The sequence below is a fragment of the Eretmochelys imbricata genome, chromosome 8 (genome assembly GCF_965152235.1).
Source record: "Eretmochelys imbricata isolate rEreImb1 chromosome 8, rEreImb1.hap1, whole genome shotgun sequence".
Classification (NCBI taxonomy): Eukaryota; Metazoa; Chordata; order Testudines; family Cheloniidae; genus Eretmochelys; species Eretmochelys imbricata.
This window is the reverse complement of record NC_135579.1, coordinates 9,798,998-9,943,176: the sequence shown is the minus strand read 5'-3', so window position 1 is coordinate 9,943,176 and position 144,179 is coordinate 9,798,998. Positions and strand designations below refer to the sequence as shown.

Here is a 144,179-nt window from a genome sequence, read left to right as displayed (position 1 = left end):
CCTGGTGCTGGGGAGCTGTGCTTACGGGCCTCCTTCTTAGGCACCAAGGAAATCGATTGGTGCTGGGCGGAGCACTACGCACCGATGGTGAGGTACTCGCCCATTCCTGGTGGGAGGGCTCAGACACCGGGCGAAGGGCCAACTCCACAAGAAGGGCTCGGAGTCTAATATCCCACTTCTTTCTGAGTTCATAGCCAAAAGTTCTTACAGATAAGGCACTTCTCCTTGACGTGCAACTCGCCCAAGCGCTTGAGACAGCTGCCACGGGAATCACTAACAGGCATCGGCCTGTTACAGTCCGTGCAAGGTTTGAACCCGGGGGACCGGGGCATGCCCCGCCTGGGGCAAAGTCCCACTGGGGCCTTTATTAACTAAGTACAAACTAGAAAAAAACATTAAAACTATTTCCAAAGCCTTAAGGCTGAAGAGCTCTTAACAAGGCAGGAACAACCGCTAATCACTTGCGAAGCAAGGGATAGAGGCACTCCGACTGACCACCATGGGCGGTAAGAAGGAACTGAGAGGGTGTAGGGATAGTGACGCCTGATATACTGTGCCATGAGCGCGGTGCTCCAGAGGGTGCCACGGCCATCCCTTCAGATACCGCTGAGGCAGAAGTCTCCGATGACCACGCACATGGGCTCATATGCACTTACAACAGAATCGACATGAGCGAGGACTCGAAGAAGACTACTACTTAATAACAAGAATTCGTTAATTATGATTAGCAACACGCCAAGCGGGACATGATCTACAGACTTCTTCTGTATAATTACTTTTACAACTTGCTGTCTTATCGGGCCAGATTCTGATATTCTTGAGGGGTAGTACATTACTCCTCTAGGAATCCCGCTGCTGTTCAACACGAACAAGGTGGGCAGAATCTGGCCGTAAGACCACACAGCTGGGTCAGTTTCTCAGAAGGCTGGAACTTGGTCACCTTTTCCTCATCACAGATGCTTTTACTGAATTCTTGCACGGCAAACCATGCACAGCTGACACAGACATTCAAAAATAATGAAAGTGGGGCAGGAGCTAGTTTCTACATTTTTTTTATTTATAGAAAGAAATCTACAGAGTTTTAACCTTGGTCTGTGTGTACTGTAAGCATTTGTAAAAGTGCCTAAAGACAGTGGAGATAGGCAGGCCTACACAGTGCAATAAGAAATAGTGAATTAATTCAATCAGTGGTTCTCAGCCTTTTCCATGCTGTGAGGGACCACCCAGGGGCCACACTCCCATTTAGCGATATGGGACTATCAAAGTGGGAGTGACTCCCTGACACCTGTTTGAAAACCCACTGGGGTTCTGACTGTCAGACTCCGAATCCCAGAATTAAATTACCCAACTAGTGGTGGTCACATCACACTACCCATCAGCACCCCGCCTAAGCCGGGGCAGCTAATGATCCAACCAGCGGACTGAATTCGGTGATGACTCCTAGTCATGTGCCACCTCAGGCACGTTGCACATATGCTAAGATTACATTGTGCCAATGTAGATGGGATAGTGGGACTAGCTGGACCCTGGGTCTGATCTGGTTCGGCGATTCCTAAGGTATAGGCCACCTACAGTTGAAATTAGAGACAGTATTCTCCTCAGTTCCTTCCCTGTGCTATTATTTATGTGCATATATTGTTCCTGTCCTTTGCTCTCTGCTGTTGGAACCCAATCCAAATCCCCATTGAAGTTAATAGCAAGATTTCCGCAAATTTTAATGGCAGCTGAACTGTGGGGCCCCTAAATAGCTGCAATGTTCCATAGAAGACTGCATTTTGGTGGTGGCTGAAATGTTCCCTCTCTAGTAGGATTTGTATACCAGTTTGTAAAGGCTTTGGGATCCATCATAATGAAAGGTGCTACATAAATGCAATATATTATTAAATAATATCTGCACCTGTGTGGTATATATAATCTCATCTCAGCAGAACAATACATTAGAAAACTGTATTCTAACTGGAGGGGTAGTAACCATTATAGCTAAGGTTGCATAATGGTTTGCATTTTAAGCCCCCTGCTTTCAATCATGAAGAACTTTCTGCCACTTGCACTGATATTTTTAGGCCTGTTCTCTGCCTGAAGGTGGATTTTGAGTGAAAAGAGTCCAGCTATTATTAAGAAGGGTGATGGGGGGGAGGGGAATTTTCTTACTATAACAAAAAATCCTTAAGGACTAACCAGCTGAGAGCAGAAAGCAGACACTGGGCGTAGAAAGCCCCATTTGAGAAAAAGCATCTTTGAGTTTTCCTATAAAGTCGGATTTAGACTTGACTGACTTAGTGACCCTTTAAAAATGGCATGTTGTTCATGCAGTGTATTTTTTTTCCTTTCTTTTTGCTAAGTCCAAGTGCACATCTAAGGATGGTTGCATCACTCCAACAGCAATGACCACTAATCTGTAGAGCAAAACCATACTGAAGAGTCTCTCAGACTGGGGCAAGGGGTCTGTCTGTGCCCGTGGCTCAATCCCTGCCGGTCTTTTAAAGCGGGAAAGGTGATACAAGTAGGCTCCACTGTAAAGGAGGATTTTGTAAGACTCAATAGGTAAGAATGTTACTTAATTGGTTACAGAAAAGAGGAGGGGGTTAAGCAGTGAATACCAAAAATTAATATTTGTTTTACATCACCAAGTTATTTTTAGGTAATAGATGCTACACTGAAGCTTGTTGATGAAGCAAATTTTAGTCAAGATGCGGAGACTGGTGTCACTTCACCTTGAGGTGAGATACTGCACTAAAGGCTTGGCGTGAAAAAAGCTGAAATATTCCTGCTGCCACACTATGAATACGACAAGCAAAGGAGAGGAATTAAATAAAGACACGCAGATACCACTTGGCCTATTTAATGGGGACCCTGGAGCTCTGTGTTCCTCATGCCTGTATGGCTTATGTTCTGCACATCTTTTATGTACTTTCAAGCCCCAGACAGCTTCTTGCAACAGGATAAATTTATCCTAAATTAGACTGCAGACAGGATTATTTTTAAAGGTCACATGCTACTATTTCTGCCTGAGCGTTCTGGACATGAGTGACAATTGCTTTTAAATGGCAGTTAACAGGCACTGAACTGAACTGAAGAGGAGCAGGATATTAGTGATGAGTGAACTGCCCCAACGGTTGAGGGAGGAACTGCTGAGTAAGCCTGTGTCCATGTGGGGATACCTCCATATGCAGCAAGAGACAACTTCATGCTCCCATCTTATAGCCAGACAGATGCATTCCGCTCATCATTAACAATTTATTTGCTGCCCTATCTACAGAGAATCATTATTAGTTATTTTAAAATGCCACAGGTGCATGTAATGCTCATATAGACAGACAAGGTCCCTGACTCAAAGACCTTACAGTCTAAAGACCTGATCCCAACCCCACTGAACTCAATTGGAGTCTCTCCATTGATTTTAATGAGCTTTGGACCAAGCTCTAAACCCTGACCTCAGATATAGTTATTATTCTCATTGACATCAATGGGAGCTCTGCACAAGTATCTGAGGTCAGAATTTGTCCCTAACATGGGACACTGAAGTCCATGGGAGTTGTGTCATTGATTTCAATGGGTGTAAGAACAGGCTCAAAGTGAACAATAGAGTGAAATTAAATATACTGAACTCTTTCTTTAGTGATCACTTGAGGGCCAGCAAGAACATATCAGCTAATTAGAGATGGGCTCACTAAAGGCTAAGGGGTTGATCCTCAGCTGTTAAATTGTCATACTGCCATTGAAATCATAATTGGACTGGAAACTTTGGAAATTCTTTAAAGTGGTCACATAATACAAGGCATTACTTAGCAGGAGTGGTCATTCGTGATTGTATATTACAATGGCTTATACTTTATAGGAAAAGATATCATGTTGAAAGTTTAACGGTAGTGAGATCACTAAAGAGTACAACACAAGGTGGGATTTTACCCAGATAGTCTCATGAACCTGCCCATCCATGGATGAGGAAACCTGTGGGATCGTGAAAAATGACTTTTTTGCATGACTCATGTTCACAACAATAAAACTGAGATTTACCAGGAAGTTGCATAGATCAAGAATATTTTTGTCAAAATATCCAAGCAGATCTGTCCGCTTAAATGTATACAAGCATGTTTCTGAACATAAAATGCATCCATTAAGGGTACTGACAAAATAGGCAAAAATGAAGACGATCTAAAGTGGTAATGAAATACCTTTATGAATCTGAGTAACCAGTCAGACAAGAATTGTATTGAAGATTAGCTCCAAACATCTGGAAACACAATAAAACCATTACTTTATTTTTGGACTTAGATTGAAATAGAAGGAAACCTTTTTAGTCTCTTTTTCTTTGAGGTTCTGCCTTAATTTTTAATTTTAAAAATGCAGAAATTGATCATTTATGAAATTGAAGTCTTAAATATATATTAAAGTAAAATATTTGAATTCTCAGACCCCAAGAGTACCAAAAATATACAACATTTAAAGGGCCAGTGCCAAAAAGCTTAGCGCCCTGATTTTTCCCTGTTATTTATATATATATTTTTAGGGCTAGTTTCTGCTGGTCTCTCTCACGCTGGAATGAATGGGTCAACTCAAGGAGAAAGGTACTACACAACAAAGGAAAGAGTGGCAGAATCTGGTCCTGATTTATTTATCTGACAGAGTTAAATGTTAACTGTAAAATAGGTAGACTGCCAAAAGACATGAAGTCCAGAACCAGAGGTCTTAAAAATCTAAGAATGATCTGCTCCCGAAAAGCTACATTCAGATGTGGTACCTGTGTCTCATCTTGTACATCTTCTGGAAAGCTGTTTAAAAACCATGAGATGTGGTGTCAAGCTCTTGTGTAAATCTGAATCTCATCTGCATAAGCTAACAGTAGCGTTTCTATTTCTTCTACAGATTAAAAAGATGGGGACTGTTCAGCTTGGAAAAGAGGCAACTGAGGGGAGACACGAGAGAGGTCTATAAAATCACAAATGGTGAGAGAACATGAATAAGGAAGTGTTACTTACCCCTTCACATAACACATGAACCAGGGGTCGCCCAATGAAATTTATAGCGGATGTTGTGAAGGCCAAAAGTATAAACTGGGATCAAAAAGAATTAGATTTATTCATGGAGGATAGGTCCACCAATGGCTATTAGCCAAGATGGTCAGGGATACAACCCCATGCTCTGGGTGTCCCTAAAGCTCTGACTACTAGAAGCTGGAACTAGACAACAGCTGATCACTTGTTAAAGTGCCCCCTATTCACTCCCTCTGAAGCATCTGGCACCAGCCACTGTCAGAAGACAGGATACTGGGCTAGACTGACCATTGCCTGTGAACATAAGAATGGCCATACTGGGTCAGAGCAATTACCCCCTTCCTGGGATATGCCTGATTTTATATTACACGGGTAGAATATCTGGGTACCAACAACGTTTTGAGCCTTCTTTCAGCATGCGTGTATTTCCAAAAGATGACGCAAGGCTGGAGGTAGAATGAGGCAAATAAGTAGCTTAGCATGAACTTCATCTATGTTTTTTTCTCTTTGATGAAACTAGAAATTAATTGGGACAGGACTACAGAATATGCAGTATCAAACCATCATGTCCACTGTCCTTCCGCATTTCTAATGGTTAATTACACTGAATCACTGAGACCTACCACCATCCGCTAATGCCACAAAATTATTTTAAATGGTTTCTATCAGATTCCAAGCTGCTGAACCATTTTTCCACATTCTAGAATCCATCCACTTACCTAATCCGCCTATAACACCATCCCCAAATCATCCTCATTCTCTCTCTCTCTCTCTCCAAATCATGCTAAAACCCCCATTTCAGTTTCTTGTAAAATCAACATTTCCAAAGCAGTGTGTGTATTACCAGCAATATGCAGCTTAACCAGTGCCAATGGGCAAACTTCAATTTTTATTATAATAAAGGAAACCTTAAGAGATCATTGTAGCAGGAGACCAGCCAAAACCTCAAACTCAGATAACGCAGGGCACAGCGAATGAACAACAAACAAAAGCAGAATCATTGGGGCTCAGTGGAATAGGCAATTATTTTTAAAAACTAAGACCCCGCCCCTGTGGTCTATGAGGTTATCATTATCACTCTAGTACAAGTCTGAGTTTCACCAATTACTTTATACCGGGCTCCCCCTCTCAGCTATTCTGTTGCCTTTTTTTTAATTGTTTCACACAAAGTAAAATTCTGTCTTGATTAAGCCATCATGGCTTTATAAGTGAGGAGTATGCTCATAAATTCATTCATGGTTGTTGAATGGATAATTTTTGTGCTATAACACCAGGTCAATTACATGTTTTGTTTCTAAGTGACTATGTTAATTTCCCCACAGTGGTAATAGGATGGTGCAGACCTGCACTGCCTCCAAGGAAGCCCCAGGTTTCACAGTGAGTGCTTTATCCAAGGTTCTTCCATCATGTCTTCTGCATCAGACACCCCCGAAGCAATTCTGCCAGTGGGAGGATGATGTCAGTTATGTTATATAATGCTCAGTACTTACTGCAGGTCCTCCAGAGGCTTGAGCCTGCAAGGGTCAATGGGACATGTGGGCACTCAGCACCCTGAAGGATTGGGGCCTAATAATTTGTGGACTTCATCTTTTCTTAATTATTGGGGATTTTTTCATATTCAACCATTCAACCTTTATATATCTATTCATAAGATCAAAACAATTTAAAAAGCGAGTATGAGCTCCTGAGCTACACTATTTGATGTTCATCCTCAAAGTTGGGCAAAGAATATTACGCATTGTAGAGTACTTGAGAAGCTAAATGGTATTGCTGAGGCATAATCTTGCTCCCAGCAACAGAGACTGTTTCTAGGAAATAAGGTTTGGAATAAAATGGTATGAAATGATGACTGCATTTGTTCTTACTCAATAGATCCAGGCAGGTTCTCAAGAGATCCAATTTCCAGTATCCTGGGAGAGAACCACCATCAAAACATAGGAAACCCAGATGTAAATGCCTTTAATGCAGAGCAAAGAGGAACGGGTAATAAAATCAACTGTTGTCTGCTGCTTAGTCATCAGTCTTTTGAGTGCCACGCCCCAGGCACTTACTGGGTCACGTCATTTGTCAAGTCTACAATAATGCACGAACAGTTGAGTGAAAAGCATACAGTGCATCTGGAGGCCACAGGAGTGTTGCCTCCTTGGAGGTACAGGGGCACTGAAGGCATCATGCAAACATTCAAACTAAAACTTCAGTTTTTTACATGTGGCTGAAGACAACTTATTCTATTACGGGCTGTAGGAGCTCTGCTGTCACAGAGTTTTCAATTCCTCACCATCTGTACCTGAAGAACAATACTCTGGGCAAGATTCAGCACTGCGTGCTGGATGGGTTGCAGGAGGCCGTGTTGTGGCTAGAATCCAAAAGACAGAAATCAGCCAGAATTTCTCCTGGGGATTCTCTGGGTTTTCATTCTGGAGAGAGAGCGCGAGTGTGCTAACCCTCTTGGGAGGCTAAAACAGTAGCTCCTCCAGTCATTCACCCCACCAAACCCTTTTTGGGGACAAAATGGAGCAATGACTATACTCTCAATGGGATGCTGTCCAGCCCCCATGGCAGCGAATATCTTGCACCTTCCCAGCCTCCTTGCATGGTCATACAGGGTATGTCTAAACACATGGTTGAGTAGAACTCAAGTGAGCAGACCCTGGGTTTGTAAACCTAAGGCTTGAGCAACTACACACATGCCTAACCCCAGATTAGGATTGTTGAACTCTGGGCCACAACCTGGGGCTCCAATGTCTACACTGCATTATGCGGGCACAAGTCCAACCACCTGTGTCCCAAGCTACCTAGTGCCCTCCCAAAATGAGGCTGCTCTAGCCCTTTGTTTATGGTGCAGTGCAGGGAAACTTGGCTGTCCACCAAACTTGGCTGTCCAGAGAACAAAAAAATGGCCCATAGGATTGTGGGACACTTTTGGTGGACTCCCAGAGCACGAGTCTAATGGGGCTGTGTCTATGCTGCAAAGCAATAGGGCTTGAATCCTGGGTCCCAGCTTGACTCAGGCTCAGACCACCCTCACATTCGAGATGCGGGCACCATAGGCCTGAGCCCTGGGTTAGTGCAATCTACGTGTAGACGGAAGGGGGTGGGGGCTAGGTGCGAGCCCAAGTTCAAACCCTGGGTTTACACTGTAGTGTAGACATATCCACAGAGACCAAGCGCAAGCTGACATCTTGTATTTAGGCCACTGAGTCCCTCATAATCTATTTCTCATTGCTCTCATTGAGTGAGTCAGACACGGAGGCACTAATTACAGAGTGCTTGACAATTACAAATAGGCCAAAGCCACAGAATGGGATCTGGATGTGAACTTTCTTAAAAGGTTGGTGTGTTTGGATCCCAGGATTTAGTTTGGCCCATGATACATGTAGGGACCCGCTGCAAAGTGCGGTCCTGAATCTAAATTTCTCCAGAGTTTGGAGGTGTTTGAATTCAAGATTCTGGTTCAAGCCCATCTTTGTTTACAATATTCAGGCAAGTTAACAAACAACAAATCAAGCTATCCTAGAAATAAGCAATGCAAAATCTTGAGATGTGTTTCAAAACAGCCCGAGTCGCTGCCTAAGGAACACATGATAAAGGGGTTCACTGAATAGGGGCTAAGTGTGTGGAGGGTGGTATTTAGACCAACTGCTTTTAAGAATTTGCTGCCGCTCTTTGGCCGCAGAGTGCCAAAGGAACTAAGATCCAACCTCTCATGGCCTCCGTTCTCTGTAAGTGCTTCAGTTTTGACTTTGAACAGCTTGTTTGAGCACTGTTTGCATTTTACAGTTTCTTTCTGGTCACTTACAATGGCTCACTTTGATCTCTGAGCTTGTGGGTACCTTGGGTCTAATTAAGAAGTCAGGCATATGGTGGGGTAAGTTAGATCCCTTCCACACTCAGTCTCCTAGATCTAATTACATCTGTTCTAACCATGTCTGAGTGAGTCCAACTTACACACCAAGCAGCTGGAAGATGGTGCGGGAAAGCCTGAGCTGAAGTACTTACCTCCCTACTTTATATGCAAAAGACAGTGCTAATGCACACATTTATTATTTCCCTTTGCCACAAAGAGAAAAGCCAAGTCACAATTCATATGTTTTCAAAGACTAGAGTAATATTTTGATGCAGACACATTATATTGCGGATGAATTCCACCAACCAGCTTTCATTTACTTGGCTGTGCTGACCTCCCGAGTCAGGCATTCTGCATGGCACATCCTAAAGGAGAATCCATCAGCTTAGTACCAAGCTTTCTACCCACTGCTACTCATTCAAGCGAGATTTTCACTGGAGAGGTTGCTAAGGCAGTGTTGAAGTGACTGCATTCTGAGCGACACGGAGCACACATCTATCCACTGCTGACTCAAACTGCTACATAGACAAGCAACTGCAGAATTCATTAGGTAAGAAAAACTACCTGGGTGTTACAAAGAAGCACGTGCAGCAACACACGGGAAATCGGATTATAAACCCTAATTGTGTGCCTGACTGAGAACGTCATCTGAATTGATACACACAACAAAAGCTGCAGGGCCAAAGATATCCGTACCACACGTGGAGATGGAACGTGTGAAGACTGCGTTTCCAAGTCTAAAAGAAAAGCAGAACCATGAGAACTGTGTGGGAGTGACAACCCTACACACCTGACTGTGCAGCAGGAAGGGAGTCGCTACTATTGTTTTTATTTTAGGATTTGCACACAAAGGGTTTTCTATTCTCATGTTTCTGGATTAAGGTCTAGTTCGGCATACTGCTGAGTGCATTATAAAAGATATACCATAACACACACAGACATGCAATGCTACTAAATTAATATTACTTTGATGTGGGGGGGCTGCGGAGGGGTGTACACACACACCCACCCACACACCCTTCAGTGGTGTTAGAAAATACATAGAGCTGGACGTTGACATTAGGCACAACCATGAGCAAGGGGGTGGCGTGTAGGCCTGGATTAACCCAGTGCACTTGCACAGGGCCTCCATCTCAGAGTAGCCCTGCTCACCTGCATTGCAATGGGACAAACCTGTGTGGAGCTGTGCTCCCCATGTGCTAGGTCACACCACTCACTCACTCGGCCCTTGCTATGTGAGTGCGGGGCAGGCAAAGGGAGAAAGTGCAGCCATTGGGTGACTGGGATCGGGAAGAGCCACCCAAGCCTGGGACAAGAGCACAGCGCTGAGCAAGGGGGTGGCCAGGATGGTCCCAGGGATGATGGGTGAGGGAAGGGGGGCAAGTTATTGGTGGGCTTAGGGGTGAGAAGTGTTGGACGCTGCAGGGTGAGGGGTTGGGGTGAGTGGGGGATGTTGTGGGGTGGAGTGAGTTGCGGGGAGCTGTTGGGGTGAGTGACCAACAGTGCTGTGGCCTGGTGGGCTGTGTTGAACAGGTTGGATGTCAAGGCTGCTCGGAGGTAGGGAAGTCTGTCAGGATAAGTGGTGGGGGGGTGGAGAGTTGTTGGGGTATATGGGGGAGAGAGAGGAGTACTTGGGGGTCTGTGTGGGGTGGGAGAACTTTGCTGAGCAGCCCCTGTTCACGCCGCGCAAGGCTGGCAGCAGCTGGAGCAGAGGGCTCTCACAGTGGACACCCCTCTGTCGTGGCAGAGTGGGCAGCAGGACCAAATCTGAGTGAAAGAGGTGGGGCAATTCCCCTAGTGCACCGGGCCCCAAAATTCTTTAATCTGGCTGTCATGGTACATAAACAGCACCAACCCAGGAGTCACATTCCCTTCCCTCCTTCCTCCTTAATCTGGTGATGGCACTAAACTGCTGACCTCTATCAAAAACAAAATTACAAACAAATTGTACTGGCTGACAATTGTGGGGGAATGGGGGGGAGGAGGTGGCTGGAGCCAATTCTTTGCCCCTTCATTATCTCTGCCACCCACTCTCTACTTACCTGCTCCTGGAAGGCAAAGGGATAGATAAACAGCCCCTACTTATTCCGACAGGGTCAGTTACAAGGTCTACCTGGCCTGCAGAGAGGTGTAGCAGGCAGCCAGAGAGCGATTTCCCCATCATCTCCTCGGGTTTGTCACTCCCACATGAAATTATACTAGTTCATCACTTCGGTATTGCTAATCTCTGGGGACCGAATACCTGTGTTATTTTCTCCACAACACTCACTCTCTCTTTCAATAGTCAAAATCAAATCCCATTGCCCAGGTGTCCTGTCACTTTTTATCTCATCATGATATTCTAGCGCATTTCAACAGTTTTCACTTTTCCATCTCTCTCCCTCTCTACTCAGCTAAATGCAGTACAAATCAGTGGGAGCGTGTTTCGTATTTATTTACTTCCCCCTAAGCCATTTTAAGCAAACTTAGGAAAAATCTAATTATGAGTCTTCGTTCCAGGAGGACAATTTAAATATGGATCCCGAACACAACACATCATAAAAATAGCAACATCCAGACTTTCCTACCCACACGCCCTGTAATGTTATTGGAGGATTTTTACTTTTGGTAAAACTAAAACAACTGAAAATGCCCATTAGCGTGTGTGTACACATATGCACAGATACACTCAATATCTCTGGGGACACAGGATGGCACAGAGGATTGCCACTGGGATATCCATTCTTTTGCATCCAGGTGCTCCGTTGGCATCCTCTCTCCCCTCTTTCACACCCCTGATCTCTTTCCTCCATACCTCCCTTACCTTGTGCCATGGCACATTGCCTCTTCCCCTTGCTCCCAGTTCTTCTGTAGTATTGTGCTCTCCCCAGTCTTCTCTCTCTGCCACACCTCTATTCTCCTGCCAGCATCCCTGCTTCTCTTGTAGGCTCTCCTCCTCCGCTCACAGGAGGGCACCTCTGCCTCCCTTGATGTCTCTCTCTCATTCCCCCATCTCATGTGTGCTCTCACCCTGGGGGGCATCCCCACCTTGCACTGTTCTCTCAGTCCTCCTCCATTCCGTCCCCGGGAGGCTCCCCTTGCTCCATAATCTGATGGGAGGCTGCATTAGCTGCCATTGCCAGCTAAGGGAACATGTGCCCATGCTGATCATACCCCGCCCTGCTTGGTGGTACTGTTATGGCTCGGGTCTGTGGTGCTTTTGTCCCTCACCCCTACAGCTGGCCCTGGATATCCTGACAGGTGCCCCTAGGGAATTTCCTGATTGATGCTTTTTAAAGATAGCTCGGATAGGCTTATCTTATATGCATATCCTCTCTCCGAACAGGTGTGACACCTACTCAAGACAGGAGCAGCAGATGCCTGTTTGACGTTCCGACACCTGCTGCTATTCATCCCTTTATTGAACTCTTAGGATGACAAGTGAGAACATGCTGTAGAAGCTGTGGACCACCCCCTCTTGAACACACTCCATGCTACACATAAGGTGTCACTCGTTATCCTTGGTGCACCAAGTGGTTTTCCTTCAACAATCAGTACGATCAGAGCTAAGCACGTGGGGCCACTTTCATCCCGGGTGTCGGCCCATTCAAGCCTGGAGCGTGTTCCCAGTAAGTTTTGTGCATGGCTGCATCATCCAGCGCAGAACGATTGCCAGAGTAATATTCTAATTGCTATGGTCTACTGGTCAAGCTAGGAATCAGATACGAATGAGATAGATGAAGTCCAGTGGCAGTCACCTTCCTCAGGACACCAAGCAGGGGTCACTTCTTTCCACTTCCTTCTGGCAGCATTCATATGTGGATGGTTTATGAATCACAGCCACCATAGATGTGAAGCATTAAATAAGCTTCCTGTATTATTATTAATCATTCTTCTTCTTACAGCACCTTAATCAACCATTAGATGTGAGTTAACGAAGGGGCTCCCAGACAGCAGGAGGAAGGAGGAGGAGAGTATAGCCATAGAATCACATGCTCACTTGTTTAGGTAATTAGATGGTTAGAGACACAAATACCCAGAGATCACAACTCACCTGTGAGCGAAAAATACATGCACAGTTGTTGCAGGTTCCAATTATGACCACAAAAGGGAAGCTGCCGCCTTGACACCTTACCTCCAAAAATGTCTCGATGCTTCCAGAATATGGATCTTTTCTGATTTTTCTTATTTTATTGCAGTTTAAACATGGCCTGTGTTAAATATATTCTTCTAAAAAGTAATTCATAAGGAGTTAATGGGAGATTCCAAGATGAGTCAGTAAAGCTGTGACAGACAGTGCATTTCTGGGCAATTAGAGCGTCTCGCCCAGTTATATTGACATGAAGAGTTGCACAATATTCACTGACTGCATGACTTAGAACAGTCAGTGCTCCAGCACGTGAAACATTTACTCATGGGAAAAGGCAGGTGCTCTCAGAGCCCAGAACACAGGAAGGGGGGCCCCATATTCATCACTATGAAAGGGAAGGTGCTTTATGTGTTGCTTAGAGAGAAAGGGATGGGGAGGTATGCTAGGGTGATAGCTGAGGGGGGGAAGTGACAAGCAGGTTCACCTAAAACCTGCTTCCTGCTGCCAAACATTGCCCTGCATCCCTTCCAAAGCCCCCCAGATACTAATTACTTCCCCCCACTTCACCCCACAGCCCTGCCTCAGGACGCTCCCAACCCCTCAGCCTCACCTCCAGGACCTTCCTCCACCCTCCCCTCCACCCCTCAGCCTAACCTGCAGGACCCTCCCACACCCTCGTCAACAAGTCCCATCTAACCTTCACGCCCTACCACAACTAAAGGCCTCCCAGCCACTTCTGTATTTCCCCTATTACACTGTTGAGAAAGGAGTCTTGATTTTTCTGTCCCTACCATCAGGCTAGTACCCTCTACTCCTTCAAAACACCTCTCAAAACCCACTGCTGCTGTGACGCCCCCAGATAACCAGCCATCATTTCAAGAGGTAGGCTGAGGGCAGACAACTGAGGTACCTCCTTACTTATTTACTGAGGTCAGTACAAACATTTATTTTTATATATTTTAGGGATTGTGTCTCTAGCAACATATGAATCACTGCACTAGTTTAGGTTCCTGGTCCATCTAGCCCACTAGCTTGTCTCCATCCATGTCCAGCAAGAGGTGATTTAAACAACAGTGCACAAAAGCCCTCAGTGGAAACCAATGGAATAATCTGCCCTCTGGGAAGGCCTCCTCCTAACAACCATTAAAGCATCAAGTTTTAAAACCCTTTCAAACTTTTTTCCCGGCATTTACGGTTATAACTCTGGATAGTCTTATCCATGTACATGTGCACTCTGAATTTTTCAAGATTTTTCACCTCAACCACATCCTGTGGCAAGGAGTTCCACAGTTCAGTCATGCAGTTTCCCTATCTGTAAAATGGGGATAATGACACTAACCTCCTTTGTGAAGTGTTTTGAGAGCTACAGCTAAAAAGTGCTATGTAAGAAATAGGTATTATTAATTTTTATCATATTCTGTGTGGGGGAAAACCCATAATTTACTTTATTTATAAGATTATATGATTGTTTCCCACTCCCTACCCTTTATATATTGCTTGTCTTCCTATAGTATAAGCTCGTAAGAGAAAGGACCATGTCTATCTATAGACGTGTATAGTGCCTAGCACAATGGGGCTCTGATTGGGCCTTCTGGGTGTCAGTACAGTACAAATAGTAGCAATAATGAGATTGCAGCAGGTGAGTGTGGGATGCAGCTTCATAAAGGGTTTATCAGTCCCTATGAGATACTGTGAAATTCTGAGGTGTAAAGTTGCCACAGAAAGGTGCTGACATGACAGGCGTAGGAGGCTGTCTCTGGCACTGAAAATTTTCTTAATGTTCAGAATAAGGGAACTAATTGTAGAGGAAGAGAAAGGAACACACATCGCTACCCACAGTGGTTTACTGGGTAATTGCAGGTCTGTAATGGTTTCTATTGATTCTATTTGAGTGCTCAGGGTGTAACGCACTGAACAGTCCCATCACTGAATGCATATGTGTTTGCACTGCCCAGCGCCTGTAAAGGGACAATATATTACCCAGTTGCTGCACATAGGGACAAAGCTGCCTAGCAGCAGCCCAAAGAGCCAGGCCAGGCATCAAGAGGAGGAATCCCAGGCCCAATGGCTAAACACAGCTCCCAGAGGTATGGGGAAGGGAGTGCATTTTGGAATACCTTCTCCAGGTCTACCCTGCCCACCCATGTTTCACCCTCGCTCATGTGCTGGCTGCTATCACCAGAGATCTCTCACACACAGCAGGCTCTGCATAATGCACAACATCTGCACACCCCCTGTCCTCAATACCTCTGTTTTACCAAGCTTTGCTGCCAGGGGGACCCCCTTAAGTATAAAAACAAACACTGGAAGCTACCTGACTAGAACTATACAGCCTGAAATAATCAGCCCCAAGAGGATGATAGAACTAATCTACTGAACATCCCTAACCCTGATCTCCCACCTTTAACCACCCCCAACACACCCTCCACACCAACCCCCAACTGAAAGCCCAAAACAGAAGATGAGATTTCCCCATCATGGGCAGCTGTGGTAACTTCCACAGTGGTTCTCATGCCAGAAGACTATCCCCTCTCAAACCACTCCCAGTGATATCAGCCATATCGACTTGGCAACACAAGGCATCGGTTCTGTACCTGGGCCAAGGGAGGTGCACCTCAGATTTAGTTGCAGTGACTTGAAAGAAACACCTTGTATTGCTAGAAAAGGCTCTCCCCCCCCCCCCCCGGCTCTTTTTTGTTCTTCGAGCCTGATGGAGACCCTCCTCTCTAGTCTCATCTTGAGCACAAGATCTTTTTGATATTAAAAGCTGTTTTCACCATCTCTTATGAAAGGTCCATTTTAGGTTTTACATCATTCATTCTTCTACTCCTTTGCCATGGTAAAATCAGAGCCGGGCTGATTTTTTTGTAGAAAGTTTGGGATTTTTTTGCCCACCCTTCCAAACTTAGTGAATCCTTATTTTTATTACGATTATTGTGCATATTCAGTAGCAACTAGGACACTGGTTCTCAAACTTTTGTACTGGTGATCCCTTTCACATAGCAAGCCTCTGAGTGCAACCCCCTAATTGTTAGGCTATAGTTATTCAGGCCTGTCTGCAAAGGCCTGTACTTTAAGAATTTAGGTGTATTCTTATCACTTGGCTAGTTAGAGGTATAAAAGAAAGAATCAAAATCACTGTCTGCCAGTGTAAGGTCCTTCTCTTACTGTGACAGTCTGAGGCTCTGTTCTTAGGTTAAGGCCTTTGGCTAAGCAACAGAGGCAGCCATAAGCTGGGAAGCGACTGGTCACATCCTCAAAAAGGCTGACAAAGGAGGTGCTGTTGTCATCATGAATAGGTCGGAATATGAACAAGAGGCTGCTCGGCAGCTCTCCAACACGAGTTTCTACAAGCCATTACCCTCTGATCCCACTGAGAGTTACCACAAGCAACTACAGCATTTGCTCAAGAAACTTCCTGAAAAAGCACAGGATCAAATCCGCACAGACACACCCCTGGAACCCCGACCTGGGATATTCTATCTACTACCCAAGATCCATAAACCTGGAACTCCTGGGCGCCCCATCATCTCAGGCATTGGCACCCTGACAGCAGGATTGTCTGGCTATGTAGACTCCCTCCTCAGGCCCTACGCTACCAGCACTCCCAGCTACCTTCGAGACACCACTGACTTCCTGAGGAAACTTCAATCCATCGGTGGTCTTCCTGATAACACCATCCTGGCCACTATGGATGTAGAAGCCCTCTACACCAACATTCCACACAAAGATGGACTACAAGCCGTCAGGAACACTATCCCCGATAATGTCACGGCTAACCTGGTGGCTGAACTTTGTGACTTTGTCCTTACCCATAACTATTTCACATTTGGGGACAATGTATACCTTCAGATCAGCGGCACTGCTATGGGTACCCGCATGGCCCCACAGTATGCCAACATTTTTATGGCTGATTTAGAACAACGCTTCCTCAGCTCTCGTCCCCTAAAGCCCCTACTCTACTTGCGCTATATTGATGACATCTTCATCATCTGGACCCATGGAAAAGAAGCCCTTGAGGAATTCCACCATGATTTCAACAATTTCCATCCCACCACCAACCTCAGCCTGGTCCAGTCCACACAAGAGACACACTTCCTGGACACTACAGTGCTAATAAACAATGGTCACATAAACACCACCCTATACCGGAAACCTACTGACCGCTATTCCTACCTGCATGCCTCCAGCTTTCACCCTGACCACACCACACGATCCATCGTCTACAGCCAAGCTCTGCGATACAACCGCATTTGCTCCAACCCCTCAGACAGAGACAAACACCTACAAGATCTCTGTCAAGCTTTCTTACAACTACAATACCCACCTGCGGAAGTAAAGAAACAGATTGATAGAGCCAGAAGAGTTCCCAGAAGTCACCTACTACAGGACAGGCCTAACAAAGAAAATAACAGAACGCCACTAGCCGTCACCTTCAGCCCCCAACTAAAACCCCTCCAACGCATTATTAAGGATCTACAACCTATCCTAAAGGATGACCCAACACTCTCACAAATCTTGGGAGACAGGCCAGTCCTTGCCTACAGACAGCCCCGCAACCTGAAGCAAATACTCACCAACAACCACATACCACACAACAGAACCACTAACCCAGGAACTTATCCTTGCAACAAAGCCCGTTGCCAATTGTGCCCACATATCTATTCAGGGGACACCATCACAGGGCCTAATAACATCAGCCACACTATCAGAGGCTCGTTCACCTGCACATCCACCAATGTGATTTATGCCATCATGTGCCAGCAATGCCCCTCTGCCATGTACATTGGTCAAACTGGACAGTCTCTACGTAAAAGAATAAATGGACACAAATCAGATGTCAAGAATTATAACATTCATAAACCAGTCGGAGAACACTTCAATCTCTCTGGTCACGCAATCACAGACATGAAGGTCGCTATCTTAAAACAAAAAAACTTCAAATCCAGACTCCAGCGAGAAACTGCTGAATTGGAATTCATTTGCAAATTGGATACTATTAATTTAGGCTTAAATAGAGACTGGGAGTGGCTAAGTCATTATGCAAGGTAGCCTATTTCCTCTTGTTTTTTCCTACCCCCCCCCCCGATGTTCTGGTTTAACTTGGATTTAAACTTGGAGAGTGGCCAGTTTGGATGAGCTATTACCAGCAGGAGAGTGAGTTTGTGTGTGTATGGGGGTGGGTTTTTGGAGGGGGGTGAGGGAGTGAGAGAACCTGGATTTGTGCAGGAAATGGCCTAACTTCATTATCATGCACATTGTGTAAAGAGTTGTCACTTTGGATGGGCTATCACCAGCAGGAGAGTGAATTTGTGTGGGGGGGTGGAGGGTGAGAAAACCTGGATTTGTGCTGGAAATGGCTTTTAGATAAGCTATTACCAGCAGGACAGTGGGGTGGGAGGAGGTATTGTTTCATATTCTCTGTGTATATATAGAGTCTGCTGCAGTTTCCACGGTATGCATCTGATGAAGTGAGCTGTAGCTCACGAAAGCTCATGCTCAAATAAATTCGTTAGTCTCTAAGGTGCCACAAGTACTCCTTTTCTTTCTGCGAATACAGACTAACACGGCTGTTATTCTGAAACTAGTCCCATTGAAATAAGGTGCTATTGGGCTGTTAGGAATACACTCCTGTCCTGATAATGCCTATCACCTCCAGAGAAAGGGAAGTGCCTAGAAGATGTAAAAGGAAATTAAATTTGATAGCATCCTGTCTGGCAAGAACTCACTTATCAATAGCTGGGATGTGAAATCCTCACTTCTGTATTGTTTTGTCATTATAGTTCCCACTTTGCTATTGTTTGTATAATCTCTGTCTGGTTCTGTGATTGTTTCTGTCTGCTGTATAATTAATTTTGCTGGGTGTAAACTAATTAAGGTGGTGGGATATAATTGGTTACATAATCATGTTACAATATGTTAGGATTGGTTAGTTAAATTTCAGGAAAATGATTGGTTAAGGTATAGCTAAGCAGAACTCAAGTTTTACTATATAGTCTGCAGTCAATCAGGAAGTGAGTGGGTGGGTGTGTGGGGGGGAAATGGGAACAGGGAATGGGATGGGGAAATTGGAATCATGTTTTGCTAAAGGGGGAAATGGGAAAAGGGAATGGGGGTAAGGAAACTGGAATCATGTTTGGCTAAGGGCAGGAATGGGAACAGTGACACAGGTGTAAGGCTCTGTGGTGTCAGAGCTGGGAAGGGGGACACTAAGGAAGGAAACTGGAATCATGCTTGCTGGAAGTTCACCCCAATAAACATTGAATTGTTTGCACCTTTGGACTTCGGGTATTGTTGCTCTCTGTTCATGCAAGAAGGACCAGGGAAGTAAGTGGGTGAAGGAATAAGCCCCTTAACACTAATAAATTAAAAACACTTTTTTATATATTTAACACCATTATAAATGCTGGAGGCAAAGCAGGGTTTGATGTGGAGGCTGACAGCTCACGACCCCCCAGGTAATAACTGCATAACCCCCTAAACGGTCCCAACCCCTGTTTGAGAACCCCTGAACTAGGGTTTCCAACCATGGGTCAGGACCTGAATGTGCTAGACACAGAATAAAGAAGAGATCACAATCTAAGTAATCTAAGAAACAGTTAATCAATATTAGATTTACTAATTATTATAGATGGTCCCTGCCCTAAAGAGATTACAAACTAAATAATCTTTGTCCACCCTTATCATGCAATAAAGAGACTTAAAATAATTCTTTGGGATAAACCCAAAACCAAACTGACTTGTTTTACATAAAGACACATGTTCTGGAGGAGCTGTAGGTCCCTCCAGGCCCCCTGCTGCAGAAATGAACTCCAACTGTCTCTTCACATTAGCTAACAGTTTGCACTACCTTATAAGGCTACCTTCACAACAAATATTCTTGTAAAAACATAATAAAAGCTGAGATTCTCCTTTTCAGCTCTAGTTTCCCAAACTAAGGTGGGAGATGAGTCACACACTTTGCCTTTGCAGCCCAAGTATAATACTGAACAGCATTACAAAGACAGAGTTACATACGTTAGAATTTTCCAAGACACCGAATGAAGCAATCACACCATCAAAGCAGGTGTGGTATCATGTGTCTCTACTGGAACTAAAATGAAGCCGAAATAAAGAACCCCATGCCAATGAAAACGTCATCTTCAAAATATACACAGGAAACATTTCAAACACATTGCAAATATTTTCAAAAGGAAGCGGCCAGCAATTCTCAAACAAAATGTGTGCAAGGCACTGGACTGCCAAGCTGCTCCCAAACCAGCAGGAATCTCTCCATTCTTGGGGATCTTTATGCAGCTGTAAGAACTTCCTGAATATTTTCCTGCCTATGAAAAGAAAAATATAGCTAGCACTTTCCTGTCCTATCAATAATGTACTTTTTTTTTTTTGGCCATTACCACGTCACAGAATTTCTTCTGTGCACATTCTAACAAAGACACCATTCCTACTTAATTGGCTATTTGCCTCCCCCCCCCCCCGCCTTTTTTTTTTCTTCTTCTTCTTAAGAATAACCCAGAAATTTGGGAAGAGCCATGGGAAGAGCCATGTTTTTCAGCACGTTTCCTCATTCAGTGCACAAGATAGACAGGGCTCACGTAATGAGCAACTATTCAATATTGTGTTTTATTCTCATTGTTCAGTGAGTGGTTCCAGGCCTTATTAAAGCTAATGTTAAAAAATACACAGGTTAAGAAAAGTGTCTGTACATCTGGGTATAGTGCTTAGATTATCCACAAATACAAAGTTTGTTTTTAAGTCATAAGATACATATAGTGCATAATCAGCAATAACCCAAATTAAGGTGAATGAATTTAACAATACAGTTTATATATTTGTATTTGGGTACATCATTCATGAGAAGTTATACAGACGGTTGTGGAAAGCAAATATAGCAACAAGTGTACACTATTCAACCACTCTTCTGAAGACAAAATCATTCATTTTCTCATGGGATTTCCATGGGGCATCACTATAGCATCTTAGTATTTTACCAACAGTACTGAATGAATTTTCACAACACTTCTGTGTGATGTGTGGGGAGCTATGAGCCCCATTTTATAGATGGGAAAACGAGGCAGAGAGATTAAATTCCAAACAGTCCGCAAATATTAGGTGCGCAGTTTGAGATGCCTAGGACCTCATTTTTCAGAGTGGTGAGCATTACGTCACATTTTATAAGATCAGAGCACTGCTCCCACTGACTTCATTTGCAACTGACTGACTGAGTATGACTGCTCAGAGCTCCGGTACGAAACTGCAGAAAAACCTGGGTGTCTCTGGATTAAGTTTAGAAGTGTGAGCAACAAGAGCGATGTCGTGGTGGGAGTCTGCTATAGACCACCGGACCAGGGGGATGAGGCTTTCTTCTGGCAGCTCACAGAAGCTACTAGATCGCATACCCTGGTTCTCATGGGTGACTTTAATTTTCCTGATATCTGCTGGGAGAGCAATACAGCGGTGCATAGACAATCCAGGAAGTTTTTGGAAAGCGTAGGGGACAATTTCCTGGTGCAAGTGCTAGAGGAGCCAACTAGGGGGGAGCTTTTCTTGACCTGCTGCTCACAAACCGGGAAGAATTAGTGGGGGAAGCAAAAGTGGATGGGAATCTGGGAGGCAGTGACCATGAGTCGGTTGAGTTCAGGATCCTGACACAGGGAAGAAAGGTAAGCAGCAGGATACGGACCCTGGACTTCAGGAAAGCAGACTTTGACTCCCTCAGGGAACGGATGGGTAGGATCCCCTGGGGGACTAACATGAAGGGGAAAGGAGTCCAGGAGAGCTCGCTGTATTTCAAGGAATCCCTGTTGAGGTTACAGGGACAAACCATCCCGATGTGTCGAAAGAATAGTAAATATGACAGGCGACCAGCTTGGCTTAACGGTGAAACCCTAGCGGATCTTAAACATAAAAAAGAAGCTTACAAGAAGTGGAAGGTTGGACATATGACCAGGGAAGAGTATAAAAATATTGCTCGGGCATGTAGGAATGAAATCAGGAGGGCCAAATCGCACCTGGAGCTGCAGCTAGCGAGAGATGTCAAGCGTAACAAGAAGGGTTTCTTCAGGTATGTTGGCAACAAGAAGAAAGCCAAGGAAAGTGTGGGCCCCTTAATGAATGAGGGAGGCAACCTAGTGACAGAGGATGTGGAAAAAGCTAATGTACTCAATGCTTTTTTTGCCTCTGTCTTCACGAACAAGGTCAGCTCCCAGACTGCTGCGCTGGGCATCACAACATGGGGAATAGATGGCCAGCCCTCTGTAGAGAAAGAGGTGGTTAGGGACTATTTAGAAAAGCTGGACGTGCACAAGTCCATGGGGCCGGATGAGTTGCATCCGAGAGTGCTAAAGGAATTGGCGGCTGTGATTGCAGAGCCATTGGCCATTATCTTTGAAAACTCGTGGCGAACAGGGGAAGTCCCAGATGACTGGAAAAAGGCTAATGTAGTGCCAATCTTTAAAAAAAGGAAGGAGGAGGATCCTGGGAACTACAGGCCAGTCAGCCTCACCTCAGTCCCCGGAAAAATCATGGAGCAGGTCCTCAAAGAATCAATCCTGAAGCACTTACATGAGAGGAAAGTGATCAGGAACAGTCAGCATGGATTCACCAAGGGAAGGTCATGCCTGACTAATCTAATCGCCTTCTATGATGAGATTACTGGTTCTGTAGATGAAGGGAAAGCAGTGGATGTATTGTTTCTTGACTTTAGCAAAGCTTTTGACACGGTCTCCCACAGTATTCTTGTCAGCAAGTTATAGAAGTATGGGCTGGATGAATGCACTATAAGGTGGGTAGAAAGTTGGCTAGATTGTCGGGCTCAACGGGTAGTGATCAATGGCTCCATGTCTAGTTGGCAGCCGGTGTCAAGTGGAGTGCCCCAGGGGTCAGTCCTGGGGCTGGTTTTGTTCAACATCTTCACAAATGATCTGGAGGATGGTGTGGATTGCACTCTCAGCAAATTTGCAGATGATACTAAACTGGGAGGAGTGGTAGATACGCTGGAGGGCAGGGATAGGATACAGAGGGACCTAGACAAATTGGAGGATTGGGCCAAAAGAAATCTGATGAGGTTCAATAAGGATAAGTGCAGGGTCCTGCACTTAGGACGGAAGAACCCAATGCACAGCTACAGACTAGGGACCGAATGGCTAGGCAGCAGTTCTGCGGAAAAGGGCCTAGGGGTGACAGTGGACGAGAAGCTGGATATGAGTCAGCAGTGTGACCTTGTTGCCAAGAAGGCCAATGGCATTTTGGGATGTATAAGTAGGGACACAGCGAGCAGATCAAGGGATGTGATCATCCCCCTCTATTCGACGTTGGTGAGGCCTCATCTGGAGTACTGTGTCCAGTTTTGGGCCCCACACTACAAGAAGGATGTGGATAAATTGGAGAGAGTCTAGTGAAGGGCAACAAAAATGATTAGGGGTCTGGAACACATGACTTATGAGGAGAGGCTGAGGGAACTGGGATTGTTTAATCTGCGGAAGAGAAGAATGAGGGGGGATTTGATAGCGGCTTTCAACTACCTGAGAGGTGGTTCCAGAGAGGATGGTTCTAGACTATTCTCAGTGGTAGAAGAGGACAGGACAAGGAGTAATGGTCTCAAGTTGCAGTGGGGGAGGTTTAGGTTGGATATTAGGAAAAACTTTTTCACTAGGAGGGTGGTGAAACACTGGAATGCGTTACCTAGGGAGGTGGTAGAATCTCCTTCCTTAGAAGTTTTTAAGGTCAGGCTTGACAAAGCCCTGGCTGGGATGATTTAATTGGGGATTGGTCCTGCTTTGAGCAGGGGGTTGGACTAGATGACCTCCTGAGGTCCCTTCCAACCCTGATATTCTATGATTCTAACTGTGACTTCTGAAAATCAGACCCAGGATTTCAAGTGGGGCACCCAGAAAATGAGGAACATGCAGCTAGTGATCCAGTGAGTAGTGTGGTTAAATAACTCGCCCAGCATCACACAGGAAGTCTGTGGCACAGGCCAGGATAGAATCCAGTTCTCCACGACAGTATTCCACTGCCTTAATCAGGAGACGATCTCCTCTCTTCCTACAATCCCTGGACTCCTTCACTACATCTTCCAACTTCGGCAGAAAAGGAGGCAGGGGCACCTTAGTTATGGCATTTCCTAACTTCTACGTGCTGAAATTTACAACCTTAGCATTCTTTCAGTGTCACTTTTTTAAAGTACTAGACAACTAGACAGAGATTTTCAAAGTTAGCTATGGGTCTGGCAATGGGAGTCTGCTCATTGACTTCATATGACTCAACCCCAATAGCATACAGGGCTCTGCTGGAACTTGAGGCTTTTCACTCTCCCCTTTAAGGTGCAGTTTCTTTTCCTTCCCTACCTCTGCACATGCATCTTTTACTCTCCCTTTATGCTACAAGTGTAGTGTTTCAGGAGATCTGTGCATAGTCCCCGATGAGAATGGGGAGATGTTCCATAGCCACACAGAAACAGGAGTTTTTACAAATACACTGAACTTATTCTCTGCAGCTGAGCTCCTCCTGCCCAGACTGGGGAGTGAGCCTACATGGTTCTTTGTAACAGTCAGCGAGCAATCAAAGCTTGTGTCATGACACGTAATGAGAGCCTCTCTCTGCCAACAGGCCACAGTGCCTCGCTACCCGTTCCATGACATTCTTGGCGCCTGCACATCAGTGGGTGAAAGCACCACAGAACGGCAAAGGATTACACGCAATGACCACTACAGCCCACCACACACCCAACAAGCAGCAAAATATTTCAAGCTACTAAAGCAAGTCACAGGCAGAGCTGGATGATCTGAAGAGCCCCCAGACCCCCCAAGTGACTAACAGGTCTGAGCACCTCCTCCAGCTCAAGTGCAAGGAACCCAGTTATTCTTTACTCAAAATTCATCATTTCTTTGTAAAAGATGACGTCCAACACACAGAAGGAGAGGCCAGTGGGTTCTGCAGGTGAGTCTGAGGTGAAGCCTAGCCCCTACTGTTGCTATGGTGCTGACTGCCGCCAACACAGCCTGGAGTGGCAGCTTCTTTCCTCCTTGGCCCCATCTCATGGATCTCCCTACTGTACAGCCTGGGCAGCCTTGTCTACACTAAACTCTCCTGGACAATTTTCCAGCAGTGGTAGCAATTGAGAGAGGTCTGGTGTAGAAGCAGCACCAGCGATTTTACCATCAAGTCATCTGAAAAGGGTGCTAAGAACTCCAGGGTCTTATCTAAGCTAAAGGGCTCCCGTTCTTGCGACCGTCACTGGAGCTGCACCCAGTGGCAGGGCAACAGTAGGAGACAGCTCAATGTGGCCACGTCCTCATCTGTGCACTGGCATAAGGAGCACTTGTGAAATCTCCTGGATTTCACAGGGATTCACACGTGAAGACCGACTTTACAACCACAATCATTTTTGTTCCTGGATTGTGTGTCTACACTGGCTTTTGAAATCACCATTAAAAACAACAGACAGGGAGAAAATGTAAAAATGGAGCTTGGTGCAAAACGTAAGAAAGAGGATAGGCGATTGAGTACTGCAAAAGCACGGCAATAGGAGAAAGAACATGGTTACAACTCCAAAACCTTTGAATAGCAGTGTCTTGAATAAAGGAATCAGAGTAAGATGCATCCTTTATCCAATAGGGCACACGGAAATGCAGAATGGACAGGGCATTGCCTATGCTAAATACTGAACAATTCTTGTCAGCTTACTATTAAAAAAAAGTCCAGGGGATGGGAAGTAGAACACTAAGGAGGCAAGGAACTCTGACTCAGCTCTGTATTTCCAAGGACCTGATTAGGTCAAAGGAAAAACCAAAAATGCCCCCAGCTCAAGCATGATTCACGCTGGGAGAAGAGCAAAAAACACAGAAAAGCCACAGAGGAGTTTCTTTTGATCTCAGCTGGAGGACGTGCTCAGAGCAGCCACTCATCTGGGAACCTGAACATTGCCTGGCTCTCCCAGCTCTGCCTGTAAATGGCTTTCCTGTCTGGAATATTTTGCCCACTGTTTAGGAGTGTGGCGGCCTCTGGTGGTGTAAGTATAAATTGAAAACCTCACACAAATCCATCCATGCTGACAATCGACATGCAGGCTGCAGCAGTATCATGCAACAGCCATTAAGTCTCAGGTGCTTTACCTATGAAGAATCATGTTGCTCATCCCTCAGATCCCAGCTGCCGTGTGAGGTTCAATTCACCCTATTGCTGGAACCTCCTACTGGGTGATCTACAAAGTTTACTCCAATTTCAGATGGGAATTGAATGCTCCCAGCAGGGGTATTGCCATAGTCTGTAGCATTATTAGAGAGGACTGGGTACAGGAAACAAGCCCCAGCTGTGCCCCTCACAGTTCTTCACCACCCCTTGTGTCTAACAGCTCCCACTCACCTTGGAACAGGGTCTCCAGAGTTACATGCATCACCGAAGCCTGTGCTTAAATTCCTAGGATCCGTCCCTTGCTATTCAAAGGAAGGAAGAAAGAAAGGGGTATTAAACTGATGAAGAAAGGGATCTTAAACACACCTCCACCAGAGGAATTTGATTTAAGTAGGGACACACCCCATGGATTTCAAAACTAAGTGAAAATCTTTTCTAGGTTTGTACAACACCTAGCAAAAGGGGGTCCTGGTCCATGACTGGGGCTCCTCAGTGCTATTGGAATAGAAATCATTAATGAATAACTGCCTGCGCTCAACTGCTTGCTCTATGCATGGACACTGCCTCCAGCTTTAAAGTGCTCAGTGTCTTCTCTCTACTCACCCTCCCATTCCCACAGGGAAAAGGACATTTGTTCTGGCAGGAAAAGAAACAGAACCCACTATAACTTTTGTACTCCCAAGCCCTCCTGACTAGTCGCATCATATTTCAAATACTGGAGCCACCAAGGATTTGGTACCAGGGGTCAAACCCTAATTTAGAGTCTAATCAGTCTTTTGTCAGGCAAAACTCCCTCAAACTAGCCCTCAGTAAAGTCTGGAAGGAGCTCAGCATTGGGTCCTAGAATCATAGAATATCAGAGTTGGAAGGGACCTCAGGAGGTCATCTAGTCCAACCCCCTGCTCAAAGCAGGACCAATCCCCAATTTTTGCCCCACATCCCTAAATGGCCCTCTCAAGGATTAAACTCACAACCCTGGGTTTAGCAGGCCAATGCTCAAACCACTGAGCTATCCCTACCCCCTTTTCCTTGGTTAGGGACAAGTGACAAAATGCTTTTCCTGACCACTGTAACTTTACCACATTCACAATGCCCCCCTCCTCCTCCCCCGAAAAATCCTACCTTCACTCCTATCCTCTGGCACAGAGCAATGTTGCATCAACATCCTCCAGAAAACCATTTGTAGCCTGACTGGTGTGATTCTGGACAGACTGGTACATCTGGTTAGACAGCAGTGTACATCAAGGGCTTCCAGCAGAGAGTTACTCAGCCAAATCTACAGTAAACTGTAAGAGTTAATTAGAGAACGTCAATGAAGTGCCTATTTCCAGCACTGCGGCCCCACAAGAAGCATTAAGATAACAGGCAGCACATATGCGCCCATGCGGTCTATGTACCAAGGTCTCTATGGCACACCACAGTATCCAAGGACCTGTTTCAATTATGTTGAATCACAACACTCAGTTCCTTACCGGAAAACCATGGTGGAGTTTGTGGATGTCCTTGGGTACACTTCTGTCCTGCATTAACATACGCATCCAATATTTACAGGTATCTTAGTTCTAGCAAAGTATATCCAAAGCAGTTGCTAACAAGAGAATGCCTAGGAACAATCAGGGAGAAATTAAAGTCATAATGGATTATATTAAACACAAATTCTCTAATGGAAAACGGCTATAAAGCACTAAGTGGTGGGGTTTTTTTCTGTCTAATCCTCAGTCCAGTGTAAAACACGTAGTTCAAAATAAATGACTGTGTGTTTGATTCGATCACTAGAGTTTTTGCAAGGACCTGCTGTAGGGGTTGATGGTCAGTATTAGCTCATGGTCTGACCCCACTCTAACAGGAGCTAGGTATGATGCAGAGGTACAGTAAGAGAGAGGTAGCACACTGAGCTTGAGCACTTTATGCGGCACAAAATCCTCTGGCCAGCCTAGGTGCCCCAATAATAGGTTTCAAAGAGAAATCCCAGCCATTCCTCCTCAGTGGAAAGGTCAGTCACCAAGATCTGGGGCCCTGAAGGAAGAGGAAAGGAAACTGGTGATGGGAAGAGGTATCATCCACAGAGAGCCCATGAAAATTGCATTAAAAAAAATAAGAACAGATTCAACACAACCCTGTCTACGTACTTCAAAACCATGACCTAGAGAAACCAACCCCTATAATGTTCACCGTGACCACAAGACAGGCACATGACCCCAGTGTTGTGTTACAAGTACAGTAAGAACATTTTTCTCTTATTAGGAAAAAGATGGGAGGGCAAGAGGGGGCAGTAGAGGCAGGACAACAACTGTTGGTGCCTCTAGGATGATTCTCCAACTCTGCCTGAAAATAAGACAGACTGGCCCTGAACAGGTTGGTTAAGATCTCTCAGTGCAGCTGTAGGAACTTCCTGCAAGGCCAAACCCTGGTACCAGCACACGCAGCGCGAGAGGACGACCAGTGCAGTCAGGAGCCTACGAAGGAGGAGGTCCTTCCCCTGATGCGGTTGAACCACCCGCAGCATTGCCAGCTCTCCTAAGGGGTTGTGGCCTACCTGCAGCTCTGCACATGTATCCCTAGGAGCATGTCCCTCACCCTGTTGTAAGCAGACATAACCATGGAGGGTCTGAGAGCAACCTCTACTCCAACCACCTTGAGACACGGAGGCTTCAGATCTGTTACAGTGACCACTGACCGAGCAGCAGTGCTGCAAGAAGCAGGTAGATCACTCAGAACTTGTTACATGTTTTCAAATTTTTCCTCATTATTCTCAGCAGAGGAGACTTCCACATGTACCATGTAAAACGTAATAGAAAAAACGTTTGTAAAATGATTTTTTAAAAAAAATTCTGTGAACTGCAGGGGGAATTCTATGGGAGTCTTTGTTCGATTTCCAGGACTCTTGTCACTTGCCATAGCAATTTCGTTTCTTTATATGAAACGGTGGCCCCGATCCTGTAATGGGGCTCCAGGTGGAGCAAGAGTCCATTTGTGCAGATCGAGTTACGAGATCAGTGCCTGTTTGTGCTGCATTAAATATATACATATCTACATCCCTCAAGACAACTGTGCCTCAATGTCAAATCAAACTCACCAGGAGAAATTTCATTAGTCAGTTTTTATTCAAATTAAAGCAAGCGTATTGGAAACTATAATGTATTTTCCTGTTGAAGCTGGAAGTATTTCTATGAAAACCATTTCTTGAGTTGTTTGCCAAACTGGACAAGACACATGTCAAGTGAATTACTTCACAAGAGATTTGGTCCTTGACACAGCAGGCGGGATAGCTCAGTGGTTTGAGCATTGGCCTGCTAAACCCAGGGTTGTGAGGGCTGGGGTTGGACTAGATGACCTCCAATGCCTCCAATGTCCCTTCCAATGCTGATAGTCCATGATTCTATGCAAAAAAATGACAGGTTTAAGGAGTCAACCAATTGACTGCGTCGTAGCATCAGCCATTATCCCAACAGTCTGTTTTACAAAAACAAAACTCTGCATCCAGGTAAACTCTTTCACGCTCTTCATTATTTTAACATTATTTTACACCTAAAACATACAAATTAAACCTTAACATTTCCTTTTTGCCACTGTAGAGGGACATGAAATAATTTATAATCTCATAACCAAAGATAAGAACAGAAAAGATTAATGAATTCATTTAGCTTACTTCCACACTATAATACATAATATATTCCCAAGCACTGTAGTTTGGAGCAACAGATTATTCTAACACTGACATTATTTATGTGCCCATCCCATTTTGTTAAAATCAATGGTGTAACTGCCCTGATATTAGATATGAATCCCCCCCAAAGTTTAAAACCACCAAATGGAGAGCACTCTTGAGCCATTGCTACTAATTGATCAGAAGGCACCACAGATTGCTGAATGGTTTCCCTCGGTCTTCAAATAGCACAAACAAGAGAACAGTAGTCAGCTTTCATTGCGTTGCAACGCAATGTTGCCAAGTGTCTTTATGGTAATTACAGAGCTTTACAAATCCAGATAGAAAAAGGATCTAGATAAAATAAACAAACAGAAAATTGGCTTTGATCACCCCAAATTACCTATTGGTCCCAAATGGAAAATGTGGAGCTGATTCAAAACTCACTTTAAAAAACAACCAAAGACTTGAGGCAACCCGTTATGTGGGAAGTGACTTTGCATTTGCACATAAGTTTTAGAAGTACAGTCCTGCGCAAACATCTTGACAGGCATTTGTCTGCAGGAGAAGCTGTTTGTCTGTCTGTATACAACCTAGATTCAAAGACGGCTTCCTCACACACTGGGGCCCCAACGAGCCACCCCTAGGGAATCCAAGGGTACGTTTAAACTACAAGCATTACAGTGGCACAGCTACAAGCTTTCCGTCCCTGTAGTAAATCCAACCCCTTGAGAGGGGGTAGCTAAGTTGACGGAAGAATTCTTCCATTGACTTGGTGGTGTACACATCATGGCTTAGGATGGTTTAACTACATTTCTCAGGGGTCTGAATTTTTCACACCCCTGAGCAACACAGCTAGGTCAACATAAGTTTTAGGTATAGATCAGGCCTAAGGCCCTGACCCTACAAAGGGATCAATGCTCAGCTTGGAAAGTAATAAAAAGGGCCTTGCAAAACCTCCTACAGTTATCTGGTTTGCTTTCCTAATTAGGTTTGGGCTCAAACATCTCCCTACATTACAGCCCAACCAATTGCAGCATTCTGATCATAGGGGAGAGACTGAAAATGAAACTGACTACAGTCAGCCTGGTTTCCTTGTCTAAGCTGAGCGAACAGCAAAGATTAAATCGACAGCAGAAAAGGAGAACGTTGAATTAGACGTTTAAAAGTCTTTTTTTAAAAAAAAAAAATCTAATAATCTACTATGTTGTTCTTAGCAATTGAGGTAATGAAATCATTTTAAATTCATAAAGTTGAACCCAGCAGAATCCTTTTAATGTGTTAGAATTAACACAAGAGCAAAGAGAATTTATTCCACCTTAGTTACAACACTGTAATTTCTTGTGCAGAAAATGTTCAAATTCACACCCACACCATGGCTGGCGAGAACTGCATTAGAGTGTAAGAATTCAATACAGAATGGAACATAACGTCATCGACAATAAAAAGTAATCCAAAAATTCTTAAAAATTATCTTATAAAAATATTTACATTAAAATTTGTTAGCTCCAAAGCTACATTTTTTCAGTCCTAAAAAAAGGCAATATTTGAAACGATCTGGCTCAGGTGCTCAGAATTAATACAAACATTAGAACACACATCCAGTAAGACAACTTCAAAAGCATTTTTAGGGGATATTACAAGGGGCTTGGCATGTGTTACAGATGTTAATATTGCATAGCTGAAAAACGAGGTCACTTGACTTGCATAATGCTGCAACGTTAGAGAAGGAAGGAAAGAAGCATCATTTCCTATTGATAAGAAATAGCTTTGGAGACTAAAACACAATTAGTGATCCCTGACCAACTATCAGGGTCCTAGCCATGTCCAGTATGCACATGGGGCTAGTGGTTTTCCTTAGGCCACGTGTATGTGTAAATGCCATTTTAGAATAGCAATAAGACACCAAAACCCACTGTCCCAAAAGATGAGTGCACCCCTTCAGTTGTTAAAGAGGCTCAACCTTTCATCTTGTGTATTACAGCCTCACGTGAGACGTTCTAGAGCTACTCAAAAACGCACTGCCATGGACTATGGAGTTAATTTAAGAATTACTTCATCTTATGTAGCATTGGACAGACTACCCAAAGCTGAAGCGTAACAGCTGGTGAATAGCTATTTAGGGATGAACGCTGGTGGTTCGGTCACATATGACAGGATCTCATTTGTCAGGGGTGAGGATGCCTCCTACAGTCTGAGCCAAAGCCTGCTGAAGTCCATGGGAAGACTCCCATCAACTTCAACGGCCTTTACATCAGACTCCTGGTGAGCAAGTTACAGAGCCAACACATAACAGTACAGCATCAGCTGGAAGAACCATTATTTTTTTACTAAAAAGAAAAGGAGTACTTGTGGCACCTTGGAGACTAACCAATTTATTTGAGCATAAGCTTTCGTGAGCTACAGCTCACTTCATCGGATGCATACTGTGGAAAGTGTAGAAGATCTTTTTATATACACACAAAGCATGAAAAAATACCTCCTCCCACCCCACTCTCCTGCTGGTAATAGCTTATCTAAAGTGATCACTCTCCTTACAATGTGTATGATAATCAAGGTGGGCCATTTCCAGCACAAATCCAGGGTTTAACAAGAACGTCGGGGGGGGGCGGGGGTAGGAAAAAACAAGGGGAAATAGGTTACCTTGCATAATGACTTAGCCACTCCCAGTCTCTATTCAAGCCTAAATTAATTGTATCCAATTTGCAAATGAATTCCAATTCAACAGTTTCTCGCTGGAGTCTGGATTTGAAGTTTTTTTGTTGTAATATAGCAACTTTCATGTCTGTTCATGTCTATTCAGGGGACACCATCACAGGGCCTAATAACATCAGCCACACTATCAGAGGCTCGTTCACCTGCACATCCACCAATGTGATATATGCCATCATGTGCCAGCAATACCCCTCTGCCATGTACACTGGTCAAACTGGACAGTCTCTACGTAAAAGAATAAATGGACACAAATCAGATGTCAAGAATTATAACATTCATAAACCAGTCAGAGAACACTTCAATCTCTTTGGTCACGTGATTACAGACATGAAAGTTGCTATATTACAACAAAAAAACTTCAAATCCAGACTCCAGTGAGAAACTGTTGAATTGGAATTCATTTGCAAATTGGATACAATTAACTTAGGCTTGAATAGAGACTGGGAGTGGCTAAGTCATTATGCAAGGTAACCTATTTCCCCTTGTTTTTTCCTACCCCACCTCCCAGACATTCTTGTTAAACCCTGGATTTGTGCTGGAAATGGCCCACCTTGATTATCATACACATTGTAAGGAGAGTGATCACTTTAGATAAGCTATTACCAGCAGGAGAGTGGGGTGGGAGGAGGTATTTTTTCATGCTTTGTGTGTATATAAAAAGATCTTCTACACTTTCCACAGTATGCATCCGATGAAGTGAGCTGTAGCTCACGAAAGCTTATGCTCAAATAAATTGGTTAGTCTCTAAGGTGCCACAAGTACTCCTTTTCTTTTTGCGAATGCAGACTAACATGGCTGTTACTCTGAAGCCTGTCATTTTTTTTTTTTTTTTTTTTTTACTAATTTCATTGATTTTGTTCAGATATATGGATTGTAGGGCGTGGAGTGACGGGGGGAGGAGGGTTTATGGGACGCTCTGCTTTCTTGACTTATTTCCAGAACCCCCTCACCTGACCCACAACACCCCAGCTCCCAATATCAATATCGCATGCAGTGTAGTTGTAGCCGTTGGGAAGATGTGCTAACTACTGATGCTAAACAAACTGATCCACTTTGCATATAGCTCTGACACTCCGAGTACCTTTCCCAGACCTGAAGAGCTCGGTGAGGCTCAAAAGCGTGTCTCTTTCACAAACAGAAGTTGGTCCAATAAATGGTATTACCTCACCCACCTTGTCTCTCTACTATCAGTATTGTCATTCCAGTGAACAGTTCACTCTTAGCTTTACAACACAGAATGAGTGGATGCTACTTCACATTCCCTAGAGAGGATCAAATGCACCGCTCATATGCCTATGCAGTGCTCCCACTGAAGTCAATGGCCCTGAGCCACAGGCATCCAGGTTAAAGGGACACTGTCAACTTGCAGTTTTAAAGTCTACTTGGGCTCGTCTACATGGAGACTTTGTGCACAACAAGACAGGGTGTAAATCTACAGTGCACTAGCTGGCCATGTGGACCCTGCTCCCATGCACTAGAAGTTCCTTAGTGCACTTTGATGACACAGCCAGTTAGCACATGGCAAGCTAGTGCAGTGTACTACCCCAGTTTGCCATGCACTAAATCTCCATGTAGACAAGCCCTGCATTTTAAAATATTCCAGTTCCTGATCAATCTCCCTTTAAAATCAGCACATCATGACTTATTTTTATATTCTTTAAAAACAATTGTAAAGGGTTTTTCTACTCCCCTGTTGATGTTTCTAAGAGCAAGGGAAACACTGAAAGCTTTTTGAGCAAGGAGATATTGAAGGCTTGTCTACATGGGAAAACTGACCGGCAGAATTATAGCGGTATAAATATTCCGACATAGCTGTAGTGGTATAACTCCCAAGGTGAATACTGTAATGCAAATAACTTCTTCAGTATAGCTTAAACTGCCTCCAAAGCAACATAAGCTATACTGACAGGTTTCAGAGTAACACCCGTGTTAGTCTGTATCCGCAAAAAGAACAGGAGTACTTGTGGCACCTTAGAGACTAACAAATTTATTAGAGCATAAGCGCTTTCGTGGGCTACAGTCCACTTCATGGGATGCACAGAATGGAACATATAGTAAGAAGATACATATATACATACAGATAAGTTGGAAAGTCACCATACAAACTGTGAGAGGCTAATTAGTTAAGATGAGCTATTATCAGCGGGAGAAAAAAAAACACTTTTGTAGTGATAATCCAGGTGGCCCATTCAGACAGTTGACAAGAAGCTGTCTGTCGCTTACAGACAGCCCCCCAACCTGAAGCAAATACTCTCCAGCAACCACACACCACACAACAGAACTACTAACCCAGGAACCTATCCTTGCAACAAAGCCCGTTGCCAACTGTGTCCACATATCTATTCAGGGGACACCGTCACAGGGCCTAATCACAGCAGCCACACTATTAGAGGCTCGTTCACCTGCACATCTACCAATGTGATATATGCCATCATGTGCCAGCAATGCCCCTCTGCCATGTACATTGGTCAAACTGGACAGTCTCTACGCAAAAGAATAAATGGACACAAATCTGACATCAGGAATCATAACATTCAAAAACCGATAGGAGAACACTTCAACCTCTCTGGCCACTCAGTAAAAGATTTAAGGGTGGCAATTTTGCAACAGAAAAGCTTCAAAAGAAGACTCCAACAAGAAACTGCTGAGCTTGAATTAATATGCAAACTAGATACCATTAACTTGGGTTTGAATAGAGACGGAGTGGCTGGGTCATTACACATATTGAATCTATTTCCTTAAGTTAAGTATCCTCAGACCTTCTTGTCAACTGTCTAAATGGGCCATCTTGATTATCACTACAAACGTTTTTTTCTCCTGCTGATAATAGCTCATCTTAACTAATTAGCCTCTCACAGTTTGTACAGCAACTTCCAACTTATCTGTATGTAGATATATATCTTCTTACTACATGTTCCATTCTATGCATCCCATGAAGTGAGCTGTAGCCCACGAAAGCTTATGCTCTAATAAATTTGTTAGTCTCTAAGGTGCCACAAGTACTCCTGTTCTTTTTTCTATAAGCTATACTGGAAAACATCACTTTTATTCTGGAATACAGTGAGTGGGTGGGTAAGGTTCTGTGGCCTGCAACGTTCTGTAAGGTTCTGTGGCCTGCAGGAGGTCAGACCAGATGATCCCTTCTGACCAAGTCTCTGAGTCTACTTTGGAAGTTATACCGCTATAGCTATGCCAGAATAATACCACTGCTGTAATTCTGCAGGGCTATTTCCCCGTATAGGAAAGCTCTGACTGGCTCTATAAGGGAAAACAGTGAAACTGACCCTACCAAAAGTCCTGTAAAATGCACAAAGTTACATGAGGTGGGGGGGTGGGGAGAGGAACTCAGAGGAAACCTTTTATTCGCCCCCTGTGCCCCCCAAACATCTTTCGGGACCCTTTTGTGTTACTTTTAACTACAGCAGATACCCAGAAGTGTGTCATGACTCCCAGCAGCAGGGTATGCTGGGAGTCACACACACAATTTGCAAGCCGATTCCATCCTTTTAAAGGGAAAACAAACTAGCATGAATTTGGTGCAAGTGAGATTATTAAAAGTCACAACAGAGCCCAGCTTTCACTCTTTAAAATCCCTTTTTGGAAGGATCTTATAAAGGCTCCTGCTAGCTGCTTGGTATGGATGGAAGAAAGTATTTAACACAGAAAACACTTTAAAAAGGAGAACAATGACACTGAAGAATACGATTTCCCTCTTCTGGAAGCGTTAAGACACTGTAGGCATTTTATCTTGGTCTTTAATCACTTCTTGGGTGGTGGAAGATTATTTGGCTGGATACAGGCAAGATGTGTTAATGACTCAGTAAGACACATCCTTATGTTTAAATGCTCTGTTCCAAAATGGCCTTGAAATGCAGGACAGAGGTATGACTTTCTTCCTTGATTTTTTAGTTCGAACAGTACATGTTTTATGGGAGCAAAAAGCCCCTCCAGAGCAGCATGTTTCTGTAGGATTAACAACCTTTGGGTGGTGGGGTATTCACCTTTCTCTGGGCAAGCCACTGCCCAGCACATCCTATCCTGTATATAAAAGCAGCTATGTGACTAGCAAGACAATCATACAATGTACATCTCCAATCACATCATAAGTGTGCTAGGGATACATACAGTTGTCCAGTGACATATACACATGTTACTGAGACAGTGTCAAACACAAGCCAGCACCCTGGGTCCAGTATATTTCTGATGATCAGTGGTTAGAAAATTCCACTTTCAGTAGTAAGTTCCAGGAGCAGTGAGTAAATAGCTTAACTCAAGATGTGTACAAAGTATCAGTAGTGAAGACATTCAGTATATTTGTTTTTACTCACAAGCCCTACAGTAGCGTTTTGTTTCACACACGAAATTCAGTCTCTCCAGTATCAGTTTAAGCACAATGTTTATCCCAGGAAACCGCCTGTTCAGAGAGAATTGATTGCACCAAGGACAACAAGCAACACCTTGGGATTGGCACACTGCTGCACTATCCACAGAAGGGGAAGTTCTTAATGCAGCACTTGCCACACTAGGAGTTCAACAGCAATAAGATGGATTAGATCAGGTGCCAGGCATCTCCTCAAGAACACCCATTGAGATTCACTTCACTGCTGCTCCTTGCATTAGCTGGAGTAGGTGTCACAATGGTTTATGAATCACAGCCACACCTGTTGAGAGAATGGACAAACAGACCTCACATAAGCTTTGAAGCAACTGCTGGGTTGTGCTGTAACACACACATGCTGCAAAGACCAAGACCAGCAGCCAGGGCGTGCAAAGGAAGCTGGCGTCCACAATTCTGTGAAGAAAGCCTCTCCAATGGAAGCCCTGAGGGGCATCAAAAGAAAAGACCAAGTGGCCAGGAGGCACAGTCCTCAGGTTAAGGGATACACACTCCTTGACCTGATAGGGGCAGCTGGGCACATATGTGGGAGCTGGCACATCCCGAGTTCTGTTCCCACCTCTTCCCCCGACTGTTTACCCGCATAACTTCTTCCAGTGCTCATATTGGTTGGCAGTAACGTCCATTTATCAGTGATGGGATTATAATACTCTACAGAGGCCAAATTGCAAGAACCATCATCTCCTCCAACCACATAGAGTAGCCCATTCACAGCACACACACCTACAAATAAAATGGACACGCTGTTAAACTCTAGATACTATATCCTACTACACCCCCCACCCTCCATCTTTTCTTCATTACAGGAGCCTGTGCATCCAAAGCCTTGCATTTTAACCGTGTTCACACAGTACCATTAAATACACCCACATGACCGAAGAAAGAAATGAAGATACAGACAGAACACAAACAAACAGTGGTTACCTGCATTTCTTCTACACATGTTCATGTCTGCAACTTGTTTCCAGGTATTTGTTCCTGGATCATAAACCTCCACACTCTTCCTCACCAAGGGACCATCGTGCCCTCCAGTAGCATATAGCTGTCCACTGAGAACACCGACGCCTGCCAAGCAGAGAACAGAATTAGCCAGACCCGGACGGGACAGTGAAACTGACTCTACCTTTCACATCCTTAGCACCGCAAACTTAATAGGCCTGTCTAGTGTGCTAGGTTAGTCGTGTCCATAATGTGGACCACCGCTTAAGAAAGAGAGCAAGAAGGTGTCTGTCTCCTGGACACCTCCCTTCCCATTCGTGATTGTGGAACAGCACAATAGCAATGACAACAGTTCTGTATAGGAGCAGTGATGGTGGGCAGGTATTTACTGCATATTTAGCTCTCTCCCTCATGTGCCTCTGCCTTTTTCAAATACAGGTTAATCACATGGTCTATTTTTTGCTCTTTGTGTCTTCCCCTCTCTCCCAGCTGTTCTGTTCCCCCAGCTGCTCTGCCTGCTGGTCTCCTCCACCTCCTTTGCACAGACCTTCCTGTACTTGGTTCTCTTCTTCCTCTTCCTCGCCCCAGCTACTGAGACCTCTTCTCTCCCTCTTCCTCCTGTGCACATTGCCTGGATGCTTCATTCTCTTCCCCCTTGAACCAGAGCCAGCATGTTGTGTAGGGCCCCCCCCCCCCACAAATATTCTTGCTTAGGGCCCCCAATGGGCTAGCACCGCCTCTGCCCTGGCTGGTGATTTGGTGGCTCCAGTCCTTGATAGCGGCTCATGGCTCTTTTCTTTTTACCTTAACATAGCAGCAGCTGCCCTGAATAGAGACAACTAAGATGGCTCCTTGTCTGCCACTGTGCTCACAGGCCCTCGGGCCTTGACCCTGTAAGGGAAGCGGGTGAACCGGCCTCGTGTGATCAGCCAGCAATATGCACTGTACCAGTGGCCACAGACTGAGGCTGGGAGGCACTGTTTTAGCTGCCTTTGACAATCCATGTGAATTAGCACATCCAGCAACTTACTCTCAGCAGCAGGATCAAGACCAGTCAAAATGAACCAGCCAGAATGTTAATAAAACAAAGATGGATCCGAAAAGCATTATCCACAGGCTCCAGCCCTCATCTCTGCCCACCCTCCATGCCCTAGAGGTCAAGACATTCAGGTTGTTGGGGCAAGGGAAGGAGTTCTGAAGTCAAACGCCTCAGAGAGCTCCCTGCTAGCAAACCCCTCTCTTTCAAGCCAAGCAGGCCCCTGCTCAAGTGCCTCTAGTGAGTAGCAACTGTCGTACTGTGACATGGGGAGAGGAGCAGCTTTAGGCAAGCCGGTCCCATGGTATCACAGACCAAAACATCACCGTCTTAATCCACTGAACACCAATCAGCAGCAAGCTCAGATCCTAGAGCACGGCTGTAACGTGCCCCTCCCCCAGTGCCAGTTTCCAATGCAACTAAGCTGCAGCCCCCCCTTTACCTTACACCAGCGTTTCCCAAACTGTGTTCCGCAGAACACTGCTGTTCCGCACGATGTGAATAGGTGTTCCGTGAAAGAATCTAGAATTTAATTTGGACTCTTGCACTTGATTTTTGTACTACTTTATACGCGCTTTCAGTTAGAAATTGTTAGTTCAAGTTATTTTGAATTTGTATTTTTGCTTTGTTTTATAAAATAAAATATATCTGAGCATAAATAAAGCAATTTTTTATTTGAAAACCAAATATAATATTTTAATAATATTATATAATATATAATAATAAAATAATATTTTAAGTGTTCCGTAATAGGCTAAAAAGTGTTCCATGGCCCAAAAAATTTGGGGAATGCTGCCTTAAACAATGGGCCTGCTGGTTTTTCTTGTGTTTCACCCCAACAACTTGCTCAGTTAGGTGCCTGATCCATATCCCATAGACATCAAGGGGACTACACTAGTCATTGCATTAGATTTAGGATGTGCTGCAGTAACTGATGGAAAAAAGCTAACAGCAGGAGAGAAATTAACCAGTCTGTGAACATGAGTAACAAAAGGCAGATATGCTGTGCTGTCCCTAACTTACCAACATCATCTCTATCCTATCTGGCCTCAGTTTTAGCCAAGTGGGCCTCAGCCACATTTACGCCCCAATCCCTACTATGCACCTGGGATGGTCTGGACCACCTCCAGCCGAGTCAAAAGAAAGCAACACAGATGGATGTCAGCAGCCAAACAAAACTGCCCCAGCCCGTGGCAACTCTCTATTACATACTGTATTTAACTTTTGCGCACTGGAGAAACAAGCCCATCAGCAATATTAGGCCAAATTCCAGGTTCAGTGGAGTAACTCTGGATTTGGCCCAGCGTGTGTACGCTAATACTGTGATTATTGGGAGACCGCGGGAAATGGGCAGGAAACTTGTGTTACACTTGGGTATATCACACTGGAATTGCAACACTTTCGGAATCATTTTTTAAATAGTTAAGTGCAGCCAAATGTTAAGATGGTTAGATTATTAGATTGGGAGAGGAAAAATAAAAAAAAGTTAGAAATGTCCCATCCAGCCTAAATCGGCCTCTGTAGGATTCCATCTGCATCAATGCAGGGTATCTCAGATCCAAAGAGAGGACATCCTTTCCAGGAACGAATGGGATTCTTTTCTGTTGACCTAGTACACAGAAAGAGGCCTGCTGATGCACTGCCAGAATACATGTATTTTTTAGTCTGTACAGGGCCTGCAGCTAGCCATCAAAATTAAACTGCAACTATCCAGTATACAGGTTTCAGAGTAGCAGCCGTGTTAGTCTGTATTCGCAAAAAGAAAAGGAGGACTTGTGGCACCTTAGAGACTAACCAATTTATTTGAGCATAAGCTTTCGAGAGCTACACAAAGCTTATGCTCAAAATAAATTTGTTAGTCTCTAAGGTGCCACAAGTACTCCTGTTCTTTTATCCAGTATACAGGAGCACTTGTTTCCCAAAGAACACTAGATGGCAGCATTGAGCCAATGATGCTGGAGGCACTGACCGTGGTTTTATTTATTGCAATAGTGTTATACTGATAGTCACTTTTTATTGCTCTAAGTAGTGAATTCCATTACTGGCATTTTCCCCTGAAAAGAGGAAAATTCACTGCCTGTTTTGGTAACTGCCATAATTTGCTGCACCTCATACCCAGTTGAGGAAAAGAAAATGAACAGCAGCATTTGCAGGCAATTGAGAGCATGTTCAGAATATTAGAGCGACTATATTCCTTCCTTTGTGTTTCACATTAGAAGTACGTGTAAAGCAGGACTCCCAGCACAGTCAGTTTAATAAGGAAACGTCACCAAAAGCAGAGATTCATTATAACCAGAATTGCTATATGCAAGGAACGCCAATTGCACATCGCCATGGACTGACAGTGTGGGATATTCATTCTATTTCCCTGTAAGACAGGGTGAGGCAGGTTCAATGGCCCTGCATAGAGACGGAAAGCTCTTTTGCTGACTCACCCTGATGTCAGATCAGGAGGGCCCCAAACTAGGAGCGTTAAAGGGTTGGCATGTCAGAGACAGAGGTAGTTAGAGGCAGGGGCAGAGAGAGATCCTGCAGAGAAGAGTGCTACAGCCAGTCAAGGAGAAAATTCTTACTGAGGCTTATGCGTTATTATTTCAGCTAGTAATAAAGGCAAGCCTCGAGGAAAGGGTTGATTTGGGGCCCTAGTCAGTGTGTGTTTCTGGTGGTAGGAGCAGGGTGGGAACTTCACCTTCTTAAACACAGTTTCACTATGTTCACATTCAGCAAAAGTGAGTTTCCACTGTACGTGTTACACCATAATTATAAAACTTCTATAGCATCTTTCATCCACGGATACAAATTACTTACACAAGGAGGTTCAGCATTATCATCCCCATTCCAACAGACTAGGAAAATGCACTGATCAGTTTTGTGAGTAGCCTATAGCCACACTACGCTTCAGTAGCAGTCAAGAATGGAACACAAATCCCTTGTTCCCTGTCTTATTCTACAATCCTCTGGCCTGTCCACTCATTAAAAACTGGGTCGAGATGGAGCACTCGTTAAGATGGAATAAAGTGCTTTAACTTGGTTTTTAGGTCACTTGCTGCAGGTGAATTTTGATCTATGAAACACCTACTATATTTACAGTGACCTATGGAAATCAAGAGGAAGCCCACAGGACAAGAAATGAAGTGGTGGAAGGTGCAAGTGACGGTGTGTCAGAGCTTGGCTTTCTGGTCCCAGGGTGAGTTTGCAGGGCTGGCAATTAGAAAAGCTGTCTTTTTACCGCACGGACAAGGCAAGTTTGATATGGAAGCTACTCAGAGACAATAGACATGATGCCATTTCTCAGAGTCACTGTCCAAAGCAGAGATTAATTTTAATTTTGGGGGAGATTAACACAGTCAAGGGAGCAGTTGGAAGCTTCCATGAGATCACGACCCACACGAAAAAAGCTTCACTCCTCAGAACTGGCAGCCCAACAACGCAACTTCTTCACTTCCTCACCATGCAGTGACAGGGGATAAAAGCCGGACATATGTGAATTAAATGCTTCCGAGAAGTGGAAAAAGGATTTATTTATTTATTTACAGGTGTCTCAGAATCGATACCTGCACCGCTGCGCCGAGTGCTCATATCAGCGACGTAGGTCCATTCATTTGTAGCTGGATTATACTGTTCTACGGTACTAAGGCACTGACGTGATGCTCCATCGTAACCTCCCACAGCATACAGCTTACCTGCAACAAACACGGCACAGACTAATCAGAGAGAAATGGGTGCATTTAATATCTGATCATCACAATAGGGTACATTATTATCAATCATTTGTAGACTACCATAGTGCCGAAAGATCCAATTGAGATTGGGGTGCCACTGGGTGAGTCTGTATCTCTTTCCGGGTGGGGGGGAGGGGGCACTCTACTGTACAAGTTAGAGCATATGTACAATTGATGTGCCCGTTTTTAAGCGGCGAACACGAACACTGTCTCCACAGGAAAATGCAGGAGGCTGAAATCCCGGAAGGCCAGAGTTCTAATCCAGCTCTACCACGTGATTCACTGCACCAGATTCAGAGGTAGTATGAAAACACAATCAGACCCTCAGACCCACTCACACCCAGTTTATGAGGTGTAAGGGACTCTAAACTGCTGCAGCTGATACACCCAGGACAAGGTGTCCATTTAAAGCAGGCTTTCACCTGCTTTAACCTTACACATCCTTATATCCTCCCATTCAGTTGCTAGATTTTCTGTCTGTTACGTGCATTATGCTGATGTATACACCCTTATATTCACTTAGCCAAATGCAGAGGTGATGCGTAAAAACAATATACTGCAAGCTATATATTGGTAAGTGGGCATGAATCTAACTGATTCAGAGGGAGACTAAGTTAGCGTAACATGCACTGTAAAGGGGGCAGAACTATGTGGAAGCGTCACCCATTTAGGACACAATCTCAGCCATGAATTTGGCCAATTATGTTGCCTTGGGAACAACATTCCAATTTCTCTGCTTTAGTAAAATGGAGCTAATATTTACCTCACAGTGGTCTTACATAGGAGTTAAATTACATTCACCTCAGTAGCACCTTCTGGTTTGAAAACAGTGCAATATTTAAGATGCCATGAAAGTGATAAACATGGAATAACTTACTCCACTGCAACAGGCATCTGCATTGGCTACAGTTAAACACTAAATCCCTATTTTGAAGAATCCTGGCCAGTCGAAAGTGAGCTGATGTTGTAACTGCAGCTCAAGGTTGTCTGCTCCTTTGGACTGAGTGTATAGCATCATCTTGTTCGCGTTGTGCTGATGCATGCCAGGAGCCATGCGTACGATTGGTATCCCCAACAAACGAACGGAAAAAAAAAATGACGGGCATCTAACGAGGCTGTATCCCGGAGCACCATTGTCAACAAAATAATACTTAAATTCTACCCTCGGTCTTTGCCCAAAACCCTCCTGAGGTGAACGGGATTACAGTACTTACGTTCTGTGAGGGTACAACATGACCTTAAATGGGTCGCTCACCCCTTTGCTCTGTGACCCTCCTGCTGTCTGTTTTTACTATGTCTGGTCTTTTCCACCATCTTCTTTCCCTGATGGCTTTACAACTCCAAGAGGATGCAGGCTAATTTCCTTCACACAGTGTTACCACACACAGCGGGGGCCCGACCATGAACCCTTACACACACAGCTCCACTGACTATGTGACCATGCACATGAGTAACTGCTAACTCATGCCAGAGAGAGGTTCACAAGCACCAGAACCAGCACCAGTCTTTTGTTCCTTCTATCCTGTTTCATACTAAGGAACACTGGAAACCTATGTCCTTCCAGAGAGTGACTCTGGTAGTGACTGTTAGTGGGGATTATTACATTTTTCTCAGTGCTGCTCCTGCTGCTCGGTAGTATCATCTGTGGGAAACGGCTGGAGTCTGGGGATTTATGGGTATTTTTAAGAGTGTGCCACAGGTGCCGAGAGCTTGCGAGATCATGCCCTTTTGTTTAGCGTACCGTACATTTCAATAAATAGATACTGTCTAATTTCACTTAAAACAACACCCTCCCATAAACCTTGCCAACTTTCTCCAATTTGCCATGTATTTCCTCTTCGTTTTAATCTCAACAGTACAGGGTATTGAGCTCACCCCATTACAGAGGGCCCCTGAAAAGCCCTTTGTACCAATTAAGTCTCAAATTAAGCACAACTGAAGTGTGGTGGGGGCCCATGCACCAGTCTGAACCTCGCCTAATATGAACGCTAATAAGCCTGCCTACACTCAGGTCCTGGGCGACACGCTGCCTTTCTTCCTACTGGTGAAAATTGGCTGAAGTCAAAGTCAGTCCCATCACACTTCACTGGCAAGATCAGTTTCTTACACTTCCATACGTACACGGGTAATTGCACTCCCCTGTTGCTGTCTCTTTAGACATTTCATTCACTTATTTGTGCAATCACGTCAACTCCACTGGTGTTTTAGGTCAACAAATCAAAGCAGGAAACATTTTGGTGCCGACTATGCTCTACCAAGGTAACGTTTGTTGGTTTGCATCAACTATTAGATATGGTCAGTAACTGTAGGCACCAGGTCAATTTTCATCATAGTCAGTCTCTGTGGCTAGAACTCCGGGGGTGTTGTTTAACTCTGGACCGTGGCTTAAGCCGTATATCAAATTTGTTGTTCGCTCCTGCTGATTTAAAACCTGTTCAGCTCCAAGACACTTGGCTATTTTTGCTCCAGCGGGTCTACACGTGCATTTGTTTTGCCTTGTTTAAAAGAAAAATTACCACAGCATTTCTTAAATCTCTGTTAAGCACTCGAACTGAATATGACCCATTTTGGCTTTTCATAGGTATCACTGTTTACTAAGCACATCATAAGCATATGAATATGCCAATAATTAAGGAAATTATTATTGAACTCCACAAGCAGTTAAGCAGATTTTAGCCGCTCTATCACTCCTTAAAGAGAAATGGACTTCAGTTCCTCTCCTCCTCCCTTTTTTAAAGAAAATTTCCAATCCATTCCCATTTACTGGCCAAACCAGCCCATTTGCAATCCCAGGAACTCAAGTTTGTAACATACTGGGGCTAACTCCACCAACCAATCACTACATACTGTACAGGAGACAACTACAACCTGCTGCAATTAGGGCTACATAATAAAAACACTGCCACAAAGTTCCACAAAATGGAAAGAAATTCATATTCTAAAGTGATTGTTCCCCTGGATTCTAAGCAAGGTAAAATGAAATCAACCCATCTGGCACCAGACCTCAGGACTTTCATACTTACATGTTCATGCTGATGGCTGTTTCAACAATTGCAACTGCCCCTTATCCTTCCCTGCCCCATCCCTGTGCTGGCATGGTACTGAAATTTGTTACTGTAAATTCCCCATTTACGCACAAAGCAGAATGGGCAACCCGACATGTGAGTCCGATGCAAACAACTGCAGAATCTTATGATTTTGTTGGTAGTGTGCCACCCAGCTAAGGTGCCAGGATTTTAACTGTGCTTCAGCCTTCATTTTGGAGGGCAGATTTTTAAAGGTCTTCCTCTTGCAGTTGCCATTGTCTATCACAATGCTTGCTGATGACCACAACAGAACACCCTCACAGTGCCTTGTTTCACTGACCAGAGACGTCGCAGAATGTTATTCTCCCACCAAAAAAATGAGAATGCCCCACGCAAAGCAGGAGAGGTGGCCAGCTGCTGTTGGGCCCAGCATCAGTATCAAGATCCTGTGCCATGTAGCACGGATGGCAAAACATACAATTTTCCCGCACAACAAAGAGACTATTCAAAGCTGCAGCAATTTAGTCACGTTAAAAAAAAAATCTTTACCAATCAACAAACATCTAGAATGCAGCTTTTAGAAACCGGCCTGGCTTGTTCTTGTGCTCATCTGCCAGCAGGTTACCTCAGGGAATGTTTGGAGAACAGCTCCTGCTCCTTCGCTGCAGGAACTCAGACTTTAACCACTTGTGTTTTCGTTTTAAATAGTAATATTCCAGTGACTGAAATGGCTGCTATTATTCTTACCTTCCACAACTCCAACTCCAACACTGCTTCTTCTTGTGTTCATGGGAGCCACAAAAAACCACTCATTGGTTTTATAGCTATAGGCCTCTACTGATGCCAGACCTAGTTAAAAAGAGGATACATAGATTAGCATTGTACTGTTCTCTCCCTTGGAGACACATCTCCACCGTGACCTGGACTAAAGTTTCCCAAGGTTCTCAATTCCCTCCCCACTCCCATGGCAGCTGCGCGGCCATTTTCCTGCTAGGCAAGGAAAAGCAGGTTGGTACTGGCCCATCAATGCTGCTCCTTCTGCAGCCAGGAAGATTGCTATTGAGCCTTACCAGATGACTCCCTGTCCTGAGGCTGCTGCCACTTCTAATGTGCTGGGAATAAGAGACTGGATCTGGGGCCTAGATCCCGAGCTCTTCAGCTGGAATAGTCCAACAGTGACTCTCCTTTCAAGCAGCATTAAAATCAGTCCAATGCAAAGATTTTAAAACCGCCACTTTAAGCCCTCTGAGGTTTGCTCATCACAAGCTTGTCTACATTACAAAGTTATACCAGCACAAGCTAAGGTGTGAACTGAAACCGCTATGCTTACACTGGGATAAGGTGGGCATTCTTATTCTGATAAAAGAGTGCTTTGTTCTAGTTTGGCTTTTGTTACTTCGGCAAGGGTTTAAAAAGCCTCTCTTATTCCAGAATAAGTGTCCACACAGGGAGTTCCACCAATATAATTATATTACAATAATTAGGCCAGTATAACTGGTAAAACTCGCCTGTGCAGGCAAGCCCTTCGGGAAGGGCAGAGTTAGTTTTGCATCAACACCCAAAATCTGGATGCTTATCTGAACTTTCTGAAGCAAATGGGTCTCAGAAATACAGCTAGAAATACAGCAAAACCAGTCTCCTGCAGTAACTTCAGCACTTTCCCTTCCAGTCCTGGGCAGAACCTGGAAGCACTGAAGTGTGCAAAACAGAAGGACAAGGAAGGGTGTGGGAGAAGTGACAAGCAAGTATTTCACCTTGACAAGTTCAGAGAAGGCTTTTGTTTAATCCAAACCCATTTCACCAATCTCCATTTAAAACAGTATGAAACAATGGTCAATCTGGGGTTTGAACTAGAGCTGGCGAAATACTTCAGAACATTTTTGTATTAATGTTCATTCCAATTCTTAAATAAGGCTGCTCTGACTGCATTTTGTGATCACTTTCCATATATGTTCTAAGTGAACAGTTTACTGGAAAGAAAATTTTCCTAAAAAGGAAATTTTTAGTGAATACTAGAGAATAGTTACAGAAAGATAATCGTGAGTCTTTACACCAGAAAACTGATTCTAAGAGAGAAGTTTTAATCTAATCCAATCAGGAAAGAAAACAAAACCATATGACCTCTGGCAAAACCAAACTAACCAAAACAGTTGAAGATTTCAAATGCAGTTATTTTATATTCACAGCTCACCAGCATACTACAGCTCAAGAAATGTTTGCAGAGATCACGGCGGGCAGAATTTCAGAACAATTAATGCATTCAGGAAAGACGCAGAGTTTTTAGAAACAAACTATTTGCTCAGTTCTAGTTTGAGCCATTCAAGCACAACTGCAAAGTGAACGTAACTATTATTTCATGGCAAAAAAGAACCCAATAATAATACCGAAACTTTCCAACAGTGAGATGCCTCTGAAACACGCACTTTAAAATATCCCCATAGTTCCCAATCCCATCTTCACTAACCAGATCTACTAGCAAATCAGGATTTTTGCTGCTCCTGGGGATTGTCACTTAAAGTGAATGTTAGTGAATCACTTGCCTTGCAATAGCAAGATCCCTACAAAAACCAAAGATGTTTGCTATGAAAACATTTCCTTTTAAAGCGTCAGATTCTTGTTGAATAAATTCTTACTTTCTAGAGGAAAAAAAAATAAACACAAGACATCAAAACACAAAGCTAAAAACATAGGTGTGGACAACTGGTTGGAACTAACTGCTGTTTTCTACCGTGAGGGAATTTGCCGTTCAAGGACTCCCTGTGAGGGACCTGGAAAACACAGAACTAGTACAATATCCATTTCATTTGGCTGCCTGGCTTTTGTGCAGTAACATACCAGTGCTTCCATCAAATCCGCCCACAGCATACAGGAGTTCATTCAGCACAGCCGCCCCCAAAGTGCTCCGTCGTTCCTGCATGCTGGCAATTGACGTCCACTGATCCTTCACACCATCATACACGTCTACAGTTCGCACTCTCAGAGAGCCGTTAAACCCTCCAACAGCATAAACGTTGCCTGCCATAAACACCACACCTGTTAGAAGGGGAGAGAGACTTAAGACTCCGAGTTAGGTTTAGAGAGCCAACCGCACCTACAGGTTCCAACCACACCTACAGGTAGCTTGGAAAAGAGATACAAATACCAACAGAGCCATCTGATGGTAACAGAGAAGGGAAGAATAGGACATTTGCAAATGTTTAGCATTTACTTGTTCTGTACAACCATCAGATCTGAATAAGAGAACGTACAGATTGTAGGGAAAATAACGCACATAACACAGAATACTAAACCAGGCCTCACCCAAGCTGGTCTGCAAGCTTGCCAATTCCAAGGTGGGTATGAGACCCAGATAATTTCAAGGTGCCTCAGAGAGGGGGAGTAAAGTATGGATCCGGAGAGCACCTCTGGATGCTGGATGGTAGGTCAGTCAGATCTCCAAGGAGGAACAAGTTTCAACTCCACATAGCTCACCTCTGCTAGGAAAAATCCCTTCTCTTTCAAACTGCAAGTCCAGTGAATGATCTCTGTTCCCAGCTCTTTACTGGAAAGCCAACAGGGAAAGTTGGCTCCCACTGTGAAGCCAGGCCAGAGGAGATGGAAGGAATAGCATAGAGGAAGTAGTGGGGAGCGAGCTGGCTTTGTGCCCATTTGAGGGAGAGAAGCTTTCTCCTGGATCTTGGTGGGAGGCAGAGCTGTTGTCGGCTGGAAACAGAGAGGGGCTGAATACACTTCTGTCCCCTAAGGTATTTAGTGGGAAAGTGATGGAGGCTACTGGACATGTTCCATTTACCTGCTCTGCATCTCCGGGAGGGAAGCTCAGCTATCTGCTCCCACCGATCCTCCTCAAAATCGTAACACTCCACGCTCCGGATGGCTTTGGGCGCTTGCCCACCAACCACAATCATTATCTGGGAAGGAAAAACAAGGGAAGGGAAACCCTTAGGTCAAGGACTGTTTACACAGCAGGCTGCATCCTGCAAAATAAAAACCACTACCAGAACCTAGTAGAAGTGAGCTATATTGACAGCTGGGGGGCTGTCTATGTGGGGAGGAGGGTGATTTTTAAAGGCATAAAAGGGTTGGGCCCTTTGAGAATCTGTCCCTAGAGGACATATACGCCCAGGAGTACAGCTTATTACATACTGTTTAGGGGGGAAACCTAAAAACAAAGCAGGCTTTTGTGCTTATGCTGACCTCAATATACGCTAAAAGATTTCCCCCTCACCCAAGCTGGTCTGCAAGCAGTTTTTTGGCTTGCATCAGGGTGCTCCATCCCACCAATTATCATTCCCCAAGCAAACCAGCTGGGTCAGCAGAACTTCAACGGCCCCAAAAAGACTGCCCAAAGTTCTTTGAATTCTCCCTCTCTGGCAGATGAGATGTCCCCTTAAGAAATCTTGCTCTATGGTCAATCTCTATAGGGTTGCTGTGCCCTTTTCCTCACTCTAATGCAATACCTATGTTTTCAAATCACAAGCGATGGCTCTTGCTCAGCAGAGGACACAAAGCACCAGCATGGTTCTCATGGGACAGCTGGTGAGAAAAAGTGCTCTCTTTTGGTTGGACTAGATCTCTGGGATCCATGCCCACACGGTAGGTTAAATACCACAGTTCACAGAATAACAGAGTTGGAAGGGACCTCAGGAGGCCATCTAGTCCAACCCCCTGCCCAGAGCAGGACCAATCCCAACTAAATCATCCCAGCCAGGGCTTTGTCAAGCCTAACCTTAAAAACTTCTAAGGAAGGGGATTCCACCACCTCCCTAGGTAACGCATTCCAGTGTTTCACCACCCTCCTAGTGAAAAAGCTTTTCCTAATATCCAACCTAAATCTCCCCCACTGCAACTTGAGACCATTACTCCGTGTCCTGTCATCTGCTATCACTGTGAATAGTCTAGATCCATCCTCTTTGGATCCACCTTTCAGATAGTTAAAAGCAGCTATCAAATCCCCCCTCATTCTTCTCTTCCGTAGACTAAACAATCCCAATTCCTTCAGCCTCTCCTCATAAGTCATGTGTTCCAGACCTCTAATCATTTTTAGAATGGCCTCTCTCCAATTTCTCCACATCCTTCTTGTAGTGTGGGGCCCAAAACTGGACACAGTACTCCAGATGAGGCCTCACCAATGTCGAAAAGAGAGGAACTATCACGTCCCTCGATCTGCTGGCAATGCCCCTACTTATACACCCCAAAATGCCATTGGCCTTCTTGGCAACAAGGGCACACTGTTGACTCATATCCAGCTTCTCGTCCACTGTCACCCCTAGGTCCTTCTCTGCAGAACTGCTGCCGAGCCATTCGGTCTCTAGTCTGTAGCGGTGCATGGGATTCTTCTGTCCTCAGTGCAGGACTCTGCACTTGTCCTTGTTGAACCTCACCAGATTTGTTTTGGCCCAATCCTCTAATTTGTCTAGGTCCCTCTGGATCCTATCCTTACCTCTCCTCCCAGTTTAGTGTCATCTGCAAACTTGCTGAAGGTGCAATCCACACCATCCTCCAGATCATTAATGAAGATATTGAACAAAACCGGCTCCAGGACTGACCCTTGGGGCACTCCGCTAGATACTGGCTGCCAAGTAGACATGGAGCTATCGATCACAACCCGTTGAGCCCGACAATCTAGCCAACTTTCTACCCACTTTGTAGTGCATCCATCCAGCCCATACTTCTTTAACTTGCTGACAAGAATACTGTGGGAGACCGTGTCAAAAGCTTTGCTAAAGTCGAGGAATAACATGTCCACTGCTTTCCCTTCATCCAGAGAACCAGTTATCTCATCATAGAAGGCAATTAGATTAGTCAGGCATGACTTTCCCTTGGTGAATCCATGCTGACTGTTCCTGATCACTTTCCTCTCGTGTAAGTGTTTCAGGATTGATTCTTTGAGGACCTGCTCCATGATTTCTCCGGGGACTGAGGTGAGGCTGACCGGCCTGTAGTTCCCAGGATCCTCCTCCTTCCCTTTTTTAAAGATTGGCACTACATTAGCCTTTTTCCAGTCTTCCGGGACTTCCCCTGATCGCCATGAGTTTTCAAAGATAATGGCCAATGGCTCTGCAATCACAGCCGCCAATTCCTTTAGCACTCTCGGATGCAACGCATCTGGCCCCATGGACTTGTGCACGTCCAGTTTTTCTAAATAGTCCCGAACCACTTCTTCCTTCACAGAGGGCTGGTCACCTCCTCTCCATGCTGTGCTGCCCAGTGCAGTGCAGGGCAGTTAGTAGTATTGCAAAACTATCACTGAAATCAGCCTCTGTACCAGATGACTGGAAGGTAGCTAATGTAATGCTAATTTTTAGAAAGGGCTCCCTGAGGGGATCCTGGCAATTACAGGCCACTGAGCCTAGTGTCAGTGCTGGACAAATTGGCAGAATTATAGTAAAAGAAGAGAATGATCAGATACACAGGAAAACACAATTTGTGGGGGAAGAGTCAACATGGCTTTTGTAGAAGGAAGTCATGCATCACCAATTTGTCTGCATTCTCAGAGAGTCAACGAGCATGGGAATAAGGGTGATCAAGTCAAGATAGTGTACTTGGATTTTCAGAAAGCCTTGACAAAGTCCCTCACCAAAGGCTCTTATGGAAACTAGGATAAAAGGGAAGGTCCTCTCCTGGATCAGTAGCTGGTTGAAAGATAAGAAACAAAGGGTATGAACAAAAAAAATGGACAGTTTTCACAATGGACAGAGGTGAACAGCAGGGTCCCCTAAGGATCTGTATGAAGACCTGTGCTGTTCAACATATTTATTAATGATCTGGAAAGGAGATGAATAGAGAACTGGCAAAGTTTACAGACAACACAAAACTATTCAAGATAATTAAATTCAAAGCAGACTGTGAGGAGTTAGAGAGATTTCACAAAACTGGGTGACTGGGCAACAAAATGGTAGATGAAATTCAGCATTGATAAGGGCAAAGTAATGCATGTTGGAAAACATAATCCCAACTATCCATATATAATGATGAGTTCTAAACTAGCTGTTACGAAAGAAAGACGTTGGAGTCACCATGGACAGTTCTGCTCAATGCACAGCAGCAGTCAAAAAGGTTAACAGTTCCTAATATATTGTTAGGAAAGGTATAACCAAAAAAAAGGACAAAATATCTTACTGCAACTGTATAAATCCATGGTGCACCCACACCTTGAATACTAAGTCCAATTCTGGTCGTCCCATCTCAAAAAGGATATAGTGGAACTGGAAAACATTCAGAGAAGGGCAACAAAGATGACCAATGGTATGGAACAGCTTCCATAAGAGGACAGACTAAATATTAGGTCTGTTCATTTTAGAAAAGAGACAACTAGGGGGATATCATAAAGGTCTATAAAATGATGAATAGTGGGGGGGGGGGGAATGAATAGAGAAGTGCGATTTACCTTTTCATACAATACACTAACCAGGGGTCACCCAATTAAATGAATAGGCAGCAGGTTTAATACAAACAAGAGGAAGAACTTTTTCCACACAACAAACCTGTGAAACTCATTGGCATGGGATGTTGTGAAGGCCAAAAGTATAACTGGATTCAAAAAAGAACTAAATTCATAGAGGATAGGTCCATCAATGGTTATTAGCCAAGATAGTCAGCGACTCAACCCCATGCTTGGGGCAACCTATCAGAAGCTTTGCCTATCAGAAGCTGGGAATGGAAGATGGCTGGATCACACCATAAACTACCCAGTTCTGTACATTCCCTCTGAAGCTCTGATATGGCCTATTGTCAAAGACAGGATACTAGGCAAGATGGACCATGATCTGACCCAGTATGGCAGCTCTTATGTTTTTATGCAATAGGGATTTCCCCATGGACTCTCCCTCAAAACCTTTCCCACTGCAGCAGAAGAGTTCTAAAGAGACCCAGAGATTCAAGGAAATCCCCCATTCCCACCCTGCCAAGGAAAGGCAATGGAAATCACTGGCCTTTAAGGGAGAAAATACATATTTGAAGGCTAATCGGACGTACTCCTGGCTAGACATCCGGCCTCCCAGGCAGGACTGTCTTACGGGAATTTTCTCAAATGACCTCTGAAGATTCTTCTTCTAAGTTTATCCCCCGTTTTGTAACTTAGCCCCCAGCCATGGAAGCCCTGCTTAATTCAGCAGCCCATCACCCCATTTATTTATTGCCCATGTGCCTTGTCACATTTACCTGTGTAACGCATAAATCAGCGTAGCATTTCTCATCCCACCACAGACCCGCACAATGCGCCAGTGCTCTAAGTGGAGAAGACCTCAGTGTCGTTTCAGTGGTCAGACCATCGCGTATTTGCTGTTTTCATAGTTATGCTGACAAATACTGATGCTGATAAATAAGTGAAGCACTCCAGGTGGACCACCACCCATGATGGAAACTACTCCCCCAGAAAGCACCATGTCTGTGTAAGGGATTAGAGTGTTACAGGGATTCTCAGACTTCATTGCACCGTGATCCCCTTCTGACACCAAAAATTACTACACGACCCCAGGAGGGGGGACCGAAGCCTGAGCCCGCCCGAGCACCATGGCCCAGGATCGGGGGCCAAAGCCCAAGTCTCACCATCCTGTGCGGGGGTGGGGAACTGAAGCCCCAGGGCTTCAGCCCCAGCAGGGGGCCTGTAACCTAAGCCCTGCCACCCAGGGCTGAAGCCCTCAGGTTTCGGCCCCAGGCAATGGGGCTCAGGCTTCAGCTTCGGCCCTGGGCCCCAGCAAGTCTAAGCCAGCCCTGGCGACCTCACTAAAATGGGGTCGTGACCCACTTTGGGGTCCCGACCCACAGTTTGAGAATTGCTGGAGTAGTAGGTCTGGCTGTGGATCGCACAGGGGGGTCCTTGTCAGCTTCCTGAGGTCTCTGATGCAACATGTGCACTGAAACAAATCCAGTGCATTTTAAGTCTAAATTGCTTAGATCTTAGTAAACTTTATCTTGATCAACAGGAAAAAAAAAATCAAATCCCAGTGCATTTTCTGAAGCCCCCAATCGACACATTTCTGGCCCGTGACTGTTGGTTTGGGAACGCAGGAACATTCCCGATGAGAGCTCAGCTGTTGATGGCTGCCCATAGCAACCAAGCTGCAACGGAACCCCAGCAGATTTTTGAAACGGTCGCTGGCTCCTTCACTGAGAAAGCAGCTTGATTTGTGCACTGCTCTGAAGACATTACTTCTTATTCTCTACAGCTATCGAGAATAAGATTCACTCCTCTTATCACAACACAGCACGCCAGCAGGAGCGAGCATTACACAAGACAAGCGTATTTTTAGAAGGCTGAGGAGCTGGCACCAAGATAATTAGCCTCGGAACAGATCAACAGCGTGACGGGGGGGAAAATAAAACCCCGATCTCATTTCTGAGAAAAAACAATGTAGCCTAGTATGTAAAGGTCCTGAGTTCAAGTCCCAGACGGTTGGAGTGGAATGGGATGATTAGATAACAGTCTAGAAGCATTTACAGGGCATAAAAAACAGGGAAAGAGACCTCTGTATAACTGTTTAATGTAGAAGCAATAGCATGAAATTGAGGTGACAAGGTAAAAAAAGTTATCAGGAAACATTTCCTAACAAGGGTGACCTACTAATTGTGGACTAGCCTCCCAAGGAAAAAAGAGGAAAGCCACGGAGCTTAAGACATTTAAAATGAGGAGTTGACAAAGCAGTGGAGATTATACAGCAGGAAACAATCCCACACTGGTAGGAGCAATAGACAAGACCATATAGCTTCTCAATGAGGAAGGTCCAGCAGGAGGAACCTCCCTCCCTTTCTTTTCAGCTAGATGGAAGGCAGAGCTGGGGGACCCGGCTAGTAGGTTTTTCTTTCATACTTTGGGGTCATGGTATAGAAAATGTTGAGAACCTCTGAACTTATTGACCTCAAATCTTTTCCACCTCTCGTTTCTCCAGTTCCATGATTCCAGCGCACGGTCCGTAAAGGGCAAAGACACATTCACCATGACAACCCCAAAGGTAGATTCTGTAGATTAATTCCTATTAAGAACCACAATATGTAGGCAAATACGATGCATGCACCACAGAACTGCAAATTAACAGTATCCAGCAAATCAGCATTTGAATACCGCCTCCTGAGATAAAACTGGTACAAAGCCTCACAAAATCTAGCTTCCTATTGTTTATAACTGGAGGAATAGGCACGTGATTTGACATCTTACAGCCTGAAATTCTCATTAATAATTTCAGTGACAGTTTTCTGTGCAAGCCGCCTGTATGCTTTGGGGATGGGGTAGCGTTTTTCTCACTAATGCACATGGATGCAGAGCAGTGCACAGCTCCCATATCAATATAGGGAATCTCGGAGTTATTTTTTCTTGTGCCACATCTATTTTCAGTCGCTGTTCAGAATCTGCCATGAGCCAGTTTTCAGATAAGGTTGGTTGGAGTTTTTTTTGCTGTATCAGGCTCTGCCTCCAACATGCAGATGAACTAATGCGAGCTAAAAGCACCATAGCCCTCTCCAACCGCACAATATCCAAGCAGCTTCACTCAGCAGAAATCTAGGCCAACCCTCTGAGCACTGTAAACCCCTGCCTACCCCACGGACCCGCGGTTCTCAACTGTAGTCCCGAGGCCACCAGTAGCCCCCACAACACTGCTGGTGGTCCAGAATGAAATATTTTGAGAACCAAACAGTGGGAAATTCGAACATCGGAACTGTCATATTGGATCAGACCAATCTACTCCAGTATCATGTCCCTGATACTAAGGAGAGTACCGCAGGAGGGTGCAGTAAACCCCTGTACTAGACTACTATGGAATTACTTGCCCATAAAGGAAGTAACCCTCATCAGCTAGCGACTGGCTCATGCTCCAATGCAGGTGGTTTTATAGCTCTTCTAAAAAAACCCAAAAACCAGCTAGCCTACCTAATGGAAATGCTGCTACTGCTGTCATTACGCATGTGAGTGTCTAACCCTATTTTTAAATGGTCAGTTCAACTAGTTTCCGTCCTACTGAAACTGAGCTCACTTGTCTGCACTTCCCAGGAGAAATGCTCGTGCTATTTCTGAAGACAGGATGAATATTTGTTACCCTCCAGGCTTCTAGGATAGTAGCCAATTTTAAGGAGACTGAGGCAGATTCTTGACCCTGTTCTGCTCAGGCAGCATAAAAAGGATCAGAGACTAGCCACAAATCCTCTGGTGGGCATTCCCCTGGCATGGGGAAATTTCCAGAATGTGTGCTATTGTCAGGCTGCCTTCAGCAGGCTTTGGGTCAGGCCCTATCAGAGCCACTGAAACGCAACAGAATTAGGAATCAATCAAATGAAATCTAGTAAGAGAACAAGCTCTAGCCATTCAAAGGTGAAAGATGCCTCTAATGACGCAATATCAAAGCCAATAAAAAAAAAGACCTACATTTTCCCTTCTAAGTTTCTCTATTTTGGAAGAGAATTTATCTTACCTTTGGCAGGCTAACTGGAGTCCTTGGTTTTGTTCTAGGATTCTTTATCAATTGCCTTTGATCCAGAGGAAGCAAGTGATATTTCATGGCCTCAATAAGGAAGTCTTTACACGTGTTGTTATTCTTGATTAAAGCTTCTTCTTCAACTGTCTGGGAATGCCAATAAAGATTATTTGAATGGATGTATTTCACTAGGGAGTTTTCAGAGAAAATATAGGGAAAAGATTGGGATTTTTTTGTAAAAGTACCACAGTGAGAAAGACAGAATAGCTGCAAAATCAGTAGGCAGTATTCTGAGTCTTCAGTAAGGACCTGCTAAGGCACACAATATTTACTTCCAAGTTTGCTCTCTTTCTTACCAGATCTTTAAAGATCCATTTATGCAGGTCTATCTGTTCTGAAGTCATAACTGCATCCAAACAATGAGGGTTGCTTTCATCCTCATATTGGAAACTAAATCCTTTCTGCAGAAAGGCACAGATTTTCCTGAAGGGACAGGAATCACTTTGCACCCAGTTCAAACATGAGGATTGGCATTTTACACCAATAGTGCAGCTTCTGGCTGGGGAAAGTGGAGTCCTGCACCCTGACCATCACTTACATCACGCCCAAACAGTTGAGCTGTATACAGAGGGAGGCTTGGGGGATAGTGAAGGTGGGGAGGCTTTAGCTGGTTTTATGTCAAAAGCCTAACACATAGCAACTACAACTTGTATTACTGTTGCCCCTTCTCCCAACACCTGTGTCCTGTTCTGACACCAGCCCTCCCTCTCTGCCAAGCAGTAGCAGACTTCTGGGGCCTTGCAGGTCAGCTTCTCAGTAAAGGAGAAATCAGTGGTGAAGAGTCTGGCTCTATTCTAAGTTTAACTTATTTATACAGATACACCAGTCCTGGTACAGAGACGGTCCAACAGCATGCAGGCTGATCTTTTCTTTCAGGAAATTCAGCCCAACACCAGTGCTTAATAGCTCTGATTGAAGTAGCATGCTAAAAATAGAGAATAGCCATGGTGACAAGAGGTGGGAAGTGCTAGCTGCCTATGTACGTGCCTATGGTGTTGGACAGGTAGATACTTGAGGCAGCTAGCCCCTTCCACCACGGCTAAACTATTTTTAGCATGTTAGTTCCATCAGAGCTACCATGGCTATGTCTCCTTGAGCGGGGAATCACGTCCCCAGCTTGAAGTGCAGATATAAACCTAAGAAAAAATATTCTGAAGTGCAAACATAACACCACCCAGGGGACACCTAATAGAACAGCATTTTTGGATTCTGTATGGTCTTGAACTATATATATTCCCAAAAGCCTCCATCTGGATTATGCAGGAATCCCATGTGCATGGCTCAGCTTCAGAATCAGGCCCTTAATTTAACCAGCTATAAAAACAGGTAAGTGGATGCCTTTTTAAAAAAAAATACATATTTCCACATTTGTGGCAGTTTTAGGGTGCACATCACTGCCTTTTGCACTGCTGAGTAGAATACAGAACACATTCAGGGAGAAAAAGGTTTTTCAGTCCTTGAATTATCTTTAGATCCCACTCAGTTTGAAGGCACACTGTAAAGTATTGACTCTGGTCTTCGGCCCACCGACTAAGATAAATGCCAAACCACCCACAACAGAAGCACTCGAACAATCAAGTACATAGGCTAAGGATCTACACTCAGTTTTAATGTGAGGATTTTTTTTTAAAATGTACTAACCTGTACAAGATAATCTCTGGGCAAAAGGGGCAGACGAACATGCTCCATTAGTTTAGCCATGTGTTCTAAGCGAGACTCTTTCTCATAATTTATCCAAGATATAACAGCTTCAAAGACCTACGCAGAGAGAGTACAATTAACTATAGAAAAGAGAACGTGCCTTCTCAGTAATCATCAAAGCCAGGGGCTTAGTGATGTAAGCATCAGGTTTGCAGTATCTAAAGAAATAAATAAAAGATGCACCAGGGATAAGAGCTCTAGCAGGTAATAATGCAGAAAGACAGATAAAGATGCACAATGCTGCATATATGCAGAGCACAAACATTTCCCCAAGCTTTGGTCATGTGTGTCAAGAGAACAGGGCTGCACACTTTGATAAATCCTCTGTTTCATCATTAGATGATCAATGACATTCTCAAGGCGAAGCAGGTCACCCAGACCAGCACGCACCTCTGTTATGTTAGGTATTGGAATGAAGACAAAATGTAATTAGTCTTTCAGCATTCATGCTGAGCATTATTCGTAAAAACAACACACAAGGATTTATTATTTGTAATACGTGAAAGATCAGGCAGATCAGCTTCACACATGTTTTGGGATCACATGCTAATTCGGTGCTTAAAATCAGATTTAAATCCCTTCATCACCTCCTTCCAAAACTTGAAAACAACTATGGAAAATGCTCACAACATGTGCAGTGAAATTCCTAATATTTTGACACTTGTTCCAGTTCTTAAATTTCACCCTCCTCTGATAGCTGAAACAAGGCAGCGCAGCTAAATATATCCAAACACCACCAAAAAAAAAACCTGTGCTTCCAGGAGGGAAAGAAGGGGCTGTTGGAAATTTGGTGAAGAAGCCTGGTCTGAGCACAATTCCAGCTTCATTTCCAGATCAAACAGGTTCAGATCTGCGGCCAAACTTTCGGCCCAGAACAAACTGTAAATAGACAGACACTTTGTATAGCAGTAGCTGCAGTGGAGAGTATGCCACAGAACACACACACGCAGAATCCTGGAAGAATATGCATGCTGTGATGTATTAAAAAAATAAAAATAACTCAACTGATGGGTAGAGAGTGGTGGTTGGTGAAGTATCTAAGAGCATTTCATTCTGCCCATATTGTTCAACATTTGGTTAACAAAGACCAGTTAGGAAAGGCCCATCCACAAAGGAGTTGAAACCACAACAGCTACAATCCTAGTGTAGACAGGGACTAAAGACCTATCAAGAAATGTAAAAGGCATTCCAGAGAAAACCTGCAGAGTAGGGAAAGGGGGCAGGGCAGTTGGAGATATTATGTAATACAATCTAGATCCTTGCAATAGGATGACTGACAGACAATTCCCATGTTCCCACTGAGCCAGAATTGTGAAATTTGGCACTTATTCACTGTGGGCCTCTACGTACATGTGAAATATCCCAGTGCTGACCTTTGCCCTTCCCATCAATGGTTACCAAAATATCCTCACTCTCTCTAAGAGATTTCAAGTGTATCCCTTACATCTAGCATCTTGGAGTCTGGCATATTCACTCAGAGTTATGAGTACATGCCTTCCAGTTTTGACCTTTCCAGGCAGTCACCAAATCATCAGTCCCACAATTTACAAGTATCTTAGTTTCTTCTGGGAGGCAGCCACGTTAAGTCCAAGGCCTCCAGTTTGGAGAAATTAAAGTCATGTGATGGCACCAGTTCTACTGGTCATAGTTTAGTCCAAAATAGTTGATGGCTATCTCAAGACATCCAAAATAAGATCAAAGAACACTGCTGGGTTGTGTGGAGGAAGTTTATACTGATGCTATCCGTGCTATACCTACTCTGTGGATAAACGGGAAAATTCATACTCACAAGGTGTACCTCTGGTACCTTCCAACAGCACCTAATTCAATTTTTAACAGAGGAAAAATCTTAGTCCAAAACCCCAACTTCTTTTATTTCAAAAGTTGTGTCAGTTTCCACATGTTTTCACTGTTCTGCAGAATTATAATTGTTACCAGGTTCCGATCAGTTTTTGTATTTCAGTGCACGACTCTACTCACCATCCAGAGCATTTCACAGCTGACCCAACAGAATCTGAATGGCCATGACCCTTCCACTGTTTGCAACACCCCTGTGACTTTGAGAGAGCGCTTTCCAGCTACACAACCAGAGAACCTGGATGTGAGAAAGCCAATCTTTTCCATTCAGTTCAGTGAGAGCCACCTACCCAAACCAAGTTGCTGCTCTCGAGTTCAGGAGAAGGGGAGCTCTGACTTGCTGAGTAACGAACAAAGTGTACGAAGAGACTGGGACTGCCTGAAAAGCTTTTATACAAGTTTGGAATATCCCCTCTGTGCACACTGCCCGAGAGAAGACAGAGTGAGCCTTCGTGTTTTCCCATACAGAAATCTCTGATGGCCCCAGATTCTGAGGAGTTCTGCACCAGCTTCCGTAGCGTGGCATGGGGTGCAGGTCCATTGAGGATTGGGCTCAAAGCCCTGGGTTATATTTATTAGGTTTAAGTGATGGATCAATAAGCAAATTTTAGCCCGAGATGTAGGAGATTTGGGTTCAATCCCCTGTTCTGTCACAGACTCCCTCTGGGTCTGGCTACACAGAACTTTGGCGTGAGTGAGCAGGCTTCCCAGCCCAGGTCTAGGGATGGGGGCAGGCTTCAGGATCCAAGCGCTAGCATGAGCCACAACATCAAAGCCCTGACCATACAGCTATTTTTAGAGCACTGGCGCGAGCCTTGCTAACCCGAGTCAGCCCGCCCAGGCTGGGAGACCCGCTCCCACTTGCTCCAAAATGCTGTGTAGATGTACCCTGTGTGACCTTAGTCTCTGCCTCAGTCCTCCCCACTCTGTAAATTGGGGATAAGAACACTTCCCTAACTCACATGGGTTTTGTGAGGATCAATACATTAAACATTGGTAGGCACGTAGATGTCTGCAGTTAAAGAAGCAATGAAGTAAGGAGGGAGAGATGCACCCAGGTACAGCAGAGGTACTAAGAGGACAACCCTTCAAGCTGACCACATGTATACAAACAAGACAGATAACTTGGTGACAGGAATATTCCAAAAGCAATGCCTCCTGATGCCCGGTTACAGTTTGGTCCTACAGGTATCTGACTATAACGTGCCCATCTATTCTGGAAGATGGAATGTACTGGTTCATTAGTTCCGTTATACACAGAAGACACATCAAGAATAGGCATTTCAACTTATTTCTTTACCCACGAAGAGTTTAACCTACTTTAAAAGTGAGCACTTCTTAAAATCTGGTTATGACAATTTAGGCCTATGCCGTTTTAAACATTTGTCTACTTACTCCATCAATTTTTTAAAATAATCAGCTACACCAGGGGTTCTCAAACTGGGGGTTGGGACCCCTCAGAGGATCGCGAGGTTATTACATGGGGGGTCACGAGCTGTCAGCCTCCACTCCAAACCCCACTTGGCCTCCAGCATTTCTAATGGTATTAAATATATTAAAAAGTATTTTTAATTTATAAGGGGGGATCGCACTCAGAGGCTTTGCTATGTGAAAGAGGTCACCAGTACAAAAGTCTGAGAACCACTGCGCTACACAATGAGAACGTCGGAAGAGATGAATATGCAAGGTCAGAGAAATTTTACTGCCTATAATACCGATGTTTACATGAGCTATTGGACTATTCTGTCAATATGACCTGAATTTTTGGAATTTTCTTTGGATGCCAGATCCTGCATGTCTACATTAATCCCATTCTTTTTGCATATCTAGCCTGTTATTAATTTCTGTCGTTTTGAATGTGTGGCTTCAGCTTACATTTTCTTTTACAGTCTTGCACGCTTACTTCAAAACCTACCAAAAAAATTATGTTTTCAACTGTATGAAGTCCAGAAGAGAAGAGTGGAAGCTCGGCTTTCCATATCGTGGGAACATGGACAGTAAAGGCTATTTATTAACACAACAGATGTGTCAACACAGCAGTGCGAAGAGCTAGTAAAACCCTGTGCAAGCTGCTCTACACAAGCAGAGCAAATTTGTGGCAAAATCATACGTACAGGATGAGAGTTTGCTTTTCCCTTTTAACTTTCTGATGACAAATTCATTACGCATCTATAGCTCAGATTTTGCATGTGAGTGAGCTAGGATGACCAGTGTCCAATTTTAAACCGAAACACCAGGTCGAAAAGGGACTCTGGTGGCTCCAGTCCCATTAAAGGTCCGGTCGGCAGTGCTGTGGTACTAAGGCAGGTCCCTACCTGTCCTGGCACCGTGCTGTGCCCTGGAAGCAGCCAATGGGAGCTGGGGGCAGGGTGTCTGCAGCAGGTGAGAGAAGCATGCAGAGCCTCCTGCCCCCCCACCCCCCCGCCTACTAGTGTCAGATTTGCTGGCTGCTTCTGGGGCGTGCGCAACGCAGTGTCAGGACACGCTGACCGGGAGCCGCCCGAGGTAAGCCCTGCCCCGCTGAGCCAAGAGCCCTTATCCCCCCCAGCATCCCAACCCAGCCCAGAGCCCCCTCCTACACCCTGAACCCCTCATCCCTGGCCTCACCCGAGCCCTCACCCCCCTCCTGCCTCAACCTGCAGCCCCTTCCCACACTCCAAATCCCTGGGCCCCGTCTCCCAGCCTGGAGCCCTCTCCTGCACCTCAAACCCCTCATCCCCGGCCCCACCCTGGAGCCCGTACCCCTTCACGCACCCCAAGCCCTTGCCCCAGCCCAGTGAGAGTGAGTGAGGGTAGGGGAGAGTGAGCCACCAAGGGAGGGGGAATATAGTGAGTGGGGGCAGGGCCTCGGGGAAGAGGCAGAGCTAGGGTGTTCGGTTTTGTGCCATTAAAAGGTTGGCAACCCTAGAGTGAGCTGGTCATGTCAGTGTGATAAATTACAATATCATGTTCTGGTGACAATCAATCTATCATTTTGGGTGCTTATCTGGCCCCTATTTCCATAAAATCTGAGCACCTCACAATCTGTGTGATGTCTTCATCCCCACAACCCCCCTTTGACGCAGGGCAGTGCTATTCTCCCCATTGTAATTGTACACATGTGGAACTGAGGCACACAGGCTACGTGACTTGCTCAAAGTGAAACAGGAAAACTTGAGGTGGAGGGAGTAATTGAACCCACCTCTCCCAAATCCCAGGCTAGTTCCCTAACCACTGGGCCATCCTTCCCTCCAGCTATTTCATCTGCCTTGACCAATAAGTAGGGCCATACCAAATTCACAGCCATGAAAAACATGTCCCAGACCGTGAAATCTGGTCTTTTATGTGCCTTTATCCCATACTATACAGATTTCACGGGGAGACCAGCGTTTCTCAAATTGGGGATCCTGACCCAAAAGGGAGATGCTGGGGGTTGGCAAGGTTATTTTAGGGGTTTGCAGTATTGCCACCCTTATTTCTGCGCTGCCTTCAAAGCTGGGTGGCTGGAGAGCAGTGGCTGGGGGCCAGGCGCCCAGCTCTGAAGGCGGCGCCCCGTCAGCAGCAGTGCAGAAGTAAGGGTAGCAGTACTGCTAATCCCCCTACAATAACCTTGCGACCCCCCCCCCACACACACACACACACACACACACAACACAACTCCTTTTTGGGTCAGGACCCCTACAATTACAACACCTTTAAATTTCAGATTTAAGTAGCTGAAATCATGAAATTTATGATTTTTTAAAATCCTACGACCAAGAAATTGACCAAAATGATCAGTGAATTTGGTAGGACCTTACCAATAGGGTACGGTGCCTGACATGCCAAACTTCCAAATGGCACCAGCCACCATTATTTTTCTTTTAAAACAAAAGAAAACCCTGCCAGAAAAAAGCATTTCCTTATTTCCTCCTAATAGTGGACCTCTCCTTCCCGAATTACCCAGTTCTGAATTGCAGAACATGCAACCTCCCATCCAGGACCAGGGAAAGGCCTAAGGTCAGATATCTCATGATGTTTTGGGTTTAGAAGACGAGCTTTATATCTGTGGAAGAGAGAGATTCCTGTTTTCCAAAGAGAAACAGAATTTCCCTCTTACCCTGGGAGGAGATGGATAAAACGCTTTTTATAGTCAAGACTTTATGTAGAGAAAATTGTGATAGAACATGTTGATGGAGTTCTAGAATTTTTATTAGTTATAAATTTTCTCTCCTTTTGAGACGTGGTGCACTATTGGAAAAAGGACTCAAAGACAGCATAACATGAGACCAGTTACCAATAAAATTGCTAAAAACTCAAAACATTCCCAAACAGATTCTCTATTACTACATAACTTACTGTACCTTTTCTTCTGAAGACACAGTGAGCTTGTCACTTGAAATTAAACTGCAAACCTGGTCCAGACTAAGGCTAAGAAATTCTTCCCCTAGCATCACCTCGGGAAAGTGCTGCTCTGTTCAAAAAATCAAAGGTTGGAAAGGAAAATTATAATGAAATCCATGCTTTCAGTCAACAGAAGGACTACAGTGTTCAGAGAATTGTTACTATTACAGCAATGGCCCAAGACAAATATGATTACACTGAAATAAAAATGCTGTATAGACTAGAAAATATTCTCAGAGCAGGTTAAAGCAACCTGATGTTATTTGAAATGCTGCCCCAGAGATTCATTCACTAATTGCAATAAATCATAAAATGGCACAAATAAAACTCTGTAGTGTTGCTAAGTATTTTTCTTCAATGGCAAGTATAATTACCAATGGCAATTCAGAAAGAAGAGCTCGTTTCCCGACCAATAGATAACCTGCAACCATGCCACCTCTGGATGTGACCCTTGTCTGCTCTCGCAAGCTAAGCGGCATTAGATTTGTTCTGTACTTGGATGAGACACCCCCAGAAGAAAACCACACGGTGAGGCAGGAAGTGGTGCTGGCGAGTCAGTAGGTGAGACTTAGAGTCACTAAGGCCAGCACTGTTCTAAGGAATGCTGTGTTGTTAACTTTCAGAGATGTTCAATGGAGGCTCTGAACGTTGCCAGTTATTAAACCAAAAAACCCTGACACTGACTTGAATCATTTCAACAAGACTGTCACAGTCAGCATTGTTGTGTATAACCCAGCGGCGGTCTGACAGCCACACGGGAAGTGAAGAATTACACAGAATTACACTGCTGAAATTTCAGGCAGCTTGGGGTGATTAAATAGAGCATGGAGAGTCATCAGCCTCCCATCTCCACTCCTAGGCCTTCCATAACCTCCAACCCATCAATATCCCAGGCATCTCAACAGCTGTCAGCCACACTCCACCCTGACCCCTCTCTTGTGCCACCCACACCCTGTTTCACTAACCCCTACTCCCCTCCCCCAAATCCTGTCTGACACCTAATACTTGCATCTTCCTCTCCTGCTCCAGCAAGCCAAATGCCCAGGGTCAAAATCACTCCTAACAGTAACTCCAGTCTGTCGGCTGGTCTCTACCTCCACCACCTTTCCTGACCACTGACCTCCCCTGTCCCTGCCCTCACCCCCATCACTCTCTTCCGCCTACTTAACCTTTTACTGTCCTCAGGCTCCGTCATCACTAAGTATAAACCTAGTCTCCCCCATCCTCAAAATTCTGACTACTGACCCCACCAACTACCTATCCCTCTACCTACCCCACCCTTTCCTCTAAACTCATAGGATCCACCCTGGCCTAAGTCCCTTTCCACCATCTCCAACCCCCTCCATTCTGACTTTGAGAGGCACTGTATAAAAATACCAAAATATCTGTGTGTCACAAATAATCAAACAGGGAGCAATCTCCCTGGCACAGTTCTGAAAGAGCTCTTCAGATCGGACAGTGCTTTCCATTACATATTAAAGCTTAACGAAGGGCACAGGTCCATATAATTAAATAATTAGACATTTGTTGTCTAAAAAGGCTGAGATCTGTTTACAGACACTTTTATTGCTAGACAAATATCCGTACTACTGCAAACTGGCTCTCTTTTATACAGCCCAATCCATTATTATAATGTTTCGCAGGAGAGTTGGTGCTTTATGTTATTATGTAAATCAATAGGATTTGTATATATCCCATCATGCATGTGGTACTTTAAAGGACAGAATTAAGACAGCTGCTGCCCCTAGGCACTTACAGTCTCACCTAATGCTTGTACAGCCCCATTTATCTTTCAGCTGAAATATGACAACATGAATCTTTAAGCTTGGGGAGTCTCTTTGGAGCAGCGACTTTCAAGGCCTAATCCTTTCAGCACTGAGAAATCCAGCCATGAGCACCGAGGTGAGCTCATTGGGGCGAGGGCCACATCTTGCGTTCTGTTCTGTACTGCACTCACGGTGCCGTGTGGGTTAAATGACAGCAAACAGGTGGCAATGCCTTCCCTTACATTTCCTCCCTTTCCGCTCGCTCCGCCCTTACTGTCTTCTAGGAAACGGCCATCGCAAAAGACTATTACTCCAGCTAACGTGGCAAATTCTCTGGCTGAACTCAGACATTAACAGGCCCGATTCTCATTGACACTTTACAGAACACTCTGGCTGCACAAGGGTGGATGTACATTACAATCAGCACCCGCTTCAGGGTACCTTCGCATGAATGGCTTTAGTGTAAATGAGAATTAGGCCCTGACATGTTGTGCCTATGCCAGCGGACAGTACAAGACTCCACCCAGCACAATGCATGTGCTCTGGATAATGCAATCTACGTTTCAACCAAGACAGTTCAGGTATTGGACAGCAGACAATGAATATTTCATTCCTTGCTATTTGTTACAAGCATGTAAAACACGTTCTGATTTTACACGTTTAACAGCATCTGCCCTCTCATATAAAGAAGACTACCTCACCTGCCTAAATCATCCATTGTTTAAAATTAAGCTTTTTAAACTAGGCATTTTCGAGTAACTGAGCTCATGAAATCCTTGGGGTCTCCCTCAGATTTCTGGCTTGGCTTAATGTTGTTACACAAACAACTCAAAGAATTTTAATGGCATTTTTATTAATGGAGTTTCATTAACGTTATATAGGCTATTGTATTAACAGGGACTCATGAAGGCCAATAAAGCAACAAAAGCAACTGCCAAAAAACCAAATAAATATATACAGAATGCACTGCTTGTTAGGTTAAAGATTAACCAGGGTCCTGGAAGCAAGGATAATGAGGTATTACAAGCAAACCCTTACACAATAAACCATCCCTTTCAGAGTATGTTTTTCTCCAGGGAATAATGCAACAAGGGAGGCTGAAAGGTTTTGTCTGGATTTGAGGGAGAATGCCGGAGAATTTGGTGGCCACCCGATTTTTTTTTGTTGCGAAAGAGCCTACTCACCATATGACTAAAAACCATAAATGCCAGGCAAAATGTCGCAGAGGAGAGGAAGCGTGAACGCGGAGCCTGATCGGGGAAGGACTTGGAGATTAGCCCTGCTTTGCCTACACAAAGCACAGCACAGCAGGCAGAAGCTCAGAAGCAAATCTACTGGAGAAAGGAGGGCGCGGGGGAGTTAAGAGCGTGGAGAATTCTCACTCGGGTCCACTTGGGTTTCTGCCTTGGGCACTAGCTAACAGATACAGGAACAAATCTCCTGGACGATGCACGCAGGCAGAAAGCAAGCAGAGAGTATAAAGAGACGTCATTGAGGAATCGGTATTATGCAATAGGTTATTATCCAATTAAGTCAGCCATTAAATTGAAGAGGCATTTCCTCCATGGATGTCAGTTGTCATAGTTCCTTCAAAGTCAGTGGAACAATGACAATGTACACCAGCTCAGGATGTGTCCCTAAACCTGTTTGCCTAGACAAGTGCTCCTAGAATGCACATCAAACTAGTGCAGGTTTGTTGTGGTTGGATACCAGCTGCCAAACAAACATGGCTGACACTGCTGAGTAACTAGCCAAAGGGCCTTGATAGCGCAACGCAGCTAGCATTCCTCATCCAAAGGCCACCAAAAGAGCGTCTGGTGTGTCCTGGGACCATATAAGTTGAATTTAGCTGAGGTGGAGCAGAAGGATAGTGTTTGGCACAGACAAAGCCTGGCACACTCTGAACGATACGTCCGTAGCAGTTGGCCTGGTTGCGAATAGTGGCAACCTCTCTGTCCAAGTTCTATTACAAGTCTTGGAGATTAATGCCATCAGGCGTTACCCAGAGCATGGACGTTAACTTCTGGTACCGCTTGGTATATTGGAACTTGCCAAAGTCAGGGAGGCTTTGAGAGTGACTGAGCGCCCTGTGGTGCAGCTGCAAACTAGAACAGCAGCTTTGTAACTAGATTGACTACCATTTAAGTAGAAAATGTTCTAAGTGACTGAGCACCTTGCATTAGGGTTTGGCTTTTAGCTGTCCAGATACTCAGCCTTCTCTTGGCTCATTTAGATTAAAAAGAGTACTTTGTACACAACATGATGCCCAATACGACTAGACAGATTTGAGCTCATGCGGTCTGTAAGAGAACTGTTGCAAATAGTATCAAGAAATAAATAAAGTAAATTCACAAGTGCCCATTGTGATCAGTGAATGGTTACAGCCTAACGTTGCTTCCAAGTATAAAACAAAAACAAAACAACCTCTCCTTGTCCCCCCGGCAAATTCTCATCTTAAGTGTAAAATGTATCTGCAGAATATAGATCAAATGTATTAAGAGACTGAACTAAGGATTGTGTTCTCTTTATTACACTGCAGTGTATGAGGTGCGGTACAGAGAGATAGAAAGACAAGATGCTGGCACATCGAAGATGAGTAAACATGCTTTTCAGTTAGCTTATGGATAAATATTTGAGAAAACTATGAGAGCAACTTCCCCCTCGTCGGTCATAGTAACGTAAATCCCCAAAGGGTCAGTCAGAGGAGCCCCACTACAACATGCTTTGAAAGGCTGCGCTCACAGAAGAGGAGCAGGAGAGAAAGAAATTTGATAAGACAAACAGACAAGATATTCAGCCACTGTTCTAGAGAGTGTTTTTTCCAGAAGAACCAAGCTGTATTTCTACTACAGATTTAGGAACACATAAAGGAAATAATTCACCTGACACCCGCCTGCATTCTCCATAACAAATTAAACTAAAGTCCTTCATTTCACCTCCAAAGCTTCCATTATTCTGAAGAACCTCCGTCTTTTGCAGGACCACCATGCATCAGAGCCCTGCAAAGTCCAATAAAGAAGCCCATTGCATGTTCTTTGGAAACAACATTAAAAGTACGAGTTGCTAATGGCTCCAGCCCCAAGTATCCTTTATACTTGGGCCCAAACTCTAAGTGGCTGGGATGAGCCAGGATGTTTTGCTCACCTGCATATGCATTTGCCTGCTGCAGAAGTTCAGTGCAGGTGTGCACATCTGCAAAGGCTCGAATTCCAAGGCAATTTGTGGGGTGCAGCTGGGACTGGAGAAAATCACAGCAGTTTTGTCTAACATCCATTAATTGCAATAAGCTGGCAGCTGGCAACAAAACCTGAGAGTGGGAAGGGAGAGGTGGGAGGGAGAAGAGAGAGAAACCAGAGTTAGCACCAGAGGCACCAGTTTGATTCCTGGCATAAACTCACCAGATATTACTCCCCTTCAAAACAAGGATGGGTTTCTTGGCTTTTTAGGGGCGGAGGGTGTTAGCGGCAGCACAAGAGGTGCTAAAGATTTAGGAGCATCTATGGACAGAGGTTCCCTCCCCCATGTGGTGACTGGCAAAAGCAGCAACATCTTGGGGCACCCAACAGTGAAGCTCCCCTCCTCACTTCTTCCCCACTGAAGAAGTTGCACAGTCAGGCAGAGGAGAGAGACAGCACAACGAGCCTGCTACAGCCAACCCACCTAAAATCCTCAATTGGTTGACAGTAGGTCCCTCGTGAAGCCTTCGTTCTGGAGAGCATTATATTATTTGCAGACTTGGGATGGAACTCACACCCCACACACAAACACACAAACATTCCATTATACTTAGGACCCCAACCACCTGGAATCTGAGTTTCCAACCAAAAAAAAAAAAAAATCCTTTTATTTGTAGGTGGGTGCTCTGTACCGGCAAGGACCTATTAATGTGCTCCACAGCCAGTTTTCGGTTTAAAAGGTTTTTAGGTACAGAACTATTCTCTTGGGGGACAGCCCTAATACTCGAACAATGACCACATCTTTGCACCCACAAAACTGCAGATGCCACTTATAGGATTTAGATGCTGAAGTACTCGACTGCACCCACAAATGAGGTACTTAAGTGTCCAGGCGCTGGAAATCGCACCCACTGAATTGAGAGTGCAAAAAATGGAGGCCGGGATAAACCCAGGACAAGAACTCGGCCTACGGCATTTAGCACTGTTCATCTGTGAGAGAAAATGCCTTCAGAGCTCCTGGACAGGAAGTCAGAGATAAAGCCAGGCTGGACACTGCAGCCGTCACTTCAGCTTGTTACGTTTCTTTTCTCTTGTCTTTTGCCAATGCACTGCGATCAGTTTTTTGAGTCCATGTTTTCATAACTCTGGTTAGTGCCGAGAACTCGTTCTTAATGGGAACGCCAGCCACACATTAATGGGATTTCAAAACATGTCACCAACTTCTAAATTATTTCTGATCAGGGGAAACAGATGCCTGTTAAAAAAGCTTACCTTACTGCAGCTCAGTGTTGGTAAGAAGCAAAAATGTTTTTTTCCCAAGCCTCCCCCTCCCCCATACATCTCAGCAGAATAGCACTAAACCGGCAACCTGCCCTTAGGTACATTCTAAGCCACTGATCCATTCAAAGAAAAAAAATCGAATCCAATTGGATTACATGTTAATATTACCAAGCAGTAACTTTCACAGACAGCTACAACCCCAACAGGCAACAATAAAACAAAGAAATCAATTAACCCACGGGGCTGTTTCATCCAAACACTTCGATCCCAGGAACAGATTAGTCTGTTTGGTTGATTCAGTTAAAAAGGCGAGAGCAGTGTTATCTTAACATCTAGCTATGAACAACTTTCTACTTTCTCATTATTCTACTAAAACTGCCTCCTCAGTTCAACGTGGGGGTGTGCACGCAGCTTACATAACCATCCCAAGAAGCGAGATCCTCCCAGGTTCACTAGAAGCTGAGGTTATGCCATCTGTAGCAATACATCACAGCTTCCAAATGTACTGTCCTGAGCAAGCTGAGTGAGAGGATTTCCTTCTGTGTTTTGGGATAAAATCTGCATGAAAGAGGCCATCCATAATAAAGCTATACTGTTCTGGGTTACAAATGCACAACAAAGCCACATAAACTTCCCGGAACCCCTCCTATTATAGCACTGGGCATGTAACGGGTAAAGCGTACTTTACTCTGAGTAGTGGAACAATTCCCCAGGACATAAGCATTTGGCCTGCTGCATGGAAAAGAAGCATCATTACCTAATGCTTAAAGAGAGAGAGAGAGAAAAATATAGTGTATCAACAGATAAGTGGGTTGTCACTCTCTCTGTTCTCAGCTGTGTGCTTCTCTACCAGTCTTGTTTTTACCAGAGAACATGAAAACCCAGCTAAGGATATCCGTTAGCACTGTGTATGTTTCCTGTAGAAATAACAGGAGGAAATGCCCTGCCTAATCACATACCCTGGCTAAATCTCAATTCCACTATAATCCACACAAGTTTTTGCCATCTATTTCAACTGCATCAGAATTTGGCTCTTACTGCTTAAATTCAAGTTGCTGGGTGCAATTTAGACAGCAAATGCTAATTTGGTTTCTCAGCTACATCAGCTTCCTGGCTAAAACTTGAGTCTTCCTTTGAAAGTTACATCAAAACCTGTGCTACATTTACTACTGAAATTCTCTATTGGGATGACTTATATCTGGAATCGGATACATGGTTATAAGCTGCAATATCCAGATCTCGGCAGCTGCTGTAGCTGGTTCTCAGATTCTCGTTTTGCTGAACACTATTTGCAAGGGATTGTATTTTTTTAAATGTTTGGCTGAGGTCACAGCTGGTTTGGGAACAGTTTCTGAACGTCAGAAGGTGTGAACACATTTATATTGACTGCTGCAGTTGAAAGAAAGTATGGCCCAGTGGTTAGGGCACTAGCCTTGGCTGTGGGAGACCTGGGTTCCATTCCATGTTCTGCCAGAGACCTCCTGTGTGATCTCAGGAAAGTCAATTAGGCACAAAGACTGAGTTTATCCTCAGTCATACAGGGATAGTAGAACTGTCCTGTCACACAAGGGTGTTGAGAGCACAAATACATTAAATATTGAGAGTAACTCAGATGCAACAGTAATGAGGGCCAGATATATATGATAGAAGCAAACAATGAGGTAGACCTAGACAGCCCATTCAGGATACGTTGAGGGGGCAGGTCCGAGACAAAGATGTAGATCTGGCATTGTAACCCTCCCCTGACAAACCACACATCCTCATTAACAAAAAGGTACTCTGCATATCAGCAGAGGACTAAAGGCTGCTTCCCGAACAGACATCCTGAAGTGCTGCTGTTTCCCTGAAGCCTCTTCCTGGAAAGTTTTCTACATAGTTTGAGACACAGAAGTACATGGATCCTCCATGTGGAAGGCAGATGAAAACACTGTGCTGTTAGATGAGCAGCTGCCAACGGCACATGGGACAGAGGAAGCTACATTCAGCTTCCTTTGATTTCTCTGGTTTGTTTAAGAGAGAGAATTTGCCTTATTGCCCCGCTCTCCAAATGATGTCCAACCAGCACTAGCAGCTGGGAATGAAGACCAGCTCCCGCATTTAAATGCTTTCCCCAGGGGAAAATACTGCAGCAGCACTGCAGGTGAAATGCTTCCATACGGGTGACCCTGGCACAAACCAAACAGACACATGGTAACATCTCCGTGTGGAGAAACAAGGAGAGGAACAGCCAGAGAAAAGGAGGGAGAGAAGAAACAGGTGGACATGAAATAAAAAGTGCGGAGGCATCAACTCCACTCCCCAAAAATATTCCTTCCCAAACTTTATATTGTAGAATGGCTAACTGTGTCTGTTGGCAAACAGCTGAGAGCGCGTGCAACAAACCACATCAGACTGTGACTGCAAAACCCACACTATAGTTTTTAAGGTGCTACGAGTTTTCGTTCCTTGTCCATCTCCCATCTGACGATACTGGCCTCTAATCCTTCCTAAGGGATTGGGGGGAACCCCAGTTTGGGTCCTGTTAAAACTGAACAGCCACAGCAGAGGGATATTAAGGAGGTCTCCTTGGTACTCCATTAGACACAGATGTAAATCAAGAATATCTCCTGTAGCAAGGAGAACACAGACTTCCTTAACACACTGGGCTCGTCCACACTACCGTGCGGGGTCGATCTAAGATACACAACTTCAGCTACGTGAATAACTGAAGTTGACAGCTGGCGCTCTCCTGTCGAGTCTGCTTGCACTTCTCGTTCTGGTGAAGTACTGAAGTCGATGGGAGAGTGTGTTCAGCGGTCAATTTATCACATCTATAGAAGATAAATCGACCCCCACTGGATCGATCGCTGCCCACAGATCCAGCAGGTAGTGTAGACAAGCCCTATGCTGAAGGACTCTCTCTGCCTCATCCACAGCTTTCCTGTATGCCAAAGTTGTTGTTTAACAACAGTTTCCAGCGTTGCCAGAGATGTGCTGGGTAAAAGGGTGCAACCTCTGAAGGCTCCAAAATGCTGCAGAGTTTACGGGAGGTTTTTAATTACATTTTGCAGACCACATTTATTTGTAAAAATTTTTAAAAACCAGGAGAGTCCCCAGCTCTTTCCCCTCATGCCTTGGATTCTCGGACATTTTTCATTCTACACACACACACACACACACACTTACACTTTCTTCATGCAATGAGTGCACAGGGAAGCACTCAAACATAGCATCCTGCACCTAACTGGGAAGGGTTTAATTGTGGAATCAGCTCAATGAGCCCATTCCCAGGGAACCAGTTTATCCTAATGATACTTATTGACAATTACTTGCTCAATTAGGATGGTAATTTCTTGGATGCATGCAGGTAATTAAGCAGCTCTGTTAAGGATCTCTTCCCAGTGACGTGCTGTAGGGGGTCTCTCAGGGGGTCCTGCATTAACGTTCCATCACCAAATGGAATGGAAGATTTTTGGAGTAATATCCCTGCATCTGATGGAGTCACCTCTTCTCTGGGCACTGCCACAGCATCCCTGCCAAAAAAGATTTACCTATCCTTGGAACTCACAAAGACACTTGAAGAGCAACGTTTATTTGAATGGGGAGGTTTTGGTGAAGTCCAGATTGCTCCAGGAATGAGGTATTTTCAGAAGAGTTTCCATGGAGAGGATAATCCCAGCCCCTTTGAGATTCCATGCCCACCCAAGGTTACACAAGCTGGTCACTGTGCAACAAATACAGGACAGGCATTTCCAGAACACGCATCGGATATAATGCTGCACTGCCTCCCTCCCTCCCTGGTTCTGTGGTTTTGTCTAAACAGGAACCAAATCAAGTCCCTTTTTACCGTCCCTCGCTCTTCTCTCTGCAACATACACACCCTAAGGCCAACGCAAAGGCTGAGGGGGACAATTTTTGTGGGAGTCCCATGCTAATGGCACCTCACTGGTCCGGCCCTCGTGAGGCTGACAGAGCTATGTCTCCTTCCAAATATCTGCACTACCCTAGGTGTTGGAACCAGGGGTGCTGGTTTGAAGTAGTAACAACCACCCAAATACATGGTTTCCACCTTCAGCACCTCCACCACAAAAACTGTTCCATCACCACAGTGAACTAGCGCTGGCTCAGCAAAGCAGAGCTGCTCTAATAAACTCTCATCAAGCTCACAGCACCAGAAGCTTCTTCAGAAACCTGGCAGCACTTTAATTCTCTACTTGACTTCGATCTCCACTAGGGGGAAGTGGCTTTGAGCCTTTGTCAGCAGCTGGCCTTTGTTCCCTATAACTCTTTACTGAGCCAGCAGCTTAGACGCGAGCAATGGAAAGCCACTGGAGAGACATTAATTTCAGCTACAACTTGAAGTCTTCTCTTACCTGGGCAATCCACATAATTGGCATGACAACAGCCTGCTGGAAAAGCCAGATTTTCAGGGTTCTACCAAGCCATGTAACTAGAATACACTGGGAAGCAGGCTCTGCTCAGAGGCACACAGGCAGCTTCCAATGAAGCCAAAAGGGGATGTATGTAAGCATCCATGGACAGAACTGGACCCACAATAATCGCATGTTCCTGCAAATTCCTTGGGGCCAGCTTACACACACACACCCCATAAAGGGAGGGAAGAACAAAAACTCACACCACATTACAGCAAGAGGCAGCAGGGAGGAAACCCCAGGTGAGGATTTCCTCAGATTGTTGCATGGCAGGGGGATTTTCCCCCAATCCGTTCTCTGTAATGAGCATCAGTATAAAACAATTCCTCACTCTTTTTTAGTAGATACACCTGAGACATTAACAGTCTTACTCTTCATCATTCATGCTGTCTGAACTTCTTTGGCTAGCTATGCAAAGAGAAAGAGACAAAGAATGATCTCCTTTCTAGAGCCATCACAGGCTCTATGGGAGGAATAGAACTGTTCATTATGTTCTGTAGAATGGTTAGAAAAAGGAGATCAGGGAAAAGGAGATCATTCTCTGTGCATTGCTGTCAGTGTTGAAGAGTAATTTCTATTCTATTGGTTTCAATATAAAATTAAGTTAAATTCTATAAGACATTTCCATAACAATATCAACTTGGATATAGAAACAGACTAGTCAGTTTCATCTTTGTTTATAATCGGTTTCACTTTCTTTAAGTTAATGCAGTTTCTTGTATTAACATTATTCTGGGCTTTCAAAAGGGAGCAGGGTGATGTTTAAATAAGTCACATGGGGATGAAGCTGTTTGGGTTTTATTTTATTTAGATCATGCAAACATCTCTATTCCTATTGGACTTTTCTAGGCCTCTGTCCACTTGGGTTTGAACTAGTTTGACTGCATACATCTTTGAAAGAGTACAGAAAGGGCTCTTACTTCAACTATTTGTTCCACCACAGAGCTTTAAAGCAAAGGCAGTGGTTGGGTTCTATTAGTAAGACACTAGCCTCTGTTCAGTTCCCGTGAGCCAGCGTTTGGCTAGAGGAGACATACAATCTGAACCTCTTGATGTTTACCATAAGACAGACAGACCAGTCTTGGCAATGTGTAAGCTATATCTCTTCGCATGAGACGCAAGCTCCTAGAGATTCAGGAGAGAGAACATTTCCCAATACACATTATTTTGGAGCCATCCAAGGCTCTTTTATGTCCCCCATTAACATTGTATCTGAGCACTCACAATCTTTAACATATTGATCCTTGTAACACCCCTGTGAAGTAGCGAAGTGCTATTTTCCCCATTTTACAGATGGGGAACTGAGGCAAGAGACTAGGTGATTTGCCCACGGTCAGGCAGGAAGTCAGTGGCAAAATAAGCACTCAAACCCTTGTTTCCCCAAGTCCTAAGGGATTGGACAAAGCTAGTGGCCATCTCACTTGCATCAAGAACATCACCACCTGAAGACAGATTCTTAAAGGGCTTCTTGCTGCTCCCTCTAGTCTCGCATTTTCAAATAAAGACAATCTAAAACACACGCTGTAGTATTTCCCAGCACTCTCTCGTGCTCATTTTTCACTCCATCCTGTGGAGATGAACTGCATATGCCTTGTCCAATTTCAAAATCATTCAGAAAAGGAAGATGGTTGAAACTAAGGCTATGTCTACACTGCAGCTTATGCCAGCATAATTTATATCGCTCAGGGGTGTGAATAAACCACCCCTCTGAGAGACAGAAGTTATACTAACGTAAATGCCGGTGTGCACGGTGCTTCTCCCACCGACAAAGTTATGGGCACTCGTGGGGGCTGGAGGAGTTAAGCAGACAGAAGAGCTCTCTCCCATCAGCTTAGAGTGGCTACATCGGAGAGCTTACAGCGGCTGTAAACTCTCTAGTGTAGCCGTGCCTTATGTCTACCATTTTTAAACAAGTAGCAACAACAATTGAAACCAAACCTGTCAGAGATCCCAAAACCCCTCCTGGAATTCAATGACCCACTTCCCACCAGCTGCTCTTTGCTATAAATACAAATGTAGGCATTGGACACCTTCACTATCTTCCACACAGACACAGGAGAAAAGTAAAAATACCCGCTCCTAAGCATCATGTGTTACCTACAGACTATACTAGTCTACTGCACCCGGTCAATGATTCTTTCCCCTGCTGCCAAATAGTTTTGCTTTCCTTGTATTCAGTAACTTCCTCTCTACTCTTGATAGTCCCCTGCCTATTTCCCACTCCACACAACCACCGCTATCAATCTGTGACTCTCTTCTCTTTACAAATAGCTCCCCAAAACAGGACTTTAGAACCAAAATTCAATCATATTTGTAATTCTTATTTTGTATTGGCAGGTTCCATATAAAATAACCCTCTCTTCCACCCATCTCAGCTTACTAGTATTCTTTATTATCTGTATAGAATCAACAGGGTACTAAGTGCTTTACACACTGGTATAAAGGAGCCCAAATCTGCTCCCCCACCAGATTAACACTGGCATTACTCCTTTTGAGATGCACATGATTTGTACCAGTGTGAGAGCAGAATCAGACCCAATGTTCTTCCCCCAAAGAGCTTCAAGTCTAGACAGAACACAAAGGAAGGAAGTAGGAACTAGAAGTGGCTATGCGAGCTCTAATTTTAGCTGTAAATTTGCATTCTACTCAAAGCTTCACACAACCCAAATGACTACCCATAAGAACTAAAAACTAATCACCATAGGAGTTTTCTATTGGGACCTGAAGAACCATCATCCCACTTATGCTTGTTTTAGCGTATCTTGACCTTCACTAGACTGACCCGACAAGTTAGCACGGCTTCTTGGAAGGCAAATGCCTAGTCTTATAATATGCAGTGGTGTTGTAATCATGTCGGTTCCAGGATATTAGAGAGATAAGGTGGGTCAGGTAATATCTTTTACTGGATCCACTTCTGTTGGTCAGAGAGACAAGCATGTAAACTCATAAGCTTGTCTCTCTGACCAACAGAAGTGGGTCCAGTAAAAGATATTACCTCACTCACCTTGTCTCTCTCGTCTTATAACAGGAACATGAAATGAAGACTAAATGTAACATGACTTATGTGTGGGGAAAAAGCAGTAAAGTGCCTCAAAACAATACAGAAAAGAAAGGTAGCACGCGTCACGCTCTACCCTTCATTTTGTGTAGCCTGCAGGCATCAGTTACACTGATGGTTCCTCAGTCTGCGATTTAAGCCATGAAGGCTTTTCCCCTTCAGTTTCCAGGAGTCATTGAGCCCAGCTTACCTGCACGTTCTCTTCCGTGACCTCTATTTCAGCTGTATAGATGTAATCAATCAGCTTACTCAGTGTTTGCCCATCGACGTCTTTTATTTCAATCTTCTTTGCTTTACTTTCAGTCATGTCTCCTGAAATTCAGTTCAAACTGGCATTCAATATTTGTTTGCTTTTCTCCTCCCCTCCACCTCAATGCCCCATATGCCCAGTGGAAACTCTCCCTCCACCCCCAATTAAAACACAATGGAAAGCCCTGAACCCAGTCGCTATCCCTGCAGGTCCAGGATGACTGGCAGAAGTCCATTAGTGCCATCTTCTAAACATCAGAGAGCGATATCAGGAGGCAACAAGAGAGACTTCCCTTCACACAGCGTGTGTGTGCACTGTTTCACAGCCCAAGAACTACAACGGGGAAGAGGTACCCCAAGAACAGCATGCCCAGAACCGGGTGGTCTTCTAGCAGCCTCTTCTCCTGAGGCTTCCAGCATAGTTCCGCAGACTGAAGAGATTGGCCTGGTTCAAAATACATTTCCCCATGAGCTGGGTGCTTGGATGAAGACAACCTCCTGAGATTCACCCAAGCTCAAATGTATATGAGAAAACAACAATAAGACACAATTAATTACTCTCATAGATGGATAAGCACAGAAGATGACAAAGAAGTTGTCCTTTGATAAGCTATAAGAACTAATTATGGGTGAATCTCCGGAGGGCCTCTTCGCACAAACTAGGAAACTATGAAAATCTCTGCAGAAATCACCACTCCGTTGCTAGCATTTTTTTTTTTTTTGGCCAATGGGGCAGTCCTATCCAGAGGGATAGGCCAAAGGAAATCTAAGGTTAACTTTTTTTTTTTTTTTAAATATAAAAAGTGGCAAACAAGAGACTCCACTGGAGGTAAACCAAACCTGTGTCTGCTCAACAGCCTACGCATGCATATCCCGGTGTAGCTGACTTTGAGCTTAATTAGAAATGGAGGTAGGAAGGAGGTATATTTCAGTAACAAAAGAAAGCTGTGGGTGTTGCAAGAAAGGATCCCTGAGGCCACCTTTAACGATCAGTTGCAGAAAGTGACATTACACCTCCAGGTTTTCTCAAAATGCTGATAAGCCAGGGAAGAAAAACAAATTCCAGCAGCAGAAGTAAAACAATAGAAGAAAACAATTAAGTTAGACAAAGAAGAAATTGAACAACTGTCAAATCTTTTACTGGGATAAGAATAATCACAACACTGAGAAATTCGGTCACTCAGTGCTGCTGTGGGATTAAGAGGAGTAGTTCTACACTCATCCTCTGTGAAAAACAGTTACAGGCTGCATGTATGTAAAGGAAATGTTCAAGTCATCTTTGACATGACATGATAGAGCTCCACATGCTAAGAGCACAGCATATGACCTGGGGTGAGACAGACACACAAAGGCAAAAAAGTTTCAACAAAATCCTGACACTGGGAACACCACCTAGCTCTGGCCTTCTTCACACAAGTGACATGAACTACACTGTGGAAACTGCAGCAGACATTATATGCACAGAGACCATGAAACAATACCTCCTCCCACCCCACTCTCCTGCTGGTAATAGCTTATCTAAAGTGATCACTCTCCTTATAATGTGTATGATAATCAAGTTGGGCCATTTCCAGCCCACCATGATTTTCATACACATTGTAAGGAGAGTGGTCACTTTGGATAAGCTATTACCAGCAGGAGAGTGAGTTTGTGTGTGTGGTTTTTGGAAAAAAAAAAGGGGGGGGCTGAGAAAACCTGGATTTGTGCTGGAAATGGCCCACCTTGATTATCATACACATTGTAAAGAGAGTGGTCACTTTGGATGGGCTATTACCAGCAGGAGAGTGAGTGTGTGTGTGGGGGGGGGGAGGGTGAGAAAACCTGGATTTGTGCTGGAAATGGCCCACCTTGATTATCATACACATTGTAAGGAGAGTGATCACTTTAGATAAGCTATTACCAGCAGGAGAGTGGGGTGGGAGGACGTATTGTTTCATGGTCTCTGTGTATATAATGTCTTCTGCAGTTTCTACAGTATGCATCCGATGAAGTGAGCTGTAGCTCACGAAAGCTTATGCTCAAATAAATTGGTTAGTCTCTAAGGTGCCACAAGTTCTCCTTTTCTTTTTGCGAATACAGACTAACATGGCTGTTACTCTGAAACATGAACTACACTGTGTGTGAGTAAGATGAGCAGGACCTGGTCCCTAAGTAAAACCAATAAAGTCTTGCGTTGAACTGAATGAATTAAAAAACGCAATGATAAAGATCACGTAAAGGAACCTGGGACATCTTTACAAGCAAAAGACCCACATCTGTGAAGTCAAATCAAATCCCTGGTGGTATTTAAAGCAAGTGGGATTTTTAAAAAAAAAAAAAAAAAAAAAAAGAGAAGAATTCTCACCACTTGAAGGAAGCATCCTGAACAAAGGATATTACAGAATGGTCCATAAAAGTCTCCCGGGTGCTACGGTAACACCCTGTACCTGTGCTTCAGAGCAAGCAAAAGACTCAGCACAGACACTGATATGTTTATTGAAAAAAAGAGGGGTAGAGGACAGAGTCAGAAGAACTTATGCAGAGATCAATACACAAATAGCTCAGAGAGACTGATCTGAGATCATCATCTCCCTTTGTGGCACTCATAAGACACAGCCAACAAAAAATACATACTGTGTGGGCTCACACGCCCACCCACAAGCTGCTAACGCTGCAGTTTGCATTCTGCTAGATCTCTAGATCGTTATGCTCAGCTCCATAGCCCAGGCAAGTAGAGCTGCAGCGATACCATCTACCCCCTCCACACTCCAGCAGGTCACTCCAACCTGTTCCACTGGTCAGAAGGCACGACTTTTCACGTGCCTGTTACTCTTCCCAGCCAGGAAACATCTGGACACTATGAGCTGAAAGGGAATGGGGAGCAGGGGAGTGAAGTTAGCAGGATAATAGGAGTGGGTGATAAATGCTTCCATCCAAGCCGAAGCACGCATATTCAGTACAAATATAGCATCTCCTAAGGCATCTTTGGAGGTGTCGGAATGACTGGATGAATTAATTCAACTCATCCCATACACCCTTTCAAAAAAAAAAAAAAAATCCTAAAGTCTTTGACAAACCAGAATCGAGCCTTGCTTGCTTCAGATCTTAATTTAAAGCACTGTTATTAATTATTTGTATTAGCACTATATCGACAGACAACAACTGATAACAGGGCCCCACTGTGCTAGGCACTGTGCACATTAGCCAAGCCCTGCTCCAAAGAATCGAAATAGACAAGACAGACAAAGGTAGGAAGGAAAGTGACTTGCCTATGGTCATGCAACAGGTCAGTGTCAAAGCCAGGAGAGCTGGGTTGTGTTCCTGACTCCCAGTCCTGTGCTCTACCTACTGGATCATGCTGCCTTTTGCTGCTGAGAAGACTTTGCAACCACTACTCCCACATCTGCAAGCACTTCTTACGTATACCTTGCACACCCCCTCAATACACATGACTGTCTGTCCTATATACTGCAATGCCATTGCTCTTTCTAGCCTGCATTAACTCAGTGGGGGAGTCAGTTCTTCTCTCCCATCTTTGATATCGCCTTGTTCACGGAGCACTGCAGGCCACCCTGCGCCGTATTTCTTGTGCTCCACATGGACACTGTCTGGTTCATAGCTCTAGCTCTTTTTTGTGGGGGGGGTTTTAAACCAAGGATCTGTTCAAACTGCCTGTGAGGAGAATACACATGTGGCAGAAAACACAACAGCAGCCATTTCACACACAAAAAGAGGAGAGCAGATTCTGAAGCGATGCCGAAGATCTGAAGAGAAGATCTGGATTGCTGCTGACTGCTTCTGTGCTTCCAAAACCCCAACACACACAATCTGTTCTGCAGTAACGGCCTCAAACATTCCAATCACATCACTGGTTTCAGAGTAACAGCCGTGTTAGTCTGTATTCGCAAAAAGAAAAAGAGTACTTGTGGCACCTTAGAGACTAACCAATTTATTTGAGCATAAGCTTTCGTGAGCTATAGCTCACTTCATCGGATGCATACTGTGGAAAGTGTAGAAGATCTTTTTATATACACACAAAGCATGAAAAAATACCTCCTCCCACCCCACTCTCCTGCTGGTAATAGCTTATCTAAAGTGATCACTCTCCTTTTTTCATGCTTTGTGTGTATATAAAAAGATCTTCTACACTTTCCAAAGTATGCATCCGATGAAGTGAGCTGTAGCTCACGAAAGCTTATGCTCAAATAAATTGGTTAGTCTCTAAGGTGCCACAAGTACTCCTTTTCTTTTTGCAATCACATCACTGCAGCTGTTGCAGTCATTATTGGAGTGGATCTGGTTTTGTTTTATTTCAAAATGTTGTACATTATAATTACCATCCTTGCAGAACAAAACAAAACCATCAAGCCTCCATGGGAAGTGCTTTTAAAAAATAATGAAGGGAAAGCAATCAGTTTAGGAACACTGCTCCAAATCCAGCTCTGGAGTTCACAGGGGTAAGTCTCATGACCTTCAGTGGGCGATGTGCCTGCTTATTCCAGAGCTTCAAAGTCTTGGTTTTAAACAAATACATAACTAGAAGAGATCAGCTGGCTAAAGGCACTGGCATAGGGAGTCCTTCATCTCAAGGTTACTGGTTCAAATCCAGTAGAAGTCTACACTGATTGAGAGTTGCTGACCAGCAGTGGGATGATCACACATAGGGAATGAATTGTTGGTCTCTGTTTGGTTCCTGCTTGTCTGCCCACAGTCTTCTTTTCTACCAGCTAACCCAATGAGCACCTTCCTCATGGGCATGGCCATAGGGATTTTCCCCCTGGAGTGAAATCTCTGCCCCAGAAGAGGTCCCTTCCAGGCCAAGCAGGACATATACTACTAGGGGCTCTCCCAAACAGCTTGCTACTGCTGCTGCTCATGCTGTGCGGGTCCTGTGGATAAACACAAGAGCTCAGTTTCCCCACTGTTGTCAAGTTTCATCTCTGAGCAGCAACAAAAAAAAAAATGAAGAATAGTCAGCTTATTTTGGTAAAGGATCACTCTCCACAAAGTGAAACAATGCTGAGGTACAGAGAAGTACTTCTGACCTTGCAATAGGGAGACCCAGAACTTGTTCCCAGAATATGGGAACAGCCAGCCCTAAACAGAGAGGAGAGGAGATAGTGACCTAGCGCTCAACTTGTTTTACAACCAGAGCAGCAGCAAACAGTAATCGTTAGAACTATAGCCAAAGGTAGTTTACAAAAAAAAAAGTCACACGATTGTGGTTAGATGGTTACTATTTAACTTTCAGATCCGAGCATTACTGGGCCTCACAGAATTCCAGAATTGGAACAGCAACAAAGTCTACCTGCCCAGTTAATCATGGTGGCTGGTTTCAGGCAGACATGACCTCTAAGGATCAGAGGCTTCTCCAGGGCTGTGCTCTTGTTGGCTGGTGTAATAACTACCACAAACAGTAACAAATACTCTCACAGAGCACGCCTTCCTGCTTTGCTCCTTACACATAGTGGCATTATTATTACTGCTAACATCCAATCCCAAGATACTGTCTCAGCTCTCTAGATTCTTAGTAGCTTAGATTTGTCAGCCTTACGAAGAAAAAACTTCCTGGCAAACGTAAAGTACCTACCAACGCACTCCTGCTTATACAGACATACATCCCACAACGTCAACCATCAATTTATTTTTTAAGTGAATGCACCTTCTACTTCCCATATGCCAAAAGCCACCGATACATGCAATCCCGGCAGAACACCAAGCCCAGCACATGAACTCACAGTTGCATCCCCCCTTTTCCCATTCAGTTAGGACCACATTCTTTCTGGCACAAACACTGCCTGGCTCTGCTATAGCTTTTAAGTCACGACAAAGAAAACACATTTTGCAGATGATGATTAGCAAGGAGTTGAACTCTTCCAATAAAACTGACAGAAACAGGGTCAATCTAAGCCTCTTTAAGGAGGGAGCATCCACATAGAGACACAAAACAGTAGCTCTCCCAGCTCCCAGCTCTCTTTTGACCATCCTCCAACGCTTTGGTGACCACAAATCAAGGAGTATCACAGAACGTTCCCCAAATTGGGTTTCTCACATAATGCATTGGGCTGAAGTTAAGCTATCACAAGAGTCGTTCACGAGACCTTAAAATCCAATCTGTTTTATTACTCGGAATTTTGGTTTGTTGGCTCTTTTTCAGGAAGGGAATGTGAGGGAGGGAACAGTGTGGCCTCCTGGCAGCTGCTCCTTTAAGAAGAGGAGAAAAGAGCAGATGGCCCAGGTGGAGAGGGTAGTCAAAGGTCTCCTATGTACTCAGGACAGCAACAGGAGGAGGGTCAGCAGTTGCAGAGCCCTGCAAAGAGGTAGAGTTGGGCGGGGTGGCAGTACTGATTGAAATTTTTTGAAGGGGGCAGCATTGTTTGGGGGTATAACTGATTTGTTGGAGGCACAGATATGACTGGTCAGGTGGGAGCAAAGATTTGCCAATGGAAATTCAACATGCATGGCCAAGGGGCTTGGGAGCAGAGACGGTACTGCAGTGCAGGTGTCTTCCAGCTGAGCTACCAGGCTGAGTCTTCAGTTGAGTTAGGTGGAAATATTCCATCCCTGTCCTCAGAGACTTGTTCCGCTCTTCTTGACCTTTTTGTCTTAACCTAAGGCCTAATCTTGCCAACGCTGAAGTATGTGTGTAGTTTTGCTTACACAGAATCATAGAACTGGAAGGGACCTCGAGAGGTCTAGTCCAGTCCCCTGAACTCATGGCAGGACTAAGTATTATCTAGACCAGAGGTGGGCAAACTACGGCCCGGGGGCCACATCCAGCCCGGCCCCTGAGCTCCTGGCGAGGGAGGCTCGCCCCCCGGCCCCACACCTATTGTTCCCCCTCCCCCGCAGCCTCAGCTCACTCCACCGCCGGCGCAGTGTTCTGGGCAGCGGGACTGTGAGCTCCTGAGGCAGCGTAGCTGCCAAGCCCGGCCTGACGCGGTGCTCTGTGCTGCACGGTGGCAGCGGCAGCGTGCCCCGGTTCCAGCCGGGCAGCATGTCTGTAGCGCCTCCAGGCAGTGCGGTAAGGGGGCACAGAGCGGGGGGATTGGATAGAGGGCAGGGGAGTGGATAGGGTCGGGCGGGAACAGGGGGTTGAATGGGGACAGGGGTCCGGGGGGCAGTCAGGAAGGAGGGGGGGTTGGATGGGGCAGCAGGGGGCAGTCAGGGAACAGGGAGGAGGGGTGGTTGGATGGGGCAGGGGTCCCGGGGGGGCAGTCAGCGGACAGGGAGCCAGGGGGTGTGGATGGGGCAGGAGTCCCGGGGGTGGGGGGCCAGATAGGAGGTGGGGGCCGGACCACGACCTCCTCCCCTAACCAGCTCTCCATACAATTTCCGAAACGCGATGCGACCCTCAGGCCAGAAAGTTTGCCTGCCCCAATCTAGACCATCCCTGACAGGTGTTTGTCCAACATGCTCTTAAAAATCGCCAGTGATGGACATTCCACAACCTCCTTAGGCAATTTATTCCAGTCCTTAAGCACCTTCACAGTTGGGAATCTTTTCCTAATGTCCAACCTAAACCTCCCTTGCTGCAATTTCAGCCCATTGCTTCTTGTCCTATCCCCAGAGGTTAACGGGAACAATTTTTCACCCTTCTCCTTGTAACAACCTTTTGCGTACTTGAAAACTGTTCTCATGTCCCCTCTAAGTCTCCTCTTCTTCAAACTAAACAAACCCAATTTTTTCAATCTTCCCTCACAGGTCATGTTTTCTAGAGCTTTATCATTTTTGTTACTCTTTGCTGGACTTCCTCCAATTTGTCCACATCCTTCCTGAAATGTGGCACCCAGAACTCGACACAATGCTCCAGTTGAGGCCTAATCAGCGTGGAGTAGAGCAGAAGAATTACTTTTCGTGTTTTGATTACAACAGTCCTGCTAATACATCCCAGAATGATGTTCCCTTTTTTTTTTTTTTTTGGGCAACGGTGTTACACTGTTGACTCATATTTAGCTTGTGGTCCGCTATGACCCCCAGATCCCTTTCTGCAGTAGTCCTTCCTAGGCAGTCATTTCCCATTTTGTGCGTTCGCAACTGACTGTTCCTTCCTAAGTGGAGTACTTTGCATTTGTCCTTATTGAATTTCATCCTCGTTACTTCAGACCATTTCGCCAGTTTGTCCAGATCATTTTGAATTATAATCCTATAATCACGGACGGGGTTTCCAAAGCCAGTGGCAGCACTCAGACCAAGGAGTCAACAAGACTTCTACCATTTGCTTCAGTGGGAGCAGAATTAAACCAATGCTGAACACTTCGGAACACGTCCATCCCTTGTGTTCAAGTGTTTGTAGGACAAGGCCTTTGGATTGTAAGCTCTGAGACAGGGACTTTTGTGGGGGGACGTGTGAGCAATGTAACATGCAACTTTACAGCACTGTATAAATGCTTGATATAAATAAATAAAAAACATGCTTTAACACCCCAAATTCTGGTCTAGAAAAATCAAACATCTCACTTCAAATGCTATCTACCAACCCACATACAATTCCTTCTGTGTCCCACACAGCACAGATCTCCCATGGGAGGGCCACATACGGTGGCATCCAACTTTTACCAAGTGCTGCCAGTGTCCTCAAACCTGCACAAGACAAGGTCCCCTGTCCAAAGGGGATTTAGCCAAGAGATGTTCAAGCACATTCATTGGTATAAGCAGCTACAGACTTTACTACATTTCTTCTCTTCCACGAAAAGACCTTCATACAGACCCGAGCCCACACCATCTGCAGCAAGTCTATCGTGAAGACATAACTGTGTGCGTCTTGGATTCTGCAGAGCACACTCAACACAGAACTTTGTTTGGAGGCAGAAAAGTACCTGTAAACATTGCACAAAAATAGGGGCTGCAGGCTGCTAGGACAACGCGATGGGCTTCCATCTCAACGGCTTCAGCAACAATCACCACATCACAGAGGAGTCGCTTGCTGGAAAACACCAGAGAAGACAACATGGTTTCAGAACATCTGGCCATGCAAAGGGCCCTCTGTAAATATCTTTGGAAAAATGAGCAGAGTTCCTACGTCACAAACAAGTGACCTGAATCATCCAGCAAGATCTGACAACTGCTGGAGTCTCAGTAGAAGGTTGAAACACAAGGAGACAACCAGTCCCTATCAACTTTTCTTTATGGAGCATATCCTGCTCCCACCCAAAGCGGCAGAGATCCCTGCCTGCAATAGAACTGGACACATCCTGTTCTACAAAAGGAAGGATTTGGGAGGCTGGCCACAGGGTCCTGAACCCCGAAGTTCAGATTGTCTCCATCTCCAATCATAAAGCAGCCTGGGAAAGGGACAAAGGATCCTCCTAGCAGCTCTGTCACTACACCAATGTGCCACCCACTTTTCCCCCATAAAGCAGTAGGGGATGCTGCAGCTTTCATCTCTCCACAGCCTTGGGAAGGAGGTGGGATAAAAGGGGAGAGGGTTCCTTTTTTTCCCCACATGACACAACAGGCCTGGTAGAGGAGAAGGTTTGATGCTACAGCACATGAACAAACAAAGCGTATTCCTCAGGGCTGAATGGCACACAAAGGGTTCCTCGCGTCATTCTCAAGAGCATCACCACAAAGTGCACTCATTCACTGGAGTCTGCTATTCATCTTGATGACCGAGTTTAACGCACGAGTCAGCATGGAGTCAGCCCCAGTTCTGCCACTCACTCACAGCTTGGCTTTGGGTAAGTTTTTCATGACTCTGTGCCCATTTTTATCTCCCTCTCAGATCTCTCCTTTGAGCATTTGTTAATTGATGTTTGTATATTGTAAGTGCTCAGTATTATAAAATACCTAGTCCCTACTTCAGCATCTAAACGCAGAATAAGGGTGCTCATTGACAGGGTCACATTAGGAAAAAAGATCAGGGTCTACAAATCCAGATGTCACTTTCTCTTCTATACAGCTTATTGCGCTTTTGCTTTAGAAAACCCCATATAAAACAAAAACACATTTAGCCTTCTAAGAGACTAGGTACGTCCCTTGTATTTTGTGATACCTAATAAAATGACTCCCAAAACGCTGAAAATTACAGCTGGAAACATACAGGAAAGACAACACCTAGAAATAGATAAGAGACTGTGTGTTCCATATTTATACCAGCTCTGATGGGGTGGTGGTGGTAAAGGGAGCTTTTATGTGAGCAAAATACAGTGCAGGCTTTGGAGATCATTCACTTCAGTCTATCAAGAAGGAATCCAGTTTAGTCCCTCTCTGGGATCCTATCATCTAAAAAGTCTATTTCATGCAAATGAGTTTTCCATTTACATTTAGAAGATGAATGTGCCAAGCAACTAACTCGTAGTCAATAGGTTAGAGGTCTCACTACCTCCCAGAGAGTTTAAATCTAGACTTTCTGTAAGGGATTACTAGATAAACAGGAATTAAATCGCTGTTATTCAAGGTAACCATTTTCACAGGCTGTCTGACGGTACTACTGAGTGATGGTTCAAAGCGGTGCACCATACACACATCAGGATTTGCAGACTGCAGAATAGCAGCAGGAGCGAAGAGAAAGCAGTGCCAAGGAGCATGCAAAGATGCAGTCTGAAAAGCATGTGCTTAAGGGCAGATCTAACCTTCTACAGTCAGCTGAGTAACATTCGGGATCGAGCAAAACACAGAAACCAAGAAAGCAGCACTGCTCGGGTCTCCAGTGCACTTCAGTTAAAGGAATACAATATTGGAGTTTCAACATAACCACGGCCGCCTGGTGCTCAGCTGCACAAGCACCTGCATTCAGGTCTCCTCATCCCTCTGCCAGCAGAGGACTAGAGGGAGACTGAAAAGGAAACGCACTCAGCTTCACAGAACTGTGAGATGATAAGGATACTTTGCATTTCTCTGTGTTATGCCCCCCTGCTTGGGCCAGCCCAAGCATGGTGGCATCTGCTGCAGAGGAAGAGGATTCCAGTCCTTCTCTTTATAGGATAATGCATATTTTAGAAGGTCAACCTATTCAACCCGGGGGCGGAGGGAGGGAGGGAGGGAGGGAGGGGGAAAGAGAGTGTTACATACACATTTTTCACATTAAATAAATAAAACAGAATAGTTTCCACAAACCAAAGATACCGTTTGGCAGGCCAAGGACTCAAATACGTCACACAAATGAAAAAGTCAAACACTCGCTGAATTTCAACCTGCTTCAAGGGAAGATGGTAGACTCCAAGAAACAAGCCAAATATCATCCACTGCCACTGAATGGCTGATACACCCACAGGTATCTTTTAAATGACTAATTTTTTTAAAAGGCCATTTAAAGTAACAATTCTCCTCTCCCCCACACATACACACACTTGATCGAAAATGTGCTGGAGTTCTTCTTTGAGCAGTGGGAAGTTTTTAAATTGGCTTGTGGGTGGTGTGGTTTTTTTTTTTGTTTTTTCACACACTTTGCAGTACAAAGCTGAGATTGAGTGACCGTGAGTCAAAGAGAATGAGAATCCCACTTTAGCAATCCTTGCTCTGTAATTACGTGTAGGTGTCCTCATAGCTGTAATATTCTATTATTGGTCTTCAAGCCATTTGCTCTGTTGAGAATAGTGTGTTTGTGTGTGTGGATTTGCTGTAAGTAGTGGGAAACTTTAAACCAATTATTGTTTGTAAACAGCAGATATGGCTCTGAAAATGACACAGCTGGCTTCTTTTTGACAAAGAGGTAGACAGGTGTGTGGGTGGGAATAGCAGCGCTCTACAAGTCTACACTTTGGCTGCCTCTTCCTACTGCTTTGCTAACACCCTGTTGCGTGACCTCCTTTTGTGCTGAAGTGAATACAAAATATTATTTTTTAAAGTGCCCCAAATGACGTTCTGTTCTGATCAGCATGTGTCTGATAAACCAAAGATGATGCATGTTACGTGGAAAAAGTACCTCCGTAATTCATTCATGACCTTGAATGCCTTTCCCATGTGAGAAGGATTGACTGTTACCGTGCGCTGGTCCTTCTCCTTATCTTCAGCTTCATCAGGTGACTGGGAACTCTGTTTGATGCTGAAAATGAGGATAAGAGGGAAGGGAAAGTTTATGCTTTTTCAGTGTTGTTGAATCCAGCATAATTGAATTTAAAGATAGCAATAATTTATGTTAATATAGCAAGCTCTGTTCTGAAGGATCCCCAATGCTTTACAGCTTACAGCCCAGCTCCTGCAAACACTTGCGCATGCAAGTAGTACGAACAGGACAACTCACATGTGTAGAGTCACAGACACTCTCATCCTTGTCTCTAGGATCAGTGTCCGTATACGGAAAGTCTCGCTGAAATGCAGCTACCGCTGGTTGGTTAGATGATCGCAGCCAGCCAGACAAGAGTGGGAAGGGGAAGAAATGTGAGCCAAGCACATGAGGACAAATTCAAGTCTAAGGATACATTTAAACTTCAAGCTGGGGGGTGTGATTCCCTGCTTCAGGAGACATGCCCACATTAGCTCTGATCAAGCTAGTGCACTAAAAATAGTGTGGTCGCAGCAGTGCAAGTGGCAGGAAAGGCTAGCTGCTGCGAGTACATGCCTATAGTCTCTGACGAAAACGTATTTCGGGTGGCTAGCCCCTTCCACTGCTCACGCCCGTATAACTATGCTGTATTTTTAGCATGCTAGCTCAATTAGAGCAAGTGCAGGTATGTTGAGTTGGGAATCACATGCCCAGCTCAAAGAGTGGACATACCCTGAGGGTATGCTTTCACAGCCCAGTTAATCTGAGTGATCGCTCATGTGTTAAACCTAACACAACACACGTCCACAAAAATCTCCAACCCGAGTTAAGTGCTGCTTTAAGGTCGAGCTAGCTGGCCAATCGGAGGGTGGGGAGCGTGGCTTGACGCACAAGCGATGCTGGTGCTCGAGCTGGTAATTCAGTGGGGATGCAACAGCTAATCCAAATCATTGTGTAACTCTAGTGTTGCTTTGCAGCATGGTTGCTCTCACTGGAGCTGGCCTAGCTCACCTACAGTAACGAGACTTGCCACCTGCCCAGGTTTTCCCAGGATCATCCCTTTTTGAGGCAGCTGTCCCAGGAAATCTGCGAGTCTTCTCAGGACATTAAAACTCCCAGGTTGTGCAGTGTTTTGTTTTGTTTTTTCAACCACAGCTGTGTAATAATACGTCACTCTGAGCCTGCTCGGAGACTGGGGCCGCATCTGCACCACAGACAGATGGCACAGCGCACCAATGAGGGCAGGCTCCAGGGACAGACTCATGTGGCTGAGGGGGAGGTGGTGGCCACAGCAGGACGGCTGTAGTGTCGGACTGCCCCTGGGCCGGCCTGCCTCTGCTGACCAGCAGCTGGAGCTTGGGAGCCCAGCCTGTGGGGAAGTGAGGGGCTTGTCTTGGGGACCCACGTGTCCCTCCCCCAGTGCTGGGTGGCAGGGGCAGACCCTGCAGGCTGTCCTGTGCCCTGGCATAATGGTGGGACAGTTGGATCTCCAGCATTAAGTAATAGGTATGTCCTGGGTTTTGTATCTCATAGGTGGCAGCCCTATCAATAACAAAAGTGTACTAACTCCAGCTAACTACTACAATGAAGACAAGCCCTGACAGGCTCTGATTCAGCAAAGCACTTGACCTTAAAGTTCAGCAGGTGCTTAATTGCCCTGCTGCATAGGTATAGACTTAAGCACAAGGGGGCCAGTGCCCACACAGAGAACAGGACTGTGGTTTTTCATCTCATCTGAAAGAAACATGCTCACAGTAGATTGCATGGAACGCACTCTACAGCGATAAGTCAGAAAACTGGAATTGAAATTATTTGTACGACGTCCACTGTATTAGTTTAGAGGTCACGCCTCATTCGGTGTTAAGTTTAGAAAACAGGGTGTAGTGCAGGTGAGGCGTACAAGAGGGATTATTAAACTAGAACCTCCTTTCAGGACGGCAAGCTATACAAACAGAAGCAGTTTTGCCCAATGTGATCTGTCTAACAAGGATCACCATAATCTGGAAGTTTAAGGCACATCAGTGTCCTCATTACCTTGTGCAGAGAATTGTCTCTCTCTGCAAGATTGCCATTAGGTCAACACCAGCCTCTATTATTCATACGTGTAAAATTACTCTGAGCTCAATGTTTCAATTTTATTGAAAACAAATAGAATGAGAGACTGCTACTCTATTTAAATCCATAATCCTTTCTCCAGGCTTTTCAGCAGCCAAACCTTCCCCTCCAGTACATGAAACCCAATCATGAAGAACCCAAAAATGCAAGTGATTTAACTGATTTTCATTTCCAAAGCTGGGATAAATGTAGGAAGAAAATGAACCCAACTGGGGGTCCATAGCAAAACTCCCATTGACATTACCACAGCCTGGATTTAACCCAGAACAGTACAAGCGGATTTTTAACATTGACACTTAATATTTTAAGGTGATTTTAGTAATATTGTTAAATGCTTACAACACTTCTGTAATGTGCACAGTGTCTATTACGATAGTGACACAGTCCATTAAAGACAATTGCCTGATTTTTTTTAAAAAAGCCTATTCTTACAAGTAATCTCCAATCTTATTATTACTGAATGATTATAGGAAAAAATATTTTTCTATGTTTCTAGTTTGCTTACTTTATGCATTTGACAGCACTTTGCATAAAATCAATTCCACTGTTTCCCCTATGTAAATCAGTGCCAGCTAATTTCACCTTATGTCTGTCCAGGATTTACACACAGCCACATTAAAGAAAGTGTTTATATTTAAAAAAACAAAAAAACCCCACAAAACTGGGATTGGGCATTCTAGAGCAGCCAAAGTACTTGAAACTTCTCTGAAGCATTGAATTGTCAGAAGAAAGCTTTGGTTGTCAATCTTGTACCTGTATTATCCGCAAAAGTCATCTGAATGACAGGTTACAGATGGGAAATATGTTTCCCCTCCTCCCCCAGTTTGTTTACCTTGTCCATTTGAAAGCACAAGGCTAGATATAGGTCACTGACTATACACCCTACCCCAGGCCCTGAAAAAGGGCATTTACCAGCAACAGAGCTGAGAGTGAAACTGAAAACAAAACAGGCTGCAAGCACATGTATAGATGCACACAGGGAACACAGCAGGACTTGGAGCAGTAGGGTGGCTTAGTGGCATTGCTTGTGGGTGTGCACAAAAACCCTTCTTATAGTATTGCCAAGTCCAAGCATTAAAAATTCCTGAGACTGGTTTAAAAGTCATGAGATTTCAAAACTACTACATTCAGGTTCTTTTTATTTGCCTTCTGGTACTGGAGCCTTTAAGTTGCACATTTTCAAGCTTTTCTCCGTCCCCCATGAGAGCTAGCAGCTGGAGGGAAGGAGGGGGCGAGGTTATTAAACATGAAAGCTGATATTCTCATATAATTAACTAACTCCAGGAGTTGGGGCTATAAGAAAGCCATCCAATATCCTAAGGCTCACCATAAAATTGTGAGAGTTAGCTGAAAAACCTTAGTGTTGCCAACACGTTTAATAATTTTTGAGATCAAGACATCCCATTTAAAGGGTTCTCTCTCTCTCTTTCTCAAAGATGAATTTTTTTTTAACGAATCAGTTTTTAAGAAGATTCAAATTGACAAGAACCTTTAACACATCTGTGAAAATGACAAGATTTCCAGTTGATCTTGTTCTTTAACATAGTGAGAAGGCTTAGCTATGGAATGAAGATTTCTGATGAACATTTAAGGATGATGTGTGAACTAAAGTGCACGTGGCTATGTACAACAACTCAAAAAGTACGCAAGACCGGCAGCGGAGGATACCCCTGGTTTAGGCAAATCTCCAAGAGGCGTAAAGCCAATGTAGCCAACTCTATGCCACCTGCATCCTAGCTACCTTTAGCCAACAGAGCAGTCCCTAGAAGTTTTTAGCCTGCTCTAAATTCCAGTAGGTACTACATTGTTTCCCATCTCAGGGGAAGGAGAGATTGACCACAACCCCTCTTCAATTTGAGGGGTTGCTGCCTGCTATTCTACATATTCTTCCAGCCTCTCTGCAGCTCTATCCCCCATCCAGCCTCCAATTTTTGAAGACTTGTCTTCCGTGAGCAGCCTCAGTTCCTACCTCCAGTGCTACTCAGAACTTTTCCAAGCAGAAGCAGCCCTGACCTCAGAGTTTCCCCAAACAGCAGCAGTGAAATTAATTAGAGTTCTATTTAAGGTGCTGCTCTGGCCCAAGCAGCGACAGGTACACTAGCGAGGTCTATTTGCAGGCTCAGGTGAGATCATGGTTCACACATCATATTTCAACTACAAAAAAAACCCAACATTGATTTCTGCAGAAATCAGCCTCAGCCACTTCCTCTCCTCTCCATTCATTAGGTAAAATTCCCCAATTATCAATGGGATTTTCAAGCCACTCTATTAAATGTGGTCCATTATAACAGTTTTCAGCTGATCCATCCTTAGAGGGGGGGAAGGGCATGTTTCCACATGCACATTCCACAGACTAGTCAAGAGGTTCAGCCCATTGAACCACTCAGCTTCCTGAGGTTCATGCAGACACTAGGGGATATGGCCCGGGTTTCTACGCAGGAGCAGCTGTGGTACTGCTTCCTGCTCCTCCACACAGCAACTGCAACAGAGCAGCTCCAGCGGGGACCAAAACGCCACCATGTCCCTGTTAGATGCTGCTGCTGGCAAAACAACCCCACCCCCAGAAGGGGATTTTATGACGCAGAGGTAAAGAGCAGTCAGTCAATAAGGACTAGACCAGGAATCCCCATACATCTCCTGGAGAGGGAAGAAAGAACGATGCCACAGAAAGAAGTTGGGAACCTGCACTGCCTCTGATCTGCCATCTCTCTAACCACAGAGGGATTTCCATGGCATCAGGGAAGGCACCATGCAAGCTTCTTCTTCAGCCAAAACTGATGAATAGTGTTTCTGGTTGAGGGGAGATATGATTGCTCTCTATAAATATATCAGAGGGATAAATACTGGAGAGAGAGAGGAATTATTTAAGCTCAGTACCAACGTGGACACAAGAACAAATGGATATAAACTGGCCACTAGGAAATTTAGACTAGAAATTAGACGAAGGTTTTTAACCATCAGAGGAGTGAAGTTTTGGAACAGCCTTCCAAGGGAAGCAGTGGGGGCAAAAGATCTATCTGGCTTTAAGATTAAACTCGATAAGTTTATGGAGGAGATGGTATGATGGGATAACATGGTTTTGGTAATTAAATATTCATGGTAAATACGCCCAATGGCCTGTGATGGGCTATTAGATGTGGTGAGATCCGAGTTACCCAGGAAAGAATTTTCTGTAGTATCTGGCTGATGAATCTTGCCCATATGCTCAGGGTTTAGCTGATCGCCATATTTGGGGTCGGGAAGGAATTTTCCTCCAGGGCAGACTGGAAGAGGCCTTGGAGGTTTTTCACCTTCCTCTGTAGCATGGGGCACGGGTCACTTGCTGGAGGATTCTCTGCTCCTTGAAGTCTTTAAACTACGATTTGAGGACTTCAATAGCACAGATATAGGTGTGAGGTTTTTTTTGTAGGAGTGGTGGGTGAAATTCTGTGGCCTGCGTTGTGCAGGAGGTCAGACTAGATGATCATAATGATCCCTTCTGACCTAAATATCTATGAATCTATGCTACTGCTGCAAAGGATTCCATGAAGAGCTGCCCTCTTTCAAAATGGCTGCCGTGCTCTATTGTTCTCAATAGACTGAAGCTAAAAGTGCCTACTTTCAAACAGGAGTGGAGCCGAGCTGCCCTCACGGAAGACGGTGGCCAGCAGGACTACAGACACTTCTGTACTAACCATAATTTTATGGTTGTGGCACAATGTTACTACAGAGGGCAGAGTTAAGGTTGTTGGGGACCTTAACTGTGCATTTCCATTCCTTGACATGTCAGCTTTCTTAAAATTTAACCTGAACTCTGAATTTCCTGGATTTGTAGTGCCTATTAATGGGATAATTACAGCATCCTTGTTATGATTTTTACCCTTAAGTTGCTGACAGGCACTCGGCCTTTACTCCAGTCTAATGTAGTTTGATCTGGGAACTAAATAGATATTAAATTGCAGTCCCCTGACTTATAAAGCTAACAAAGAATCTGTTTATCAAGATAGAACTGCTATCCATATTGACAGAGCTGTCTTCCTTATTTTTAATTTGAGAAGAAAGGAAGTTTTTTTATTATGATAAATGGATATCATAGCCAAAAAATAAATGTTTTGATCTTTAATTTTAACTGAAGGAAACAAAGCAAGTATAAAACAAAAAGAGCAACAATATTTTACATCTAGAATGAGTGGCAAGAAATACCTGGAAGCAAATATATTTATTATTATACCTAATATTTTCACCCCAGAGACAAGCTAACACCCATTCTACTATCAGATGTCAATGTTACAGTACATATAGAAGAGACTGATAATAGCTAGCTATGAAAGAGAGAGAGAGAGAGAGCACGTGCACTAGCTAATCTTTATTTTTTTAAGGCCACATGAAAATAAAATAATTTTAAAGACTATGGGCTAGGACTGTCAAAGGAGCTTAGAGAAATTAGCTTGCCAAATATCCCCAATACTCAATAGGAGTTTGCCACCTAACTCCCTTTGGCGTCTTTGAAAATGCCAGCTTTGATTGGGGGAGGCGGATTTTGCAGAGGATTTGAAAATAATGAAACAGAACTGGCTCATTCTGCTCCTCTCCCCCATTTAAAAAAAAAAATCAATGTAAGAAAGGATTTTTTGTTTTTGAGATAAGTAATATTTCCCCTATTTTGTTAAGGCATTTTTGGCATTGCCTATTACTACACAAAAATGGACACACAAAATTGGTAACATATGCAATTGGAGTATACTGCAGATATGCACACTAGAACCCCAAAAGAACATTATTTTGAGGAACGTGGACTTGATAAAAATCACAAAGATAAAGCGTTCCACAACATAGGATAACAATTTTTACCCTAATTAAGATAATTATTCAAATTCAACACCAATATCACAGTTGCTTTGCGATGCAAATATTAAACCTCTCGGAAAAAATACTATGAAGACATCACCATGTTTATGCAAAATCATTCAAAGCCATTATTTTAAATTACGATATTGGAAAATTTAAGTTTTCAATAATTATTCTGTATCATTCATATTATTATTTTGGTTGAACAATAAAATGTGTCTAATTTCATCAGAGGTAAAGAACACACATTTTGATCATACAGCTGTGTAGTTTTGCCAGACAAAGAGAGTGGCCATACCAGCATTGACAAAGAGAGAACTGTGATTTCAAAGTAAGCAATTTAGATTGCCACACATGACTGGCTTACACAAAATCACTCGCTCTGCAAACATTTAGGCACATGAGTAACTTTACACATGTAAGTAGCCCCACTGAAGAAGTTCACATGTGTAAAAGTTTCTCAGAAATACAAGTGTTGGCAGGTTTAGAACCTACGTATGGAATGACCTGATAATAAAGTACTTTTTTAAAAAAAATTTAACTGAGTGGGAAAGAAAGAAATTAAAATCCAAATAAGAAAGTTAAAGTAGGTCAAACTTGAGGTCTATACTATTTTTATGCAAGTTTATAAAATGTTCCCATCAAAATTCTAAGCACATGTACAAATATAAACACAAAGCCACCACAAAAAAACACATAGAAATAAAGTACTTGACAGAGTCCTTTTTAAAGAGCTATTCATTCCACTTTTCAGTGTGTAGGATGTAGCTTTTGTGGAGTTCAACAGGACGTGCACTTCTAGAATGTGAGAAGCTGACATCTCTCAACTGCCTCTTCAGAGGGGACATAAATCCAAGGTCCTCACAGCCTGGGTTCATTGAAGAGCCTTCCGTCCCTACCCTGAGAGCAATGGTGTGTAAGCCACAGTTTGGATAATTATATTCAAACCAACAAAATCCCCCAGAAGTTTCAGTGGGATTCTTCAGTTTCAAAGACTGAGGGGATATGGAGATTGTTCTTAGGGAATGAAAAAGCATCTCAGTCTAAAACAAAACTGAGCCAAACTGGTTATTATAGGGACATTTATGTTTGTACAGTGCCCAGAATGATCAGGGCCAAGTCCGTATTTGGGCTTTTGGGCACTACCAGAATAGAATTGATTAACAAGGATGATAATGAATTGCCACTCTCCACTGGGATAAGCACATGGCCTCAGCTTCCTCTCCTGTCAACTCTCAGACAACAGATTCACTTTAAAAGCTACAAGAATTGGACACAAGTTACATGGGCAAGTATCTAAAATACCTCTGAGAATTAAATATACTAATGATTAACCTCCACAGGTGGCCATTTAAACAAACACTAGATCTATTCTAGAATATATTTAACTGCAAGAGAGATCACAGGCTGAGAGCTTTGTTTTGAACATTAAATATACAAACAACTATTGAGACTCTCTATTCACCTAAGGATAGAATCCTGCCCCTTGCTACTTGGACAAAATTCCCTTTGGCTGCAATGAGAATGTTGCTCAAAGACTGCAGCCAGGTTGCATTTTAGGTACAGTATGTTGGAGAAGCAAAGTTTTCCTCACATCCCAAAAGGCAGTAGTTCCATCAATATTATTCTGTGAAAACTTTCCCCATACACAAAGGTCACCAGCACAACTTGGAAAGGGAGTACTCCACTGATTTTTAGCTTCTAGAAGTTTAAGTTTCTGGCTTCAAAAAGTCACAGGGGCATTCAAAGAAGAACGCCTACATGGTAAATATTTTATATACCCCTCTTCTCCTGGGCATTCCCATGCAACAATCACAAGATGCCACCTCTCATTATTTGCACTATGTTCAGTGGCTATTAAGAGCTTAGCTTTTTCTTAGAAAACTACAGCAACCAAGGTAGGACAGACAAAAACAAGACTACACAGGAAACAGTTAATGGCCCATCTACCCTATGAGCAGCTATAAAGATCCATCCTGCTGTCTCCCTCTACCTGTCATAAAACACAGGTCGCTTGTTTTGGCTTACAAAGGATGTGTAAATATACTCACAGTACGATTAGCAAAATTCATAAACTTTTGTTTGTTAACTACAAAAAGCACTAAATGGGTGCCACTGGGTACAAGTCAAGATTTACAGAACTAAAATCAACTAGCTGAAATTAAAGAGTGAGGTGAACACTAAATCAGAGTTTAAAATTTTACTGGTAGGCTGCACTACATCAACCCACATTAAATTTCCAGCTCAACTCCGCATGTTCTTTAAATGCCTGCGTCAATCAGACAAAATGCATTCCAACATCTCATTAAAAAAAAAATCTTTTTTATGGCAAGTTTTGCATGGAAATAAATTCCCCTCAACTTCTGAGCACAGTTTTTAATCAGGTGAAGTAACCTTCACCTATGACATTGCAATGTCTAGTAATCAGAAGATAAAAAACAACATATTTTGTGCAGGGGATTAGGGAAAAAAGGCCTTGCAGGAACAGGAGCCTCACATGCTTCAGAAGTAAGGTGAATTCTCATAGGAACATTAAGAATCAGCCCTTTACTTAATCACCACTTCTTGCATGCCAATGAGTGCCACTGGCGAAGTGATCTGGTTCTTACAAGTCACACATCTCACATTCTTGCTGATAAGCTTATGCAACTGTAAGTAAGCTTAATTTCAAATTAAGTTAAAAGGCAGTTCCCATGAGAATGTTTCCCCTTAGACTGCCCTTTATTTTATTTTTTAAAAAAAAGCAGAGATCCTTGTATTGCACAGCTCCAAGGTCCCCCAGTTCAGGCGCTGACAACAGGGGGGATTTTAAATCTCGAAAGCACATACACGCTCCGCTCAGAGACAGTTCACCGGGGGCAATTTCTGCGAGGAAGCGCTGGGGGAAAAGGAAACACAGAGTGCCCAGCGGTGATGTGAGTGATGACCGTCTCAGAGCCACACAATGCAAAACCTTCCTCACAAGGGAGAGCTTTGAAACTTCATCCCTCCCCCCCACCCCACGAAGCAGGGCTGTGACACTTACAGATAAGCGCCGGGCTACAGTGCGTCTCCTGCATTGCGTGCCCCGCCAGCCCCAACGCAAACACAAAGGCGTCTGCCCTGCACACACACACACACACACACACTCCGCACATACCTTTCATCCTCCATTGTGCGCCGCCGGACTGGAGCCCGAACTCCGCAAGCCCTCCAGTCCCCTCGCAAGCCCGCGGCCGCTTGCACCCAGCGGGCTGGAGGGAGTAATCAGTGCCTGCGCTTCGGCCCGGCTGCAATCGGATCTGCCCCCGCCGCCGCCGCCCCCTTCCGAGCGGCTTCCTCCCGCTTGCTCCTGCAGCCGCCCCAGCGCTCCTTACCCAGCGCTCCCTGCAGCAGCCGCTGCTCCTGCTGCAGCCGCCTCCTCCCCCCTTCCCTCCGAGCTCGCGACTCGGTCTCCTGGCAACAGCAACTGCGGGAGCGGTGTCGAGCGTACACCTCTCCGAGCTGCCGCCGCCGCACAAGGCATCCTCCAGTCTCCTTTGCGCCAGCCAGGGCCTTTGGTCAAAGGGGAACAGGGAAAGTTTCCGGCTTGCCACATTCCCATACCCTCCAGCTGCAGGGACCCTATTTCTCAAACACACTCCTCCATGACTACACTGCAACAAGGTACTAGTTATTACCCGCACCCCTAAGACCTTTGCCTGGCTTGTCCTGCCATAGGCATTGCCCAGCAAAACACGGATAACGGTCCCCCCCCCACACACACACACTCTTCCCGCTCAAATCTGCTGCTGTCCCTTTTAAAGGCTGTAACTCACACCGTAGAAATAATCGCAAATGTGAAAGATAACCAATCCACAGATCGTGGACCAGATCTCATTCTAATGGCTATTAAACTATCCAAATTAATTGCTTTTGTGCAAACCCATGTAGGACATCCCAGAGCGACATTTGTGCTTGAGGGGAGACTATTCATAGATTCCTAGGCCAGAAGGGATCATTGTGATCATCTAGTCTGATCTCCTGTACTGCCCAGGCCACAGAACTACCCCAAAATAATTCCTAGAGCACATCTTTTAGAAAAACATCCAATTTTGATTTAAAAACCGCTATTGATGGAGAATGCACCAAGACCCTTGGTAAATTGTTCCCATGGTTAATTAGTCTCACTGAATTTAGATCTGTGACATCTGAAGCAGATCTAGCTATATATGTTCTCTCTTCTATCATTCCCATCTCCTCCGTATCTGAACACCTAGTCTCCAGGGGGAGGAGACTGGTCAGGAGCATGACTAGTTATGGGCCCCATAACTACAGAGATCCCAGGTATATAGGATGACCAGAGAGCAAGTGTGAAAAATCAGGACGGGGGTGGGGGGTAACAGGCACCTATATAAGACAAAGCCCCAAATATCGGGACTGTCCCTATAAAATCGGGACATCTGGTCACCCTACAGGTATACGAGCATGAGGCAGCAGGCGTGGCTGCATTGTACCAGTGCTGTGCCCTGCCCCTGGGTTACAGGATTCCCTCATTCTGCAACCCTCACGTGGTTCCCCCATTCACACTCACTTTACAGGGAGCAGGGGCTTAGCCTCTAGCTTCTATTTTAATAAAAATACTTAGAAAAGGCCCCAAACACAGCAGTAAAATGACTAAACTACAGTAACTTGGACCACTATTGTCAAATATTGTCACATTTGACTAAGGACATTTCCTTTTTCAAATGCTTTTCCCAATGGTTTGCCCTATTGTTTCTCATTTAAAAGAGCTCTGCCCTGTAGGTCCATCTTTGCCAAACACCCACCTACACGTCATCTAAGGTAAAATTAGGATGCATACACCAAAAATAACCTGCAACCCACTGTTCACTGATCTTATGGTACAAAGAGCACAGGAAACACTATCAGTGGTTTATATAAGCTTATTACAGTATATTTGGCTATAATGCAGAATACTTTATGATTTCTTAACAAGAGAGACTAATGAGGTATTTAGCCCTCCCCTACAGACACATAGTATGCATAATATACCAGGCCAACTGTAACCCACTCTATGGTAGAGAAGATGTTTCTTCTGGACTCCAGGTGCAAGTCAGTTCATGCCCTGAAGCATGAGATTCAGTAACACTTGCTATGTTTACCCCCAGCTAATATAACTGCAGATGCTATTCCTCATTTTAATCATTAATTGTATTAAGTTTTTTTCCTCCATCATACTCGCTGGCAGTTAGTTCCAGAAACTAATGTATAATTAGCACAGAGAAGTATTTACTTTCTTCATTGCTTTTTCGTTTCATCTAACGTTCTTACAATATGGAAAGAGATAGAAGGTGCCCAGAAGGCCATTGCTGTGCCATATAAAACTATCTCCTTTCTAAATAAAATAACCCTAGTCTTTAAAATTTCTCATCATACAGTTGCATTATCCTTGCCTTTCTTGTTCCCCATCTTGAGTCTATGTCTTTTAAAATGTGTTGGTAATAGCAAGTTAATAATTTACATTTCTGCAGAAGCTCTTTCCAAATATTAAATATCTAAACAAGGTTCTAGCATCTCCATTTTACTGCTGATAAAACTTAGGACACGTTGGTTAAATGACTTGGCTAAAGTCACACAAGGATGCAGTGTTCAGAATAGAATCAAGGTCTCCCACCATCCAGTCCTACAGTTTAAACAAGTTCAGCTGTCTCCCCGTAGACAGAGAAAACAGCATAAAGCAGAGTTTCACACAGGATTCAGAAGAACACTGAGGATGTTTTCCATGTATTCCCTTTGAAAATACCCTTTAACTCAACAAAAAGATCCTCACCAAGATCCTAGTGTACATTCCAAGTGTCCATTCAATCACGTACTCATGGCATATGGTATACAAGGTAGTGTATACCATAAGAATTCAAGGCACACGGCAAACACTAAAAGTAAATAATTTATTTAGAAACTGAGGGTCCAGGCCTGCTCCCATGGAAGTCAATGGCAAATGGTAAAACTCCCAACAGATTTCTAGAAAAGCAAGAGCAGGCCCTGCCATTGGTGCCCAATGCCTACCCCCTGAGCAGCGTACATTTATTAAACAAACAGCTATCATAACAAAACACCAGCCTTTCAGCCAAAGACCAACAACAGAACACCCCACCTCAACCAGCCTAATACCTACAACTGAACTAAACCAACAACCCTTTAAATGCTCTCTTAAACAGGTGTATTTAATACTGAACCTTGAATTCCCTCGAATGGGAATGGCTTCTCACAGCTTTGGAGTGTTAAATCCCAGATAGAGACTACATCTGTGGATAGTAACTCCTGGGATGGACAGAGGCAAGTTCTAGTAATCAGTGATTGTCTTTACAGCAGCCTTGCAACATAGTCATAACCGTTTACCCAAGACACAAAATTGCTTGCTTACCATTTACCGCAAGGACTGATGGTCATGAAAAAGTGGATATTTTACTCTGCCAAAAAAGTTACTCAGGGTGAGTGGAATTTTTCAGGGCTGATTTACAGTGCTCCTAGTAAAACTGGAGCTGGGTGTGTAAAACTGGTACCGTCCTACTTGGCATGTGTGGTTGCGTTTTCAAATCTGCATCTTGACAAATAGTCTTGTCTACTTTTTTTTTCTTTAATTAGAAAAAAAACCCCACACATTTGGAGTCCATAATCTCAATCTCTTTAAAAAAAAAAGCACATTAATAAAGCTGATATTGAGATGAACTGAGATCATAAACTCTTCAGGGCAGGGACCATCATCTGAATGCAACTGCCATGCTTCCGTTTTTAGATGCCCAACTTGAGACATCTTGGACCTGGTTTTCCGAGGCCTTCTCACACAATAGCCCCCATTAACTTCAAGCAGAAGTATGAGTGCTGAGAACTTCTGAAAATACGGCCTAAGTATCTCAGTTTGGACACCCAGCACTTCCATCATCAAAAACCAAGGCCATTTTTGGAAAAAAAAATTGTCCTATGTCTTCACTCATTTTGTGAGGTGTTTAGCACATCTTTGGCACCTGAAAAAATTATTCTTCAAACTTGACAGAATTCAGAGAATGCAGCCAATCTTTGTCCTCTTTCCTGAGAGGAACAGAAGTAAAATGAGGAGGCAAAACATCTAACATATGAATATGAAGACATCATAAGGCCCTAAATCATCAGAACATTCAAGAGAAAGGTCTGGGAAGGGCTCAAGGTAAGGATTTTTTCAGATCAGGCAATTAACAATTTGGGCAGTGAAAGCACAGGAGGTAGAAACATTGGATCACCTTTGCTTTACGTTTTTGCCTTCCATGGTACATTGTCTTCACCAAAACCTTTTTCAGTGTGCTAATATTCTTTCTACACACACAACTAACATGTAAAGATCAAGCACTCTGCCCCAGACTGAGATGCAAAATCTTTTTATGGAATGTTTATTTTCTTCATCTCTGTGACTGTTGCCCTCTAGTGGTGGATGTATATTTTTACACTAAGCCTGTTTTCCACTAAGTTCACAAAGCCACACTTGTTTCACAGACACAGCATTTTTCTAGTTTGTGGCATGCACGAACATTCCTTTATTTTTAATTTAAAATGATCCAGGGCTTATGCTGATCATTCCCCCTTACATTTAGGATTTAAAGGTAACAAGTGGCCAAGATTACAACCTAGCTATGAATTTTGGAGACACCAGGTGCGTGAGGTAATAGCTTGTATTGGACCGTCTTCTGTTGGTAAGAGACAAACTTTGGAGCTATACAGAGCTCTTCTTCAGGTTAGGAAATGTAATCGGCGTGACACAGCTAAATACAAGGTGGAACATATTGTTATGCATCAGAAGTTAACACATGTCCCAAGAGACCATTCAAGCGGACAGAATCACAGGACAAGTTGACAACACACATACATACCACCAAGATATGTAAACACCTGAGCAAAGGCAAAAGATTTCTCTATCTGGCAGACAGAGGTGGGGGCCCATAGACAAGAAGTTAGGCACATTTTAACTTAAGAAAAATCAATTATTTCTATTTTATTTTCCAGTTAGGGAAGGGTGTGTGGTGTAGTGGCTAGAGCAGAGCCCTGGGATTCAGAACTCTGGGGTACTAGTTCCGATCATGTCACTGGCTCTTCGCCAAGTCACTTAGGTGCAGATTTTCCAATGGCACTTAGGTGCCTAGCTCCCATTGTCTCTCAGTTGGAGTTAAGTACCATCTGAGTTTTTGAAAAGCTACCCTTAATTCTTCCATTTCCACCCTCTGTAAAATGAGAAAACTACTTATGCAATTCATAAGCATGTTGTGAGGCTTAATATTTGAGTACTGTAACTTTGAGATACTGACATAAATGGTTCTATACAGGGGAAAATCCCTCGCCCATTCCAAGCCAAATCTACTAGCCCTGTATGTCTTTTACCTCATTTCTTTTTCATTAAAAATATATTTTACCTTCAATTTTTGTTCTTTGCAGCAGTCCAGTAAACATGGTCACACTGCTTTGTTTAATATTCTCATAAGCATATTGTTTGTTTAATCAGCAAAGAGAGACTCGGACAGCCTGTCTACTGACACCTAAATAAAGGATTGTCCCTCATGAACCAGCTTGATATCTTTTTTGACAGATAATCATTGTTCAGTCTAAAGACTCAGCTACAAATGTCTGAAGGAGACACTGCTAACTTAAGCACAATTCTGTCTGCATTATTAACCCACTATTGTGTACTAACAATACCAAATTGTGTATTACAAGTTTCACTGAAAGATAAGGGAAAATGGACAGTTACCTGTAGTTCTACTCCTTTGAGTATATCATCTCACAGGATTCCAACTCTTGGGTCCCAAACCTGTAGCATGACACAGGTAGGAACACCCCCAGCTGTTACATTTTTGGTCCCCTGCAGCACTGACAGTTAAGAGGAGCCTCCCCAAACTTCCATTCCAAACAACAATTTCTCAGCACCCTCTCACACCATCTCAGTCAGCTCCCCAATGCACAGGAAACATGAGCTCCCCCAAAGCCACCAATTATATACACCCACAGTGTAATATTTCCAAAATTCACCAGTGTCATCTCAGTGCTGAATACAGCAGGACTTGAAAGTAACACACCACCTAAAACCGCAACCTCAGCCACTGAGGTGAGGTAGGTGGCTAAGTGAAAATCCTGGGCAATATCTTCAAAGAAGAAAGAGGCATTCCAAACGAAGTTTGTATACTCTCTACCTCAATGCTGAGAATGAGCTGATTTTCCCCTCCAAAGCCAAAGCTCAGCAGAAGGATTGTGACATAAATCTCACCCACATCCATCACACCCTATTAGTGCATGACAGCCCTCAAATATCTGACACAAAATACGGCAGACGTGCCTAAAAAGGTAGGACAACTAGCTAAGGACTATCATCCACTCTAGACTCCTTCCACCTGGGATTGAGACGAAGAAAGTTTGAACAAGATACGTAGGCATGAGAATATTGTAGGGGCTATACACCGACACCTATATACCTCGTCACCTACAGTGGGAATCTTAACAGAATTCACAGCACCACCTTATCCATGTAATCCAATATAAGGGGAATTAGCCATAATACCAAACAGTTCATTCATTCTGTAGACTAGGTACTTAGTAAACTGACTCTCAAGAAAACATGAGCTCACAAACCTGGCATGACTCAAAAGGGTTTCCTTCAATTAAGGGTCTGTCTACACAGTCCTACACAATGAGTTAGTGCACAGCAAGCTGGGGTGTGACCATTCAGCACACTAGTCTGCCACATAGACCAGCCCTTAGTCAGACTATGTCAATATTCCTTAAAACAGGGTGGTGGAGGCAATAGGACTGAATGTGTCAAACCCTGAAACTGCACATCACTTGAAGAGATGAGGACTGGCCTAAAATAGTCTAGTCTTGTTGCCCAACAAAGTTGGATGCTAATAAACCAGAAACATGTAAGGTAGCCACAAAGAGAGGCCTGGGACACTAGGATAGGAAATTTCACATTCCTCTAGAACTCTACCCAACCAGAAAGCAGTCCGGGAAGGTAGCGGTCTTACAAGTCACCATTGCTGACTCGAGTCCCAGTTAGAATAGCTTCCCAGCTACTCAGAAAGGCACATTAGCCTCCAAACAGTATTGACGTTCTGAGATCTGGTGCGAGCACCACAGCAATCTCAGCCACTGGCACAGAACATTCATAAACAATCTGGCTGCGTTCCTTTTAGGACCACCACCTGAGGGACCACCAGCAGTGCCAACGCATTAAGAGAACCCAGCCTTAGCGCTCAGCTTTCCGAGGCAAGCGTACCTACTTGGCAAAGTGCCCATTTCTAAAATGCAATTTGATAATAGGTGTCCCTACGCTAGTCGTGTGTAGTGATCAGAGGACCACCAAAGTGGGGACATCAATGCAACTGTGAGTCATAGCTGCCTCTTTGCACAGCATACAACGGGCAGGGTGTCAGCACCCAGCGATTCTAGGTTCAGCATGTCATGCCATTAACACACCTGATGTGACAAGGGGAAGCGATAAAGGGTCTAACTGCCTCTATTGCCAGTGCACTGGGGCTGAGAGACACTTTGCTAAAGCAAACACACACTAGACCCCACAATCTGCATGGCATCAAGGTTGGCGATTCTCTATGTGCAGGCTAATGCACTCGCTAACATCAGAGAGCCGGAGGGCTGACTACCCATGACACTGCTGCGGTACACAAATGTACTGAAGACCAACATACCAGGGATGAAACACCTCCTCTGCCTGGCGCTGTTGCAAGGAATCTCCTCCTGTGATGCAGTTATAGATTTATAGATTGCAAGGCCAAAAGGGATCGTCGTGATCTAGTCTGATCTCCTGCATAACACAGGCCATAGGACCTCCCAGAACTAATTCCTGTTTGAACTAGAGCACATTTTTTTTTTTTTTTTTTTTTTTTTAGGAAAAAACATTAGTAACATTGATGTGTTCATCCGCTTCCCTTCCATTCCACTCTAGCGCTGATACACCAAGGGTGGAGAGCTACACCAGTGAGGAAGCATGGACATGTTGGGATGTTCCTTCTTCCCTGGAAATGATACCCTAAGTGTGAGGCACCTTTTCCTTAGCACCAAAGTGCCAAGAGTGGAGAACTAATGCACATGGGCACCCCTTCTTCCATAGCACAAAGGGCAAGAAATCAATACAACAGTTCACCTTCCCTTCAGAGAATCGCTGATTCTAGTGTAGGGTGGTCTGGGCTTCCCTATCTTGGCTCCAGGGTGCCCCATTTGAGGCACCAAGGGCACATCCCTTTTGAGGTGCTGCTGATTTGCAAGGGAAGAGTCAATTTACCAGGACACCCTCTTCAGAAGTGCTGATGCTCTTATGCGGGAAGGTATTGACATACTCACATGCCTCCCCTTCATAGCACTGATGCACCAAGGCAGAGACGTGTGCTGTAGGGCACTGCTGAGCCTAGTGAGAAGTACCAATTAAATGTATTGAAACAGTAGCACTTATGCAAGGACAAGGTGCTGACCCAATTCACAGTGATACTAGGCACCTAAGGAGCAGTTACCTTCTGCAATAACTGAAGTTCTATAAGATGTCTTCTCTGTAGGTGCTCGATGTCAGGTGTGCTCACATCCCTGTGCCTTTAAATTGGAGATTTTGGGTAGAAGTGCCAATTCGGCCAGCATGGGCATTACATTTCATCAGGCCCCACTCCTAGGCTATACAGGGCTGGGCAGATGAACCGCCCTCAGTTCTTTCTCTAACGCAAAGTCCCCACAGGAAACTCTGAAGCAGAGGGGAAGGAGGGTGGATAGTGGAACACCCACAGACACACTTCTCAAAGAACTCCAGTTACTGCCCAAGGTGAGTAACAGGTGGAACACTTCTCCGGACACATCACAGGCTCAATCTTTACACTTACCTCTGCAAGTGGAATCTCATGAAATCTTTCCTACTGTTCAATAATACCCTTTGTGTCTCCTGAGGACAAGTCGACTCTAGTCCCAGGAGTCATTGAGGAGCCATGCTTTGAGATGACGTACCTTCAGGTTGGGATGAAGAGTGCGGCTGGCATCCTGGGAAAGATGATGAGGAATGGACGGGAGGTTGATCTCCTGACAGACAGCTAGATGAATTAGGTAAGGATACCATATCTGTCTGGGCCACATTGGGACTATCAATATAATTCTGGCTTTGTCACACTTGATCTTGTTGATTACCTTCAGAATCAGAGGCATTGAGGTGAAATGCATATAGAAAGTCTCGTCCATGGACCAAGGAAGGCATCTCCCAAAGAGAGAGGACCCTGGGGTAACAGTATGTAGCAGGGGAAGGTCCTCCTCCCCCCAGGGGAAAGGGATCAAGAGAAAGCCCCCCTACATAATAAGTAAATAAAATAACTTGAGAAACAATAAAAAGAATGGCAACTAGGCTAAGAGACTTCAAAAGTAAGGCACACTAACATTTCGTCTCAGGCCCAGGCTGCTGAGAAGGAACGGAGGGTGGTTCTCTCACGCAGCCCTAAATAACCTCAGAGCAGGGCACGAGGAAGCATAGGGAGCATGCACAGGCTGAACAGGTGATATTACCAAAAATCTCCAATTAAAGGCGCAAGGGGTGTCAGTGCACCAGAAGCGGAGCGCCCACTGGAACATGACTCAAACAAGTTGTCCAAGTTTTAGCCTCCACCACAATCCACAAAACTCCAGCTGAACTCCATTGGTGCCTAAACTCACCAGGCCCCTAAGTTTTTGCCTCTGGGCATGCACCCTGCTGCTTCACTCTAAGACACCTATCTTCAGACACCTATCTTCCACCTAAGCCCCCAGAGCGATCTACAAACCAGGGGAAGACTGGTGTTCATCTTCCTAAGCCAAGTGAGGGACCCAATCTAGTTAGCAAGCTTAGAGGGGACCTTCAGGATCAGGTCCCATTCAAAATTTCACCAGAGGTGCTGGTGACCACCTTATACCTTTTAGCCCAGTGGTTAGAGCACTCCACTGAGATGTGGGAGACCCAGGTTCAGTTCCCCCTCTACTAGAGACAAGGATTTCTCCAGCAGCAGAGAGAACTAAACCTGGGCCTCTCACAACCCAGATGAATGCTCTCACCCCGGGGTTCTCAATCAAGAGTACGTGTACTGCTGGGGGTATGCAGAGGTCTTCCAGGGGGTACATCAACTCATCTAGATATTTGCCTAGTTTTACAACAGGCTACATAAAAAGCACTAGTAAAGTCAGTACAAACTAAAATTTCATAGACAATGACCCGTTTATATTGCTCTACACACAGAATATACATACTGTACTTTTCAAATTGATTTATTTTATAATTATATGGTAAAAAGCAAGCAATTTTTCAGTAATACTGTGATATGACACTTTTGTATTTTTATGTCTGATTTTGTAAGCAAGTAATTTTTAAGTGAAGTGAAACTTCGGGGTATGCAAGACAAATCAGCCTCCTGAAAAGGGTATAGTAATCTGGAAAGCTTGAGAGCCACTTCTCTGATCAGGGGGCTAAAAGTTATAAGGTGGGCACAACCATCACCAAGGCTGCCTCTTCCAGCCACTGTGTGGCAGGCACCTAACTTATTCCCACAATGAACTACTTAGGTATCTAAGCCACCTGACTGCAAGCCAGGGGTGGGCAATAATTTTCGCAGGGGGGCCACTCCATGAATTTAGATAAGTTGTCACAGGCCACACATTTCTACTACATTAATGGAGTGGGTGCGGGGTCTGGGTGGGAGTTTGGGTGCAGGACAGAGCTCCGGGCTGGTGCAGAGTGTTGGGGTGCAGGAAAGGGTGAGGGGTGTGGGCTCTGGGAGGGAGTTTGGTGCAGGAGGGGGCTCCGGGCTGGGGCAGGGGATTAGGGTGCAAGAGGGGCTGCAAGGTCTAGGATGAGTTTGGGTGCAGGAGGGCGTTCTGACCTGGGGCAGGGGTGTGGGAGCGGGTGCAGGCTCTGTCCAGGAGGCACTTACCACAGGCGGCTCCCAGCCAGCAGCGCAGCAGGGCTCAGGCAGGCTGCCTGCCTGCCATGGCCCCATGCTGCTCCCAGAAGCAGCTGTGGCCAGCTGCTGCTGGCACATCTCTGCATGCCCCTTGGGGAGAGGGGGGGCAGCAGGTCTCCGTGTGCTGCCTGTGCCCACAAGCACTGCCCTCGCAGCTCCCATTGGCCAGTTTCCAGCCAATGGGAGCTGAGGATGACGGTATTGGGGGCAGAGGCAGCGCACAGAGCCACCTCACCCCCCTCCCCCCGCCAGGGGCGTGCAGAGACATGCCAGCAGCAGCCAGCTGCTTCCGGGAGCAGCATGGGGCCACAGCAGGCAGGCAACCTGCCTGAGCGCACAGCCTAGAGATTGCAAGGGGGCAGCCAAAAAGCCTGGCAGGCCGGACGGAAATGTTAGATAGGCTGGATCTGGCCTGCGGGCTGTATTTTGCCCACCCCTGTTCCAAGTAATGGGTTCCCATTGATGGTTTGCCAGCAGAGATAAGTGCCTCCCTAAAGGCCACACTTAAGTCCTGTCCAGTTCACAGAAATAGGCACCTTAGAAACACCCGTCATGAGCATTTCCCATTGGCTAGCCTACCCGCTCTAATGGATCGTATTCTTAGGTGCCTCTCCCCACCATTCACAGTATAAAGAGCTTAGGTGCCTAACCCAGGCTATGGGGACCGCAATATTGTCTCCATGATTTTACAGGTGCCTAAATTAAGTGCTACGACACTGAACATCCCAACACGTAGGTCCCTTTATGGATCCAGGCCATAGCCTGGAGCCTTTCGCTAACTTGAGCTAGAGAAATGTGCCTTACAATTCCAGAACTGCAGAGCCATTAAGCTTCAAAAATCTAGTGACAAATGGCCCCTGGATCAAGGAGTCTTCCCTCCAAAAACACCCCAATGGATACCTCATCGTTAAGTGGTGAGTCAACATCCTGAAACAGATGAAAACTGGGGGGTGGGAAACAACATGATTTTTTAAAAAACAAGCTACATACACCAAACCAGGTAGTTAAATACACATTTTAAAAATCTGGCCTTAAGTGCCTAAAGATTCAGCTGGGATCCTGGTTGGATTTTCCAGAAATGCTTAATCACCCTAGGTGCTTTTGAAAAATCTCACTAGGCATCTATTAGCATTTTTAGTCACCTAAATACCTTTAAACATCTAGCCCTTGAGTCTCATGACCAAGAAACAACTGCCCTCAGCCATGACATGTGCTTCAAGAACAAAGTAACTGTCTTCCCCAGTCACAGGTAGGAAACACTTCACTGACAAAGCAACTCACAAACCAGGAATTTATTCTACCCATTCCAGTACTTAACATAGCTCCAAGGAACACAGCAATGCTTTAAAAGAATTCACAGCTCAGACCTGAGATTGGGGCTCAGGACCAGTTCAAAACCAGATGTAGCTGGAATGACTGTAGGAGAAACCAATAAAAGATACAGCAGAAGAGCTATATGAAGTAAAGGCAGCATCAAAAGAGGAGCCAGAGGAGCAGCAGATTAAGTTTGGTGCGCAGCTTCTGCAAGCAGCTTCCTTGCTATCTATGGTCAGAAAGGGCCAGAGTTCCAGAGTTAGACTGAGGAAGCTGCCACACGGGGAGCTGGAATAGAACATGGAAGAGTTGGTTCATCTTGGCAGCCATAGTCACAGAGGACCAAAAATCAAACAGCTAGGGGAGTATGAACTGGTCTCACAATGGAGGCTGGAGACCCAAGTAAAGAGAAAGTGCCAGTTTTCACTTTGTTTACCACGCATATTTGTAAGGCCCTACCAAATTGACTGTCCATTTTGGGCACAGGATTTCAAAAGTCATAAATTTCATTGTTTCAGATATTTAAATGGTAGGGGTCCTGACCCAACTCTGAAGACTGCAGCGCAGAAGGGTGGCATGGTACGGTATTGCCACCCTTACTTCTGCACTGCTGTTAGTGGGATGCTGCCTTCAGAACTGGGCACCTGGCCAGTGGTTGCCACTCTCTGGCCTCCCAGCTCTGAAGGCAGTGCAGGAGTAAGGGTGGCAATACTGCAACCCCACAACAACTTGGAGACACCACTCCACCCCCATGCTCCTCTTTTGGGTTGGGACCCCCCCATTTGAGAAATGCTGGTCTCCTCGGTGAATCTATATAGTATAAAGTGCACAAAAGACCAGATTTCGCTGGGGAGACCAGATTTCATAGTTCCTGATGCGTTTTTCCACAGCTGTGAATTTGGTAGGGACCTACATATTTGACAGCGCTGTGTATAGGTTTGCTACTTTCCCGTGGTTCCATGGGTCTTTCCCATAGCGACAGGAAAAGAAATTTTTTAAAAAAACAGGGAAATATGACTGTAAAACTGGAAGGTACACCTGATTATTTTTAAATCAATTTTTCAGTGGACTAGATTGAGTTGACTATACCCCTTTATGATGTGACTTAAAAACCATTTCATTTCCATTTTTGAAATAGTGTTCTAACTGATATTACACATCATACTTGAAGAGTTCAGACTTTAATCTCTAGTGAGAACAGGACAGCTTGGACATGCATGAGAAAATTTTGCCTTTTTTCCTTTTACATTAACAATTAAACTGCTAAAGCTTTTTATGGGCAGCACCTCTGCTTATTAGGGGAATTCCTATAACGTTCATTAGCCATTCATACGTTCAATGGTCACGACTAACTATGCATCTTGATTTTTGCAGAGCTTTGATCATTTTCACAATTGCTACATATAGTCAGAATTCAAGAGGTAACAGCTGGAAGCTTCAAAACAGATGGTATTAGTCAAAACCAGGCTTGATATTTAGGTTTTCAAAGCTAAGGAGCTTTGGGCTAGGTTATTTGGATGGCTGATAATCAGAGGATATATATCTAGTGTTCTAAGCTTGATGTGTCCCTGTGGCAGGCAAAGATGATGTTGAAGTAAAGAGAAAATGGTACAGAGTTTAAGCATAGAAGTTTCTGGTTATCAGGGAATAAGGTACAGATTATCAAGGGGTGCGAAATTCAGTTTAGGAACAGGTGGCGTAAGGAATACATAATCTACAACCTCCCCGATTGGGGGTAAAAGGTTAACAGGTCAAAGTACAGACATTGAGATATGGGAGTATGTTGTTCATATAATGGCTATGTTCATGTGTGGAGTATAATGAGACAATGAGGATAGATTTACCCTCATTTGGTGGGATTTAATGTTCAGTGAGTTTATGGTTCCAGTTCATATGGTCCAATGGAAAAAGCCTCTCAGTCCCTTTCCCACAGTTGATGCAAGATCCTGTCTACACCACACTTTTAGCACAAAATTCCAACTCCTGCTACCACCAGGTCAACTGCACCAGGGTAGCAGTAACGCAAAACACCAAGTGCTGCCAGAGCTGTGCCCAGTATACAGTTTTTAACTGTGACATCTGAACTAGTGGTAGCACCTATGAGAATCCTGCCTGTCCCATCCCCCCACCCAAATTCTCTTTCTGTAGGTACAGCCTAAAGGTCTGTGATGTTCGGTCTTGATACTTAAGCAGCATTCAGGCACGAATTAGATCTTCAAGGGGAAAAGGAATCAGGAATAGCTGTCACTTCTGCCCAAAACTACAGCTATTATTCAATCTCTTGCAGTATTTGCTCCTGCAGTACCCCCACTGTACTCCACTCTCCCTCCAAGAGATGGTTTGGACATTTTGAGGGAGGCAGAGATGAAAGAGGGATTAAATGGCTGTTAGGATTTGAACTGATCTCTGTCAGTTGTACAGAGTGAGTGATTGTAGCTTTCCTCCCCTTTTTATCAGTTAAGGAAATTCCACAACGAATTCTTGGGAGCAGAGAAGGTAGAAAATTAGGAGTAGAATTGTCAAAGGAACCTCAGAGAGATGGGTACCCTATTCCCTTGGCTTCTTTAAAAATGCCAGCCTAGAACACACAAGTGCCAGAAAATTCTCAGCAAAGAACACACTTTGCTACAGCCTTTCATTTCCTCACATAAATATACACCCATGCCAAAAAGGGGGTAGGATGCTAGTAGTAGCCTTTACATAACACTATTGTAATCAATATATGCATAGCTATTACAGGTGAGCACATTTTTCGGAGTGTTTTAAAGAGTAATTACTAAATGCTGTAAATATAAAACTCACAAATGGTCATTAGGTGGGCTTTTAACTCCATTATGTATCATATTGCATTTTAAAGCAAGCATGAAGATATGTGCTTTTATTCATTTTAAAAACAAAATGTACAAGTAGGCACCTCCTCTTAAGTTAACTATTTAAGAGTTATACATCAGTTAATAGAAGGAACCATGAAGGAAGGTCAGTTAACCCATGTCACTTTGTAAACTCTAGTTGTAGTTAGGGAAAGAAACTTCTGTTTTTGGGTGTAAATTTTCAGCCAAAAAGAGTATGTTGACCTAGGGAACTTACTTTTTATATAAACACAAAATGTCACTTAATTCATTTAACTTTCACTAAGATTAATTTTTCATATTTGAGAAAATCTTCATCCCTTAAGGTTCCAGAGCAAATTATACCACATGAAATCTATTCAGTGATAAACGTCTGTCAAAAACATCAGAGAATGGACACTGCCTTGAGAAAACTCAAATGGGTACCAGCTCACTCATAAGTGAAGCAAATGTTGTGTTTGACCAGATTGCCATAGTGAACACCTGTTTCTCCCCACCATGCACACACAATAGAGCACCATAATTTCATAAAGTGTCTTTTGAAGTGTATTATTTTTTTGAAACCAGAAAAGTTTAAAGCAAACAATTGCAGCTTGGAAAACCTATTGTTATGTATTTAGGAACAAGATCTCCGAGTTTCTAGACCTCAAGGGGAGGTAGGATCCTCAGTACACCCAATATCAGGCCCTTGTGTAGCAACAGAAATGCAATTATAGTGTGACAATGATACCAACAGATAGTTGCAAAGACGGGGATGATCAATCAGTGCACTTACCTAAGGCTACACTAAAGAAATGTGCTATTCTAAGACCTAATAATTATAAAAACCCCTTTCAGCCACACACAGTGGTGCTCCAAATCAGGGGTGTGGGATGAAGGTAAATACCATTTGGAATGGACTGTTTCTGGAGGTTAAATATCATTTCAGCCTCATTTTAGTGCTAGTGTAGGCACAGACTAGCTGAAACAGTTCAACTAGTCATCTTACTATTGTTCCACAGTGCATATTTGTGTCACTTCCCAGAATACACTGTTTCTGGAAGCAGAGTTGGATAGTGTGAGGTACTTACCTAGAGCACTGCAGCTGAAATCATTTAGGACAGTATTAGATGAACATAGAGCAAACCTAAAATGTTACACAGTAGTAAATGCTACTGTGTGTGCACTGAAACCTTTGTTCAATGCCCTAGCACGCACATGAGCCCTGTCCAATTAAACATACTAAACGGGTAGGGGAAGGAGAAGGAAGACATTTCATTTTTAAAATATGTACTTTGTATCACATCTGTAACAGATCAGTGACCTACAGAATTTTTAAAATAATCAGTGAGGTGCGTCAGCAAAGTTAGTTAACATTTGAAAAATCAGTCTTCTGAACTGCCTGTCACCTTACATGCAAGAGAAAATAAACAGTTTGTTTTCATTACAGTAATGGGTAGGAATTATATATTAAATATGCAGGTGTTCAGTGGGTTTTTTAAATGCACAAGTTGTCACTATTAAAAATGGTTCTACACCAGGCTTTAAATGAGACAAGTAATAAATCACTCAAATTTTTAAGCTAATGGGTCAAGTGCTGTTAGATAATAAGTGTGTTGATACTCTTCACCATCAAAAATCCCTTTGTTAAAGTTAAAGCAACCCATTTTACAACAAAAATCCCTTACCAATTCCTTAGATTATAAAGATGAAAACAGTTAAACTAAATTATGCCTTTTACTTTTTGTACTTTATTCAGTTTGGAAAGCAGACTAGCTGGTTTCACTTTCTCATGTACAATGTTGTCTATTTGTATCCAACAAAAATGCTTAAACCACAAAATTTAAAAGTTTTTAAATGTAATTTAACACTTAATCTAATATTAAACTACAGCAAACTAAGGCCATTTTACTTCAGAATGAGGGTATCATACACTACACTTTAACATCACATCTTTTGTTAATTCAGCTTACCTTTCATTTAACTTCCGTGGGCAGACATGCCCACAAGAGAAACAAAAAACTAACTAGAGAGAAAGTGTCATCAAATGCACCAAATAAAAATATTTCTCCCCCAATTAATCCTTAGGAGTTACTTGTATCAATAGCAGGTGAAATATTTTCACAGATGTGAGATTTAAACTGGGGTCCTTTTAATACACGTTTTGACCAGTTTTTATATCCAATAGGGTACTCTTGGAAAGCACCTGAGTCTCTAAGACATGTTCCTTCTGTTCTCTAGAGAAGCAGCCACAACAGAGCAACTATAATCTATTTGAAACATTCTCCACACAACAAATTGTACCAGAAGCTGTGAAACATTAATATGAAGTTGTAATTATTTATAATCCTTCCGAACATAAGCAGTAAACAACAAATCAAGCATCTCCCTCATAGTATAGGTGCCATTTCTGGGGTTCACCTTCCTTAGAATCATGTAGTGGTAAATGCCAGAGGAAGGATACTACTGCATAACCAAATAGTAATTTCCAACATAGCATGTGTTTTTGGTATGAACGAGTTGCCACACAAGATATGTAGGTATACTGTAAAATTACAGAATTGTATGTGGCACTTGCCTAGCTGACTCAAGGGACCAGTCTAGACTCCAAAAACAGTTTTAATTGGGTCTTCCAAAACAAGGTTCTCCCTATCATTAAAACAAGGCAACTTTGCAAGGGGCAGGACTGAACCTGATTTAACTGTCTCCCCAAACCAAACTGGAATTCAATGCTTAGTTGTTTGAACTGCACTAGGGACAACTGTGCTTTTATGTGGGTGGTCCATCCCTCCAACCTCAGCATGTTTCTAGAGTGTAGAAGAGGTAAAAGCAGCCTTTAAAATTTAAAGATCTCAGATAAAAGCAAACAACCAGAGGTCTTCGTTGACAAGGACAGTTGGTGAAGCTAATTAAATGCAATACGGTATTCTGCAAAAGCTTGTTAAACATAACTTACACTTGACTTCTGCACTTTGCCTAAACTACTTAGCTGGTTCAGGACAGATATGAATTTCTGGATGCAAATATGCATTATAATTGCAAGCCAGATTACTTAACACCCACTTACAAAGCAAAAAGGCCTGAAAGAAATTTTCACAGTTCAAGAGCTCTAAATTATAGTTACGGATCACAAGGCCTAGAAAGGCCTCCATTTTGAGAGGTCAATTCCACTTCAGATCCTTAGGGCTTTGTCTACAAGAGAAAGTTGTACCAGTTGGGTTGTTTGTTTGTTTTTTAAAAAGTCACATCTAAGTTAATCTACTTAAACTGAAGACTGAGGGACACTGATTTTATTTGAAATCACGTTTATTATAATTCAGCTATGCTAAATCAAAACAAGACCAATTTCAACTGAAATCCGTGTCCACAAAGTCTTCTAAATTGTTTTTTTTAAAGAGATTTGAAAATTACACTTTATACTAGTGCAGTTTTCATGGATTTTTAGAGCGTGATACCACTTCCACTTAAGACAATGGTAGTTTTGCCAGCCTTCAATGGAAGTAGGATCAAATCCATAGAATGCAGTGATAGAAGGCAATATGGTTAAGTGTTAAACATTACATGCTTAGAAACCTGGAATCAAAGTGATTTTACAATTTTTTTTTAAATCCATGCCCCATGTCATACATACTCTCACTCAAGCATGTAAGGAATTCAATTCTTTATTTGTGATATCCATAAACCCATAAACGATGCTATTCTATATTTCTATCCAGGAAGGCAGTTTTCCCCTATAACATTATGCCTTTTTTTTTTTTTTTTTCAAATAAACAACAAACTTTAATTCTATTGCGTGAAAGGGCTACAAATATACATTTGTTAATCAAGCAGACTACACAGATATTTTGCTTTACAACTGGCACCTATGTTACTGGTACACTTAGCTGGCTCATTTATCATAGCACTTTGCCCAAACAGTTTAGATTATCACTTCTTTTGAAGGATGGGCAGTTATAAGAGTTTTAGAAATGTACTGAAGCAGATACTTCAAATCCATTTTGTTTCAGTCAATATGCAGGGAGCCCATCTTTAGTCACATGCAGATTTGATTTTTATTTCAGTTTACACCGATCATTTAATGGCATAAGACAACTTTCAAAAAAATCTAGTAGAGTTGTTAGCAAACAACGTTGCCTCGGTTGTAATGAAGCCTACAGCAGTGGTTCTGCCATTCTACCAGGAGATGGTGCTGCAAAGGATTCTCGGGGAACTTTAAAGAAGGACAATAGTTCAGACCAAGTGAAAAGTCTGTTTTAACCTGGTACTATGAAAACAAGTAGGCATTTAATTGAAGGAATAAATGTTGACCCTTTCCTGTAACGAATCATTTACAGACAAGCCAATAAGAGGATCTGAAACTAAGCAATTGGAAATTTTGAACATTTTATATGAATGAAGCACATGCTTAACACAAACTATTTCTTTAGAACTACACAGTACATACTTGATGGAAAAGTCCTATAGAAAAAAATTGACCAACCATGTCAGCACATCAATCAAACTGCCTAGTACAAGATGGTGGATGCACACAAACTGCAAAAGTGAGAATGAATATTTAAAAAACAGACCACATCCACCAGTTAGTACTTCAAAAAGTTTCCATAAAGTGTTTGAAAACCAATAAATCCACTAATGGGACATCAAAAAAGTAAATTAGGACCTTTACTGGCAATAAAGTCTCTAAATACATAGAGAATTAAAAGCAGAGGAATACTTGTTTCAAACCCAGAAAAGCCTTAAACCGTACGGAATGGATCCTAGGAAAAAAGTTAGACATGTAAAGGTCAATGAACACAATGATTTATTTAAAAAATAAAAAACGTAAAAACGATTTTTTTTCCTCCTTTACAGAAATGTTAATTTCAGTCATGGATCCGAGCAGATTTTGTAGGGGAAAAAATGTAGTAGCCAGGTATCGAGTCCTTACAACAAAGTAAATTCCCCCCCCCATCTCCCTCCCCAGTTTTTACTTCAGAATCAGCAAGACATTGCCCACCCCCACCCCAAAAAACAAATTAAAACAAGACATTTTCATTGCTAGTATAAAAACGACCAAGGTCCAAGTAATAATAAAAAAATAGAGTCCATCAATGACTGTAACACAAAGTATGTGTGTGTGGGGCCCAGTCCATCTTCAGAGAGAAAGAAGTGGCACAGGCAGAGGCGACCCCCAGAGGGCATTTAGGAGCTGCTCCCACAGCGGGGGAGGCATTTACTAGGAACTGCCCTTAGGCGAGTGAGGGGAGAAACCATTAGAAGCTGCCCCGTAACAAAGGGAGGGCTCTCCATGCCACCCCCAATGGGTATGGGCGCCCCCGGTTAGAAGGAGCTGCCGCCATACCCTCCCCCACCATAGCCTCCTCTGTACGGTCCACTGTTACTGCGCCCTCCCCAGCTGCCGCCCCCTCCTCCGCCTCCTCCGCCGCTCTTCATGGGGCCGTAGGAGGACTGATGTTGGCTGTAGCTGCCGAACCCGCCGTACCCGTTGCCGTAATCTCCGCCTCCGCCACCTCCTCCATAGGAGCCGCTGCTGTAAGATCCGTAGCCGCCACCTCCGCCGTAGCCTCCGTAGCTATTATAGCCGCCGCCTCCTTTGGAGAGACCGTTGTGGTCCCGGTTGCCGGATCCGCCGCCGCCCCGTCCTCGTCCTCCTCCCCTGCCGCCCCGAGAAGGCCTAGAGGAGCCACCACCTCCTCCGCCCGACTGGATGTCCTCCTTGGGCACGGCCTTCTTGACCTCCACGCGGTGGCCCTGGATCGGATGGAACTTGACTACCGCGGCCTTGTCGGCGGCGTCGTGGTTCTGGAAATAGACGAAGCCGAAGCCGCGCTTCTTGCCGCTCTGTTTGTCGGCGATGATCTCGGCCTTCTCCACCGGGCCGAACTGGCTGAAGTGCTGCACCAGGTCCCCCTCGCCCACGTCCCCCTTTAGACCGCCCACGAAGAGCTTCTTCACCTTCGCGTGGGCCCCCGGCCGGGCCGAGTCCTCCCGGGACACGGCCCGCTTCAGCTCGACCGCGTTGCCGTCCACGGCGTGGGGGGAGGCGGCCATGGCGGCGTCGGCCTCCTCCACAGCCGAGTAGGTGACGAATCCGAAGCATCGGGAGCGCTTGGTCTGCGGGTTGAGCACGACCACGCAGTCGGTGAGGGTGCCGTAGGCCTCGAAGTGCTCCCGAAGCCCGGCCTCCGTGGTCTGCACGTTCAGGCCGCCGATGAACAGCTTGCACAGCTGCGAATTCTCCATGCTGCCGCCTCCGCCGGGGCTGCGCCTAGGCCTGGCGCCGAGACTCCTCCTCCTGCTGGGGGGAAGCTCAGGCCTCTCCACGTTCAACGAGCACCGCAACTTCAAGACAGTAGCAGCTGCCGCCGCGGCTCCTCCTTGGCGTGGCCTGGCCTCGGCAGCGACCTGGCCGCCGCCGGTACCACAGGAAAGGTGCCTGGGGGTGGGGGAGCACACCGACACGCACAAAATGGCGGCTGCTACTCCTCAGGCGTTCGGCCGGCAACTGGTGCTGCTCACACAAAGGGGACGCTGGGAGCCCCGCCCGCCGTGCCGCCGCAGCACACGCCCTCGGCGCAAACTGGGCCAATAGAAAGGCCCAACAGCCTACGTGAACGAGTCATTCATTAGGGGGCGGGGCTTCGTAAGTGATTGACGACAGCTAGGACTAATCGGGTTAGGCGACCTCCACCGCGCGTACGCAAGAGGAAAAGAGAGGGCGGGAGTGTGTTAGTAACTGAAGTCCAGGAGAACCAATCGAATTCCTCGAAAGCCACGGGCGGAGAGGCGGGGCCTAATCAAGAGTAGACTAATAAGATTCTGCAGCCCTCAACTCGCGCCGAGCAAAGAGGAGGAGGCGGGAGGGAGCGACCGGGTTGAGGCTGCGCCAATGCGTCAACCCAGCGGATGTGAGCCAATAGGTCTCCTCCTTCCCAGCCACGCGCGCTTCCCCCCCCACCAGCAGCCCCGCCCCCGCGGGTGGGGGAGGGGGTAGCGTAGGTTTCATGGCAGGCCGCGCGGGAGCATTTGAAAAGCTGACCGTTAGGAAGCGGTTTCCGTCATCATAGTCCTTCCCCTCCCCCTCCCTATAATGAAGTGCGAGAGAGAGGCCGCACCAACCAACTCTCCCCTCGAGGGGGTGGAGGAGCCACCCGCCCCCCAGCACGTGACTCCTTCCAAACACCTCACACGGGCCCCGCGGCCGTGAGGGGGTAATTAATGCTGGGGGTTAGTTCACGGCTGCCCCTATGGTGCTACACACAGATCAACTCCCTGCTCCCCACGGTCCATTCCCGTCCGTCCGTCCGTCCCCCCCATTGCTCTACCTCAGCCCACTCCTCCCCACAGCCTGCAGTGCCCAGCCAGGCCCCCCGAGGGGGACTCTGGGGAGCAGATTCACACGTTGTGTTTGGGTCCCTGGAGCCACCCCAGTGTGTTGGGAAAAGCAGCCCCGGAGGCAGGGGGGCTGGAACAGTTTTTAAAGTGGGGGCGCTGAGAGCCATGGCACTAAACTGTGAACCTTGTATCTAATGGAAACCACTTCAAGCCAGGGCGTGCGGCAGCAGCCCCCCTGCTTCCAGCACCTGTGCACCCAGGAGCTGAGGGCAAGGGGGAAACGTATTATGATCCTTTGGTGGCCCACTCACACCGTGGATAGGGCCTTGCCAGGCTGCGGGGCATCCTCCTAACCTCACATTTAATTTCCCAGCACAGCACTTTTGAGTTTATTTTATTTTGCTCCTTCCTTTCACCCTGGGTGGAATTATAGTTTTGTACTTACCTACGAATAGTACGAAATACATTTGCATTGCTAGTCTTGGTGTAGGAGTGGTGGCTCCTGCCTGTGAGAAAGACAAGGGGAGAAATAAAGAAATATCTTTTATTGGACCAACTTCTGGTGGTGGAAGAGACGAGCTTTCAAGTGCCACAGAACTTAAGAAGAGCTCAAAAGCTTGTCTCTTGCGCTAACAGAAGTAGGTCCAGTAAAAGATATTCCCTCACGCACCTTGTCTTTTGCATTTTTAAATTATCATTTTTCTTTTCATGGCCCTTTTCCAGTACCTGTTTTTCTTTATTTTCTTACTGTTCCCTGTTTGGGCTCTCCTTACTCCTTTAGGTTCATTCTCACTTCCCTTTCATGTGTTACGTGCCATGCTGTTGTAGCCATGTCAGGCCCCAGGCTATTAGAGCGAGAAGGTGGGTGAGATAACTTTTATTGAACCAACTTCTGTTGCTGAGAGAGAAAAGCTTTGGAGCTTACACAGAGCTCTTCTTTCCCTTTCATATACGTTTCTCAGTCCCCACTCTCTTTGTGCTCTTCCTGACAGCATTTCCCTCCTCAAATTTCCAATCTATTCCATCCCTTTCCCCTCCCAGTACTATTTTCCCATAATTGATTTAGTTAGTTTTTGTTAACTTGAACAGCAGGTACTTTCTATTTAGCTAAATAGGAAAATACAGGAACATACAAATATTATGAACCAATTAACAATGGGGCGGGGGAGGGAGAGAGAAAACCTGGATTTGTGCTGGAAATGGCCCACCTTGATTATCATACACATTGTAAGGAGAGTGATCACTTTAGATAAGCTATTACAGCAAAAGAGTGGGGTGGGGGGAGAGAAAATCTTTTGTAGTGATAAACACCCATTTTTTCATGGTCTGTGTGTATAAAAACATCTTCTATATTTTCCACAGTATGCATCCGATGAAGTGAGCTGTAGCTCACGAAAGCTTATGCTCAAATAAATTGGTTAGTCTCTAAGGTGCCACAAGTACTCCTTTTCTTTTTGCGAATACAGACTAATACGGCTGTTACTCTGAAACCTGTAATTAACAATTATGTGCATCTTTCTGATTTTTACATTTATATAGATTAAAGGTTGCCAGCTGGATTCCTGATGCCCTTGATGTAATTGCTAACATAATTTTTATCCATGGTACAAGTTTTCAAATAAGCTGGGTGTTATAGAGCAGGATGGCCTGGGAGCTGCTTGTGAATTTTAGATTGTCATTCTGCTATTATCCTTCTTTGAAGGTGAAAAAGGAGAGAAAAATAAATAACATTTTACCAGAATGCTCATGTGCTTGAGACCCCAGGCTTCCAGATCCCCATCTTAATTTAAACTCTTCCTCGATTATTTTGCCCGATTCCTACTCTCTCCAATCTCTTACCCATTAGTACCCCCTAATGCTCAATTGCATAATTCCCATTTGTGCTCCACACTTCACCCCCTTGTTACCTCAGACATCCCCTTGTGCTTCCACTCTCTTCCCATTCCCCATTCTTTGTTTCCCCTCTAACTTTGGCCTACATAAGCTCCTCCCTCCCACTTTGTCACCAGTGTATAGTGCACAGATCCTATAGTCCAGTACAGGCAATTGCATCATCCCCCTCAGCTTCATTAGAAACAGATGCCTTGAATGACCACTGAGAAAAGCTAAGAAGAGACTGGCTTCGCATTGGTAAGGACTCCAAAGGCTAGCAGGAGGAGTGAGGAGCTGGTCACATGCTACAGATACATGTACACTACAGCAGCATAGCTATGGCTGTAGCCCTGAAATGTAGACGCTGACTACAGCGACAGAAGGGATTTTTCCATTTATGTAGGAACTCCACCACCCTGAGCAATGGTAGCTGGGTGAGGGAAGCATTCTTCCATCAACCTAGCTGCATCTACACAGCACAGCTACGGCACTCTGGAATGTGGATTTTTCACAACCCGAGTTCCGTACCTATGTCAACTCAAGTTTTAAATTTGGACCAGGCCAGCGGGAGCACCTGGAGAGGTGCTACTGCTATATAGCTGACTTACAGCCCAGAGTCCCTGGTACCCTGACAGCTGTGCATGATGCAATACAAGCAAAGGTTGGCCACTCCTACCTTAAAGGATCCATAATAATTAATGGAGCTAAAATAAAATGGTAATAAGACTTAATGGGGCAACACCATTTTATAGAATCACCTCCTTCCTTAGCTTCCTGACAGCATTGCTAAACTTAGGTAAACAACATGTGTATATGCAAGCAATGTCAGACCTTAAATTGGCCGATTATGTTAAAATAAGAAAAAAAAGACAAGAACATATCAAAAATAAGTCCATAGTTCAAGTAGTCTCTTCATCCTCCAAATTCTTATCCTGCTGCACTTTGCCCAGCAATTTCTCAGCAGCTAAACAATCCCTGAGCAAAGAACATCTCCCTTAGTAATACTACAGGTACACCTCATGATACTGCCTAGTTCAGGAAAGTAGTCCTGAATATTTTCTTCTCCTGCGAGGAGAAGAAACCGTGCAAGTTCAGCTCCAGAATACTGGCAGAAATAAAGATGTTAATTTGGACAAAAATGGTGCAAAAAGAAGATTATGGGATGGAGCAATGGGAATTGCACAAATTTAACCCCAAACTGCCATAATTCCCTGACAGGACTGCTGGTATCCCACAATGTGTTGCAAAAATATCCCACAAGGTACTGCACCAGACAGTGTCACGGGGACACAGGGATGCCTATGCATGGTACACAGCATCTTTTACTAAAACACCCTCTGACAGCGAGGATGCAAGGCACCAAAGACAACCAAGTGAGTTCATTCTGTAGTTACACTGCAATCTCTGCCCCTGTAAGCCAACATAAATGCTACCAATAAAGATTTCTAATGTAGACATTGCCATAATCTGTGGGGGGAAATAAAATACAGGCATTTTAAACCAACAATTTTATTATCTTGGGTTTTGCAAGACACTTTCCCTACCTTTGGAGTTAGATCATATAAATAATTACTTTGCTTTTAACAACCCTCTGTCTTATATGCATTAATTTATAACCTACATTTATACCCTAATGGGGTGGCAGTGGTGGGAATGTTGGTTTAGGCAAGGCAGCAACAGCTGCCGGCACGTTCATCACGCTGTCATGTAGACCTGCCCTGACAAATATAGATGGGATAGCTAAATTTTTTAGGAGTTACTAGTGTTTTGGCCAACCAAGTTAAAACACCTTCAAGGTGCTGCTAGGGTTGCCAATCTGACTGAAGCTATTTTGGGAGATTTTTTTCTCCCAACATAATGTAACATCATTTTCTTAAAATATCCTATTAAAATCTCCCAGATTGCTTTCACTAATCACCGGGAAATCCATGCCAATTCTGGGAGATTCCATGCCAATCCTGGAAGGTTGGTAACCTGCTGCTCAGAGGGAGGGCAGTTAGCACTTTGTGAAAATTAGATCCATTTCAAGTGTCTCGAGTTTGGCATAAAAAAAAAAAAAAACAAACACCCGAATAAGGCACCTAAACTCAATAATTAATTTTGAAAGTCTTGGCCCTGCAGTGCTGAAAATAGTAGTATACTCCAGAAGTCTTGTCTACAGTAGCTGCTCCGCTATTAACATCAGTGGAGCTGCATTAGTGTTAGAATCAAGGAAATATTTCAGTCAAAACCCCAGTGTTAACTTCAGTGGAAGCCCCATTCACTTTAAATGGGAATCAAACTGGGAATCTGGCTCAACTGAGGATGTAGCCAGGAACACTGACTGAAAGCCTAGGAAGAAGAGAAGTATGAATTTCTCCCATTACCTTTCAGGCCATGTTAACGTTAAAGCTTACTCGTAAAACACTGTGAATAAAATCCTTGCCCTATTAAAGTCAATGGAGTTTTGCCATTGACTTCATAGGGGCCAGGAGTTCACCAGTTAAACTCAAATTGCAACATTTAATTACTTCCCTGCTGAATGATACTTCAGATGCTTTCAACACAAGCATCTCATGTCTACATCTTGTAACTAATTTTCTTGTTCTACAATATGTTTATGTAAACACCACACTCTTAAAAGAAACAGTACATTAAAATTAATAGAATGACAACATAACTGTCTGTATTTAACAAACATCAGTGGAAGATATGACAAAGTATATTTGTTCAAGTTCATCTTTCTCAAAACATAAATGGACAGGCATCTTACCTAATTAGTTTCCTAAACTAATTGTGTCAGGTATTAAACCTGTTCCCGAATCCCACTGCCAGTTTCTGTGGCTTGGGGCGGGGTGTCACTTTTTCACATTTTTAAATAAATGCTTTTCCTCTTCCCAGTTGTCAGGTAAAAGGTCAACACAATTAGGGGAAATGATTAAGAGATATACTTGTTAAAATGAATCTGTTATATAATTATTAAATAATTTAAGTTACTCAGGCAGGGTGCTAGCATGGAGCCAAATGTCCCCATTTTTTTGCCAAACATCCCCATTAATAGTAGTTAGGGGATGGTGGCAGGCTTGTAGTTATCTGCTGCTAGATACCCCCTTTGCCAATGGACATGGGTTGCAAGCAACTAAGTCAATTCATACTGGACAGCCCCTGCCATTTTCTAGGTGCCAGCATTATAGCAACTTGCTGGCAGGCAGCTGTTTTTATAAACTTAGGTCACAAAAAGTATTCCAGTTGCTGTACCAGTGTCACATTTCCCTTCTGATCCAGAGAGTCCAAAGCCAGAAGGGACCATTGTTGTCATCTAGTCTGACGTCCTGTATAACAAAGGCCATAGAACTTTCCCAAAATAACCCCTCAAGGCTAGAGCAGATCTTTTAGACAAACATCCAATCTCGATTTAAAAATTGTCAGTGATGGGGAATCCACCATGACTCTTGGTAAATTGTTACAAGGGTTAATTACTCTCACCATTAAAAACTTATGCTGTATTTCTAGTCTGCATGTTTTATATCCAGCCTATGATATGTGGCTTGGCCAGTTGTTCTAGAGCTTATTAGCTATCAGAACTATGAAGAGTTCTATTTTCCTGGCAGCCTGACAGTAAAGCAAGTCACAGGTCATAGAAGAATGTTCAATAGAGGCACAGTGGGTAACAGGCAGCAGTAATACTAGCCAGTAAACCAGGAAACAGCTAGTCCTCCTTTCACTTACCTGACACTGCGTTACTGTATTCTACATGTTGCATTTTATATTAAGCTTTACAGGTATTGCACAGTTAATACTATTATGTGATAGCAAGGCTCTTATAGATTAAGGATTCCTAAATTATATATATACCCACACACACATATTGCCCAACTGAACCCCAGTTTGCCAGTCAACCTGGGAGAATGCAGCTGAGAATATACCACCCAAGTTGCATCTGCCTCTGCTTCATAATGAAAATAGCCCTTGAGGGTTTCAAAGGTCCTTAACAATTTACAGCAGAAGATGAAGAAAAATTAAGATGATTATAAGATGGCAACCTTTCTCATCAACCTGGGGAGTTATCAGTCCTTAATTCTTGCCTCCAGGCTCCATTTATTGTCTAAAAGCCCACAAATGGAAAAGAAATACTTCCCCCTGGGGTGCTTTACCCAGCCATATCTCCCAGAGCTTTTCCCCTGTATTCTTCCTTGCTCAGGGACTACTTCAGGGGACTGTCCCTTCCTGAGGCCTCTCTCTACATTCCCCACTTCCCTGTCTTCTTGTCTCTTCCTGCAGCTCAGCTCTTTATAGGGAACACCTGTCCCTGTTCTCAGTTGCATTTGATTAGTAAACAGGGCTGGCTGGCTGGCCCCAGGTCTCTGGCTCTTCAAGGGCATGGTAGCTTGATACAAGAGGATAATTATGGCTTCCAGGGATTAACAGGAAGCCAGAATGTTAGTTTTCATGGAGAGACAGTGGGATGGGAAGAGAGAGGAAGGGATGAGGAGAAACTTAAAGGAAGGAAGGCACAATTCAGGCAGGAGGAGATAGAGGCTCTCAAAAAGAGGTGTACAATCTAGTGGTCAAATTCACCAGCCAGAGCAGTTCAAATAAAGCCCAAATGCTCAATGTTCACATCCCTTTTCTCTTGGCCGGTTTATTAACAGAAGGGGGGGGCACCTCTAAAAATAATATAAGCATTTGCTAAGAGACATTTCCTCGCAAACGTAGAGAGCGCACACAAGGGCTCCCCTGACACTGTGGTTCTCCTGTCTGTTGCGTTATAACTGACTCCCTGTAGGTCACATCATTCCTTGCTCCTAATCATGTTCCCTAAGGCTACAGATCCCAGTTTTAAAGGGCTCAAGAGCTGTAACAGGCATACTGGGAAGTGCACATGCCCCAAGGCCCAGTTACGAAGTGGACTCAACAGGCTGAAACACAGGCATGCATGATGCAAATGATCCTGGACAAATTAGCATCATTTGCTCCTAGACCTGAGATAGGATTTTTGATGACCTCCATCCCCAGTCAGTTCATTTGAACCAGTATTAAAATCTCATGCACACAACATACCAACAGAAACAACTATTTTCACACTATTTTGATTAGATTTCCTTTTCAGCTGCTTTAACTAAGTTAAAAAGTTGGGAAAAGCAGATCTAGTCATTGGAGCTTGTCTACAAAAAAAGCTGCCATGGGTTCTAACAAAAGTTCAACATTTTTATATAAATTTCCCCAGTGTAAACACAGCTTTAATTTGTTTTGATGCCAGCTGGGGCATTGCTAAAAATCAATTTCAGAAATAGTTTGATTTTTTAATATAGACCGCACCTAGGCCTTTTATACAATCTAGGAAAATGTGATTCCACACAAATTGATGGGAGACTTGGGCACTTGATTGTCATATTTCAGTGTTTTAATTTAAATATTTTTATGTAGTGTGTTAGAGTTTGAAATCCTAGATGACCTCAAATGTGTTTTGCTTCTCTGGCTCAAAAAACCCCTGATGATTCAATTAAAAAAAAGTACCATGTAGAGACCACACGGGGGCATAGAAGTGTAAGAGACCAGCTTTATGGCATTCATAAAGACTAATAAAAATGGAATATTGTGTACCCTCCTTTTCCAGCGTTAGACGTCATAAAATAACATTTCTTTCACATCATCTTGTACCAAAAGCATATCGGTAAGGAAATGATCATAGTATTTCTTGTCCTAAAAATGACAGACTTCAGCCATGCTATCTATGGTCAGTTTAGTGGGCTTGGGACAGTGAAACAGGACAAGAGTTTCTGGGGATAAATAAGAAAAGAATACTGAAATATCAAAAAAGAGTGTCAGAAATGATGACAGGTCATGTATAATTCACAAAGACTCTTATAAATTCAAAGGTTTCAAGTAGCAGCCGTGTTAGTCTGTATTCGCAAAAAGAAAAGGAATACTTGTGGCACCTTAGCGACTAACAAATTTATTTGAGCATAAGCTTTCATGAGCTACAGCTCACTTCATCGGATGCATGCAGTGGAAAATACAGTGGGGAGATTTATATACACAGAGAACATGAAACAATGGGTGTTACCATACACACTGTAACAAGAGTGATCAGGTAAGGTGAGCTATTACCAGCAGGAGAGCAGGGGAAGGGGGACGGGGACAGACCTTTTGTAGTGATAATCAAGGTGGGCCATTTCCAGCAGTTGACAAGAATGTGTGAGGAACGTCTGAGGAGTTGGAGCAAATTCGGTTGTATCCTAGAGCTTGGCTGTAGACAATGGATCATGTGGTGTGGTCTAGATGAAAGCTGGAGGAATGTAGGTAATGCATTGTCTACAGCCAAGCTCTACAATACAACCACATTTGCTCCAACCCCTCAGACAGAGACAATCACCTACAAGATCTCTATCAAGTGTTCTTACAACTGCAATACCCACCTACTGAAGTGAAGAAACAGATTGACAGAGCCAGAAGAGTACCCGGAAGTCACTTACTACAGGACAGGCCCAACAAAGAAAACTACAGAATGCCACTGGACATCACCTTCAGCCCCCAACTGAAACCTCTCCAACGCATCATCAAGGATCTACAACCTATCCTGAAGGACGACCCATCAGTCTCACAGATCTTGGGAGACAGGCCAGTCCTTGCTTACAGACAGCCCCCCAACCTGAAGCAAATACTTACCAGCCACCACACATCACACAACAAAACCACTAACCCAGGAACCTATCCTTCCAATAAAGCCCGTTGCCAACTGTGTCCACATCTATTCAGGGACACCATCGTAGGGCCTAATCACATCAGCCACACTATCAGAGGCTCGTTCACCCGCACATCTACCAATGTGATATATGCCATCATGTGCCAGCAATGCCCCTCTGCATTGTATATTGCAATGTACATTGCATGTACATTGGCCAAACTGGACAGTCTGTACATAAAAGAATAAATGGACACAAATCAGACGTCAAGAATTATAACATTCAAAAACCAGTCGGAGAACACTTCAATCTCTTTTGTCACTCAATTACAGACCTAAAAGTGGCAATTCTTCAACAAAAAAACTTCAGAAACAGACTCTAAGGAGAGACTGCTGAATTGGAATTAGTTTGCAAACTGGATACAATTAACTTAGGCTTGAATAAAGACTAGGAGTGGATGGGTCATTACACAAAGTAAAACTATTTCCCCATGTTTATCATCCCCCCTCCCTTCCTCTCACATTCTTATCTGCTGGAAATGGCCCACCTTGATTATCACTACAAAAGGTATTTTTCCGCCCTCCCCCCTCCTGCTGGTAATAGCTCACCTTACCTGATCACTCTTGTTACAGTGTGTATGGTAACACCCATTGTTTCATGTTCTCTGTGTATATAAATCTCCCCACTGTATTTTCCACTGCATGCATCCGATGAAGTGAGCTGTAGCTCATGAAAGCTTATGCTCAAATAAATTTGTTAGTCACTAAGGTGCCACAAGTACTCCTTTTCTTTTTATAAATTCAAAAGAGCTTTCAATTATTTAGAGACAGCAAAGTAAAAGCCTACCAAAACTACTCATACATAGGCCCGATTCATCCACACACAAAGTTACAGCGGTTTAATTAAAGGCGTGATTTTAAATACATTTAGATAAGCTAGTGCAAACCCTTGTGTAACCAAAATGCTGAAACTAAGGGTGCTGGGGCTGCTGCTACACCCCTTGGCTTGAAGTGGTTTCCATCATATTCAAGGTTTATAGTTTGGATCAATAGCTCTCTGCACCCCTGTGTTTAACCACTCTTAATTTAATTCAAACCTGGTTCATAGTAATGTAGTTTGCCTCAGTAAATTGATTATAACTGCTATTTTAATCAGTTTTAAACTGGTAGAAGAGCGTTTGTACAAGGATTTGCACATGTTTCACTAAATCAATTTTAAACCAGTTTAGTTAACCTGGTGCAAAGCCCTGCGTGTAGAGCAAGTCTTAGCTGTCCAACAGACAGAGCATCCACTGGAACCAGTGGGATTTCTGTGTGCAGAGGGTTTGCAAGATCAGTCCCATACTACATTCTGCCCTTTGAAGCCTATAATAATAATTTATTGTACTTCCTATGTATATACACACTCCACCAAAGAGCTCGGTGCGCTTTACATACATTCAGTATTATATACCCACTTTACACAAGGGGAAGCTGAAACACAGGCTGATGCCAGAATTTTACAAATGTGCACTTGTTCACATGGCCTGCAGGCTGCAGCATACACCAAACAGAGCTCAGAGGCTCTTTGGATGCTCAGGGAATTTTGAAAACTGCTTTGTTAGTTGTGTTCAAGTCCCCCCCAGAACCCTCAGGGCTGTGCACTTCTAGAAGGAGAGCCTGGAGCCTGGCCACTTAACCGTGATTTTCAGAAGCACTCAGAGAGCCACACGCATTCAGCCAGGCACTGCGAGTGCAGTCAAGTCAGAGGCACAAGTAACTGCACACCATCACACAGTCAAACCCCACTCCAAACTAATTAATACTCTCCAGGCAGAAAGCAAGCCCAGTATCCAGAGAAAGAGGTTTACAGGTACAACATGGGCATCTGCAATGCAAACTTCCCCCAGTCTGGCCTCTTGCTATATATTCCAACCCTGAGCTGGAGAAATCTCCTAGGAGATTTGTGCCAACTGTCCTTGGGACAGTCCCAGCTTTCCAGAAAAATATTTTCTTTTCTCCTTATTCTGCCTTTGGGTATTTAATCTCCATGGCCACCAAATCCTTGGCCTCTTTGTTGAGACTGCAGACACAAGTGTGAATTAGTGCCAGTTGGGAGGGTGTTATTTGTCAGTAAAATGGATGAAAAAGCAGGTCTTCAAGGGGAAACCGAATAACCTTTTTCGTACCCAAGCTGAGAATATGGGACTCTCTCTAAAATAAACAGAGCTGTTACTGGATGCAAACATTAATGTACCATAAAGCAGCCACACTTTTTTTTTTTATTAATGCACAGCAATTTACTCTCCTTCCCCAAATGTGACACTAGAATGACCTATAATGACCTCTTCTCCACACACAAAAAAGGCACCAGACTGTTCAGACAGCTGAGCACATTGATCCCTTCGAAGGTTCCTCAGGGCATTATAAAGGGAACATGCTGAAAATAGAAGAGCATTTGTCGTAGCGTGGGAAGACATCATGGAACTCTGCTCAGGTCCCACTTGCCTCCTTTCCTCCATTGGTGACTCTTCTCTATTCCCCTTTCCCCTTGGTGTTGCTGTCCCCTTCCTCTTCTCCTCCCAGAGAAGTTCTTTCTCTGCTTTCCTTCCCCTCGGCTCCCCTCGGTTTCCTTCCCTTCACCCGCCGTCTTCTAATGGTTCACGATGAGTCCTGTGTTATAACTGGGAGTAATGGGATGGAATAAAAAGAAGAAAAATTAAGGCTAAAAATAAGTGGTGGGGAAGCTTAAAAAGAGTGACGGGTTCTATTAGGCCATAGCATAGTCCCCCAAGGGCAGAGATGGAAGTATTGTCTTTTGAGACATTAGAAACTAGAGTGGACGAAGCATGGAGACTGTATACCTCAGAAGCTCCAGGGGATGGATTTAGATGGCATAACCTTTTTCCCATCTTTAATTCATGGTGCGCAACCACACTGGCTAAGGATATTCCTGTAATGGGCTGTTTTGCTAACATTATCAGCACTGAAATAGACATTTAAACGCCATCAGTAGGTGTCAGAGTTAAAGTTCCTTTAGTTGGATAGAACCAACTCACACCTTTCTCAAAGCTGTTGTTTCTGCAACCTCAGGAAGGTAGCCATATGTCAGTGACATTTGGAAGGTTTTCTTCAAAACTATAGGGATGAGAAAATTAGGGCTAGATCCTCAGCTCCAGATCAAGTTACTTTGTGCTGCCTTAGCAGAACCTGCTACCACCTTAGCAGCGCAAAGCACCCTGAAAGCTTCCCATGAGGGTCTTCTGAGGATTGGAACACATAGTCCCAACTATAAATACAAACTGATGGGATATACATTAGCTGTTACCACTCAAGAAAGAGATCTTGGAGTCATTGTGGATAGTCCTCTGAAAACATCTGCTCCATGTGCAGTGGCAGTCAAAAAAGCTTACGGAATGTTAGGAACCAACAGGAAAGGAGTAGATAGTAAGACAGAAAATATCATAATGCCACTCTATAAATCCATGCCCACCCCTGGAATACTGCATACAGTTCTGGTCGCCCCATTTAAAAAAATATGTATTAGAATTGGAAAAGGTACAGAGAGGGGCAACAAAAACAATTAGGGTTATGGAACAGCTTCCATATGAGGAAAGATTAAAAAGGCTGGGACTGTTTTCAGCTTAGAAAAGAGACAACTAATGGGGGATGTGATAGAGGTCATTAAAATCATGAACGGTATTGAGAAAGTGAATAGGGAAGTGTTATTTACCTTTCACATAACACAAGAACCAGGGATCACCCAATTAAGTTGATAGGCGGCAGGTTTAAAATTCACATAAGGAAATACTTCTGCACACAATGCACAGTCAATCTGTGGAACTTGTTGCCAGGGGATGATGTGAAGGCCAAAAGTATAACTGGGTTCAGAAAAGAATTAGATGTACTCATGGAGGATAGGTCCATCAATGGCTATTAACCAAGATGGTCAGGGATGCAACCCCATGCTCTGGGTGTCCCTAAACCGCTGACTGCCAGAAGCTGTACTGGATGACAAGCGATGGATCACTCAATAATTGCCCTGTTCTGTTCATTCCCTCTGAAGCATCTGGCACTGGTCACTCTTGCAAGACTGGATACTGAGCTAAGTTGACCATTGGTAAGACCCAGAATGGTCTTTCTTATGTTCTTATTACCCTTACCACAACTTAAGAGAATCCTTGAGTAATGAAGGGCTGGCATGGTAGTGGTGTAATTGGGGAGGGACAGCGCATACCAAGGGTGGGTGAGACATTGGGAAGATAGCATGGCATTCTACCAGACTCTCAATTTGTACAGTCTTTATGGGACCACGGCTGTTGGCATAACTTGCTCTGTATTATGCTAGTGGGAATTTTGGCCCACCTAGGTTATCCACAATTTTGAGTTTTGCCTGAGGAAGAACCTCAGGACTGGACCCAGTATCAGTGCTAGGTGCACTCTGATTTTCTCAGCTGCAAATCTCTCTTTATGTATTTTCCATTTATATTAAAAACTTCTTACTGTTTTGTATGACATTGTCCCTTTTTTTCCAGCTAGTCCTAGGCCACATCTATGTATTGTTCTGCAGACACTCTGGAGGGCATATTTTTGTCTTGCCTTTATATGACTGACATTTTTCTTTATTTAAAAACAGCAGGAGGGATATCTCTATAAAGTTCTTATGTGCAAGCCTGGAATTAGCTGTAAAAAACATAATTTCTGTTTTCAGATACATTTATTTTCCAGCATTTTAAGCTGGAAGCTGTATAAAAGCTAAGATTTTTGTACACAAAATAATATCAACTTGTGTTAATATTTTAAGCTGGAAAATCAAAATATTTTTCAAGTTTCTGAAATATATGGGAAAATTGGAATAAAGATTGAGGGCAAAAGGAAAAATCTTACTCTCTGGGCCATTACTGTAGTCCTTAATCAGTCCTTACACTCAGGAAAAACTCCCAGTGCTGTCTGTCAGAGAGAGTTTTGACTGAATAAGAACTGTAGGATTTGGCTCTTTGAACTTAATTCACTTCCTTGGTTACACTGGCGGAAGCCAGCACAACCTTCATTGTGGGTCCCTGCAGTGAGGGTGTGGAGCTGGCTGGTGCACTTCCAAAAGTGGGCAGGAAAGGCCTAGGAAGGGATAGGCCAGACTGGCTGGAAGATTGCACTGATTCAGTGCATCTCCTTGATATCCTTTGCCCCTAGAGCGCATATGGAGTCCCAGCTGAAATTTAAAGCTGCCCTTCCAGGGGTTAATCCCTCCACTGGTGCCTCTGCCTAGGCAGGCAGAAAGAAGTATAAATTGTACCTCTTTGTTCTTGTAGTGTGAATTTTACCCTATGTTTGTAAAGCACATTATTGGCACTGAAAGAATGACTGATGTTAACAAACGATATAAAAATGAGAGACAACCAAGTTTATCCTAGCAGAATAACCACTTAGGAATCTACAAAGTTTCTTTCAAGAGCAGCCCAAACTGCAGTTATTGGACCCAGATTCCAAACCCTCCAGAAACGTCGGGCAACCATTAAGCTAACTGGGCTACATACTCGGGTAACCTATATATGCCAGCACATTTTCACTATTACTACAGGTTGAATAGTTAGTACAGATTATGATGAGCGGGAGAACATCTCCTGTGCTCCTAGGGGAATGGAGTGGGGAGAGGTCATCTCCTGGGAACTTTAAGTGCTTGAGAATCAGGCTGCTTCCAAAACATTTTACAAGTGCACAACAGCCCATCCTTATCCTTTTCCACCTTTTCAAAGTTTACAGAAACCCTCCCTCAGCCCCAGGTGTCTCAGCTGATTGGCTACACTTTTCACTGTGCAGCTAAATTGGCTACACAAACATATGCATCAAATCCTTCCATAGCTGCATACTGTATGATACTAGAGAAAAATCTACCTTGCACACAAAATGTGATTTTTGAAAGGCTCATAATCACAATCTATTTTTTCCAAGATCCAAAGGCATTTCTCATCCAGGGCTACTTCTATGCAGATTTTGGCTGCAAAGCTGTTTAAAAAGTTTCAAAGATATATATATATATAAAATGGCGGAAGTATAGATTTCCAGTGGCCTCATTCACAAAAATGGCCGAGCCATTCAAAACAATTCACCTTCTGACAGAGATCAAGTTTGGAAAAGATCGATGTGAGGTGAAAGTTTTAGAAAGCTAGGAGAGACTGCAATAGGGGGTTAGGATGGAAAATATGAAACATTAACTATGAAGATCACTCTCAATAGTATAATTGCCTACAATTCAACTATTTGTTTTAAAGATTATTTAAAAGTCACTTTGCTGACCTAAAAATAAAGATGCTACTTGTCCAACCACAGGTTATACTGATCTCCAACCCAACTGTACTTGGGATTCCTGGATTCTATTCCTGGCTCTGCCACTAGCCTGCTGGGCGACCTTGGGCAAGTCACTTCACTGTTCCATGCCTCAGTTTCCCCATCTATAAAATGAGGTAAATTATACTGACCTCCTTTGTAAAGTGATTTGAAATCTCTGGCTGAAAAGTGCTGTATAAGGGCTAGGTCGGGGGGGGCAAACTTTTTGGCCCAAGGGCCACATCTGGGTATGGAAATTGTATGGCGGGCCATGAATGCTCACAAAATTGGGGGTTGGGGTGCGGGCTCTCGGGTGGGGCCAGAAATGAGGAGTTCAGGGTGGAGGAGGGGGCTCCAGGGTGGGCAGCGGGTTGGAGTGTGTGGGGAGGCTGTGGGCTCCAACTGGGGGTGTGGGCTCTGGGGTGGGGCTGGGGATGAGGGGTTGGGGGTGCAGGAGAGTACTCTGTGCTGGGACCGAGGGGTTCAGAGGGTGGGAGGGAGAATCAGGGCTGGGGCATGGGAGGGGGCCAGAGGCGGGAGCGCCGGGCAGCGCTTACCTCAAGCAGCTCCTGGAAGCATCAGCATGTCCCCACTCTGGCTCCTATGCAGAGACACGACCAGGCAGCTCTGCATGCTGCCCCCTCCACAGGTGCTGCCCCTGCAGTTCCCATTGGCCACGTTTCCTAGCCAAGGGGAGCTGTAGGGGCGGCACTTGGGGCGGGAGCAACGTGTGGAGCCCCTGGCTGCCCCTACGCATAAGAGCCGGAGTGGGGACATGCCTCTGCTTCCAGGAGACATGCAGAGCCATGGCACACATGGAGTTGGGCAAGCCCCAGACTCTGCTCCCCAGCGGGAGCTCAAGGGCCGGATTAAAACGTCTGAAGGGCTGGATGTGGCCCCCGCGCCGTAGTTTGCCCACCCCGGGCTAGGTATTATTAAGATATAGAAATTAGTTGAGGTTCAGGTCACTGAATAATTTTCAGAAATTAGTATGCTATCATAAATAACTAACTTCAAGCTAAAATATTTTAAACAGTTGCCTTTCTAGGCATGACTTAATGGTGAGATCAGGACCGGAATAAAGAATCAGTAATATTGGAAAGCTGATTGCTAGAATTATGGGATAAAATGGTGCAAAGTTTAAACTTTCATTTAATGAGTTTCAGAGATTTTTATGATGAATTTTTCCATGGATCTGTGGCTTTTATTTCATTAAACCTAACGGGGGTGAGGCGGGTGCTGATCACTCCCTGACATGGGAAAACCCAAAGAGAGGGGTCTAAAGGGAAGGAAAACTCCTTTGGGTTCTCCTAAATCACCACACATTCTTCCAGTTACATTAGCTCACCAATGTGCCTCACCCTGGTGCAAGGCCACCATAGAGAGTTCTATCTACTTTTGCTTATTTTCCCATGTCTTCTTGAAGTGTTATAAATGATAGTTTTCATTAGTAAGAAATATTCCGGCTCTTTCATAGACATTCACAAGACACTGGCAAAATCTCAGTTACTCTGGTGTAAATTCAAAGTAACTCCCTTCATCATGAAGAATCAGAAACTATATACATACATTATTGAATTGCAGCTTTCACTGAGATGGGGAGACACTGCATAGCTATGTGGGGAGATGCAATTTTTACCAATACCCTAGGGCAAACCCCCTTGCTCTCATGAAAAAAGCCATGGCCTCTTTAGTGTCTGCAGAGAGGACACTGGGCCCCAGTGGATCCACTGGGAGTGGAAGGTGCTTTGAACCTTGCTAGAATCAGAGCTTTGGTTTTTAGGGTGCCATCTGAATTTTAAATTTATGCACAACTGCAACCCCCAGAATTCCCCAAACTCCTCCAAATAGTGAAAGAGAGTCAGTATTCATAGGACAAGAAAATTATCCTTGAATCTCTGATGAATGGTTTTACTTTTAGATAGTTTGGCAAAATCAAAGGCCCTCCAAAAAGGTATCGTCCCCTACTCTCTTGGATGTGGTAGTGACTGGGGATCCTGGACTGTAAATGAACAAAGAAATGCTTCTATAAATCATATTACAGCAACGCCTAATCAACCTAATTGGTTGCCAATATAATGTCACTCCCTGAAGCACAGTTACTTCAACTTCCAAGCTGGTATAATATATGACATGAGCTTTAGAGAGCAGACCTGGGGAAAGGGTAACTTCAGAGGAAGTTAGAACATGGGAGCAATATTGGGGAAGGACATGCAGAGAGGATGTTGGGATGTGGGAGAACTGGGGCACAAGAAGCAGAGGAGGGTGCTGGCAATTCTAGGGAGTCATTAATGAAGAGAGGGATACTCCAGAGGAGGGTAGGTAGAAGGATACAAATCATATCCACAGATAAATAGATATTCTGGATCCAAGCAAGCATCAAGCGGTCATTGACCAGAAGCCCACTGTGTTAGGTGCCATACAAACACAGAACAAATAGATAGGTCCCACCCCAAAGAGCTTACAGTCTAGTTAGCAGTGCTCCTCTTGACTTTATTCAGAGTCCTGCACATGGGGCTTCCAGGATTGGACCTAATGTCGGAAATACTTCTGTGGAAATGCGATTAAGAATCAAATAGTGATGACTGGGATTTTTTCTTTACACGTAGGACAGGGACCTCTTATTTAAAAACCCCCATCTCACCGAATTCCTACTATTTCCTGAGATATAAGACCACCCCTTGAGCAGCTGGGGTCCCCTAGAGGTAGAGTTCCAACATCTAACATCAGTCCTGCTTAGCATGTCTAACCTGCAATATGATGTTAATTATTTGTTATCAGATTACAGAGATTAAATTTGTTTCCTAATATAGATGTAGTCTTTCCTTCCATGAAGTTATCAACCTGTCTCTACCTGCTGCAAAATGTTGTTTCCCATAATTTTTATTTAGCAATTAAAAGTAGCATGAAAAGTCATATAAAGTAAATATAATTCTGGTATTCATTAACCTATTTTACAAACACAAACACTACACAATTTGGCTGAAAACCATAGACTTTGATCCCTCTATTCTTGGCCATATACTCCACTTACGCCATGCCTACTTCTCCCAGCTGGGAGTTGCACAAACAGATCACAAGCAACTACATCCTTAAAACTCTGGGATTTAAATTAATCTTATTTACACCAGTTAACATCAAGATTCAATACAATTAGATTGATAGAATTACACCAATTTAAAACCAGTGTGATATTAGAATCAGCCCCCATATATTTCATTCTATCTTTCTACAGGAGACTAAGAAAATCCAGAGATACAGTTATTAGTAAGAATGGAGTACCCATTTGGATAAGAACTATCCAAAATCTTTGTCCAAAACTTAAATTGAATGAAATTGAAATATTTGTTGAAAGTTTACCAACTTATTTTCTTTGTTGTTGCTGGTTTTATATACATACTTAAGAATTTTTATGATCTATACTTAATGTTCCATTTCTGCGTGGTGTTCCATTTCTTGGGTTTAACTGTGACCAGATGCAGAAATTCCAAAATACATTAAGAAAGCTCATTTCTGACCTGATCAAAACCCTAAATGCTAGCAATCCTTCAGGAAAATTTATCCTCGCAATATAACAAAACAAAATCTGTGCTAAAAACTCAAACTATTACTCTCCATTATAATGCAGCATAGATACAGCCTCATCATTTTTCTCCCTCATTCTGAAAATCCTACTGCTTTTCGATCACCACATTCTGTGGGGATTTTTTAATATCGAGCTCCCCTCTTTTCTCCCAAAAGTTTTGCCTGCTACTTTCCTTTTCTCCAGTTTAACAAGAAACCTTCATCTGCTCTGCCTGCGGCTTTCCACACACAAACACCCACTTGTTCTGGACTAATTTTCCCTCTTGTCACCACCTCCCCAGAATTGAAAACCCCAAGATGACACAGCATTGGAGATGGGGGCCTTGGGGAGTAGAGGGATATGGGGAAGAAATTCACCAAAAGATGAAAAACTCAATGTCTCTGCACCACTCCCTGAACCAACAAGTTCCTTCCTTGTCACCTCCAGTTCTAAATAGTTAATAAATAAATATTTAATACAAGCCTTATTAAAGAAATGATTGTATATGTTTTTAAACTGTAAAACAACAGTAATGATCATGAATCCTATTTCTTCCCAAGCTTGGATAATGGGCTATGGTTTGATCTTGAGAAATTTTTACAGCACAGGTATAAAATACCTAAAATAGAAGGTATTTATAATGGAAAAATCAATCTTAACTGTAGTAAGGCAAATAATGTCATTTCAATAGAACATGTATTCTCCTTCTAAGCAGTCTACTGTATGGCTGTATTTTCATTCCCCCTTGGGGAAAAAGCAGTAAGCCATCTGCAAATATTTACCCATGTGAAATCCAGCTGAGATTCTTAAGAAAACATTTGTACTATAGAACAGATAAGATAATTGAAAATGAGATTTCAAGATAATGCTTGAAAAAACGGGAAAGAAAATATCATCCCCATGGCTACTGGTCCTCTCTCCTCCCCGTTTTCTTCTCATTGGTGTTTCCTTCTTCTTAGATTCCAGAGCTTGTTTTATTTCTCAGCAGCCTTTCCACAGTGAGGTGGCTTCAGTTCCCCATTGGACATCTGAATGAAGCTGCAGTTTGCTCAGGAAGGGAAGAAAGAAAAGTTTAGATCTGGCTTTAGCAGCAGACAGATGCACTTCTGATTTCTTCAACACAAAGAAGATGTGTTTGCTGACTTTATACGTCACCTGAAAAGGAAAAGAAAATCCGTTAAAAACAGAAGAGTGGAAATATGACCTGAATTTTCCCAACAGGTAAGAAGTCAGTGCATTCATGAACCAAACCATGTGAAGGGGAAAGCTCTTTGAAATATGTATTTCAAATAATTATTTTATTCCCCATTTCTTAAATTTAAGGATGACAGGGCAACTTTTTGAAGCTTTTACATTTGTAATGCTTTCAAGTTTAAATCAGATTTTTTTACTGCAACTTTTCCTAATCACTTTGGAGGGAAATATCAAACATTGGAATAATTCACAGCAAACTCGAACAGGGGTGTTTATGTGTTTATTTTTCTTATTCTTATTTTATTTTATTTTAGACTTTTAACTTTCCTTTATTTCTGGATGCTTCAAGAATGTTTCTGCAACAATGAAGGAACAGGGTAAATGGCTTATCATTTGGGATACTATTAAACCTTCTATGTCTGTTTATGGTGATGAATTTTTTTTAAATGGGTATTGTAGCATGAGAAGTATGTGTCTCAGTATTACAGAGATTAGTTCTCTTAGTAAATATTTAAAGGGGAAAAAAGAATTCTACCTCCAGCCTAAGTCTCAATTCAAGGATGCAAAATATTATGTTAACACTTATGGTTAGTTTAATAATGTTGTTCAATAGAATTAACACATGCTGCACAGCATGGCGGTATAGGTTGTTTTTCCAAGGCATCATTTGCTAGAGATTATGTATTTTTCCAGTTGTCGAAAGAAGAGGGGTGTAAATTGCCTTATTGCTGAGGAAGTGTTTAAATTACCTTTTGTTATGACATATATGCTAAAATACACTTTTATTAACCCACATTACCAAGCAACCCAGTAACAATTTCCAGTTATTGGGAATGAAGCTTTTTTTCCTGGAACAATGACAAAATACAATCAGTGTGCAAAGAGTTAATGAACTGCAACTGCCCACATTACAAGGTCATTAAAAGGACATTCTTTGAAGGTAGAAAGTGCCAGGGGAGCCCCAGAATCCACACTGAACACAGCAGGAGGACATTCGGCACTTGTTGATACATAATCATTGGCATTTAATTAGAGATTGTGAAATAGTGGATTAATAAGTAAACATAGTAAATAATACATAAAACACCACAAAGCTGGCTCAGCCTCATCTCCTGGTGGGCCCATAGAGCCTCCCCTGAGAGAGTAGAAGAGACAGCAGAGCAGGGCTTCTTTGCGGTAGTGCATGGATCCTAACTAGATAGGCTCGCACTGCACCCTATTTGCAAGGAGGCAGGGCCCAGACCTGGGGTCAGGCAGTGGGAGTGGTCAGCACAAGGAGCAGAGGCCAGAGATCCAGAGGATCATCTCATGGACAACAATCCGTCCATACAGCCAGACCCTAGGTCTGTGACCTGTACACACCCTAACACTGGCATCAAGACTCTTTGAATATGTCTACACAGCAACAAGGAGTGAGCACCCCAGCTTGGGAAGACAGGATCCAGCTAATGCACTAA

At 44.1% G+C, this 144,179-nt stretch overlaps 2 protein-coding genes across 3 annotated transcripts; both read right to left on the bottom strand.

The window, feature by feature from the left end:
- Positions 1-36,582: 36,582 nt before the first annotated feature.
- On the bottom strand, positions 36,583-90,807 carry KLHL3 (kelch like family member 3). Of its 2 annotated transcripts, XM_077824110.1 has the most exons (15): positions 90,697-90,807; positions 87,650-87,756; positions 78,793-78,914; positions 69,820-69,982; positions 68,386-68,388; positions 64,870-64,979; positions 58,631-58,747; positions 56,927-57,076; positions 49,315-49,432; positions 48,360-48,557; positions 46,272-46,373; positions 42,331-42,459; positions 37,726-37,866; positions 37,381-37,524; positions 36,583-37,066 (listed from the first exon to the last, which is right to left on the bottom strand). In XM_077824110.1, the coding sequence occupies exons 1-15, from the start codon at positions 90,732-90,734 to the stop codon at positions 37,038-37,040; spliced, it is 1,671 nt and encodes a 556-aa protein (XP_077680236.1). In that variant the 5' UTR covers positions 90,735-90,807; the 3' UTR covers positions 36,583-37,037. The 2 variants fall into 2 exon arrangements, with proteins under 2 accessions (XP_077680236.1, XP_077680234.1); XM_077824108.1 differs by lacking the exon at positions 68,386-68,388.
- A 29,765-nt stretch (positions 90,808-120,572) lies between these two features.
- On the bottom strand, positions 120,573-122,300 carry HNRNPA0 (heterogeneous nuclear ribonucleoprotein A0). The gene has a single exon (XM_077824758.1). It carries the CDS (start codon positions 122,030-122,032, stop codon positions 121,109-121,111), a length of 924 nt encoding a protein of 307 aa, XP_077680884.1. The 5' UTR covers positions 122,033-122,300; the 3' UTR covers positions 120,573-121,108.
- Positions 122,301-144,179: the final 21,879 nt, after the last annotated feature.

What these genes read in the sequence shown, in the direction of transcription:
- KLHL3 (XM_077824110.1), bottom strand. Translation starts at nt 90,734, where the DNA reads ATGGGAAAGGCATTCAAGGTCATGAATGAATTACGGAG. An exon ending in CTCCAGTTAGCCTGCCAAAG is followed by an intron (nt 49,433 to 56,926) that starts GTAAGATAAATT and finishes TTTCCTTCCCAG; the next exon opens with ATAATGATTGTGGTTGGTGG. An exon ending in CACTCGGCGCAGCGGTGCAG is followed by an intron (nt 37,867 to 42,330) that starts GTATCGATTCTG and finishes TCTGCTTGGCAG; the next exon opens with GCGTCGGTGTTCTCAGTGGA.
- HNRNPA0 (XM_077824758.1), bottom strand. Translation starts at nt 122,032, where the DNA reads ATGGAGAATTCGCAGCTGTGCAAGCTGTTCATCGGCGGCCTGAACGTG.